The sequence below is a fragment of the Erpetoichthys calabaricus genome, chromosome 18, assembly GCF_900747795.2.
Source record: "Erpetoichthys calabaricus chromosome 18, fErpCal1.3, whole genome shotgun sequence".
In the NCBI taxonomy this organism is placed as follows: domain Eukaryota; kingdom Metazoa; phylum Chordata; class Cladistia; order Polypteriformes; family Polypteridae; genus Erpetoichthys; species Erpetoichthys calabaricus.
Genome location: NC_041411.2, coordinates 33,328,764 through 33,459,917, shown reverse-complemented (window position 1 = coordinate 33,459,917; position 131,154 = coordinate 33,328,764). Strand labels below are relative to the sequence as shown.

The 131,154-nt window shown below is 41.5% G+C and overlaps 4 protein-coding genes and 1 long non-coding RNA gene across 8 annotated transcripts; 3 read left to right on the top strand and 2 right to left on the bottom strand.

Moving 5' to 3' along the window:
* Positions 1–8,383: 8,383 nt before the first annotated feature.
* Positions 8,384–27,622, top strand: wdr6 (WD repeat domain 6). The gene is made up of 7 exons (XM_028825511.2): positions 8,384–8,535; positions 14,321–14,414; positions 14,504–17,006; positions 26,009–26,095; positions 26,176–26,292; positions 26,392–26,501; positions 27,043–27,622. Exons 2-7 carry the CDS (start codon positions 14,345–14,347, stop codon positions 27,495–27,497), a joined length of 3,342 nt encoding a protein of 1,113 aa, XP_028681344.2. The 5' UTR covers positions 8,384–8,535; positions 14,321–14,344; the 3' UTR covers positions 27,498–27,622.
* A 27,976-nt stretch (positions 27,623–55,598) lies between these two features.
* slc26a6 (solute carrier family 26 member 6) lies at positions 55,599–93,362 on the top strand. Its single transcript, XM_028825241.2, has 18 exons — positions 55,599–56,187; positions 58,109–58,245; positions 58,327–58,437; positions 64,869–65,044; positions 68,261–68,425; positions 69,252–69,404; positions 69,483–69,565; positions 75,868–76,015; positions 77,138–77,251; positions 78,106–78,183; positions 78,302–78,397; positions 78,481–78,587; positions 81,463–81,532; positions 81,623–81,715; positions 85,210–85,374; positions 85,457–85,511; positions 85,600–85,733; positions 93,063–93,362. Exons 1-18 carry the CDS (start codon positions 56,042–56,044, stop codon positions 93,084–93,086), a joined length of 2,055 nt encoding a protein of 684 aa, XP_028681074.2. The 5' UTR covers positions 55,599–56,041; the 3' UTR covers positions 93,087–93,362.
* A 188-nt stretch (positions 93,363–93,550) lies between these two features.
* Positions 93,551–129,707, bottom strand: si:ch211-117c9.5 (sodium- and chloride-dependent creatine transporter 1). Its single transcript, XM_028824394.2, has 14 exons — positions 129,439–129,707; positions 125,617–125,814; positions 125,167–125,298; positions 118,748–118,994; positions 118,038–118,170; positions 108,379–108,513; positions 108,161–108,264; positions 107,845–107,969; positions 99,982–100,094; positions 99,760–99,897; positions 98,917–99,019; positions 98,716–98,816; positions 96,206–96,376; positions 93,551–94,693 (listed from the first exon to the last, which is right to left on the bottom strand). Exons 1-14 carry the CDS (start codon positions 129,470–129,472, stop codon positions 94,562–94,564), a joined length of 1,866 nt encoding a protein of 621 aa, XP_028680227.1. The 5' UTR covers positions 129,473–129,707; the 3' UTR covers positions 93,551–94,561.
* LOC127526250 (uncharacterized) lies at positions 108,539–114,173 on the bottom strand. Its single transcript, XM_051921239.1, has 2 exons — positions 109,726–114,173; positions 108,539–109,688 (listed from the first exon to the last, which is right to left on the bottom strand). Exon 1 carries the CDS (start codon positions 111,957–111,959, stop codon positions 110,301–110,303), a length of 1,659 nt encoding a protein of 552 aa, XP_051777199.1. The 5' UTR covers positions 111,960–114,173; the 3' UTR covers positions 108,539–109,688; positions 109,726–110,300.
* Positions 126,134–128,309, top strand: LOC127526251 (uncharacterized). 4 transcript variants are annotated; one of them, XR_007933908.1, is made up of 7 exons: positions 126,134–126,338; positions 126,492–126,555; positions 126,972–127,011; positions 127,116–127,167; positions 127,324–127,387; positions 127,792–127,843; positions 128,050–128,309. It is a non-coding gene; the product is annotated as an uncharacterized LOC127526251 (long non-coding RNA). The 4 variants fall into 4 exon arrangements; XR_007933906.1 differs by lacking the exon at positions 127,792–127,843; XR_007933909.1 differs by lacking the exons at positions 126,972–127,011; positions 127,792–127,843 and having other exon boundaries at positions 126,492–126,543.
* Positions 129,708–131,154: the final 1,447 nt, after the last annotated feature.

Genomic DNA, 131,154 nt, shown 5'->3' with positions numbered 1-131,154 from the left:
CCTCACAATTACCAAATTAAACCCATCCACCAAAAGCAGTCTGAAATGTTCTTTCAGACATATTCTGTATTATAGTAAAGTTCAACATTTAGTAACAAAATGTAAGACTCTTATTGGGCTGGTACTGTGGATTAGTGACTAAGACAGTGGATTTTAAACATGTGTGTTAGATCAGTCGTCACTACTTACTCACTGTGTAGATCTTTTTACCTGGTTGTAAGTTTTTATAATGTAAATTTTCTGTACTCAGCTGGTTTCACTATAACTTCACCTATCTTAATGAACAAGAGAATAAGAGCATGGACCGTCAAGTCAAGTCAAGTTGGGGAGCATGCACTGGTACAGTGCGCAGCCGCACCCACTTCATGATGAAACAACTTGGGATCCCGTTGGCAACCCCCCAGGCAGACACGTGGTCCAGTCCCACCCTCTGGAAATGACTGTCTATCTGCCGCAGCCAGGTGTTACGTGGACATCCCCTTGGCCTGGTCCAGCCACTCGAGTCCTCAACAGTGAGGGTCCTGTGAGCCAGATCACCCTCGGGGAAACGCACCATATGGCCGTAGTTCTGTAACTGACGCTCCCTCAGAATGCAGGTAATGTGCCTCATTCAGGACTCCATGAGCAACCGCTCATTCGACACAAAGTCAAACCAATGGTACCCAAGGATTTTCCGGAGTGACACAGTACCAAAGGAGTCCAGTCTTCGTCACAGGTCACTGGACAACGTCCATGTCTCGCAACCATATAGCAAGACAGGAAGCACCAAGACTCTAAAGACTTGGACCTTCATCCTTTTGCTTAGATATTGGGAGCGCCATACCCCCCTTTCCATCAACCTCATGACTCCCCATGCTCTTCCAATCTGTCTACTGACTTCATAGGAAGAGTCACCAGAGACATGAATGGTAAGTAAACCATCAATCTGACTCCAAATTCTTTCTTTTAGTCTAAAAGACAAAGTTTGTGTTTTTTAACTATTTATAAGTTACCTTAATATCTGAGTTACTTTGATTTACTCTCACAATGCTTGAGGTTGTATACTAGATAATACAGTATAACTATACTATTTAACCGGCACATGATTTATAATAAAACTTCAGAGATTAAAGGGCTATGTTTGTGAGCGTTACATAAATAACATTTTATTTGTAACCTCTAGTCCTATGTGACATTTTCTTAGCGTGTGTCTTAAAATAAAACCTGAGAAACAAAGTAGCCAACTTAGCATGTATTACATAAATACTATTTCATGTGCTACCGCAGAGGCTTAGTGTCATTTACTTAGCATATGTTTTTAAAATAAAACCTTAGTGGCTAGGTAGCTAAATTACTGTGTAATACATAAATAATATTTCACATGCAACCACAGGCGCAATGTGTCATTTCCTTAGTGTTCATTTTTAAATAAAGCCTCAGAGGTTAGGTAGCTACCTTTACAAGTGTTGCACAGAATCCAAAGTCCAACTGTTAAAAGAATATGCATATTCAGATTGCAAACCTTAGGGGCTGAGTTCCAGCATGTGTCTGCAGATCAGGTCTACCATTCCAACATTAAATTATAATGACAAGCGGATAATCTGTCGAACCTTAACAATAATTAACAAATTATTAATGGCAAACTCAAAATTATGTACAGTAAAACAATGTAGTTAAAGTAACTGTGGAATAAAGAATATTAGAAACACACAGACACGCATTCTGGAATGCTGAGTGAGTTACAGATCTTCCCACTGTACATTTAAATCCTTCCTATGTTATATACCATGTGAATCTAAAACATAATCCTCAAGGTCACATATCAAAAGTCATCCAAAAGGTTGTGTTACAGCCAGGTCTTTTTTTCCCTGGCTTGTATTTATTGCTGTTTTATGGTTGCTTTAAATAATTTTAACTTGTTATTTTTCACATTTTTATGTTTTATTCTGTTACAATAATTACTACTTTCTTAATGATATATTGTCTCTTTAAATGTTGTGCTACCATTCCATGTGCTTTGTGGGTGGAACGACAAGAGGTGGGTTCACCCTGATGCCACCGCTGCCGGTTCCCCCATCTGGCTTTATAAGTCAGCCAGAAAGAGAACCCAGTTATACTGACTTACAGGAGACAGTCATATAAAAAAAAATTAAAATGACCAAAAGATGAGTAGTCAAGTAACAGACCACAGTCAAAACCAGGAGTCAAACAGATCATTCGTCAAACCTAATAACACGACCAAAATTTTGGGGTCAAAAATAAGAGCAAAAGAGTAGCTAGCCTGAAAGTCAAGAAAATAAAGTTTTTCAGTTGTGATCTGAGAGTAATCTGTCAAGCTTGGATACCCCTGAACTGCCAGGGTCAACTGGCAGGATGAGTCACAAACAAACACACATCGTGAAATTCTGGAAAGGATTTCTATGGAGGAGGTCATAACAATAGCCTAAAATGGCAGTATTCACCATGTTAAAGTATAAACAAATTATGAATTTTTTAACAAAGTAAGACACGAGAAAACAGACTTTAAATTTAGGCCCTCTGTGTGTCAAAACCCCACATTCCATATATAATTACCTAGACGTTCTGCCAGGTTCTGCAGCAGCTTCTACCTGTTGGGTGTCCGGACACTGAGCTCTGTGCTGCCCCACTGCCCTCAGATCTGCTCCTGGACAAACTGGTGAGGAAGGCAGGCTCTATTGTAGGCACGGAGCTAGACAGTTTGACATCTGTGGCAGAGCGACGGGCACTGAGCAGGCTCCTGTCAATAATGGAGAATCCACTGCATCCACTAAACATCTCCAGACAGAGGAGCAGCTTCAGCGACAGACTGCTGTCACTTTCCTGCTCCACTGACTCACTGAGGAGATTGTTCTTCCCCAACACTGTGTGACTCTTCAATTCCACCCGGGGGGGTAAACGTTAACATTATTCAAAGTTATTGACTGTCTGTATACCTGCATTGTTATCACTCTTTAATATTTCCTTTATCAGTATGCAGCTGCTGGAGTATGTGAATTTCCCCTTGGGATTAATAAAGTATCTATCTATCTATCTATCTATCTATCTATCTATCTATCTATCTATCTATCTATCTATCTATCTATCTATCTATCTAATAGCTTATTTTTATGTTACACTTGTTACTACTGTGGTTATTTTCATTATTAATAGTTGTCATAATTATTTATTTATTTATATTATTATTATCTATCCACCTACCTATTACCTGTGTTGCACTTGTCCTGAGTTTATTTGTATGTTGCACTGCAGTTCTGGGAAATGTTATTTCAAGCCACTGCATGCTGTAATACTGTGTATGGATGGTATGACAATAAAGCTACATGACTTGACGGGTCAAGTATGGTGCTTATAAATTTCAAAAGATTCAATTCTGTTTGACGCAACAAACATTTTGTGTGTACACTGACTTTGTCATTGTTCCAACTTAAAATATCGGTTATTTGCCATTTCAAATATTTCATCGGGGAGGGTGGGGAGGCAAAATATGCATCACTCCAAACCAGCTGTGTTAAGATTCATGAAATTTTGCAAGCATATTACTATTGATAAAACTAAAAATCGAAACTTTAAGGCCTTTTGAAAGTTCCATCGAGAAACAAGTTTTCATGGGAGGTGTGAAATCAAAACCATGTTATCACATCCAAATGGATCAGCCAATGGTAAAGGACGATTTGAGATCCAGTTGTTACTCACATGGACAACTGTATATGGCTTTCTCTCAGGTCTCGGGTTTATTTCTGAACCCAACAAAAAACAAAAGAATATCATCTTTGATTCCAAAAATATCTAAACTTATAGAGGAAAAAGCTGTCCATACAAGCATTATACAGTAACTCTCTCTTTATATTTAACTCTTTTAGGACAGATTTGTTTTTCCTTTTCTCCCAGGGCTGAATATTTTTCCAAAAAATATTTTCTGAAAAGCACACAAAGCAATAGTTTCTCACATAAACCAACATAAAATGTCTGTTGCTGTATGAAGTGTCGTGTCGCAGCCTGGAAGCATTAGTGGTTGTGTGGGGGCTGGGGGAGACGGCTGCAGCGGATGAGCTGGGGACTGATCAGCTGATGCTGGCACCTCACTTTCATTTTAGATATTGATCTCCAGATCACTTGCACCAAATTTGAAGTTCGACAAGTCAGAATCCAATTCAAAATAATAAAATATACGCAAAAAGTCGTCCACTGAGTATTTTACTTTGTGTATTCGCTTTGCTCTGTCACTAGATGTTGATGCCATTCTAGATGTTGTTTACTCTATACTACTCATGCACATACAGGGATTCGTTGTTAAGTCAACGAGTCTAATATTCCTCCTAGCACAAAGGATACACCTATAAAATAACAGTGTGTTTTGTCGATGTTTACAGCTCATTATCACCCTCTACCTATGGATGTCGACTTTAGTTGACATCTGGCCTCAATCCCGTTGTCAGCAGAAGTCGACATCCACCCTAAAAGAGATAAAGAGCCTTGCATTGAGGAAATATGATACAAGGATATAAGGATAGGAGGAAGTTGGTATAGCAAAGCAATATCTTTTTTTTTTTTTGAAAAAAGAGAACACGAAACATCTTTAGATGATACTATGAGGAAGATGATAATGATGAGCATGATAATAATTCCAAGGAGAGTTATATGAGAGGAGAAAAATTGATAGTTATCAGAGAGGTAGTGTAGACGACAAATGATACACTTTAGAAATTGGTATAGAAGCCCCTAGTCGTAAAAATTTTAAATATTATGACCCCACCTGAAAACCACATTCATGTAATCTCTCTATATACAAAATCCAACTGTATGTATGTCTGTCCACTTTTCACGAGAGAACTACTTAATGGATTTAGATCAGTTTTTTTTCTATAATTTGCTTGAACATTCCAGTTGATTTTGCGACTTCTGTCATCGCGTTAAAAATCATAGTTCGCTTGCAGGAGTGTTTTATTTGCTCTGATCCGAGACGGAGGCTGAGGACTGAGGGGACGGGGAAGCATGACATCAGGTGTAGGGAGCCGGGCAGGGCCCTCCTCACTGTCCTGCTTCATTACTATGCAGGTGGAGCCGCAGGGGACGGCTAGTAAGTATATAAATCTATTGCATGTGTAAAAATCCAATTTTACTGACAATTCTTCAAGCATTGATGATTTACAGCATTTCATGCAAATGTATAATTTTGTAGTGTGTTCTCTTTTATTTTTGCTTAAAAAATGAGGAAAGTAGCTTTCCAGGGGACATATGTAAAGTCTGCTTTGCAGGCATACACCTGAAATTATCAATGTCATCTACTTGAACTGGAATTTGACTATAAATTATCCCAAATATATATTTTACAATGTGTGCAACTAATAGCACAGTGATTTTTGCCTTACAGATCAAGGACCCTTATATTTAAATTCTGATCTCTGTGGTGCCTGTATGGAATTTGCATGTTCTGCATGGCTGTGTAAGATTTTTCTGTGTGGGTTTTCTTCTTATGCCCAATGCTGCCTAGATAGGCATTTTCCCCAGTGACCATGAATGGAATATCTGGGTCAGAAAAATGAAGGAATAGATGGATGAGATACCTCTTTTACATAAGTAGGAGCAATATGGCCAAAGGTTTGTGGGCATCTGACCTTCACACTTTCTGTATACAATCTTTTTCAACATCCTATTCAAAAACCATTTGGAGCTTGTCCCTCCACTCATTTGGGAAGACTTTCCATGAGATTGTGGAATGTGGGAAATTGTGACTATTCAGATAAAAGAGCCTTTGTGAAGTGAGGTACTGATGCTGGACGAGAAGACAAGGCTTGCAATTTGCATTTCAATGCATCACAAAGGTGTTCAATAGGGTTGAGAATCCCCCCCACTTCTGTATCAACATGGCTTTGTACACAGGACACAGTCATGCTAGAACAGAAAAGGGCCTTCCCCATACTGTTGCCACAAAGTTGGAGACATGCAATTGTGTAAAATGCCTTTATATGCTTTGGCATTAACAGTATCCTTTACTGGAACCAAGGGGCCTAGGCCAAACCCTGAAAAACAACTGCTGATAATTATCCCTTTTCCATCAATCTTTACAGTAGGCACAATGCAGTCCAGAAGGTAACATACTCCTGTCATCCACCAAGCCCAGATTCGTCCATCAGACTGCCAGATAGCTGAGCGTGATTCATCACTCCAGAGAACATGTTTCTGCTGCTTCAGAGTCCAACGTTGGCCTGCTTTATGCCACTCCAGCCGGCATTTGACATCGCACATAGTGATCTTAGGGTTGTGGGCAGTTGCTCTGCTGAGGAAACCAATTTCATGAAGCACCTGACACACAGTTCTTGTGCTGATGTTGCTTCCAGTGGCAGTTTTGAACTCTGTTGTGAGTCATGCAACCAGGGCCGGATTTATATGAAAAGAGGCCCTAGGCTATTCCACTTATGAGGCCCTTTCACCTTCCATTTTTAAGTTTGTAAATTACATGAGAGATAATAAAATTTTGCTAACAATTTGAATGTAGGCCCCTCTTGATCTTGAGGCCCTAGGCTGAAGCCTTGTTAGCCTATAGGAAAATCCGGCCCTGCATGCAACACAGGATAAGCAATTTTTATGCACTACGTGGTTCACCATTTGGAGGCCGCGGTCTTTAAGTTTGCTTGGTCTTCCACCTAGTGGCTGAGCTGTTGTTGCTCTTAGACTCTTCCACTTCACAGTAATAGCATTTACAGTTGACTTTGACAGATCTGGTAGAGCACAACTCACACATGGTGATTTATGGCAAAGGTGTCATTTTGTGATACTGCCATGTTTAAAGTCACTGATCTTCAGTATGGACCAATCTACTGCCAATGTTTGTCAATGGAGAGTGAATGTCAATGGGCTTGATTATACACAATCTTGTTAACAATGGAAGCAACTGAAATACCTTAACTCAGTAATCTGGTGGGGTGTCTACATACATTTGGCTGTATAGTGTAAGTCCTGAATTACATTATAGTATACAGTGATCCCTCGCTATATCGCGCTTCGCCTTTCGCGGCTTCACTCCATCGCGGATTTTATATGTAAGCATATTTAAATATATATTGCGGATTTTTTGCTGGTTTGCGGATTTCTGCGGACAATGGGTCTTTTAATTTCTGGTACATGCTTCCTCAGTTGGTTTGCCCAGTTGATTTCATACAAGGGACGCTATTGGCAGATGGCTGAGAAGCTAGATTGCTTACTTTTCTCTTCTCTCTTGCGCTGACTTTCTCTGATCCTGACATATGGGGATTGAGCAGGGGGGCTGTTCGCACACCTAGACGATACGGACGCTCGTCTAAAAATGCTGAAAGATTATCTTCACGTTGCTATCTTTTGTGCAGCTGCTTCCTGAAACGACATGCTGCACAGTGCTTCGCATACTTAAAAGCTCGAAGGGCACGTATTGATTTTTGACTGAAAAACAAACTCTGTCTCTCTCTCTCTCTCTCTCTCTCTCCCTCCCTGCTCCTGACGGAGGGGGTGTGAGCTGCCGCCTTCAACAGCTTTGTGCCTCGGTGCTTCGCATACTTAAAAGCCAAACAGCCCTATTGATTTGTTTGCTAGAGATTGTTTTCTCTATCTATGTGACATTCTGTGCTCCTGACACGCACTCCTTTGAAGAGGAAGATATGTTTGCATTCTTTTAATTGTGAGACAGAACTGTCATCTCTGTCTTGTCATGGAGCACAGTTTATACTTTTGAAAAAGAGACAAATGTTTGTTTGCAGTGTTTGAATAACGTTCCTGTCTCTCTACAACCTCCTGTGTTTCTGCGCAAATCTGTGACCCAAGCATGACAATATAAAAATAACCATATAAACATATGGTTTCTACTTCGCGGATTTTCTTATTTCGCGGGTGGCTCTGGAACGCAACCCCCGCGATGGAGGAGGGATTACTGTATACTATTTGCACTGTAGTGTTCCACAACTCACTTTTTAATACTTAAGCCCACATTTTTAACGTTTAGTGTATACTTTTCCATTATTCATATGTACACTGTTTTCTCACTGGCCCAATTCATTTAATAGTAACATGATTCCCACATTATTTCTTCCATTTCTACCAATAATCAATTTATTGTTTATTTGTCTGAAGCAGGCCCTTTCTAGTGCATATAATTTTTTATCAAATTTATAATTGTAATACCTCTGTACATTTACCAAAACACTCAATTAGTTTTCTTTTAAAGCGTATTACATCACTTCAGCATGAACTCGGAACTATAAATGTTCACCTTTGTCCACAGTTCTATGTGAGTTCTTGTAGAATGCATATTTCCAAGAATCTGCGTAGCTCTTTCAGGCAATTGGCCAAGCTGCGCAGAAAACGTCCCCGGACAAATCACACTGCAACACAGGCACGTCTGGTGGGCGGGCTTTATTAAGCATTTCCTACTTCGTGACCGCATGTTCTCGTCACGTCTGTTGTGAATATGAAGGGGATGTGTGTTCTTTGGTTAAGAATGTGATTTCGGTAAAAAGCTGAATACTGGTATGAGAAACTAATAAGTCGCCTGGAGTTGGTGAAATCGTAAGTACAATGCCTGAGAATGAGCCGTTGACGCTCTAAAAGTACGAGTTAGTTGTCACGTGCCCGGAAATATGCATTCGGCATCTTGGGAAATGTAGTACGGCTACAATATAGTGGCTCTTATTTGGATGTAGTTGTAAGGATATCCACGTTTCATGTAGCGTCAGAGTGGTTCCTATATTTGTGTTTGGGCGACACTTCGCTAATATGTCATTTATGCATAGCGTACGATCAAATACAACGTAGACAATGCGGTGTTGTTTGAGGCATGGATCGTTTTTGACTGTGCATTCACTCTTCTGAAATGGAAAAAAAAACACTTTAGTAAAACGATAGGTTGCATATTAAAACGTTTATATTAGGCCTATACAGTATAGGGAAACGTTTAAATTGTAAACTGAAACACACCATATACGGAAGTGCATACACGCTGTAGATCACACACATACAGTATATTGTATACTGAAGTAAATGCATTGTATCGTGAAACGTCTAGATTATACGCCGCAACGCATATAGTCTATAGTGAAGCGTATGCGCTTTATTCGGAAACTCACGAACTCATAGACCATATGCTAAGACGAATGCAATTCACAGAGAACGTCATTGAATCGGTTTTGCGAATGTGATTCAATTAAACGTGTTTATAAGGAATTTATAAATAAGTTCCCGCCAGGCTCCCGATACTGCCTGAGTACTTGAGCGAGATCTCTGTGAACTGAATTAAGTGGGTTTGAGAATGGAACTGAATGGGAAAAACAAAGGAATATTAATACATTTATTTAATATAATCTATGGATATAATAACGATGAGCAGATTCTTCTTAGTTTGGAGGAGTGTGTATTGTGCAGAAACACTCACTACAACATCACACCCAGAATGGGTGTAGAAGTAACATACCAAGACGCTGTTCCAGAAAAACTTGCAGAACAATAACACACAGATTCACAGCCTCCTCGGTTTTTTTCCCCACATTTTACATAATTGACAGTACCTGGCAAATTAAGTCCATTTATGCAGGCCGGTCATTCCGTGTTCATTTAAAAGTATTTTATATAGTGTACTAGCTGAAATATGTGGGTTAAGGTAAGAAGGAAATATGTGTTTTTTAAATGTTGACTCCTTTTTTATTGCTGCCTGTAGTACTACGGTATTGTACTGTGTTAGCCATTATGGATGTAGTGAGAAGTCAAGCAAAACATCACCTTTTATTGGCTAACTCAAAGGATTAGAATATGCAGGCAACTCAGGCTCCTTCTTCAGGCAAGGCAAGATGTAATGCCTCGAAATGTTGCATATTGTAATCTTTTTATTTAGCCCATGAAAGGTGTCATTTTGCTTGACTTGTCATTATTGCTGCCTAAAATACAAGTGTCCCTTCCATTATCTACACTCCCTCTATCAATTTCTCTGCTCTCATGTAACCATTCTTTTAGCATACTCTTCATCATCATATTATCATCAAGATGTTTCATCCATCCATCCATCCATTTTCCAACCCGCTGAATCCGAACACAGGGTCACGGGGGTCTGCTGGAGCCAATCCCAGCCAACACAGGGCACAAGGCAGGAAACAATCCTGGGCAGGGTGCCAACCCACCGCAGAAGATGTTTCAGTCTTCACACATTATACACTTCATGTCTTCATTTTGTCAATTATTACTAAAACATGAAAACCGTTTCTCTTTTAGTTATGTTTTCAACAATTCCTGCCTCGCATTTCATCCTACATTTATACAGATCGCTGTAGACACAGAACACACATGAGATGTATGTATTCCAAATGACGATATATTTTTTACCCTGTTCAACACCAGGCACCTCACACACAGATAAGGTGCCCTGGGGGGGGTTGGGGGGCCTATGGGATAGCAGGCTGCTTGTTGCTTCTGCTGATTGACACATTTACAAAACAAAAGACGCTGATTGAGAGGTGCAAAGGGATTTAAGGTGGGCCGGGATTACGAGTTTTTTCGTAGGCTGCAGGGATTCTAGTGTTAAAACAACAGAGGTTGCACCAAAGTGCTGTACAAAGAAGAATTAAAATAAACACAATGCGAACAATCATGCAGAAGTAGATTAATAAAGCAACCAGTTATAACATCCACCACAATCCCTTTATACACAGTGAAAGTTGGAAGAAAGCAAGTACTTTTTTTGTTATATATTTTTTTGTAATAATACATACAAATCAATCAATTTTTTAAAAATAATAGGATTAAAAAAAAAAAAACAAAGAAAACAAGTCGACCCCCACCCCAGAGAGAGAGAGCATGGCCAACAGAGTAAAACTTAAGGCTTGTAAACATACCTAAACTGATGAGTTTAATAGGCCAGTAGAGATGAATGGAAAAAGAGATGCGGAGATAATTGCTTCCTCGGTGCTTTAAGAGCTTATTCTAAAATTTTATTGATTATATCCTGCCAGGTTTTAAAAACATTCTGTACAGAACCTCTAACTGTATATTTGATTTTTTCCAATTTCAAATAGTATAATAGTTACCCACTGACTTAAAAGAGGAGAGTGAGGATTCTTCCAGTTCAGCAAAATAAGTCTGCGTGCCAAAAGTGTAGTGAATGCAATCATAGTTTGTTTGTCCTTCTCCACTTTAAAACCATCTGGAAGAACACCAAACACAGCTGTTCATGGGTTAGGAGGGATTGTGACATCAAACCTGTCTGAAAGGCACTTAAAAATTTTGGTCTAAAATGATGTTAATTTGGTGCAGGCCCAGAACATGTGACTCAGTGAGGCTGGGACTTGATTGCAGCGTTCGCAGGTTGAATCTTGCCCTGGAAACATTTTGGACAGTTTTAGGCGAGACAGATGTGCTCGATATGTAACTTTGAGTTGTATAATTGTATGCTTTGTGCATATGGAGCTCGAGTGAAGTCTCTGCATTGCTCAAGTGCATCGGCAGCACTTTCTCCATCCTTTTAACTGTGATTTTTGAGAGTATCTTAACATCATTATTCAGAAGTGAAATTGGTCTGTATGATGCACATTGTAATAAGTCCTTATTTTGTTTAGGGAAAATGGTGATTAATGCTTGGCGAAAAGTTTGAGGTAAAATTTGATTGTCTCTAGCTTCTGTAAATGTTGCTAATAGGAGGGGAGCTAGCTAAGCGGAGAATTTCTTATAAAATTCTGCAGGGTAGCCATCAGGGCCTGCTGCTTTCCTACCTTGAAGTGACTTTATAGTATCTAGTAATTCTGATAGCGCCAGAGGTTTATCCAGTTCCTCTGCATTAAAAGTATCTATTTGTGGTAACTGTAATGTATCCAGAAATGCATTAGATTGTGTGTTGTCTTCTTTGAACTCAGTAGAATATAAGGATTTATAGTAGTCTCTAAATGTGTACATTATATTTTTATGGTCAATGATTTCGTCTCCATTCGTGTTGGTGATTACTGGGATTGCATTGTGAATTTCTTGCTTATGGATTTGTTGAGCTAAAAGCTTATTATCTTTCTCTCCATGTTCATAGTAATGATGTCTGGATTTATAAATTAGTTGTTCAATTTCTTTAGTTGTCAGGAGGTTGAGTTCTGAATGTAGAGCCTGCCTTTTCCTATGTACAGCCTCGCTTGGAAGCCTGGCATGTTCTTCATCTATTCTAGTAATTTTGTTTTTTAGTTCTGATACTTTCTTGGTTTCTAATTTATTCCTGTGGGAAAGATATGAAATAATCTGTCCTCTTAAGAAGGCCTTCAGAGTTTCGCAGAGTATTCCTGCAGAGGCCTCTGAGGATGTGTTTGTCTCTAGAAAGAAACTGATTTGTTTGGATATAAATTCTGTACAGTTCTCATCTGCTAATAGAAGCCAGTTAAGACGCCATCTGCGAGGTGAGTGTGTGGGGCATAGTAATTTTAGCTCCAAGATCAGAGGTGCATGGTCGGAAACAATAATAGCATCGTACTTGCAAGATATAATCGTAGGCAAGAAATTATTATCTATAAAGAAATAATATATTCTTGAGTAGCAATGATGTACTGGTGAGTAGAAAGAATATGTTCTTGAGTTTTGGTTTAGAAACCTTCAGGGGTCTGATAAGTTGTGGTCAGTTATAAACTGTGTAATTATCTTTGCAGTGTTAGATGTCGTCCCCCCTTTGACAGGAGTCCTATCTAAGAGTGGATTTAAAACACAATTAAAGTCCCTGGCCATTTTAATTTTATGAGTGTTCACATTGGGGATGGATGCAAATATGTTTTGTATGAATTCCTTATCATCGTAGGTCTTAAGCGAACTTTTAAAAACCTTGAAAGAGGATGAAGACCTGATGTGAAAAGGCAAATTCTTCCAAAGCCTAGGAGCAATAACTGAGAAAGCTCTGTCTCCTGTAGACTTTAGCTGAGATCTTGGCACTACAAGGAGTAAGTTGTCCAGGTGACCTCAATGCTCTTGGTGCCACATAGGGGTGAAGGAGGTCACATATGTATTTTGGAGTGAGACCATGCAACGTTTTAAAAACAAACAACAAGATTTTAAAATCACTGCGACACCTCACCGGTAGCCAGTGGAGAGAAGCTAACATGGGGGAGATATGATCCTTTTTTCTTGACCAAATTAAGAATCTCGCTGCAGCCTTTTGAACCAGCTGAAGGCACAACATAGCAGATTTAGGCAGTCCCACATATATGGAATTACAATAATCTAGCCAAGATGTAATAAAGTCATGAATGGCTGTTTCCAAGTCCTGCGTGAAAGAAAGGATTTTGGTTTAGAAATTTGCCTCAGTTGGTAAAAACTGGACTTTACTACCATGGAGATTTGTTTTTCAAAACTTAGTGACGACTCGAAGATGATACCTTGGTTTCTGACATCATTATGAATCATTGCTGCCAAAGGTCCTAAGTGCATACCGAGTTCAACTGCAGATGTGGTAGGACCAAAAATAATTACCTCTGTTTTATTTTCGCTTAATTGTAAGAAATTTTGTGCCATCCAATATTTAATATCCTCAAAGCATTTCAACAGCTTTTTTACGGATGAAGTGATGTCAGGACAAACTTTGAGGTACAGCTACGTATCATCAGCATAACAATGATATGCAACATCATGTTTGTAAAAGATGGCCTTCAAGGGGACCAGATAAAGGGAAAATAGAAAGGGAGCCAGGATAGAACCTTGTAGGACGCCTTGTGTGAGAGGAGCTGACTGAGAGAAATTCCCATCGATGTTGACAGACACAGATCTACCTTTAAGGTAGGACTTGAATTATTTCAATGCACAGCCTTGAGTGCCTACTTCATCCGCAAGCCATTTTAACAGAACTCCATGGTCCACTGTGTCATAGGCTGCTTTCATTTGATGAAGGCAGTGATGTTTTCTGTCCATTTACACAGAGTTATCTCAGAAGGGTTGTGTGAAGTGGCCAGCCACCCTGGGCATCATGCTCTGGCGGCCTCTCTCTGGCCAATCCCCTCTCCACAATCCAGAATTTCTCCATACACAAGTGGAATAATATAATTACGTACATGTTTAAATATTTTAATAAGATGGACATCTAAAATTAGGCAGAGACCAGATGCATTATTCACAACTGGAGGTCCATCCATCTGCATTAACTACATCATCAGTTACAAGAATCCCACAACACTCATCCTGCGCCATCAGTCTCACCCTGGGCCCGGATCGCCCCTTGAAATTGTCCTCCATTCACATATGGCGTTCTTGGTTCTCCCTCTGTGCAGACCAATGTCTTAAATAAGTAAGCACCTTCTTGTCTTACATGTATACAGTAAGTGACCTGAATAATTCATTGCTTTCACTTTTTCAGGTTTTTGGATGTCTTTCTTCAGAGATGGAGACAATTTTGTTAGCTGGTCCAGTCACTGCTCTTGAGTTTGTGGGAGAAGATATCCTTCTTTCTGGTGAGGTGTTCTGCATGACACATTGCCTCAGTTCCCCTTGAATATCATATTAAGTGATCCCACCTAATACTGTTGTCTTTTTTTCTCAGGTGAAGGACCTTATTTGACAGTCAACCAGCTGGATTCCCCAGCATGCCATGTGTCTCGCAGAGTGCTGGCCCGTCACCATATTCATGGGATTCGACTTGCACCACAGCAGGTGTTGGCACCAGTCAAAACAGAGCTAGCTGTATTTGGAGGTAAAGAACTGCAAGTATTGGAGTTGAGAAGCTATCAAGAAGAGAGGTCTGTTCTTCAGGACTTGTCTCCACTCAGGGAGCTGAAAGATTGGATCTGGGATGTCTGCTGGCTGAAACATTTCCTGCCAAACACATCCACTTGTCAAGGTTTGTTGGCGGTAGCTTTGGCACATAACTCCGTGCTACTCATTGACCCAGTAGCAGGAAGGGAAATTCAAGAAGTACACTGTGAGGAGAAATGTATTTTGTATTCTGCCCTGTTTGTGGGGCATGAATGGGACCACCTTGTACTAGTGTCTGGAACTGTGTTTAACCAGCTGATCTTGTGGAGGCCAGGAAACTGTGGATTAAAAAATGAAGAAGGCAGAGCAAGGGCAGAGAAAAGAATTGAGGGGCACCATGGAGTAATCTTTGGTTTAGCCTACCAGTCAGACTGTGGATTTCTGGCATCTGCATCTGATGACCGCAGTGTGCGGCTGTGGAAAGTTGGAGACCTGACAGTGGATGAAACTTTTTGGAAGCCCAGTATAGAGTCCTGTTACCAGCCTATGTGTCTTCACATTTTATATGGCCACCAGGCTCGTGTTTGGGCCATACGCTTCTTGGCAGATAAACTACTCAGTATTGGAGAAGACGGTGCCTGTCTGCTGTGGGACTGCCATCATGGGAAAGTCCTGCAAAAGCTGGAGGGCCACCGGGGTAAAGGGATCAGGGCATTGGCAGTACGACAGGCCTTAGAAGGTGTGCACTGGGTTGCCACCGGGGGAGCAGATGGAGGAATTAGGCAGTGGAGGATAGACAGAGAGGAGAAAGATCATGTTGAGGTGGAGACAAAGGACAAGTGGCTGATCAGACTTCAGTTTGACGGTCATGGGAGTCCAAAAATTGTTCGCCTGGCAGAGCGTGGGCGGCAAATGTTGGTGATGACAGACATGGGGAGCATCTACAGCAGTATTTTGGGAGCGCCTGGTGAAGTTAATTCCTGGCAGCTCCTTACAGAAGATCCTGATTTTCAGTCATACAGCATACTTGAACTGAGCTCTAACCTTGATATGTCTGGTGCCAGCCACATGCAGGCTGAATACTGTGCTGTGGGCTCTATATGTGGACGAGTGAAGGTTTTTTCCCTTAGCCATCCAGATGTTGTGGAAGAATTGAAAAAAGCCAAGGGAAAGATTCACAACTTGTGCTGGGGGCCCTGTCTTGACCACTCCCGCATGCTGTTTGTGTCTGCGTCAGATGGACAGGTGTATTGTTGGCAGGTGCTAGACACCCTGAAGAACACCCCTCTTAAGGTCTTCCAGTGTGGGATTCTCTTGCTTCCATCATGCAGGCAGAGGTGGCTTACAGGGGTGAGATACTTACCAGAACGGAACATGTGGGTGTGCGGGGACCGTCGTGGGTCAGTGCTGCTCTATAACGACATGAGAAATGATGCTGTTCTGGGCACTTTCGAAGCCATCTCTTTCCTCTTTGGGCTACATGGAAAGCAGGGAGTAACATCTGTGGAGGTGTGGGATGGACAGGTCTATAGCAGTGGACGAGATGGTTGTTTTCGCATCCTCAGTGTGCGGGACATGCCTGAAGGTGGGCCCATTTTTGAGGTCCTAAGAGTGCTGAGATTAGGTCCCAGTATGGAGTGGATTGAGCGGCTGCTTTTTCAGGCACCAGGGTTGGAATGGGGCAAGGGGCCGCTGGTGATGGGCTTTCACTCAACTGATTTTATCTTGTGGGACTTTGTGGCCAAAGAAACACTTCTAACTGTTCCTTGTGGTGGTGGCCACAGGTCCTGGACTTACTCTTGCAGCATGGCAAGTGGCTCACTGGTCCAAGACAGTTTTGCATATATCAAGCAGGGTGCTGTTTATATGTACCATGGCACTCGCTTTAATCCAGGCAGCAGTCACCAGGCAGTCACCAAAGCAGGACTTCATGGCAGTAAGATCACCTGCCTGTGCCATCTAGGATGTGTGGCAGCTGCTGGTGAAGCTGTGGATATCTTAGTTACCAGTAGCGAAGACACAACTATCTCAGTGCTGTCTCTTCAACCATCTCGGGGTCAAATTAGTCCTCTTGCCTCACTTACAGACCACATCTCAAGTGTGCGAGCTCTTGCCAAAATACACCCAGGGAAAACTGTGCCAGCCAACCAGCATCCCGAGACACTCTCATCACTGTTTGTGTCAGCTGGTGGGAGGGCCGAGCTCCATTCCTACCGAGTTACGATTGGCTGGGATGGCCGGCGGAAAGCCCTGACCTGTCAAGTGGTTCATTTGGCTATGCATCGACTGGATGAACATTGGGACCGCAAGAAAAACAGACACAAGACCATAAAAATGGACCCAGAGACCAGGTAGGTAGTAGATTTGTTCATCGTTTACTCTGTAGCTACATGATAATCAGTAGGAATTAAACAATATCCCCTGAGCAGAATAACTGAACTGGAAAAATATCATTCTCTGGACCAAAAAACACAAAACAGTTTACTAACTTTATAATAAGAATGAATATACAGTAAGAATTCTTAACTAATCAAATTATAGAGAGTAGTTCAGCCTCATGCAGATACATTTTCTCTTCACGGTGCCAATTAGCTGTATTGTGTTTTTGGCTTTCCTGCTGCTCTGTAAAAGTTTCAAGCTCTGTGCACTACTAGCTGTTATACTCGTACTCCCATGGAAACACATGGGGTTAATTTAGAGTTGCAGTTTAACCAAACTTGTACATGTTTAGGACAGGGCAACCAGATTACCTGGGGGAAAAAAATCAGAGGTGCAAGGAGAAAAATGGAGACGTTACAAAGACATTGCCCACAGTGGATTATTCTAACCAAATTCTCTACAGGTCACATCATTTAACACTGCACCACTGTGTTTGTGCTGTTTTTTCATGTAAATGTAGCATGTCTTACAAATTGTGTTCCTGCATTATTAACAGCGCACTGCACAATAACGTGCAGTGAATACACTTGACTTGAGCATTCCTAGTTTTCATCCTCTTTCTTTGTACATTTAGTATTTGTTTGCTCAGAGGTTGATGTGCTTGCTGCTTCCTGAGTAGCTCTTCTTTTCTCCACCCTAGCGGCCCGCTTCTTCTCTTCTTTCGTCGGCATCTTTTCACGATAAAAATGATTAGTGTTTGTGTTACAATTACTTAGTATGTTTTCTTTAATTTTTCACTTAAGCTGGCACTTAAGTCTTCAATCTGCCTCAAGAATGATTTAAGATATGAAGAGGTAGGGGAAGTGACAGCGAAGGTGGTAGGGAATGAGAACGGTGCCCGTACGCATGCACCGGATGGCTGCCCTGCTGGCTGCTGCCGAGAGTTGATTCTACAATAAAATAAAAATAAAAAGAGGAATAACCTTGGAGGTCAGTCATCACCCTGAAAGCGGATAGTAGACGTCACATAGTATATGTATACCTGATTTCAGGTCAATTGGTCAAACGGTATGCGAGCTACAGGTAATTTAAAATCCTGGACAGACAAACGAACGGCCACGGTAGCATATTATATAAGAAGATACTGCTAGTTTAGTCTCTAAAACAAGTCAACTGTGTCAATGAAAACAAAAACTCCTAACATGGTAAAGAAAAAGCCGGAATGTCAGTGGAAAATGTTTTGCCTGTTACTGCTGTGACTGGTGTCAGCTGTGGCTCCCTTTTTGGACTGGCCAGGAGGAACTGGGGTCTCTTAATCCAATTAATTGTTGCAATTAATAAAAACGGCTAGCATTTTTGATTGCTAATAACAGAGTTCACTATTATAGGCTACCATAATCTCCTCCTGTTGCATATATAGTATTGTACATTGTTTTTTCATGATGAAACACTTCCTAACTTAGAACTAAATGATGGAAATATGCATTACAATATTTTCAAAAGGTTCGTTTTTTTTATTCTGTACTTAATCCCCAATTCTGTTCTTATGTGTGTAATCTTCAGGGTATATTGTAGGCAGACCCTTGTGTTTCGTCTAGTTTATTATTAAATAAAGCACATTTAAAAATAAGGACAGTCTTATCAAATACGCTGTCTACTTGCATGCTGCCTTGAGTAGTATTTAGTTTACCTTGTCTCAGTGTGAGGTCACGTTTTCAGTTTACCATCCAGTAATAGCCTGCACTCTAATCACAGGCCATTTTATGCAGTCACTCTTATGCACCACAAATGTTAACCCTTGTAGATGATCTTTAATACACACTCTGGGTATGGGTCTTTTTGCACAGTCTCTCTTTTTCAAAGCAAACCCTTGCTTCTTGTCACTGTGCATTTTTGTGAAGACTCTTATCACTGTCTGCAAATGCAATCTCTAGAATACAGCCTGTCTAGCACATGTAGAGCACTCAGTCTATATTGCACTCTGTGCAAAGTACATAGTTTCTATACTGAGGTCTGTGTGCAAGCACTTGCTTACGATTTATATTCTGCTTTCTGCATGTATAGGCTGTCACAGGAAATCTCTCAAGTGTGTTCTGTGTATTGATGTTACTATATGATGTTACTACAGTGAAATTCCTAAGACCACTGTGCATTACACTGACACTTTAAAGGCAGGGCCTTCCTGATATTCTTTCTGGATATGTACATATCTGGATGCTTGTGTGTAGTCTCTCTTATTGACACCGTCTACTGTGTGCTACATATACTGTATAGGCCTGTATGCAGTTCATTAAGACATTGTCTCCTGTGCTATTTATATATCTCTTAAGTACTTTTTAGTGCACTCCATATGCAGGGCCTTGTGTTTAATCTCTCTGGTGTACTTAGCCAGTTAGGAAGGTTAGCCCACCATTTGTAGTCTGCTGTGCATTTGTGTGATATATTGTGCACATTACATGTATAGACCTTTGTGTGCAGTTTGTGTATGACGATCCTTTAAGCAGTCCCTCGGGTGTCCTTGAAAATAGTCTGTCTAGTGAAGTCCATATTCTGTAAGGGCCATGGATGTCAAACTCAGATACTAAAGGGTTACAGTGATTGCAGGTTTTCCTTCTAACCATTTTCTTAATTCATAACTAAAATAAAGATGTGCCTTACTATCTACAGTGCTGCAGTTTTGTTACACAACATTGAATCACAATGGGTTTATTTTGGCTTTTTTCACCCTGTTCAACAGAAACAGTCTCTGTAATATCAAAGTGAACACAGATCTCTGCAAAGGGCTCTGAATTAGTGACACATATTAAACAGTAAATAGTTAATAATAATAATAAATATTCACCCCCTTCATGTCAGTGTTTATTAAGATGCCTTGGGAGCCGTGACAGTCTTGAGCCTCTATGGGTTTTGCACATCAGAGCACTGCAGTTTTTCTCCATTCTTCTTTACAAAACACTCAAGCTCTGTCAGGTTGAATGGGAACCGTGAATGAACTGCCTTTTTCATGACCAGCTAGAAATTCTCAGTTGGGTTGAGATCTGGACTCGAACTCAGCCACTTCTGGGGCCTCATGCATAATTCCGTGCATAGAATTCACACTAAAACATGGTGTATGGACAAAAACAGAAATGTGCATACTCACAAAAAAATCCAGATGTAAAAATCTGCGTACACCAATTTCCATGTTCTTCTGTTACATACAGTTAGGTCCATAAATATTTGGACAGAGACAACTTTTTTCTAATTTTGGTTCTGTATATTACCATAATGAATTTTAAATGAAACAACTCAGATGCAGTTGAAGTGCAGACTTTCAGCTTTAATTCAGTGGGGTGAACAAAACGATTGCATAAAAATGTGAGGCAACTAAAGCATTTTTTTAACATAATCCCTTCATTTCAGGGGCTCAAAAGTAATTGGACAAATTAAACAACTGGAAATAAAATGTTCATTTCTAATACTTTGTTGAAAACCCTTTGCTGGCAATGACAGCCCGGAGTCTTGAACTCATGGACATCACCAGATGCTGGGTTTCCTTCTTTTTAATGCTCTGCCAGGACTTTACTGCAGCGGCTTTCAGTTGCTGTTTGTTTGTGGGCCTTTCTGTCTGAAGTTTAGTCTTCAACAAGTGAAATGCATGCTCAATTGGGTTAAGATCAGGTGACTGACTTGGCCATTCAAGAATTTTCCACTTCTTTGCTTTAATAAACTCCTGGGTTGCTTTGGCTGTATGTTTTGGGTCATTGTCCATCTGTATCATGAAACACCGCCCAATCAATTTGACTGCATTTAGCTGGATTTGAGCAGACAGTATGTCTCTGAACACCACAGAATTCATTCGGCTGCTTCTGTCTAGTGTCACATCATCAATAAACACTAGTGTCCCAGTGCCACTGGCAGCCATGCACACCCAAGTCATCACACTGCCTCCACTGTGTTTTACAGATGATGTGCTATGCTTTGGATAATGAGCTGTTCCACGCCTTCTCCATACTTTTTTCTTGCCTTCATTCCGGTAGAGGTTGATCTTGGTTTCATCTGTCCAAAGAATGTTTTTCCAGAACTGTGCTGGCTTTTTTAGATGTTCTTTAGCAAAGTCCAATCTAGCCTTTCTATTCTTGAGGCTTATGAGTGGCTTGCACCTTGCAGCACACCCTCTGTATTTACTTTCATGTAGTCTTCTCTTTCTGGTAGACTTGGATATCGATACGCCTACCCCCTGGAGAGTGTTGTTCACTTGGTTGGCTGTTGTGAAGTGGTTTCTCTTCACCATGGAAATGATTCTGCGATCATCCACCACTGTTGTCTTCCATGGATGTCCAGGTCTTTTTGCGTTGCTGAGTTCACCAGTGCTTGCTTTCTTTCTCAGGATGTACCAAACTGTAGATTTTGCCACTTGTAATATTGTAGCAATTTCTCAGATGGTTTTTTTCTGTTTTTGCAGCTTAAGTATGACTTCTTTCACCTGCATGGAGAGCTCCTTTGACCGCATGTTGTCTGTTCACATCAAAATCTTCCACATGCAAGCACCACACCTCAAATCAACTCCAGGCCTTTTATCTGCTCAATTGATAATGACATAAAGACGGACTTGCCCACAGCTGCCCATGAAATAGCCTTTGAGTCAATTGTCCAATTACTTTGAGCCCCTGAAATGAAGGGATTGTGTTAAAAAAAATGCTTTAGTTGCCTCACATTTTTATGCAATCGTTTTGTTCACCTCACTGAATTAAAGCTGAAAGTCTGCACGTAAACTGCATCTGAGTTGTTTCATTTAAAATTAATTGTGGTAATGTACAGAACCAAAATTAGAAAAAAGTTGTCTCTGTCCAAATATTTATGGACCTAACTGTAAATCCCGGTCAGCATGAAATGTAACGCATGTGCACATGCCTACCACTCCACCTTGACTCCTCCCAGTATTTCACATATTTTAATATGCAAATCAATATAAATAGCCCTTTCTGTTCAGTGTTCGGTTAAAAGACATTGGATAAAACACATGAAAAAAAGAATTTCAGCGAATGTGGAGTTGAGGCAAGGAAAATGCACTATTTGTTGGCTTAAGCAGTGGTATAAACAAAGAAAGGAAGTTGATCGAGTGATACAGAGTGCGGAGAAACTTGAAAGTTCAAGTTCAGAAAGTCACACATTGCCCAAAATAAAAAAGAAGTAGTCAGATATTAAAATTGCTGTAAAAAGGTGAGTCGTTGCTCACTGTCTGAGTGCCATACGAAGCGTATTAGGTTACTGAGAAAAGAAAAAAAAAATAGGGACACAGTTAAAAAAAGGTCAAAATGTCCACTTCAATCACGTAGTTTATTTTGTCATTAAAGTAGAACATCATCAACTTCAAAATTGTTTAATTTACTAGTTTCTCAAATCCCATCGTAACTAAAATAGCACATTAAATGCTTTGTATTCTATGTTTTCTTCTATGTACTCTGTGTGTTAATTATTACTTGGTTCTTAAACGGGCTTTCTCTTACACCGACAGGACAGTGAATACATTATATTCATGATATTACAGCTCTCTGAACAATTTCAATACTAAGATGTATACATGATATCATTTTCAGGATGATAGGAATTAAAGTATGCATTAAACATGAGTGCACAGTGGCGCAGTGGTAGCGATGAGCTGTCCCCTATCCAGAGATTGTTCCTGTCTCCTGCAAGATGCTTGCTGTGTGAAAATCGATTAAATAATTTATTACAGCAGTACTGTCTGTTTAAAACGTACTAACCTCCAATTCCTGTCCTTCCTTTTCTTTCTTCAAGTAACCAATCACCACACAGTAAGCTCTTTAATAAATGCAAAACCATATCTAATGCCAATTCTTCAAAATGTTTATGGAACATTGAAATATCTTCATTGTACATGTTTAATTATTCCATCCATTCTATCCATCCAGAGTCGCGCCAGTCACAGCAACCATACACTGCTAGGCAGGAACAATCCCCAAACGGGGCGGCAGCTCATTGCTACTGCAATGAAGTTAGAAATTTATCTGTATAATGTAATATACATGCTTTACTGCATTTCATCTTAAAAATAAATATCAAGAGCTCCAAGAAGATAGCGCTTGGAAATCTAAATTGATTTAGAAGCCAGTCATCATCATCTGTATATACGCTCTCTCTTCTATTGAATTGAATTGAATTCCTTTATTGTTATTGTATGGTACAATGAGATTCAATATGCAAATCCTCCATAAACGTATTTCCCTATAAAATGATAAAATGACAACTACAACAATAATAATAATAACTAATAATAATAATAATAATAACAATAAAAAAATGTAAAATATACAATGTGTAAGAATAAGTTGCTCAGGTTGTGCAATATTACAACTGTAGTGCAAGTTTAAAGTGAGGTAATTGTACTTATACTGTAAGTACAAACAGTTCTACTGGGAACACTTCATGGACTGATTGAGTGTGTTTAGATATTGATGAAACTACTCCTGAACTGCCAGGTCCCACCAGGAAAGGCTCTGAAGTGTTTGCTATATGGAAGAAGTTCAAATAGACTGTGCTCATGTCTGAGGCAGCGTGTGCTAGATTCTGTATCCCAATAATCCTCTTTCTGATCAGCTGCTGTAGAGCTGTGATTCCACACTCTGATGCAGTGGGTTAAAATACTGCGAGTGGTGCACCGAGATTAACAACGCTAAAGCAGCTATGGCATTTGGAGTAGTTTGGTAATTCCGTGTGTCATTTTATTGTTACAGGTTGATTACAATCCGATGCCTTAAACTAATAAACGATATGCGGTTAATTTCAGTGTATTTGATAAAGCCATGTCAGGGATGTGAATCTAAAAAATAAAGGGAAACCACACAGAAACAGCACTGCTTTGATACTGGGTGCTGCCAGTTTGCAAAACTGAGCTGAAAACTTGCGTACGCAATGGATTGAGCTGGCGTTAGAATGTGTGTGGCTATACTCCCAAGTTTAGTTTTTATACATCAAGAAGTGAGCATAGAACATTTTTGTGCATACGCACCGTTCATACATGAGACCCCTGGACTTTAACATTGGTGTTTTAAAGCCATTCCTGTGCACCTTTGGCTTTCTGTTCAGGATCATTGTATTGCTAGGAAAAAAAAAAAAATCTTCCAAAGCTCAGGTGTCTTGTAGACTGTATCTGATTTTGCTCCAAGATTTCTCTGTAGCTTGCTGCATTCATTTTCTCCTCCACTCTCACAAGCCTTTCAGTCCCCGCAGCATCTGCTATTCTTCACAGTGGGCATGGTGTGTTTTTTTTTGTTTTTTTTTGATAATGTGCAGTGTTAAATATACCATTTATTCTGATGGCCAAAAAACTACATTTTGGTTTCATCAGACCATAGAACCTTCTTCCAGCTGACTTTAGAGTCTCCCATGTGCCTTCTGGCAAAATCTAGCAGAGACGTTGTATGCATTTTTTCTCTTTGCCACTCTCCACTGAAGCTACGACTAGCGAAGTACCCATTTAAAAGTTGTCGTATGCACAGTCTCTCCAAGCTGCACCACCGTTGCTTGTCACTCCTTCAGAGTTATCATCAAGTCTCTTGGTGGTGTCCCTCACTAGTCTTCTATTTGCATGATCACTGTTTTTGTTGCCGGCCTGCTCTAGGCAGATTTACAGATGTGCCACACTCTAGTCAGTGACTAAGAATTTTCTTTTAGCCATCCTGCTTTTCAGTCACTTTTTCCAGTAGTTAAGGGAATGGGTGGTATTCTTTTGTCTTCATGGTGTAGGTTAGCCCACAATACTGACTCGGAAGTTGGACTTTCCATATGCTACCATCAATTGAAACTCCAGATGTATGATCTCTAGTGAACGACTTATTATAAAATTATTTTATGTTTGATATTGGTACAGAGGTCCATTTTCACTTTAGCATTAAAGAGTCTTTTACTGTTGATCAGTGTCAAAAAAGCCAAATTACATTCACTGTGATTCAATGTTGGGTAACAATTAGATGTGAAAACATCCAAGTGGGTGAATAATTTTTGTTTACACTGCATCTATCTGTTACTGCTCTTAATGAAACAGTATTTTGCCTTTAATTTAGTGCTATTGTTTTTTTGTTTTTTTTAGATTCAGACCCCTTAATTGTTAGTTTTTTTTTTTCCAGCAGCCAAACAATAAAGAGAAACAAAGCAAGGCAACAGGCAGGCAGGCAGAAAAAAGAAAATCCAACAGTTTTAGAATTTTCTGGTGTGGCACAATGATAGCAAGTCATTGAATTAAATTGTTTGTGTCATTAACAATCAACTTGCAATTAAGGAACTGACTGGGGTGAAAACGATGGCCCTCAAGGAAATGAGATTGACACCCCAGAGTTAGCTGGTTAAGTAAAAGAAAACAAGTAGGGATTGTCCATCCATCCATCCATTTTCCAACCCGCTGAATCCGAACACAGGGTCACGGGGGTCTGCTGGAGCCAATCCCAGCCAACACAGGGCACAAGGCAGGAACCAATCCCGAGCAGGGTGCCAACCCACTGCAGAGTAGGGATTGTAAATCTTCAAAATCAAGTTCATTAAAATGAAGAGAAAGGAAATATGGTATGTTCTACTCAAAGTGGTAATTGGCTCTTCATTGAGAAAGTGGCTGGAATGAAAACCTGCAGCCACGGGGGCCTGCCAGGATCGGAGTTTGACACCCCTTTTATAGGCTCGGGCACTATGTCTGGCACGGTATGAGTATGCAGACTCAGTCTCCAGTGCGTTGTGTGTGTGTAAGGCACTGAGCATCAACTCTTTATGCAGGCTCTTGACTTTTAGCTGTTTCTATTCTAGTGTGCTTTGAAGGTGCATTAACTTGCGGTTATTTGTCTGTCTGTGTAATGCAGTCTGAGCACTGTGCGTGTAGACTTTTTGTTTCTTTTGTACTTTAATGGTTGTCAGTCTCTATTTGCACATTTCCTTTAGAAGCCCACTTGTCTAGCTTCGCCCAAAATTCTCCCTCTTTTCTCAGATACATGTGCCTTGCAGTTGTAGAAGCTGGAGATTGCAAGGGAGACGGTGTCATTGTGGTGGCTGCCTGCAGTGATGGAGCAGTTAGGTGAGTATGTGAATATTTGGCATTGTTGGGTAATGACGAGTGGGTGTTGTTGCAACAGACTAATAGTTTGTCTTGATTAGGGCATTTTCGCTGCAGGAGGAGCAGCGGAGACTAGTGCTGCTTTGGGAATCTTTCTATCACCAGCGTTGCGTGCTGTGTGTGGCCGTGTTCAGCCAGTGTTGGGATACACATTGCAGGTGGGAGTATGGCTGGTCATTCCTCAGTGTCTTTTAAGCCTTGTACCGCAGGACTTGCATTTCTTATTCTTTGCTCATACTCTCACTCTGTCTTGGCAGACAAATGTTTCTGTGCAGTGGGGCCACAGATGGTAATATTGCCATCTGGGACATCTCAGAGAGTGCCACAAAAGAAGAGAATGAGGACAGCAGTGCCCCTCAGTGGCTGAGTAAGTGAAATGCAATGTATTTTACTGTACAGGACCTTTGAAATTAATTGGAGAGAGGCATTGCTTTCTAAAAGAAATGCATCCCACACTGAATTTAGTTTGTACGTATGTGTATATGCATGACATAGATGTATATCTGGGTTTGCTAATTGCTCCAGGGGAGTATACGATAGCACACGGTCCTGCTGGCTCACACCCCCAGCCCATCCATCTGGTCCTGCTCCTCTTTTCGCTTCCTGTTTGCCATTGTCCATTCAGCAGCGTGTGTCTGTGTGTGCCGAATGAGTCTCCTCTGAGCAAGTAAGGTGACAGCCAACGTTCTGCTGGCTTATCCACTTTCCCACAGCTACATCTCCACTCTGCCTTTCCCTCAGCTGTCTTCCTGCTGTTCTCTGCTAATCAGCGTGTGTGTGTGTAAATTTGTGCATATGTATCCCAAATTCCCCTCTGTAACAGTTAGCATGACAGCCAAACTGTGCTGTTATCTTTTGAATCTATTCATTTCTTATCTCCTTCCATCTGCCCCCTTTTTATTTTTCAGCTCCTTCCCTTCTGGTGTCTGCTCACCAGTGTGGTGTGAACTGCCTGGATGTTGGGGAAACAGAAGTGCCTGGGCAGTACTTGGTGCTTAGTGGCAGTGATGACAACTCCCTCCATGTGTGCCTTGTGGACATTAGCAACAGAATGGCTCCCCTGCAGCTCCTCAGAACATTTTCTGTGGTCTCTGCCCATGCTGCCCCAATCACGGGAGCACGCTGGCTCACTCCCCACTTTCTCGTTTCTGCCTCGGTGGACCAGCGAGTGGTACTGTGGAGCGTGAGAGAGGCCAGTCTAAGCTGGCAGGAGGCCTGTTTGAGCCATGTGGCTGATGTGTCTTCCCTGGAAATTTGGCAGAAAGAAGATGGTGACAAAACTGTGCTCTCTGTGTGTGGACAGGGTCTGCAGGTACTGCAGCTCGGGTCCATTCTGCAGGACATCTCCTGCTTAAAAAGCTGAGCTTCCTTGCTCTTGGAGAATTTTTATGCAATCAGAAATGCGAGACAAAATTATGAATTTATTTTTAATTAAACATTTATGTGCATTTTTCCAAAGGTTTCTTTATTTTTTTATTATTATTATTACCATGATTTATATTAACTTCACCTGTTTGTTGGCTGGTACAAATCTTGTAATCTATATTTAACCTACTTCCTATTGTCCAAATGGCTTAAAATTTTGCATACTTACTCACTTCCGATGACAATACATGAATCAATAATCAGTTTCACTAATTGATCAATTAATCCATGTTAATTAAGAAATGAAATTTTCATATGAAGAATAGTTCAAGATTTCACCAATAGATGGCGCTATTAATGGATAGCACTAAAACAAACCATCCATCCATCCATTTTCCAACCCGCTGAATCCGAACATAGGGTCACGGGGGTCTGCTGGAGCCAATCCCAGCCAACACAGGGCACAAGGCAGGAACCAATCCCGGGCAGGGTGCCAACCCACCGCAGACTAAAACAAACCCAAGACTAAACAGTTGAAAATAATATGGATATATATATATATATACTGTATAATACTTTTTAGAAACCACACTTATATTAATTTGAAAGTGTACTAAGAAGTAAAAAATAAGTCTCTCATACATCACTCGTAAAATAAAAGGTGAGCGCTTCTAAGATTTTAAGAAGTCTTTTTTGAATGTTGATTGATGAAAAGAAGCGCTCACCTTTTATTTTACGAGTGATGTATGAGAGACTTATTTTTTACTTCTTAGTACACTTTCAAATTAATGTAAGTGTGGTTTTTAAAAAGTGTTATATATATACAGTATATCTATATTATTTTAATTGTTTGGACGGAAATAAAAATCCTTTGGGGGAGTGAGTAAAGCTGGAGTCAAGGTTCTGTAGCCTGAGGAAAACACATCATGGTGGAGCAGTGGTTAGCAGGTCCAGGGACTGTAACAGTTAGGTCAGTGTAAGTATGAGTGTGACATGTGCATGTTTTCTTCATGTGTGTGGTAAAGTGAGGTCCGTGGCTGTTTGCAATTTTAAGAAAATAATCGCCGCACGTGCGGCTTAAGGAGGGGGCGTGGTAGTGTGGCCGGAGTGGTACCCGGGTGCGATACGGGTGTGGGATCGCTCGTGTCCGATATTGAGGCTAGGAGTTGCTAATCGCCATACCAGGGCCACGTCCACATTATAAACAGGAGGAGCGCTAGTGCGAAGAAAGAAAAGAAAGAAAGAAAAAAATTGAAGGTTAGTGGGAATAAGCTGGAGAAGTGAAGAGCCTGTGCGGGAGCGAGCGAGTCGGCTCGCTGATAAATGCAGGCAGCTGGGAGGAGAGCCCCTCAGGAGGAGTGTTAGGCTGGTAGGGACAGCAGGAAGCGGTCGCTCCAGTTGAGCGATCTTAGGATCAGCTGTGCAGAGCCAGGGGACGGAAGGCTACCGGACCAGCAGGAGGTCAGCTGCAGGTAGGGCGACCAAAAAAAAGCCCGTTTGGGAGAAGCAGGGGAGCCGCCAACAAAAGGAAGAAGACACCAGGTTTTAAAAGAGGACAGTTTTCAGCCTGTTGTTTTTAACCTCGTTTTAAAGGAACATTTATTGGATTTTTAACCTCCACTTTTATCATCCTAATTTTATGGCTTATTTATTTATGGTGACACTGTTTTGATTTTGCTTTGACTGTTTTTAATAAAAGCGCTTTTGCACCTTTACACCATCCCCCTTTTCAGTCTGATTTGTCCCCATCAGACCAGCTCATCCGGTTACGTTACCGACAGTGTTGAATTCGAGGGCTACCAAATTTGGATGAGGGAGCGTGGAGCAGGACCCGCATTGTCACAATGTGTAGTCTGGGTTCTCAGATTTATTTGGTTTATGTGTGAGTAGAACCGTGTGAATTGTGATGGACTGGCCTCCTGCTCTATAGACCGGTCCAACTTCCCATAATCCTGTAAATGGTTTAATCATGTACTGTAGATGAATGAATATTTCTAACTGGAATGGTTTACCCACTAATTCAGCAATAATCAATGGGACTTCATATACCACATCATATCATAGCTCAGATCATTTCATAAATTGAGTTTGCAATCCTTAAAGATAAAGGTTCCTGCTTCTGAAGTCAGACATAGATCATTTATTAAAAGTGTAGGAAAATAAAGCAGTCTTTATTTCATATAGTCTCTGTCATCGAGATCCATCATGAGCTATTTACAAAGTAATTCCGTTTACAGTGGGACATGAGGCATGAGTATCACAGGGCAGCATAGTGGCACACTGGCTTACTACAGACCAAGAAATTTGGGGTTCAAATTTTAGGTTTGTAAGACTTTTAATTTTTTTTCTCTTCTGCTGATTATTTTTTTGAAGTCCATCCACGAAGTTATGAAGTTTAACTTTCTAACTCTCTAGTTAGGTTGAGAAGGTGGCTAGCTACAAAAATTTGTAAAAGAAAGTTGATCAATGAAACATGTTGCTTATAAGATTCTGCTGCTGTAGCGTATACCTGCCTGACTCCCAATTGAATGCTTAAAATCATGTGTTGTCTCTTTTTATTTCTGCTTTATTTCACAAATTCCTATAGAATGGCACGTTGGAGCATTGATTAGCCCTTCTGTCTCATGGGTTCCAGCATCCCAAAGATTAAATTTGATTCTCTTTGGAAGTTTGAGCCGTCTACTTTCATCTGAGTGGGCCTTCCTGTACGTAGTCTTGGCACATCTTTGTATATATAAAATCCAATGTCTGTCTGTGTGTCAGTCCGCTTTTCACAAGAGAACTACTTAACAGATTTAGATCGCTCTTTTTTCTATAATTTCCTTGAAAATTCCGGTTGATTTTGCGACTTCTCTCATCACACCAAGTATCATAGTTCGCTTGCAGTACCGATTTATTTGCGTGAATCAAAGAGATGCAGCGGGCCAAGGCGTGATATCCCGTGTAGTGGGACGTGACCCCAGCCTTCACTCTGGACAGCTGAACAGGATCAGTGGAGAGAGGAGACACAAACTGAAGGGTGAATGGTGCAAGTTTATTTACAAGAGTGCTGTACAACCAAAAATGCAGTAGTGTCAGGTGGGCTTTGAGACACAGTCCTTCAGCACTGACACATCTTCAGAAATAAATAAAAACAAATAAAAGGAAAAATATGGTGTATTTACAAAAACAGTGCATCCCTACAAAAACTACACACACACACAAATAATGAAGGTTGTCTTCTTTTATTTCTGGCTCAAGAAGGTCCTCCAACAGGGAAGAAAAAAAATGCACAAGAACAAAAAACAAGTGTGTGTTTAATATACAAAAACAATAGCACCAAACCCCAAATCAAAATTATCCCAGCACCAAATAAGTATATATACACGTCCACCAAAATGATCACTAGGAGATATATAACTATATATACAAAAGAATATGTACAAAATCACAACTGCTCCTCCAATAGCTCCTGCCTCGCCTTTAGATCCACTGACGACTCCTTAAATATAACCGGCAAGATTGTCCAGCCAATCTGCCATCCCGTCTACCTCACGCACCTATCCAGGTAGATACTAGCGCGTTCACGCCACGCCCCGAGCGACTATGTAATTAAAATTGAACACCGGCGTGTAAAAATGAACAAGTGCGGTGGAGCCCGTACTGACTGTTCTGTCGGCTCGACGTGTGTCCAGACACACTGCGCCTCACAGCGCTCACCCACTAGACGTTACCGCTGCAGCGCCCTCAACACACAAACGGTAAGCTCACTTCTTTACAACCTTATAAATTCCACTGCTTCATGTTTAATTCTTCTTCAACTTAAATTTGGTAATGCGCGACACGTGGCCCGTGTGAGGAGGGCTGGGGCCAGCCCTCCTCACACACGCACCAGCCTCGGGGCGTGTACCTTAACTCCGCTTAACTAGAAAATGAGAGAACAATGTAACACATTTAGATATTTTTTCTTACTTTAATTTGCTTGAACATTTCGTTTGCATTTGTGACTTTTGGTATTTGAAATTTCATTTTAGAAGCAAAAACGAAAATACGAAAAATGAAAGGAATTTTCAGATTTTGATTTTTGATTAAAGAATAAAATAAGGGAAAATAAGGTATTTTTTAATTCAGTGGTAACAAATAGCAGTCATTAACTTAAAATTAGACATAATTTTCTGGATTTATTTGTTATTTAAATAATGAAAGTGTTATAGCTCAAAAACAATAAAACAGACACATTTTCGTTGTCTGAAACCTGAGGTGGTACTTCTGCACGATTTTTGACAACACGTGCGAACAGTCCTCCTCCTCACAACACACCGACCGACGGCCTTGAACTTACACTGCATGGCATCTGCAGAGGATGGACTGTTAAATTGTTTTTCAGAACAGTAAAAGAGTGACACTCCGGGACGAGGACATGACTGCAGAAAAACTGAGTCGCATCTTTCAGGTAAAAATACAATCTTTGCAAACTTTGCTTCATTGATATAGCAGTTCTTTTAAGAAAGTTATTGTTATTACTTACTGCGAAACAGCTAACATTTGGTGATTTCATTTACTAACACTAAGTCTGGCAATTTTTATAGTGCTAGCATTTTGAATGTGTGTAAATGTGTGAATGGTCGCTCATTGACAAGTGTGACACATGTTAAGAAAACTTTCTGTAAATCACGTTGCTCTCCTAACATGTATTACATTTGTGCGCAGTTAATACTCGAAACGTTTACTAGCTATAGTAGCCGGTAAAAGTCAATGAGCAACCATTCAAAATGCTAGCACTATAAAAATTGCCAGACTTAGTGTTAGTAAATGAAATCACCAAATGGTAGCTGTTTCACAGTAAGTAACAACAATAACGTTCATATAAGAACTGCTACATCAATGAAGCAAAGTTTGCAAAGCTTGTATTTTTACCGGAAAGAAGCGGCTCAGCTTTTCTGCAGTCATGGCCTCGTCCCGGAGTGTCACTCTTTTAGTGTTCCGAAAAACTACGTAATGGTCCATCCTCTGGTGATGCCATGCAGTGTAACTTCAAGGCCGTTGGTCGATGTGTTGTGAGGAGGACTGTTCGCACGTGTTGTCAAAAATTGCGCAAAAGAAGAAGTACCTCCAGTTTGAGACAACGAAAATGTGTCTGTTTTATTGTTTTTGAGCTATAACACTTTCTTTATTTGAATCACAAATAAATCCAGAAAATTGTGTAATTTAAAGTTTATGACTGCTGTTTGTTACCACTGAATTAAAAAAAATACCTTTTCCCTTATTTTATTCTTTAATCAAAAATCAAAATCTGAAAATTCCTTTCATTTTCGTTTTTTCGTTTTTGCATCTAAAATGAAGTTTCAAATACCAAAAAGTACACGGACCCGGTTGTCATCGCGTTAAGTATCATAGTTCACTTGCGGTACCTATTTATTTGCGCGAATCCGAGAGAGACGGGGTGGGGCCTTCCTCACTCACGCACCAGTCTCGGGGGTGTACCTTATATCCGTTTAGCTAGCGAACGAGAGAACTACTTAACGGATTTATATCAAGTTTTTTTTTTTTTATAGAATTTGCTTGAACATTCTAGTTGATTTTGTGACTTCCCACATTGCGCTAAGTATCCTAGTTCGCTTGCAGGAGCGACATATCCGTGGTACTTCGAGACAGAGGCTGCAGGCCGTGTAGCGTGACGTTAGGAGTAGGGAGCCGGGCAGGGCCCTCCTCACTCGCGCACCAGCCTCCTTTCATATCTCGCTACCTCTGCGTTCTGGAGTGTAACTTGTCTCCGTTTAGCTAAGGATACCTTTTTTGTTTATTGATTTTTAAACTTTGACCTGTTTCACTACTACGCCAGTGGAGCCATGGTGGGGCGGCCAGTAATTGATAATTGAAGATTGTGTGTTCGCTTCCCGGTTCCTCCCTGTGTGGATAGCGCTTTGAGTACTGAGAAAAGCGCTATATAAGTGTAATTTATTATTATTAATTGTTAGTTATAATGTGGCCGAAGTGTGAGTGTGTGTGCCCTGTGACAGACTGGTACTCCATCCTGGATTGGTTCCTGGTTTACATGCAATGGTACGTGAACTGGCAGTTCAAGAATTAGATAGCAGGGTTAGAAAATGAATGAGTGTAATACCAGGCAAAGGTTAGGAGCACGTGCCAATGCAGTGCATTGCTGCACCCACCACATGACAAAACCCCTCAGGATCCCAGATTAGGACCTGAGTGCAGCCATGCAATGTTTGAAACCTCTGCACCACACTAGTTCAGATGGAATGGAACCAGTGTGAGGTTATTTTATGGTGGCTGGAGTGCCAATCCTGCCACCAACCCCCAAGTTTCCCTGCAGGTTGAAGGGTCAACTTGCAGGGCTGGATTCAGATTAATGTCCTATCCAGGATGGAACATTTGCAGGTTAAGGGCCTTATGAATTGGAATCACTTCTGGTATTTACAGGATTTGAACCAGTAACCTTCTGATTGCCAGTGCAGATCCCTAGCCTCCGAGCCACCACTTTGCCCACCAGGCAAATAAAGTAAAATTAAACATACACTATATAAGAGAATTACAATCAAATTCCCACTTTAGTATGGTACCTTTTGCACAGTAATTTTCTCTTTACAACATAGGTGCAACTTATAGTGATCATATTTTCAATTACTGAAAAATTATGTCATGTTATAAAATGAAAAAAGGATGTGGCATACATTTAATAACAACACTACTGAAAAGTGCATCTGAACAGCAGGAAAATCAGTCACTCATTTTCATATATAGGGTGGACCAGATCTAACTATGCAACTTTTAATGAAATGCAATACAGTAATCCCTCCTCCATCGCGGGGGTTGCGTTCCAGAGCCACCCACGAAATAAGAAAATCCGCGAAGTAGAAACCATATGTTTATATGGTTATTTTTATATTGTCATGCTTGGGTCACAGATTTGCGCAGAAACGCAGGAGGTTGTAGAGAGACAGGAACGTTATTCAAACACTGCAAACAAACATTTGTCTCTTTTTCAAAAGTTTAAACTGTGCTCCATGACAAGACAGAGATGACAGTTCTGTCTCACAATTAAAAGAATGCAAACATATCTTCCTCTTCAAAGGAGTGCGTGTCAGGAGCACAGAATGTCACATAGATAGAGAAAACAATCTCTGGCAAACAAATCAATAGGGCTGTTTGGCTTAAGTATGCAAAGCACCGCGGCACAAAGCTGTTGAAGGCGGCAGCTCACACCCCCTCCGTCAGGAGCAGAGAGAGAGAGAGAGAGAGAGAGAGACAGACAGACAGAGTTTGTTTTTCAAGCAAAAATCAATACGTGCCCTTCGAGCTTTTAAGTATGCGAAGCACCGTGCAACTGCACAAAAGATAGCAACGTGAAGATAATCTTTCAGCATTTTTAGACGAGCGTCCCTATCGTCTAGGTGTGCAAACAGCCCCCCTGCTCAATCCCCCTACGTCAGGATCACAGAAAGTCAGCGCAAGAGAAAAGTAAGCTGGGTAGCTTCTCAGCCATCTGCCAATAGCGTCCCTTGTATGAAATCAACTGGGCAAACCAACTGAGGAAGCATGTACCAGAAATTAAAAGACCCATTGTCCGCAGAAACCCGCGAAGCAGCGAAAAATCTGCGATATATATTTAAATATGCTTATATATAAAATCCGCGATGGAGTGAAGCCGCGAAAGGCAAAGCGCGATATAGCGAGGGATTACTGTAATTGCATAATTAGATGTGGACCACCCTGCAGTATCTGTAAATAACAATCAAAAAGAAATTATGTTGGCAAAATGAGAAGCAGAGAAATTGATCCGGTGAAATTTTGTTAATATTGAGCAGCCTGGTTGTGCAGGGCAGTGCTGCTGCATTGAAGGTCCCGTGTCCTAGTTCGGAATCTCGCATCCATTCACCGTGGAGATTTCATGTTCTCCTTGTGTCTCCTTGTGCCTTAATGATTTTTATTTTTCCTCTTAGTCACTTAATCTTCAGGCTTTTAAGTAACAAATCCTACCCCATCAGGAACAACCAAATGAAGCAGTTTAGTAATTGAATGCAGATTAAGAAAATGAAATAGAAGTTGAATAGTGTTCATTTTGCTTAATACCGTTCCTTAGTGAGTAAAACAGAGCTGAATATTGCGTTAATATAAGAGCAAGCAAAGTCAACATCATAAACTGAAGTGTACATGCAACAAGCGGGAGAAGTAATCGATTTCCATTTCATATAGCATGTCTTACAAGCACTACATGCTACATGAAATTCTGAAACCTGCTTAATGAAGTTCAGGCCTATAGGCCAAGTGCAATCCTGGTTTAGATTTAGTGGGAAATCTTAGCAGTACAGCATAGCAAAAAATAAATCTCCTAAGAGTGTAAAAAGAAACGGAGCATATTTTATGTAGCGGTAAGAGTTGACAGAAACATGTGGACAAGATGGTTATTGTTTTACCTAAGAGCTCCTAAAGACTGCGTTCAAATAATGACCCAGTTACCATATGAAGTTTGCAAGCTCTCCTAAAGTGTGTGTTGGTTTTTCTGTGGGATACTCTTTTTTTTCTTCGTACATGTTATTTTTGAGCCAACCCTCGCTGGGGTTCAAATTCATGTTTTATATCTCTTTTGTTCAAGTCTTTTATGTTGATTATGTGCACCATTTTTTGTTTTTGGCTGTGTATGTAAGCTGCCTTTGTTATATTAGCGGTTCCCCTCCAAGAGGCGGAACCACCTGCTACTCCCCTCCAGGAACTGCCATCCACCCAATAAATCCGGAAGGCCTTCCACAGTTCCTGATGGTTAATTGTGAATGTGCTTGAGAGAGTGGGGAGTGTTTCTGTGTATAGTTCTCTGCTTTTGGGATTCTCTGGATTTGTTGATCATATCAATCCATTTTTTGACCATTCTTAGAATGTGTATTGGGAATGTTTGCTTTGTGTTACAGGCATCTTCATTTTGACTTGTGGAAGAGCATTTTTTGTGAAGAATATTTTTATATAAGACCAGACAGACACTGAGACACAATGTCCAAACACATACACTTATTAATTCTCTTCTGCACAGCACACAAATTACTCGCAAGGCTGTCCTTTTTACTTATCTTTCTCTCAAGTCTTCTGCCGCCTCTCCTCGTAAGCTCCGTCCTCTTCCACCCGACTCGGGCTCCCTGTTTGGAGTGAGGCGGCCCCTTTTAAAATGCACCCAGACTTGCTCCAGGTGCACCCTGATGACCATCCTGCAGCACTTCCTGGTGTGGTGGAAGTGCTGCAGTCCATGGCTCTGGAACCATCCAGGTGCCCCCTGGCGGTGGCCATGGCCCCCCACAGGGTTGTGCTTCCCAGCTCCCCATTGGCCCTGATATAATCCGGGGGTCTGCCCTCTTGTGCCCCGGGGGAAGATTTTGCCCCTCTCCCATTCCTTCCCTTCTCTAGGTGTCCCGGTGCACAAGGTCCCTGGTTCATTCTTTATATAATATATACAGTAATCCCTCACTACTTCGCGGTTCACTTTTCGTGGATTCACGACTTCGCGGATTTTATATGTAAGCATATCTAAATATATAACGCGGATTTTTCGCTGCTTCGCGGGTTTCTGCGGACAATGGGTCTTTTTACTTCTGGTATTTGCTTCCTCAGTTGGTTTGCCCAGTTGATTTCATACAAGAGGTGCTATTGGCGGATGGCTGAGAAGCTACCCAATCAGAGCACGCAGTTAAGTTCCTGTGTGCTGCTGATTGGCTCAGCGACGGAGTGCTGCATTAACCAGGAAGTCTCATCTCACTCATTCAGCATTAACGTGTCCCTACTTCGCGGAAATTCAGTTATCGCGATTGGCCTTGGAACCTATCTCCCGCGATAAATGAGGGATTACTATATATATATATATATATATATATATATATATATATATAATATAGACTGTTTGCCCTGCTTACTACCTGTGCTTTGAGTATTATATCTCCCTCTAGTGGACATTTACAGTATGTGCTTTGGGACTATCAACTTCATAACACTATTATTCAGTGAATCTTTATTTTATAACAGAATGCATAATCGCAATGCCCTTTCACAGCTAATGTCTCAAGGACATGGCTGTTAAATGCTTTTTCAACCACAAATTGACCCAGTGCATGAGCAGGAGTGTGCCAGATGTTGCTAGGATTATTTCCAGCTTTCTAAAAACCTGATTTGGCCTGATTGAGCGGAAGTGGTGTGTGAATGGTTGGCAAAACAGACAGATGATGATGATATTGTCATGATTAGACAATATAAATATAGCATAAAGGCTGTGAAGCCTCCCAAAATCCCACATAACAGGCTGAGACCTTAATTAACCTTCCCAGATATAGCCTCACCCCAGGCAGCTAACTCCTAAACTCCTCCGGGAGGTTTTGCCCCACACAGGTCAAAATCGGGGCTCTGGATTTTAAAGTTCAAAGTATATCCTAAATATCCCAAGATATACAAAAAAAGAAAAAATCAAAAATTTGTCCCAAGGCAGAGGAACCATCAAAGTTTTGTCTTGAGCGACGAGTCCAAAAGAAAATCTTTGTGTGTGTGTATATGTATATATTAGTTTTTAACAAAAAGCCAAAATGAGACCTCAGGGTTTACCTAAAAATGAAACCAGAGCAAACTAATCCAAATCCTTAATCCTTGAATTTTAAAAAGAACAAAGGCAAAATCAAGAAATCCAGAAACCTGAAAATCAATACTTACAATAATACGTAATTTTTAAATGTCCGTCTACCACTTCAGGTTTTACTCTCCAGCCTCAAATATAAAAGCAGTGATGTCAGTGTCTCCACCTCTTGGGGGTTCCAGCATTAATATACAGAGTGAGAGCAATCATTTTTATGTAATATTTAAACACTGAATAATTAAGAAATGACACAATACAAACAAAAATCCACCTTACATTAAAGAATGTGCTTCCATCTGATTGGTATGTCTCTGTCATTTCAAAAGATGGTGCATCAAACATTTTTAGTAATAAAATGCATTTCATTTGCCATACACTAACACTGGTTTTGCAAAAGCCATACCAAATGGTATATAACAGACACATATGCATTGCAGTTGTCATTCCTACAGATGGCATATCACAGACATTTACTGCTTTTATGAATGCCATAGCAAATGCAGAGATGTATGCATTGCATGGTGCACTGCAAACGTTAACTCTGAGGTCTTTATTGATTACTTAGATTTCAACATGTCTTAGATGGGTAGCACAGCTAGTCATGAAATAGAAAGACAAATCTAAATGTCAAACAATCAGCATAAAAAGGTCAAAAATGTTTGAGAAACAAATCCATTAAAAAAAAAAAAACTAAGAATGAATTCAAGCCAAGGCTACAAGCATAAGTAAACCATAATAAATATGAACAAATTTAAGATCTTTGTCTAATAAAGCTCCTTTCACACTGAACAGCATCACCATTACCTTTAGAAATCGACAAAGGTACAGCAAACAGTGACTCTTGCAGAGATAAAATAAGGTAAGAAGTGTTCTGTGACTTTTAGTCTTGCAATGTACTTTCTAGGACAAGGGAGAAAATAGATATGAAGGTAGGGAAAAGGTGAATGTTCCATCTTGACAAAGGTGAAAAATGTAGTGAAGAACCCTGTCATTTTCAAAGTGACAAACTGAACTTGAAATTGGTGGCACAGTGGTAGCGCTGCTGCCTCACAGTAAGGAGATCAGTTTGCATGTTCTCCTTGTAACTGTATGGGTTTTCTCCGGGGTGCTCTGGTTTCCTCCCACAGTCCAAAGACATGCAGGTTGGGGGAACTGGAACTCTTAAACTGGCCCTGGTAGTGTGTGTGTGTGTGTGTGCTAACCCTGTGATAGACCGGTGTCCTTTCCAGGGTTGTTCCTGCTTTGCTAGCTGGGTTAGGTTCCCGTGATGCTTTTCAGATTTAAGCAGGTTAGAAAATCTCTGACTGACTGAACTTGAATGTGTGGTGGGAACTTTTTAAGCACAGTTTAAAAATAATAACAATTGTAAAAAAAATTGTAGGCCTCCTAGTCCTTGATCATCCACGAGAACACTGGTTTAGAATAAAATTGGAAAGAAATGAACAGCTTCAGACTTTTAAATTACGTATATAGTGGCTTGGTGGGGGCACACCATTCTGAAAGTCTTCATGCACACAGAATAATGCAAAACATCAAAAGTGTGAGCATGCAAACAGAAGAATTGACTTGGCGTGCAAAGTGGTATTTGAGTTAGCAACTGTGAATTAAGCATGCAGTGCTGTCCATCTCGGTTTTCCCAAATGCAAGCATAAATGAAAAGGAAATGATGAAAAATAAAGTATTTGAAAATATAAGCACCCGCAGGCATGAAAAAAGTAAGCTAGAAGTGCAGCAACAGAGCACACAGCTTCAGGCGGACTCCTTCCTTCTCCCTTTCGTCCTGTCTGCAGCTGCTTTTCCGCAGGACTTGCTAAACCATTGTTTCTCTGGGACCAACTCTCCTTTCCGCCCAGATGGCAGGCGGGCACCTTTTTTTCTTTAGCTTTCATTGCCTCGTTTTGCAATTTAAAGCAGGGTTAAACCCCTCCCGCCCAGCCCGCTTTGTCCAAAACTGCTTGTTGCGTTGAATAATGGATGAGCTTTGATTCCCACTTTCTGGGAGCCCATGAATATTTCAGCGTGGCTTCAGGTCGCCTTTTGTGTATCTCCCTCTATGCTCCCAAAGGGTTTACAGGGGATCACTTCGACCAGAGGATGAACTTGAGTCAGGCTCACGGGTGAGAAGAGGAGTCCGGCACCTAGAATCAGCTGGGAGCACTGGGGCCAAACCAGTGCAGGTCATCTCTGAACCTGGCACCGTGGTTGGAGCGGGCAGGTCCGTTTAGGAGATGGGAGAGAGAATCCGCACCTTATGCACGATGTGAGTGATTCTGCAGCATCCTGATACCAGGTGTGTAGAGGAGCCCACCCAGCAGGTAAGCAGAGGTGTTTGATATGGCTTTGGTACCGAGTGGAATTTTGATATACTTCTGGGACCGTGGTGTATTCCCGTTTTTTATTTTGTGTATTTGTTTGTGAGTGCTGATGTTCACATGCGAGTGCATATGAAGTACTTTCCCTTAATCCTAATGCAAGACGTTGTATCAGCTGATTCTCCAAGTCTTCACCTCCTAATCCATGAACCAAAATGTAAGGGCAAACGCCCAGCTCATCCTATGCCAGCCAAAACAAAGATGATACATTTGGGAAACGGACAACACAAAAGTACATACTATGGCTTCTGCCAAAGAGACCCCAGAATTCTCATAAGGAGTTACCCATGCTGTAGGTGGTGCTGGACTGACCCCAACAAGCTGCTAGCTGCTTTACACCAGCCCACCTCCCACCTGTATCTTCCTTTTGTCTGACTAAAAAGGTCTTCAACATTAAGAGCATAACAGCTGCTGGAGTCCCTGCTGTGGACTTTGTGCTTTGTGCTCCATGAAAATCTGTAATACCATGGGCTCTCTGCACAGAGGAGAACAACCTCGTTTACTTTTTCATGTGTGGAACCCCAACCTACACCTACAAAGGTTTTAAAACCCCTCGGTTTGCATAGAAATCCAAGCAGGTGAATGTCTTTAATGTTTCATGAAATCAAGACATAGTACAAATAAAAAAATAAGTCAAGGAATCATTGGGTCCAAAATACCACCTTAAGTTGATATAACAGCCAAACTGTGGTAACCCTTTTGATCCAGAATGCCAGTCACTCTGTGTAAGTCACTAACTCTGCCTCCAGCAGAAAAACCCCAGACCATCACCCTTCCTCTTCTGTTTGACAGTTGGTGTCGCACACTGAGGAACCATCAACTCAACGGCATACAAACACCCTGCGTGATGAACCAAAAGAGTTCAAATTTTGAGTCCTCGGTTCATAAGACTTTCTTCCAGTCTGCAGTAGTCCACAGCTGGTATTTCAAGGCCCTATTTTGTCCTTTAAGGAATGGCTCTCTTACTTTCGCTCACCCTCTCAAACCTGCAGCACAAAGTCTCCTTTACGCAGTAAAATCTGAGACTTGCTTTTTTCGACCACCGTTAGGCTGCGCTTGAAGCTCTTGTGCCATGAGGTGCCCATCATGCAAGCTGGTGACCCTCAGAAACTTGTCTTCTGATTTGGGTTGTGACTTTGGGTCAGCCAGATCTCTTCCTGTCAGTTTCTTCAAGTTTCCAGTTGCGTTTAGATTGTGTAGGACACCATTGTACTCGCCGACACATGGATTTTTATTGTAATTTCTCTAAATGAAAGGCCTACGCGTCTAAGGGTAATAATGCCTGTCTTATTTCATTTGTTAGTTGCCATTTTCTTGCTATTGTCACTGGAATATTGTCCAAGTATTGTGTAGTAAGTCTGTCCCAACTCTGGTTTAAGACAAATGGAAGGTTTTTAACTAATCAACAGAAGTTGGGACACCTGTGCAAATTGTTTGCTTCAACTTGCAAGGCTTAATTTGAGTTAAACAGCTGCAGAACATCTGTACTTTTGTAACCTATTAGTTGTTCCCTGACTGAGGCCCATTTTGTAATATTCTGAAATTTCCTTTTTTTTCAGTTTTTGCCAACCTAAACTTTTTAAATTTTAAATCTCTGCCAGTTTACTGCTTTCCTTTTCATCATTTTAGGTCATTCTTTGTATTTCAACAGTTTCAATTTGAAGAAAACCTGAAGAAACTGAGATGTTTTAAAACTTTTGACAAGTAGTGTATGTTAAAATATCCCTTGGGCCAAGACATTTTGGTAGAGGGGTGCAGATGGCGTAGGTCTTCAGATCCTCATTCATTGCCTTGTACAAAGCTCTATCTAAGTCACTATTCTAGACATTAAAAGTAACCAGCATTATGGGTATTTTAAATTAGTTGCAGAACCAGTTAATTGTTTTGCTGATCTGTGCTTTTTCACTAGGAAGCAGTGCCAGCAAAGCTACAGCAAATGTCGAGGCCTACAAGGAATTACAAGGGAGCCTCCTTACCTGCCATTGGACTGAAGGTGGACAAGCAGAGAGGTGAGGGGAAGTACCTAAAAATGAATGGATCAAGCAAACAGACGGAGTGGTAAACAGTTTCAAGCATTTTAAAGTTTATTTAAATGAGCATGGATTCTAAATGGCAATCTGTTTTTCTGCTTATATCACAAAATCACATGCCCCCTGCTCGCTTTGCTCGATAAGCCCCATGTGGACACTACGCGCTAGCCCCTTCACGGGTCTGCCGCTCGAATATGGGAATGCGGATGTACAATTTAAACAGATTTTCATGGGGAATTGTTACATATGCATAATAAAAAATAACTATTTTACATTACAGCAAGTAGTTAGCCATAGTAAAACATAATAAATTGAGAGAAAATTGTTTCATGTTGCATTAGAGGTATTTGTTGCGTTATACGTTTTCATTCTGTTTGGCTTTGAACTTAACACACATACTTTTTACAAACTATTTTTTTTTTTTTTTAAATTTTGGTTTATATCGCATTGAATTTTGATTCAGTGTTTGGACTTGCATTGTGACAACGCAACATATATCTGCCCGTGAGTGAATATCGTTTCTTTCTCTCTAATAAATAAACCGACTTTTTCGAATGTTTGTCCGTGTGATTTGTTGATTGTCTTAGCAAAAGTTATTCTAACGGGAAACTGTAAACGTTATAATACGAATGGCATATCAAGATCTCTTTTGGTGTCTGTTATTCACGGAATACATACTACATTACCTTTCTTGTCACCTGTTAATTTTACATGTTAGAATGGTTTGACCAATTTTTAATACAGCTAATCTTGTTCCATTGCATAGCCCATCAATTATACATAAATTATGCAATAACATTACGATACATCCTTCTTTCAACAGTAATTCGTGCATTGGAAGACCAGACAGTGTTAACTGTTGTAGATATTGTTTGTCTTAGCAAAAGTTATTCTAACGGGAAACTGTAAACGTTTTAATACAAATGGCATATCAAGATCTCCTTTGTTGTCCGTTATCCGCAAGATGTACTACATTACCTTTCTTGTCACATGTTAAAATTTTACATGTCATTGGTTACACAGCAGTCGACAATTTTCGCGTTAATTTATTTGACTTCATTGTTTCTCAATGCTAGGATTGCCCGTGCACTCATTTCTTTGGTTGATAACCCTTCGGAATAAAATTCTTCAATAAGATTTGGATACAATACCTTTTTCTTTTATTGGGAACTTAAAGTGAGGAAAACGTGAAAAATTTATAAGAGCTGAGAGCGCAGGAACTGTGTTTGACAATCTCATTCACACGAATGAGAGGTGAGAGGACCGTGGGTGTGGTGGAAAAATATTTGAGAGTAGGGCGGGTCTTGAAAAAATCTCTTGGCAATAATCTCGTCTCAAGATTTTCTTTTTCTTTTATAATAAAGAAACTAAGAGGCTCCACCCCCTGCTCGCTTCACTCGCCAACCCCCGGGTTTGGTTAACTGGATTTACAATTTAAAGAGATTATTTTCATGGGAATTGTTACGTATGCATTATTTTCACTTTTACTTTAAAACTTAGGTTAATTCCAAATATCTTTATTCTTCAAGATCACATTGAATTTTGTTTCCATGTTTGGATTTGCATTGTGACAACGCAATGTGTAACTGCCCGTGAGTGAATATTGTTTATTTCTCTCTAATAAACCGACTTTTTCAAATGTTTGTCCTTCTGATTTGTTAATTGTCATGGCAAAAACTATTCTAACGGGAAAGTGTAAATGTTTTAATACGAGTGGCATATCAAGATCTCTTTTGGTGTCTGTTATTCACGGAATACATACTACATTACCTTTCTTGTCACCTGTTAATTTTACATGTTAGAATGGTTTGACCAATTTTTAATACAGCTAATCTTGTTCCATTGCATAGCCCATCAATTATACATAAATTATGCAATAACATTACGATACATCCTTCTTTCAACAGTAATTCATGCATTGGAAGACCAGACAGTGTTAACTGTTGTAGATATCCTATGGGATATTGTAAATTGATGTTTTCATCTACCGCACAATAACCACCAACTGCTTCAGTATAGTCTATTGATACTCATTTAATCAATTTGCCGTGTAACCGAACGACAGTGTTCGCATTAATTCGTTTGACTTCATCATTTCACGCTGCCATATTTAGATGACTGGGTGATTCTAAACTGGATCTGTGTGTGTGTGTTCATAAGTAAGCTCTTTAATGGATTGGTGTCACTTAACTGTCCAGGTTAAGTGCCGGATTGCACCTGATGACCGTGGTCTTGTTTGAAAATAGTTGTAAGTAGGGCACGACTTGAAAGAATCATCTTATAGTAAAAGTCTCTGTCTTGCGTGACTTCCTTCCAAAATGTCACGTCTCCTCGCAGGATTAGTCTCATCTCATCCCAAGATTTTTTTTGTTTATAATAGAGAGAGATGCTAGCAAATAACTAATGTGCAATCCTGAAATATGCAGCTTATATAAGAATCCAAACACCATATACAGGGTGAATCAAAATTTATGTTAACACTAATAGTACTGCATGTATATACTATTACACAATTTTTGTGGACAGTTTATGTGCCACATATGGTTCATGTGTTGAACATGATGGCGAACAGGTTGAGACATTCCTGTAAATCTTCTTGCACATATGAAGTATGTTTTGTGAATAAATGGTTTCCGCCATTCAAATGTTAACATAATTTTGACTCCCCCTGTATTAAAATTTTAGGTTAGCCAGCTTTGCCCCAGTAACGGCTTTAAATCTTTTGGGGTAATTGTCTTCCAGCTCTGCACACTGGATGTGAGTGATTTGCACTCCTGCCTCTCTCTGATTTTCATTCACCCAGTTCAATGCACCCATGGACTGCCATTTTCAAATCATGCATTAGATTCACGTTGAGGTTCAAATTGGGGTGTTGAATAAGCCAACTAAAGACATTTTACCTTTTACTCCTGAGCTACTGCAAAGTGATGAATTCAGACACCATACTGTATGTTAATATTTGGGTAGACCTTGGGGTCTATTCTGCTGCAAGATGAATGTTGTCTCAAGCTTCGGTTCTTTAGCAGACTAGAACTGACATCCTTGTAGTATCTTCTAGTATTACAACCAGTTTTTTAAGCTCTGACAATTTGCCCAGTCTCGACTGGTGATGAGCACCCCTACTCCACCGTATTTTACTGCAAGGATTTGTGGTTAACAGGCAGAGTTTAGGCTTGTGGTTTGAATCTTGATTAAAAATCACAAGACCCGTTTCGCTGTTTTCTGGCACACTCCACATGGGCCTTAAAATGAGGTTTAGGTTTATGCAGAGCTTATTTTATTGTGGACTGATGCATTTTACCTCCACTTTCAGCCATTAGGCGCTAAATGTCTTTCAAGGAGAATGTTGGCCTTTCAGTCATCCCCTCCCAACTCGCCTTGTTTGGAGGCTGTGATTTGACCAGCATTCTTTTCTAGGTAGTGTAGACTGTCTTTAGATTAGATTCCCCTCCGGTTTCATAATCAATAAACACTTTGATCTCCTTTTTGTACTTTTTTTTCCTAATCCATGAATGTTGATCACTTGATCTCCATCTTTGGCTGTTACTCCCCAGTTTCCTACCTGTCCATCTGATCTACCACGGGGATTAGTGATTCTTAAACATACTTGAGTTTCTGTGCTGCAAATGTGACAGTGAATTAATTCGGTGATGCGCAAACAGAAGATACTAGCAACAAAATTAAATTCCCGTTCAGGCAAAACCGTGTAGTCAGAGTACACCAGAACACAGGGGTTTGAGATGCTTAGGAACGTACTGAATATTGGTGACTGACTTTGGTTTTGATATCTGTTTACAGAAAATAAAGATACTAGAAAAGACAGACATATAGATGTGCAATTTAAAATAAGTCTGCATAAAAAGCATTCATTCCTTTGGAAGTTTTCATATTTCACTGTTAACCAATATTGAATCGGAGGATTTAATTGGGCTTTTTTGACTCTAATCGACAGAAACACACTTTAATGTCAAACTGAAAACAGATCCCTGCAAAGTGGTTTAAATTACTTAGATATAAAAGATTGACCCACTTGGTGCAGCCAGTTGGCTTTAAAAGTCGCATAATTTGGTGAGACCACCTGTACGTACTTTGGGGGTATCATTTGATTGTGGTATAAATGTAGCTCTGTGCCCATCTGGAAGGTCCAGCTTATGGCAAGTCAATATGGTGGCTTAACTTCCCCACTGAAGACAAAAAAACACTCCAAGCAGTGCTTCAGCATCGTTTATATTTAAACATCTACGCGTGGAAGTGTGTGTCTGTCCGGCCTGGAAGTGGGAGGTGGAGTCGGGGTAACGGCTCCGCCTCCGAGGAAACAGAAAACTCGCTAAGCCACTAATAACGCAAGCGAGGCGAGCATGTCAGCAAAATGAAACCTCCGAAGAAAGATGGTCACTTAGCCGCTATCATCAGCAAAACACTATCCCTTTTACTTTTCCACCCGCCACTAATGCACAAGCGATGCAAGCACATCGGCAAAATGAATCCTCCTAGGCGAGAGACTCCCAATTACCTGACATCTCTAGTTTTCAATTTTTTACCCTGACGATTTCAGTAGTTTCTTGGACCCCCATGCTTTTTACAGCTTACACAGCTAGTTATACAATAATAAAACGCGAAACCTTCTCTGCGGGTGCCTACTTTTATGTAGTCGCTGTATCTCGATAGATGTGCTGATTTTATAAGGTCTCTTTCCAGTCTGTGAGAGCCATTTCTCTTTTATTCTCCTTCCCAGACCAGGTAATCCAGTTTCTACTCTGTGATCACCCTTCTAGTCACTTGAATGGTTTCCTTTTAATTTCGTTTTTCAAACACGGAGAACTCCGGTAGAGCAAAATGCTAATGCAGAATGCCATGGCTAGAAGATTGTACAGGAGTGCGACCTCTGAGAAGAGGACAAAGCGAAGTTGGCAGAGAAGAAGTACTTCAGCTGGCTGTTCTGCTGAGGATGAAAGTCAATGGCTTAAAAAAAGAATTGTGCATCAGTCGTTTTCTAAGTGACCCGTGTAGGAGAGAGCCATTTTCTGCATTCATTCCGAATGCTTTTTCCTTGCCTGCTGTTCTAATTTACATATTTCTTTAGGTAATTCTTTACTAAATAAGTAAAGGCAATGTAAAATGTAAATTATACTGTTAACTCCAGTACAATCGTGTGAGTTCTCCACTCAGTCTTTGAATATCCAATCTCTACGTTATGTTTATCCTCCCCTTTCCTCCCACTACATGACACTGAATTTTATTTAAGAGACTGCTGTGGTGGGTTGGCACCCTGCCCAGGATTGGTTCCTGCCTTGTGCCCTGTGTTGGCTGGGATTGGCTCCAGCAGACCCCCGTGACCCTGTGTTCGGATTCAGTGGGTTGGAAAATGGATGGATGGATGGATGATTTGGGTCTTTCATTTCTAATGGCTAACATCTCAACAGTTTCTGGGACCAGCTTAAAACAGATCAAGAAAATGATTAGATAAATGGAATCTGGATGATTAATTCCAAGTTACCTGTTACTGCTGTTGTGTCACATTGCTGTTCCATCTATCCACATCCACATTCTCATCTGCATTCCACATTGCTGTTCCCAGAATGAAAATTAATCCCTGGTCTACGACTGATCATTTTTAGAAGGATCATTTCTAGCACCAGAGTTTCTCTTCTGACTTGGGATACTGTGAGTAAAGGTGCTATGTCTCTTTTTCCCCTAATTTTTTCCAATGCCATTTTTGCCAGATTGAATTCTAGTTTAATTTTACTGGCTTTCCTTCTAGGACCAGATCTCCTGTACCAACTGTCTATTATCTTGCCGTTTGTTTTTTCCAGCTCATCCTGGAGCGGTCTCGACTGGCCCCTCTGCACCAGTCAGGAGAAAGCACCACAATCAGTCTCACGTCAGCAATGACCTGTCTCCGTGGGGTGGGCCCTGTCTTTTGGATAACTCATTTACCAGCCTCCAGCCCCAGCGATCATCTACTCTGTCCCTCCCGCATCCACCCATCGTCCCCAAAATAGAGGACAGGTCATCAAGAGCCTTGGAGAAGAAGCGGGGGCAAGCAGCTAGCAAAACCTATCCAGCGGCAGAGAGGAAGCAGGCATTGGGGCAAATAGATGGCAGTACCAGGAGCCACAGGAGACCAGGTCTGTGCTCTCGATTCCGGATGCCCCGGCTGCCCAGCCTGAGGAACATCTCTGAGCTCAGCTTCACCCGTAGCTTCACCTTTTCTTTCTTTGAGCTGCCAGAGCACCTGAGGCAACAGCAGAAGCTGGAAAGACAGAAGGAACTCTTCCTTCTGGTGAGGAAACTACAGTACTGAGGTGCAGCAAAACATTACGTGGAGCACAAGGGTGGAAAGTGCAGTCAGAAAGGCATCCTCTAAGTGATCCACAGCTGCCACCTAGAGGACAGCAGCAAATAAGGAGAGGCTTATGAGAGGCTCTGATCTTGCGATGGCTTCCCAAGTGCTCCAACCAGTTACGGACCCACTGCCGCTTAGTTTTCTGTTTTCGGCCTCAAATTTTTTTCTAGGTGTCACTCTGTCTTTCTTACTATCACCATTCCCTGCTCTGGTTTCACACATCTATTAGTATCACCCATGGTTGTAACTTCACCTTCAGTCCCTTTGTTTCTGTCTCCCCGTCTTCCATTGTCCAGTGTTTCCATGTCTGTCAGCACCCCACCTTTAACTCATCATCAGTGTCAACTTCAGGGTCCATTTCAGTAGCTGTCCCTGACTCCGTGTAGCCTATCAGGTGTTTCTATCTTTGCCCCTGCTCTGTCTGACCTAATAACAGTAGCACTTTTCGTTTTCTTAGTATCGTCTGTTTCACTTATGATACTCACTTTACTCACAATTAAGGCTTAGTCTGGAGTGTTTGTTTTTTCTGTCCTCCCTGGCCATTGGACCTTACTCTTATTCTATGTTAGTATTGTCTTATTTTAATTCTTTCTTTGTCTTTTTTTTTTTTTTTTCGTCCATGTAAAGCACTTTGAGCTACATTATTTGTATGAATATGTGTTATATAAATAAATGTTGTTGTACTGTCCTATTAAATTTTTGGTATACCCTCTTAGTATATACCCTTTACTCAATAGTCCTTTCTGACTTCATCCATCCATCCATTTTCCAACCCGCTGAATCTGAACACAGGGTCACGGGGGTCTGCTGGAGCCAATCCCAGCCAACACAGGGCACAAGGCAGGAACCAATCCCAGGCAGGGTGCCAACCCACCGCAGGACCCTTTCTTACTTACTCCGCATTATCCTCCATTCACTTTACCAGTATTCTTCTCACTTAGAATCTCCATGGGGTCTCCCTAAATCTCAGTAAACTGCACAAACCTGTGTCTTACGATCTTTTAGTATTTCCCCATCTTGTACAATGTCTGTATCCCCTCGAGTACCCTATCTGAATTAATCTTTCAGTATTCTCCCTTCCTCTTATTTTTTCTGTCTTTGTATCCCCTAGTCTTCCACTGTCTCACTGTCCGGTAGATTATCGTTTATTATCTGCCAACTTCTCTCACTTTTGGGATTTCCTCACTGCAGTAGCTTTCATAATCGCCCCTGAATTTCCCACATTGTCAGTGGCCCTTCAAGATTTTCCTTACTTTGTCTCAGAATATTCCCATTTTCTATTATTATTATTCTCCTCTCTTCATTCCCCCTTTACTGTCTTCATCTTACTCCTTATCAGTGTCCTACTCCTGTCTTGGAGCTCTCATCCCACCATTTGTAACGTGCCATCTCACACCATGGTAGACTCCCTGCTGCCTGTTCTGTTGTTTTCCTTTCACTCGAACAATATTCTCCCTTTCTGCCGTTCCTCACCTGTTTTAGTATCATTCTTAATGTCCCTCTCTTTTTTTTCTCATTGTCTGAATATTCCTTCTTGTTATGAGTATTTGTTGCTCTCTCTGAATCCTCACCGGGTCTCACAATTAGTATCCCTGTCAGACCACGGTCACTTCTTCCTTACTCTCTGTCGGCGTCCTCCTCTGTGTCTCTTTCTCATGATTGTTACCCCCACCTTGTATCCCTGCTTACTGGTAGCCCCATACCATGCCTATAAAAAATATCCTGGGGAAGATTTTACACTTTATTTTTATGCAACATTGAATCACAGTGGATTTAATTTGGCTTTTTTGATATTGATCAACATTAAAAGACTCTTTAATGTTAAAGTGAAGCAGATGTCTGCAAAAGTGGTCTAAACTAATTACAGAATTAAAACTCAAAATAATTGATCGCATAAGAATTCATCCTCTTCAAGTCCATAGGTAGCAGATGCCCCTTTGGCAGCTTTTAGTCTGTGTGGGAAGTTTCCTATCAGCTTTGCACACCTGACAACTGCAATTTTTTCCCATTCTGCTTTTCAAAACTGCTCAGACTCCATCAGGTTACATGAAGACTGCGACTGAACAGTTTGTTTCTATTCCAGCCACACATTTTCAATTCAAAGTGATTTACATTGGTAATGAATTTAGACATTTGCAGTTATGTTTTCACTTTGACATTAAAGTCCTTTTCTGTTGATCAATATTAAGAAACCAAATTAAAAAACATATATATACAGTACTGTGCAAACATTTTAGGTGTGAAAAAATGCTGTAAACAAAGAATGCTTTCAAAAATGGAAGTGTTAATCCTCACAGGTGGCGCAGTGGTAGTGCTGCTGCTTTGCAGTAAGGTGACTGTGGAAGATTGTGGGTTCGCTTCCCGGTTCCTCCCTGTGTGGATAGCGCTTTGAGTACTAAGAAAAGCGCTATATAAATGTAATGAATTATTATTATTATTATTAATCATTTATTTTCATCAATCAACAAAATGCAGTGAATGAACAAAAGAGAAATCTAAATCGAATCAATATTTGGTGTGACCACCCTTTGCCTTCAAAACAGCATCAGTTCTTCTAGGTACTCTTGCACAGTTTTTTTTTTTTTTTTTTGTAAATTTTATTTTATTTTATTATAAACTGATCTATTTGTATGGAATGATTACAACAAAACAAAAATTGAAGACAAATCAAACCCCACCCCTGAGAAGGAGAGCTTAGCCAAAGGAGAATTGCTTAGGGCTTTTTAATAAGGCAACAATAAACAGAAGAAAGGAAGAAATAGATATATAGGTAAATAAAAAAAAAATGGAGATGGGAATTAAATGCAGTAATTAGAGGAGAGTGTAGTGAATGCAATCACTGTTTGCTTGTCCTTCTCCACTTCAAGTCCATCTGGAAGAACACCGAACACAGCTGTTAATGGGTTAGGAGGAATTGTGATCCCAAGGCTGTCTGAAAGGCACTTAAAATTTTTTGTCCAAAATGATGTTAGTTTGGTGCAGTTTTGGTGTAAAGATTCATATTCTTCATTCACACTTGGACTTCTTCTCTGCTAATCTGGGTGCACAGCCAGTCACGAATATTGTGAAAGGTTTCACTGGGATGGACACTGCACCAATTGAGATGTGGTATCGGGGCAAGTGAAATCAGTGATTTTCTTTCCTTGGTTGATTGGCAATGCCAGTAATTGATCAAATAATTCGGCAAGTCTACTTTCTTTACCTTACTGTTCTCTGTTTTAAGAGATGGTCCCTGGCTTCTACACTTGTATCAAAGTAACTGAAGCCCACTAGTTTTAAGAAACAGAATAATAGAATTTATTGATAAACTCATGGTTTATAGAAATATATATCTCTATACAGTACTGTGCAAATGTTTTAGGCAGGTGTGAAAAAATGCTGTAAACAAAGAATGCTTTCAAAAATGGAAGTGTTAATCATTTATTTTCATCAATCAACAAAATGCAGTGAATGAACAAAAGAGAAATCGAAATCAAATCAATATTTGGTGTGACCACCCTTTGCCTTCAAAACAGCTTCAATTCTTCTAGGTACTCTTGCACACAGTTTTTGAAGGAACTCGGCTGGTAGGTTGTTCCAAACATCTTGGAGAACTAACCACAGATCTTCTGTGGATGTAGGCTTCCTCACATCCTTCTGTCTCTTCATGTAATCCCAGACACACTTGATGATGTTGAGATCAGGGCTCTGTGGGGGCCACACCATCACTTCCAGGACTTCTTGTTCTTCTTTACGCTGAAGATAGTTCTTAATGACTTTGGCTGTATGTTTGGGGTCTTTGTCCTGCTGCAGAATAAATTGGTGCCATTCATATGCATCCCTGATGGTATTGCATGATGGATAAGTATCTGCCTGCATTTCTCAGCATTGAGAACACCATTAATCCTGACCAAATCTCCAACTCCATTTGCAGAAATGCAGCCCCAAACGTTCAAGGAATCTCCACTATGCTTCACTGTTGCCCGCAGACACTCATTATTGTACTGCTCTCCAGCCCTTCGACGAACAAACTGCCTTCTGCTACAGCCAAATATTTCAAATTTTGACTCCTCAGTCCTGAGCACCTGCTGCCATTTTTCTGCACCCCAGTTCCTATGTTTTCGTGCATACTTGAGTCGCTTGGCCTTGTTTCCACGTCGGAGGTATGGCTTTTTGGCTGCAACTCTTCCATGAAGACCACTTCTGGCCAGACTTCTCTGGACAGTAGATGGGTGTACCTGGGTCCCACTGGTTTCTGCCAGTTCTGAGCTGATGGCACTGCTGGACATCTTCCATTTTCGAAGGGTAATAAGCTTGATGTGTCTTTCATCTGCTGCACTAAGTTTCCTTGGCCTACTACTGCGGCAACGATCCTCAGCGTTGACCTTTTCTTTGTGCTTCTTCAAAAGAGCTTGAACAGCACATCTTGAAACCCCAGTCTGCTTTGAAATCTTTGTCTGGGAGAGACTTTGCTGATGCAGTAGAACTATCTTGTGTCTTGTTGCTGTGCTCAATCTTGCCATGACATGAAACTGTCTTCCACAACCTCACCTTGGTAGCAGAGTTTGGCTGTTCCTCACCCAGCTTTAAGCCTCCTACACAGCTGTTTCTGTTTCAGTTAATGACTGTGTTTCAACCTACGGGTGACATTGATGATCATTAGCTCCTGTTTGGTAGAATTGGTTGATCAGACACCTGACTAGAATCCTACAAAATCCCTGACTTTGTGCAAGCGTACCTATAAGAATTGATGCTGGTCTGAAGGCAAAAGGTAGTAACACCAAATATTGATTTGATTTAGATTTTTATTTTGTTCGCTCATTTTGCATTTTGTAAATTGATAATAAACAATTATTTACAGTGCATCCGGAAAGTATTCACAGCGCATCACTTTTTCCACATTTTGTTATGTTACAGCCTTATTCCAAAATGGATTAAATCCATTTTTTTTCCTCAGAATTCTACATACAACACCCCATAATGACAACGTGAAAAAAGTTTACTTGAGATTTTTGCAAATTTATTAAAAATAAAAAAAATGAGAAATCCCATGTACATAAGTATTCACAGCCTTTGCTCAATACTTTGTCGATGCACCTTTGGCAGCAATTACAGCCTCAAGTCTTTTTGAATATGATGCCACAAGCTTGGCACACCTATCCTTGGCCAGTTTCGCCCATTCCTCTTTGCAGCACCTCTCAAGCTCCATCAGGTTGGATGGGAAGCGTCGGTGCACAGCCATTTTAAGATCTCTCCAGAGATGTTCAATCAGATTCAAGTCTGGGCTCTGGCTGGGCCACTCAAGGACATTCACAGAGTTGTCCTGAAGCCACTCCTTTGATATCTTGGCTGTGTGCTTAGGGTCGTTGTCCTGCTGAAAGATGAACCGTCGCCCCAGTCTGAGGTCAAGAGCGCTCTGGAGCAGGTTTTCATCCAGGATGTCTCTGTACATTGCTGCAGTCATCTTTCCCTTTATCCTGACTAGTCTCCCAGTTCCTGCCGCTGAAAAACATCCCCACAGCATGATGCTGCCACCACCATGCTTCACTGTAGGGATGGTATTGGCCTGGTGATGAGCGGTGCCTGGTTTCCTCCAAACGTGACGCCTGGCATTCACACGAAAGAGTTCAATCTTTGTCTCATCAAACCAGAGAATTTTCTTTCTCATGGTCTGAGAGACCTTCAGGTGCCTTTTGGCAAACTCCAGGCGGGCTGCCATGTGCCTTTTTACTAAGGAGTGGCTTCCGGCTGGCCACTCTACCATACAGGCCTGATTGGTGGATTGCTGCAGAGATGGTTGTCCTTCTGGAAGGTTCTCCTCTCTCCACAGAGGACCTCTGGAGCTCTGACTAAGTCACCTCCCTGACTAAGGTCCTTCTCCCCCAGTCACTCAGTTTAGATGGCCAGCCAGCTCTAGGAAGAGTCCTGGTGGTTTCGAACTTCTTCCACTTACGGATGATGGAGGCCACTGTGCTCATTGGGACCTTCAAAGCAGCAGAAATTTTTCTGTAACCTTCCCCAGATTTGTGTCTTGAGACAATCCTGTCTCGGAGGTCTACAGACAATTCCTTTGACTTCATGCTTGGTTTGTGCTCTGACATGAACGGTCAACTGTGGGACCTTATATAGACAGGTGTGTGCCTTTCCAAATCATGTCCAGTCAACTGAATTTACCACAGGTGGACTCCAATTAAGCTGCAGAAACATCTCAAGGATGATCAGGGGAAACAGGATGCACCTGACCTCAATTTTGAGCTTCATGGCAAAGGCTGTGAATACTTATGTACATGTGCTTTCTCAATTTTTTTATTTTTAATAAATTTGCAAAATTTCAAGTAAACCTTTTTCAAATTGTCATTATGGGGTATTGTGTGTAGAATTCTGAGGAAAAAAATGGATTTAATCCATTTTGGAATAAGGCTGTAACATAACAAAATATGGAAAAAGTGATGCGCTGTGAATACTTTCCGGATGCACTGTATATTTCTGAAAAAATTCTTTGTTTACAGCATTTTTTCACACCTGCCTAAAAGTTTTGCACAGTACTGTGTATGTGTGTGTATATATATATATATATATATATATATATATATATATATATATATATATAATAAATAATTAACAATAAAAGGTGAAACTTCCGTGGGCGGTAAATAGTTTTTATTGGCACTATATCAGTAGAGCTCCCAGCATTCCCCTGTACCTCTCCTTCAATGCCCCAATTGCATTTTCTCTTGGAAAAGCTATTTCCTGCCCTTTTTTCCTTGAACAGTATTCAGCAAACATATGCAATCCCCAATTCTAATAATCTAAATTTTAATACTTTATTAGAAATAGTACAATAATGTGGCAACGTCTGAGGCAGTATTGGGGCAGACTTCTCTCAAAATGCACTTCTTGCGGTTAGAAGGACCAGGTTGCACCCACAGATCTGGTAATTATGGACTGTCCAGCTGAATCCCTTCCCCCTCTTCTTCCTCCTGATAATGACTTTGCAAGGAGAGGTGGTGAGGGATGACAGAACTCCTGGTGCAAAGTCCCCCACCTTGTGTATCCCATGTGCTTTCAATGCTTGGTTAAATATTAGTGGGCATTTTTATAAAAAAGCACATTTAATGTATTCACAATGACTGTGCAAAGTGAAGATATAAAGCAGGGGTAGCACTCCACACAGTATTGAAGGGCAGGCCTGACATCATCTGTTCCGCCAGAATGGAACGGGCAGACCACATGAAGCATCGCCTGAACTACAGCGTGGAACGAGCAGTGATGGACGAGGAGTGTCTACAAGAAGTGGCACACAGGCATCCACGAAGCTCTCCATCTTATCTGGCTTCTAGGCTCAAGAGATCCATGAGGTGAGGACCTAGCATGCAGTACCCAGTCAGGAAGACATCTTGTCTTGCTAATAACATAGGTATAGATTAGACGTCATGGGGGCAGTAGTCTAGAACACGATATAAGAAAATTGTTTTGTAAATTGGTTTTCAGAAGGCATCATAGTGTACCTGACGTTCTTTGTCTGCAAGCATGTGTACATAAGTATAAAGGGTTTTCCCACTCTGTACTCCTAATACCAGACGTAGAGGCTCAATTGAGCATTGGAGCCCTGCAGGGGGAGACAAAATACTGTACCACCACCTCAGTATGTTCTAAACTTTCAGCTCATATGTAACTTACATATAGTGCTTGTTCTTTTGCTTAGTGAGCCCACTTTTTATGGACATCCCTACAACAACATTTATTTGTATGGCACATTTTCAAACAAATGATGTAGCTCGAAGTGCTTTAGAAGATGAACAAAGACATAAAAATAAAATTAGGCAAAACTAATTAACAAAGAATAAAGTAAGGTCCAATGGTCCAACAAACCAATAATAAACTCCAGAGGGCTGGAGAATAAAAAAAAACAATCTGCAGGAGTTCCGAGGCCACGAGACCACCCAGTCCCCCCTGGACATTCTACCTAACATAAATGATCTAAATCAGTGCTTATGGCTTTCAGGCTTCTCATGGAAAAACTTGATGATGATGGTCATGTGGACCTCTAGCCTTCAATCCATCAATGTAGGGACTGCACAGTGCTTTGATCGGGTGGTGGTGGCACAGATCAGCAACACAGAAAACCAGAAAGAGAACAGCAGAAAAAGTAGGGGTTAGTACGGATTGTGGAGATATGATAGAAATGATAATTCAATGCATATGCAGAATATCAGGGTTACAGTAATCCCTCACTTATCGCGGGAGATAGGTTCTAAGGCCGACCGCGATAACTGAATTTCCGCGAAGTAGGGACACCATATTTATTTAATTATTTAACGTGTATTTGGACGTTTTTAAACCCTCCCTGTATTGTTTACAACCCACCCTTTACTCTATTAATAACAGGGACAACTGCTAAGCAATATGAAATCAGTAGATAAGTTTACACTTACTGTATAGCGAAGTACACGTAGCTATATATGACGTGATGATGGTGATGAATATGCTGCGCAGTAAAAATGATGACGATGAAGGTGATAATCCCCTGAATGCAGTAGCAACAGCACGTTAATGCTGAATGAGTGAGATGAGACTTCCTGGTTAATGCAGCACTCCGTCGCTGAGTCAATCAGCAGCACACAGGAACTTAACTGCGTGCTCTGATTGGGTAGCTTCTCAGCCATCCGCCAATAGCATCTCTTGTATGAAATCAACTGGGCAAACCAACTGAGGAAGCAAATACCAGAAGTAAAAAGACCCATTGTCCACAGAAACCTGCGAAGCACCGAAAAATCCGCGTTCTATATTTAGATATGCTTACATATAAAATCCGCGAAGTCGTGAATCTGCGAAAAGTGAACCTCGAAGTAGCGAGGGATTACTGTACACTAAAATGAAGCTATGAAAAAGACATGTTAAAGTAATGGGTTTTTAGATGTTATTTAAAGTGCTCCACCGTATTAGGCTGGCGAGATACAAGAGACACAATGAGCACTCATTGAGGTTTCCAAGCTGAACAAGAGGTAGTTTTTAAAAATGCTAATCACCGCTTTGAGGTATGTTACCAGCTGCTCTGTGTTGTAGACACCCAGGCAGATGTGGGGATTATTCTCTGGGGCAAAGGATTCACAGCCTACACATAGGAGATCATGACAGGTGGTATGAACTTACAGAGCAGGTCACCTTAGCAAGCTTGGCAGTACAGACCACGTTCTAGAAGAGGGTGCTGTAGATACTGTATTATCTGGAAACAAGACGGTGCTACTAAATCAGACATAATGGTTTTTAATTTCTCAGATGTTCAGTATCTTCTGTAAGAGCCCGAGCTGCTAGTATCTTGCCAGTTTTCTCTTGGCTGCCACACTACTCCAGGGCTTGGGCTGTCAGTGATTTCATTTCAGGAATCAGCGGTGGAATAATGCATCTCCCACAAGGTAAGTGCCAGATATGCTGCTGCTGTGGGCTGAACAACAATGCGTAGGTCTTCTCCCTAATATTCACTTTGTTTTTCCTAGGCATGGCATATGCTTTATTGGCATCTGTCCCTCCTGTCTATGGACTGTATTCCTCTTTCTATCCCATTCTAGTCTACTTCATCTTTGGAACCTCAAAGCATATCTCAGTAGGTAAGGATGACCAGTATGGCAATGGCACGTGGGCACCTGGCAACATGAGGCTGTGAGTTGTTGAGAGGAAATCACCTCTTTAATGAGATTTCTGACTGGGCTATAATTCAGGAAAAATGAGCATAGGAGGAACAAACTACCGAAGGCCTCTCATCAGATGTGTTCTGGATCCGCAAAGCTGAAGTGGCAGAGGCAACAGCGAGCTTCATAGACCATGTTTAAGAGGAAATTCTTTATAGTTGAATTCTGAGGATTGGTGTGGAGGGGCTTCACACATCTTAAACCTCATCTCATGGTGGCCCTCCTCTGTCTGTTTGGAACGCGTATTTTAATAAAAGATTATAAATGTTATTTAAAAATACATGGAACTATATGTGAGAGTTGAGTGGAGCAATGGACGGAGCAATGAATATTGTTTTCCAAGGGCATTAGTAACAGAAAAGAAATTCAAGAGAGTGTTATCAGCTTTGGCAGCCACTGCACAAGTCTTTTGGCTAGTCAATGAATGTAGAAACAGGGCAACTGGCCCCCAGTGTTGGTTAGTGGGCTGATGGTCTAGCAATGCAAGGTGTAGCCTAAGACTGATTTGTAGCTGCTTGTACCAAAAGGCAGCAGATATTTCTTAAATATACAGCATGTATCAGTGTGGTCGAAATTTAACATGTTATTAAAGAAAGAAACATCCTCTAACAGGACAATTCAGTTATCGGGCAGGGGGAAGCTGTTTGTTGATTGTATCTTTTAGTTACTCCTCAGCAAAGTGCCTTAGAGGGAGCATTCTTCAAAAGCAGTCCAGACATAATGGTTTTTAATTTCTCAGATGTTCAGTATCTTCTGTAAGAGCCCGAGCTGCTAGTATCTTGCCAGTTTTCTTTTGGCTGTCACACTACTCCAGGGCCTGGACTGTCAGTGATTTCATTTCAGGAATCAGCGGTGGAATACAGCAGTGGTACAACATGGTCAGAATGATCAGAGAAACAAAGAATAGAGGTTCATTTTACAAACTATTGAAGCGTGTTAGAAAATGGATGGATGGATGGATGATTTATATAAAATAAAAGTATTGTTATATTCTGGTTCTTTGTATAACTTTGAGTTGTGCCACCACCCTTGAAATTTCTGTGCATATAACAATTGTCCATTCTTGTTGCTTATAGTACATCTGCTGATTTTTGTCATCCTTCAGTACATTTTGTATATTACATCAGCCTTTCTTCTGGTACATTCTTTATTTACTTGACCATCTCAGTATTTTTCCTATATTTAAGTGAACATTTTGTTGTTCACTTGACCTTTATTCGGTTTCCCACATTTATTAACCCTTTATGCTATTTCTTTAAGATGAATGCTATGTTACCCTAAAATTATTCTTCCACATCAGATCTCTTGATATTTTGCAAAAGTTAGGTCAATAGGAATGACAGGCAAAATTGGGTTAAATGCCCTGTTCTCATCATAACCTACTGTATGTAAATTAACGATACTATCCTATTACAGAGCTGATTATACATTTTCAGTACTACAATTTTACAGGGATCAATTCAAGCATAGAATGAGTCCAGTAAAGTGGGTCAGAAGTTCAAAAATGCTACTCATTTGCAACAATCCACCATTATCACCCCTGCTTGTCCTATTAGGTACTGAGCAGAGGTTGTGCTGGTGCACTAATGCGCTTTGATATATATTTAAACACATTTCTTATGAAGTGTTGAAATAATATGAATATATATCTATGCGTGGAAGTGTGTGTGTGTATGTCTGTCTGTCCGGCCTGGAAGTGAGCGGTGGAGTCGTGGTAAGGGTTCCACCTCCGTGGAAACAGAAAACTCGTTTAGCCGCTAATAACACAAGTGGGGCGAGCAAGTCAGCAAAACGAAACCTCAGAAGAAAGACAAAGTCACTTGGCCGCTAACATCGGCAAAACGGTATTCCTTTTACTTTTCCTCCCGCCGCTAATACACAAGCAATGTGAGCACCAGTGATATTTTCACAACGAAAATGAGAACTAGAACTAAAAATACTGTGTTTCGTTTTACAAGAACAAGAAATTATGAAATTATGGCAAACGGAGAAACTAAAACTAAATAAAAATAAAAATTGGTGATTTGTGAACGAACTAAAACGAGAATGAAAATTGAGTAAAGACAAAAAAAAAACAGCAATAGCATTTTAGTTCAGTTGTGCAGAGCGGTTGTTTGTAGGTCGCCCTGAGCGTTCACTTACGTTGTACTGTTTACTATGCGGTGATCATGTGACTTGGGCTTACTATAGTCACGTGGCGCAATTTCCGTAAAGGACCGTTTGTTTGTTGAGCACATTTAGCTCGTCGAATTGAAGTAGTAATAGCTTGTGGTTGATGATAGTGAGTTTTGCACAGATGTTTGTGGGTAGAAAGTAATGTGTGCAAATACTTTAATTACAGTGCAGATGATAATGAAAGCAAATGTAGCGTGCAAGAAGAAAACGGGTTCAGTGCAGGGCCAGCAGGATCTGTGCTTAGTGGAAGTCCAGCACTTCTCTGGCACCATGACTGCACTTCATACAGAGACATTTGGTCTCACCTGTCATCATGAAAAGTAAAAAAAAAAACAAAACAAAAAAAACTAATAATAACATAAAAAATGTGCCCACTGGTCTGTACTATAAATTTATTTTCTGTACGATTCCAATTGTTTTGATAATTTTATAGTCAAAATTGCTGAATTAGCACATTTCCTGTTCAAATACAGGGGAGAAACGCGAGGTGAGACGAGCCCTCTCCTCAGACTGCGCTATCCCTCACACACACGGTTGATACATGCAATTGGCTTGTGCCTGTTGCCGTCTCTCTGTATGTTGTCAATAAAATGTTTGCATACGTGTTTATTATATGCCCTGACTTTCCACAGTCTGGCTAGTATCTTTAATAAATGTGTGTGACGTATCTAGTCTTGCTGATTAGACTTATAAAACCGCAGTGAAAAGGTACAAGGTTGTGACCTAACATGTGCTTGTTGCTACTGTTCTTCTATGCAGATGCGCCAATAGTGTTCGCGATATCACAAAGTAAAGTGCACTGCAGTGGTCCGTTTATTTTTATTTTTTGTTCCAACTGACTGCCAAAATGGAAGTATAAGAGTTTTTAAATTAAAGGAAAATAAGCAGGACTTATACAAGAAAGAGACGAAGATTTTCATGGAGAAGGATAGGTGCATGGACTTCATTTTACAAATAAAGGTAAGACCATAAACGGTTTTAAATTTTATAAAAATGGGATCAGACTAAGAAAAAAAAATCCAGTATTTAAAAACTAAACTTTGACCTTAAATAAAATATCCTTTTATTGAGCAGTCTGTATTAAAATTGATTCAAGCATCAGAAGAAAAAGCATTTAAAAACTAAATATTTCAGTTAAGTTCAAAATTGAAATTCGTATTTTTATACACCACTCTGTACTTTCAGTTGTATTGATTGAGTATGAATTGTGATATTACAATGGCAAATTTAGAACACGTGGAAGGTGAGGAGCAAATGCGCTCTCTCCGCTCTTTCTTGCTGCTATAAATGTAACTTTCTTTCTTAGCCAAATATGTACCTTACCTATCTGTGTGTAAAGAATGCTGATGAGATATGAAACATAACCAGTAGTCAATGTGCATGCTGCCAGCTGAATAGTGAATAAGCTACTCTTTGGGGTTCATATGTTTGTAAATCTGATTCTGAAGGGGTCCGTGCCTCACGAATCTCGGCGCACATCTACAGCTTCAGTCCTGGCAGCAAAAATCGTCACCATACAGTCTGCTGGCGCCTGTGGCCAAGGACCTCGTCTGTGTATCTGCATTACAGGCGCTCGTCAAGCGAATATTTTCACTGTGCGACGGACATCGTTGCAATGTTAAGAAACCTCTCGAAATGCTTGCTTGTTTAAAGCTTAACAGTAACGCGCTTACACAGACTGCTTTCTTGAGTTGAAACATTTGATCTTACTGACTGTACTCATTAGGCCACTTGATCTGTTCGGTCATTGATAGTCAAGCTGTGTTTTACGGCATTATGAACTGTGAGTGTATTTTGTTGACAGAAACATAACTTGCATTAAAATATGTGTAGGCCAGCATTTGTGGTCTTGCAACAGAGCAAAACTAAAATTGTACTAATATTATGTAAAAAAGCAGAACTAAGTAAAATAAAAACTAAAATTTTAAATCCAGAACTAAATAAAAATTGTTGACTCCACTGAACTAGAACGAAATAAAAACTTTATAAAATAAAAACTGAAACATGAACTGAAATATCACTGGTGAGCACATCGGGAAAACAAATCCTCCTAGCAGTGAGACGCCCAGAGTAGTTCCTTTCAATTACCTGACATCTCTACATTTCAGTTTTTTTTCTGACGATTTCAATAGTGTCTAGGACCCTGGGCTTTTTACAGCACGTGCTTACACAGCTAGTTTAAATGTAATGGGTGTTTTTGAGTTCATGAAAGCCAGAATTTTCACTCATATTTCCCTTTTCAATTCAATTTAACAGTTGTGAAGCAGCTACTTCTTTAATTTGGATTAATCCATGTCAATTAAGATAGGATTTGCTTCCATCTGCCCTGTGTAGTGACAATCTGACATATTTCTCTAAAGAGAGTACACACAGTAAGCTTGTGGAGGGGTTTATTCTGTGCAATATACTGTATTTACTGTTACACAATACATATAGTGCGTTTTAGTGAGGAAATCAACTCTTATTGCTCATATAACTAGCTTTAAAAATATTCCTCTTTAGAGGCCTAAGACCTTTCAACAGTACTGTTTGTATGTCTGTCCAGCCGGGAAGGAGATGTGCACCAACAAGAAAAAAATTCAGCCAAGCATACCTTTAGCTCTTTGTCTATGGCAAAGCACAGCCTTCTATATGGAACTATTTATTGTGCATGTTTACAACTAGGTCTCTGATTGATAGATAGACAGACAGAAAGACACCATATAATAGATAGATAGACACTATACAATAGATAGGCAGTAATTAACACAGAATGATTAATATATGTACTTTTTTATGGGTGACTTTAAAATGAAGACATTTCTTTCATGAACAACACGTCTGCCTTTTCCTACTTTACTGGCCACCTGACTTTTGAACTTTTATCTAGTGCAGTTATTCTCATTGCAACCCATTAGTAAGATGATCTCCTCAGGCAGTTAAAAGAAAGGTAATGATTTGCTCTTAATCATTAATCCCATTAGCTAGATATAGAGAGAGACAGAATCCTAACCCTCCATGCTCTATCTCAACTCCCAATTAAGGGTGGTTTGAACGTTTATTTATTTTGTCAGCAACCACATTAAATGGAATCAAATCAGGCACCCCAGCAATCAGTTATCTAATAACATGAATCCACAGTGGTAATTACCGCTACAGAAGTGGGATGAGGTATAAAATTTCTACCAATGGACAACATTTCACAACCCGACAGATAGATAGATGTTCAATCAGTGATCTATACAGGGCCAACAAGTCTGGTGAAGAGTAGAAATGCTGGTTCTATTCAATAAGGGCGCGCACAAAAAGGCGACCTTCAAAAGGGCGACCTCAATTGGGCGCCGAATAAATGCGCGCGCAAATAAAGGATGACCTTCGGAGCGAATTAAATTAATTGTCCTTGATTATGCTAATAGACCGCATCTCGAATATCTACGTGGCATTGCACATAATCTACAGCTTCAAGTGTAACTTGCTTTCACCTTTTTATACATTCAGTCATTGCCTTAATCTAATTTTCTGTAATTTTGAAAACAACGAAATATAGAGAGCTTTAGAAATAGTTCGTTAGAAGTTCATGCATTAATTAATTGGATGTTTTAATATTCTTGCTCTCACCTTTTTATACGTTCGATCATTGCCTTTATCTAATAAATTTTCTGTAATAATTTTGTTGCGTTTGCCTTTATTCGCTGCGCCCAATTGACGTCACCCTTTTGAAGCACTCCTTTATTTATGCGCGCAGTTATTCGGCGCTCAATTGACGTCACCCTTTTGAAGCACTCCTTTATTTATGCGCGCAGTTATTCGGCGCTCAATTGACGTCACCCTTTTGAAGCTCGCCTTTATTTACGCGCGCCTTTATTCGCCGTGCCCTTTTGAAGGTTGCCTTTATGTGCGCGCCCTTATTGACGGATACCGAAATGCTAGCTCACTTCACATATTAGGGGCTGTTTTATGTATTCGGAATCATCCAGAGATATAAGTATGCTTATTTATGGCTAATTCCAGTTTTTATTTTTAGCTACTGACAGCTGTATTGCACTGAAAACTTAATAACTGAACATCTTACTAAGATTTGCTTTTTTGATGTGTTCTGTGGTCACTTAAGCTTTCGCATATTTTGGCCTGATGTCACCCAACCCCGTGACTGCAACATGTCTCACTCTTTTTTTCTTCTTCACTTTGTGTGGCAGGCACCTTTGCTGTCATGAGTGTTATGATGGGTAGTGTGGCAGAAAAGCTGGTCGCTGAAAATCATTTTTCTACAAAGCATAACGTCACCAATCTGACAACCGAAGATGTGGGGGCGCTGACTGAAGAGCGGGTAGAGGTGGTGGTGGCCCTGACCTTCCTTTGTGGATTGTTTCAGGTAAGTTTGGCGAAAAAAGTCACATTTGTGTAAATTGCACACATTCCTCTGCTACCTTCCAATGAGAATTATTAGCATCCCCCCCCCCCCCCCCCCCCTGAATTCGCATGACCCAGTAATGCTGCTCTTTTTATTCCTGCAGTATTTACTGAGTTATGCAATATTTACTGAAATTACTATTGGCACTAAACTGATTTGACAGGACAGTGCATTATTTCAAAAGTTTTGCTTCCTTTTGCTGATTATGATAGAAAACTTCACATTTACAAATATAACTTTAAAGAAACTTGTATTGATTTTAGCAGTGTTTAATTGCATAGTTATGGTGACACACTGCATTACCTCAATTAAGCTAAATTTTGGTGCTGCTCAGCATCTGATGCTCCCCGATTCAGTGCCCAACAATACTCACTCAATAAGCACTAATGGATTCCACTCGCCCTGATACCACTTATTTGTCAACACAATTTTCGGGTGAAATTTTTCACCAAGTTCATCACTGACTGCACCAGGATTAGCAGGAAAGAAGTCCAACTTTGAATGTGGAGAATGGATCTTTAGCAACATGTTGCACTTCATTGTTTTGACTGTTTTGAAGTAGGATGTCAACCAGCTGGATGTAGTTTGGTGCTTTGGAGTTGCCAAGAAAATTCTCAACAAAGTCCTTGCATGCCTTCCATGCAATATCTGCTGTCTCCACTAGCAGGTCTTTGAACCGCTTGTCATTGGTGACATTTCTAAATTGTGGACCAACAAAAAATCTTGCCGGCAGTTATTCATGGAAACTTTTGTCTCAAATATCAGTCTTTCACCATTTCTTCTTTATCACTGCCACAAAATATTTCATTAGTCCAAGACTTGTATAAAGAGGAGGTAAAGTTATCCTTGTTGCATTGACAAAATGCTTACAAGAGCAGCTAGTGCTTGTTAATGAAATGAGACTCTTTAGCATGGCTGCGCCATTCACAAATGAAACATGCAACTACTTTTACATCACCTGAAATGTTCCACTTTTATAGTTGTTGTATTGAACAAACACTTACGTTTACTGGCCACTTTACTAGGTACACCTTGCTACTACTAGGTTGGGCCCCACTTTTACCTTCAGAACCGCCATAATTGTTCTTGGCATAGATTCAATAAGATGCTGGAGACATTTTTCATGGATTCTGGTCCATATTGACATGATCGCAGTGCTGCAGATTTGTTGGCTGCACATCCATGATGCAAAACTCCCATTCCACCACATCCCAAAGGTGCTCTATTAGATTGAGATCTGGTGACTGAGCACAGTGAACTCATTGTCATGTTCAAGGAACCAGTTTGAGATGATTTGAGTTTTGTGACATGGCACGTTATCCTGCTGGAAGTAGTCATCAGAAGATGGGTACGCTGCAGTCATAAAAGGATGGACATGGTCAGCAAGAGGTAGGTAGGTTGTGGCATTTGAATGATGCTCAGTTGGTACTAAGTGGACCAAAGTGTGCCAAGAAAATATCTCCCACAGCATTATACCACCACCATCAGCAGCCTGAACTGTTGCTACAAGACAGGATGGATCCGTGCTTTCATGTTGTTGATGCCAAGTTCTGACCTCGCCATCTGTGTGTTGCAGCAGAAATTGAGACTCATCAGAACCGGCAACGTTTTTACAATCTTCTATTGCCCGATTTTGCTGAGCTTTTACAAATTGTAGCCTCAGTTGCCTGTCCTTAGCTGCAGGATTGGCACCCGGTGTGGTGGTGGTCTGCTGTAGCCCACCTGCTTCAAGGTTTGATGTGTGCATTCAGAGCTGCTCTTCTGCAGACCTCGGTTGTAACGAGTGCTTATTTGAGATACTGTTGCCTTTGTTTTAGCTCCAACCAGTCTGGTCATTCTCCTCTGACGTCAACAAGGCATTTTTGCCCAGAGAACTGCCACTCACTGGATATTTCTACTTTTTCAGACCATCTTCTGTAAACCCTAGAGATGGTTGTGGGTGAAAATCCCAGTAGATCAGCAGTGTCTGAAATACTCAGACCAGCCCATCTGGCACCAACATCCATGCCACGTTGAAGTCACGTAAATCACCTTTCTTACCCATCTGAAGCTTGGTTTGAACCTCAGCAGGTCACATTGACAATGTCTACAGGCCTAAAATGCATTGAGATGCTGCCATGTGATTGGCTGATTAGATTTTTGCATTTAAAAAAGTTGAACAGTTGTACCTAATAAAGTGGTTCATGTATGTATGTATGTATGTATGTGTGTGTGTGTGTGTATATATATATAAAACTGAAATGTACAGATGTCAGGTAATTGAAAAGAACTACTCTTGGCATCTCTTTCCTAGGAGGAAACTTCTCTTAGTTTTGGTGACGTGCTCACATCACTTGTGTATTAGTGGCGGAAGGAAAAGTAAAAGGGATACCGTTTTGTCGATGCACTCGCATCACTTATGTATTAGCGGCTAAGCAACTTTGTCTTTCTTCGGAAGTTTCGTTTTGCTGACATGCTCGCCTCAAGTTTTCTGGTTCCTCGGAGGTGGAGCCCTTACCCCGACTCCACCTCTCACTTCTGGGCCGGATAGACACACACATTTCCATACTTAGATGTTTATATATATGATACGCACAAAACTGAGATGTTCTTGAAATCAATCCGTCTGCCCAAGATGGTTTTGTTTCCTTTTATGATGGATTCTGGGAGGAAGAGGTGGATTCAGGTGGTCTGACCCTGGAAGTTTCATGACAGTTGGAGACATGTCAATTTTCCTTTTTGCAGAAGGGGAAGGAGAAGAGAGAACATTATTATACAGTGCCCCCTTATTTCTTAGCGAAAAATAACAATCACACAAGCTTTTAGGTTGTTCCCCAAGCACACACTTCTGATAATACAGTCTATATATAATATGAGAGGAAACACAAAATAGGTGACTTCAATAAAATGGCATGTGATAGGAAAATTTAAAGGCGATTTGTCATCAGCAGGTCAAAATCCATAAGATATACTCAAAATGAAGTAAAATCTTCATTGTCCAGTATAGTTAATATCACATGAAAATAAAAATGTAAATACTGGTACTGACCTTATGTGTGGGTGAAAGTTACTAGTCCAGCATGACAGCTACTTGTCTCACCCCTTAATTTACATCACAGATACTGAGCCTGATCCTAAATTCACAATTGTCTTACCTAATCCCTGCCTTGCAGTTTATAATCGTTTGTTTTTTTGTAGGTTTGCATGGGTTTGGCCCGGTTTGGATTTGTAGCCATTTACCTTTCAGACCCAGTAGTTCGTGGCTTTACAACTGCTACAGCAATTCATGTGATGGTATCGCAGTTAAAATATGTTTTTGGAGTCAGTCCGAAAAGATACAGTGGGCCTCTGTCCCTGTTGTACGTGAGTATTCTTTAGAACATAAGAATATTTTCCCACATATCTAATGAATCTTAAATATACCCATAATGCCACTGAGAGATATGAGTATACAGTATCTGCCACCTGCTGCTAACATACTCTGTGAGTTATAATTTGTGATTGTAATCACAGTATTTTAATTCTGTCAGTTTGTCTGCTGGTGTATGTTAATGTCCTAACCATTGGTCATTTAGACATATAATTAAGAATTATTATTATTATATTAGCCTGCCTCCTCTTTCCTCACAAGGTATACTGTGTTACGATACCCCATACTCCTTAATTGCAAATCTTTGCCTCCTAATGTGTGACATAATACCCCATTTTATCTGGAGTATATGAAACTAGGTTCCAGTAAGTTATGTTAACATATACCTCTTTATTATCTGAATTTGGCTTTCTATCACTGTGTGTTGAAGTTTACTCCTCCTTGTTCCTCAAAGGTGAGTACACCCCACCTCAGATTCACGAGCTTGAACCTTCTAAGTTTAAAATATAGTGGAGTTATGGAGAAGGAGAATTAATATGGGTGGTACAAAATGGGCAAGCAAATATTTTAAATGACTAAGCGGTGCAAACTGTTGTCTGTCTCAGTGATATGGGGAATGTTGGTATTGCTATCTGTTCAAAGGAGAATAAAGCCAAGTGCAGTTTTTTGTGCTGCTGCTTCTGCAGTCAGTTTTGCTCACACCTCCCTGTGGCCACTGTGATTTCTGCAGCATGCTGGGTGCTTACAGGAAATTAACTTTTAACAAGTGTAGAATCTGATGCAGATTTAATCCTAGCATTTGATTTTATTCTCTTACAGACCATAGTGGATGTGTGTATTCTCTTGCCCCAGACAAACCTGGGTCCTCTAGTCGTTTTTATGATTTCCACAGCAGTGCTGATTATTGTGAAGCAGTTAAACAACACCTGGCACCACAGGCTACGTGTGCCCATCCCAGGAGAGCTTCTCATGGTAAGGAGCTAGCTTAAACGGTCAGATCCCAATGATGACCCTGTATCACGCTAATTCTCAATACCACCTCCCGTCCAGGTCATTGTAGCCACAGTCGTCTCGGCCTATGTGAACTTGGACAAGAGATTTGGAGTGGAAACCGTGGGAGAAATTCCTAGTGGGTATGTGCAACAATGCCTGAATGTATTTAAATACTACAAAGTAGGGAAGGAGGTAGAACTCTGCAGGGTTGCCAAGCATTTGCTTTCTAGTTAGTTTTGCTTGGTATTATACTGCTAGGAGTTCACCAGGAATTCATGCAATTGATATTTATTCAGTTTATTAATCTCATGCTGGCCCACACCACCATCAGTTCCTTTCTGTAATCTCCAGGATGTATTTCTTTAGAGCACACTAAAGTAAGAAATCCTTCCTGTAATTTTCGTGATCAGCTCATGTGTGAAATCTATTGAATGCACTTCAAGAGGGCATAATAAAATACCATTCTGGAACTCACTTAGTTAATGTCTGACTGGTTTATACTAATAAATCTTTTAAGTAGAAGTGGCCTACTCCTTCGTGTTAATTTACACGCTTTTTTAAAAGAAAGAGATAAATGATTGTTGCTTTCATTTGCACAATTAGCTAATAAACTAGTAGATCCTTTTGCAATCTATATAATGGATTCTCCGGGCTGAAAAATGCTTCCCATAGTCTTCTCATCTTTATGGCTCACACTTTCAGTTTCATAAATCAATTCTATGATACAAGACATTCCTTTGGTAAGATAGCAAAATAATTTGCCATGCTATTTGTGACTGGATTATTCTGTACACTTGTCCAGGGCACATGTCCCTTTTAATACCTAACAATCTCTGTGACTCGGATCCTCTGCCCAGTCTATAGAAGATATTATTAGGAAAGTCATGATCCAGTCTTTTAGGTAATTCCTACGGTGGGTTGGCACCCTGCCTGGGATTGGTTCCCTGCCTTGTGCCCTGTATTGGCTGGGATTGGCTCCAGCAGACCCCCGTGACCCTGTGTTCGGATTCAGCGGGTTGGAAAATGGATTGATGGATATAACTGATTCTTACTAACAGAATCTTTTTGTAATGCATTCTTCCAGGTCAACAGATCACTTCCATTACTTCATTACTACATGCCCATGAGGAAAGGACTAACACAAATATTGGTTCTCTTAGTCTTATACTTATTTTCTGACTGTTACAGATCATTTAAAAATCTACATTAAGTGAGAAACGCCTTCAGGTTCATGAGACCCTTGTTCAGTGTATGCAATGCACTGATTTGTGCAAAGTTTAAATTCATCTGCCATGCCCTTATTTACATGATCACATAATTTATCTAAAATTCTATTTGCAATCTGTCTAATGTATTTATTTATCAGACTAGATCTCTGTTTTATAATCAAAACCACAGATTCTTAAACTTCTCTGAATTCGTGGTGTGCAGAGTCGAGATGCCCGGTAGTACTTAATGGGGAAAGGTCATGTACGGTTTGTGGAGTATCTTCTAATGGGTTTTCTCAGGGATTTCAAGCAAACAGCATTGCTTCTGTTATGGTGTTGGAGATTCTCCAAGGGGTATACGTGATGGTGGTCATCAACGATTCTAGGTCTGAAACACACAAAAAAAGGCAAAATTAGTTTGTGAGAAAAAATGTGTAAGATGGGACGCCAGGGGAAGGTTGTAATTTATAGATTTATGCTGAAATTGGTCAATCTATGAACTTCTTGAGCTCACTTAATCGATGTAAGGAGACTGCAGGAAACAGGAGCCTCCATTCTCTTAGCAAGAGTTTTCATTGTGGCCCTCTATAGCCTTAATGGGACACAATTACTCAAAATAGCATGTTTTTTTTATAAATAAACATAAGAAAGGGATCCTTCCAGGAGGAACACAAATGTAAAAAATAGACAACGGTAATAGCAAGTCAGGCTCTCCTTTAACAGTTTTTGAGGTGTGTCTTCCAGGTGAGGTAGCTTGACCACTGTCCCAAGTCAAAGCATTCCTTCACCTCATACTTCAATTCTGCTCTCTCTTCTTCTCCTCCTGCTGAGACCCAAGTCACCTCCGAACTTTAGACTAAAATGGTCATTTTCCTGAGTAACCGTTTAAACTCCTATACTGGTTCCTTTCCTGCCAAGAAGAAATTGCTTCTGTGATTAGGGAGAGTCTTGGGAAGATGGATAAACATGTTCACCTATAAATGGACAGGTCCCCTAGGCAGCCCAGGGCCTGCCTCAATGAGAAATCACACAGCCAATCACTTTTTACTGGTGAGCTGTGTGTTCCCTCTAGATAAGCTGGAGGGCGAAAACTGACTTCCTTCTAATCCACATAGTCCTCTCCTTTAAAAGGGTATTATGGTCCCACTACTGAGTCTGAATCATGTGTTCCTCCCTATCAACCAGAAAATGTTTTAACCTTTTCTCAGCAGCTCTCCTTGTCCTTACTTGTCCTCATGACTTTTACTTGTCCACTGCCTTTTTTAAAATTTTTTATTGAAATTATTAAAAGCATGTAACGTTCCATACAATCAAGTTAAACTTAACACCCATGAGAGAGACGGAAGAGCAACAGGCAGAGTAAAACTTTGAGAGTAGTAAAAAGGGAAAGAAGTCCTTCTCCCCAGTATAAAATGTATTCTAAAATGTTCTTGATTAGATCCTGCCATGTTTTAAAAAAATTTTGCACAGATCCTCTAAGTGAGATTTTTTTTCCCTCAATTTCAAATAGTATACAGTGATCCCTCGCTATATCGCGCTTCACCTTTCGCGGCTTCACTCCATCGCGGATTTTATATGTAAGCATATTTAAATAAATATCGCAGATTTTTTGCTGGTTCGCGGATTTCTGAGGACAATGGGTCTTTTAATTTCTGGTACATGCTTCCTCAGTTGGTTTGCCAAGTTGATTTCATACAAGGGACGCTATTGGCAGATGGCTGAGAAGCTACCCAACGTACTTTTCTCTCTCTCTTGCGCTGACTTTCTCTGATCCTGACGTAGGGGGTGTGAGCAGGGGGGCTGTTCGCACACCTAGACGATACTGACGCTCGTCTAAAAATGCTGAAAGATTATCTTCACGTTGCTATCTTCTGTGCAGCTGCTTCCTGAAGCGACATGCTGCACAGTGCTTCGCATACTTAAAAGCTCGAAGGGCACGTATTGATTTTTGACTGTTTGTTTTTCTCTGTCTCTCTCTCTCTCTCTCTCTCCCTGCTCCTGACGGAGGGGGTGTGAGCTGCCGCCTTCAACAGCTTTGTGCCGCGGTGCTTCACATACTTAAAAGCCAAACAGCCCTATTGATTCGTTTGCTTTCCTCTGTCTTTCTGACAGACTCTGCTCCGGACGCGCACTCCTTTGAAGAGGAAGAAATGTTAGCATTCTTTTAATTGTGAGACAGAACTGTCATCTCTGTCTTGTCATGGAGCACAGTTTAAACTTTTGAAAAAGAGACAAATGTTTGTTTGCAGTGTTTGAATAACGTTTCTGTCTCTCTACAACCTCCTGTGTTTCTGCGCAAATCTGTGACCCAAGCATGACAATATAAAAATAACCATATAAACATATGGTTTCTATTTCGCGGATTTTCTTATTTCGCGGGTGGCTCTGGAACGCAACCCCCGCGATGGAGGAGGGATTACTGTATAACACCAGCTACCCACTGACTTAAAAGAGGTGGGTTAGGATTCTTCTAGTTTAACAAAATAAGTCTATGTGCCAATAATGAAGTAAAAGCAATTAGTTTGTTTGTCCTTCTCCACTTTAAGCCCATCTGGAAGTCCACCAAACACAGCTGTTAATGGATTAGGAGGGATTGTGACACCAAGGCTGTCTGATAGGCATTTAAAGATTTTTGTTCAGAATGATGTTAATTTGGTAAACACCCAAAACATGTGGCCCAGTGAGGCCGTAGCTTGATTGCTACATTCACAGGTTGGATCTTACCCTGGAAACATTTTGGACAATTTTAAATGAGATCAATGTCATCAATAAAAGATTTTAAGTTGAATAATTGAATATTTTACACGTATGGATCTCAAATGAATTCTGTGCATGGCTGCCTTCCACTTCTTTTCTGAAATGTTGAGTAAGAGATCCTTTTCCCACTGTACTCTGGGATCTTTTAAAGGAAGAGATTTTAAAATGTTTTTATATATTATAGAAATGCTGTACAATATTTCTTCTGGAACAGAAATAGGTGGGAGGTGAGGAAAATGAGCAGATTTTGTTTAGCAAAGTTTGTAATCGGGAGATAGTGGAAAAATTGTGTTGTTGGGAAGCTAAATTTGGAGTGTAATTAATCGTAGTTATGCAAAGACATTATTTATATGCAGATCTCTAAATGATTTAATCCTATACATTTTCCAAACATTAAAAACTGGTGAGAGGGTGGAAAAAGGCAGTTATCATGTAGAGGTGCCACAGATAGAGAATATTTTAACTTGAAGTACTTCCTACATTGGTTCCATATTCTGAGTGAATGAAGGACAACTTGTATTTACTGGGGTACAAAGCAAGGAATTAAAAAGGAGTACTGCAGGATTTCATTACTATTGCAGACCAAGCGTGTGTGTGTTCATCCATTTGTGTCAATATCCAGAGTTTTATAATTTGTATGTTTGCTGCCGAGTAATAAAATTGAAAATTAGGTAGAGCCATGCCACCTTCTGATTTAGGTCATTCTAGGGTCACCCTTTGGATGTACTGCGGGCTTCCGTCTGTGTGACCCCGAAGTACTTCCGTGTTGATGTAACCATAATAGTCCCCGGGTTCTTGGTGAGCTCCCCCTGGCGGTCCAGGGGAGCTGCCATCTAGCGTCCCGGGGGATGTAGTGTCCTGAACATGCTGCTTTTCTACCTTTCATCTGATGAGGGACGTCCAGGCCAGGCTGAAATGCCTGCTGTCCATCACAGTACTCCCCCTCCAGCTGAGCATCATGATGTGAGGCAGCCAGCCCCGCTAGGGTAGTCCTGTCCCGGGAGGGACTGTCTGCTCTGACTGGACCATGGCTTCTTTCTGAAAAGCAGGAACATGAGAACAACGGGGAGACACGGCACTTTTGTTTTCTTATAACGCCCTCCCCGGTTCTCCCTGGACAGTCTCTCCATAAATGACCCGGCCAATTGCATTCGTAACACAGCCGCCTCACATATTGTAACGCCCAGCAGGACTGGAAGCATGCCGGTAACGTCTGCGCTGCCCTTTGTCCAGCTGGAGGTGGACTATCTCCCCGCCCACTGTTAGGAGTTCCCTGCTTTTCTTGCGGGTTCTCCTTTCTTTCTGGGGATTGCTTACAGTTTGGGTCTCCTTATGAGTATGAGAGAGACCCTTTACTGTCTGCATCCCTTTATTTTTGGGCGAAAGCAGCGCTGATGTCTTGAGGTTTGGGACAACCCAGAAGTCAGCACTATCCTGCAGCTCCGATGGTCCCGCTCCTTCCACTAAACACACGGTCATCACGCCCCGATCACTTGTGGGACTTGAGATTACTTGGCAGCCGATACTAGATAATCGCGCTGCCCTTGTAACCTGGGTCCCAAATTCATGTATGGCACTGAATTTACCCACCTGTACCGCCAAATCTGTCATCTGTGGCAACTCCCCGTCCGAAGTGGCGTAAGTACTCTTCCACACGCCTTAAAGGTGCCTTATCTGTTTTATTGAGTTGATGACCTGAAAAAAGCTCTGCACAGGCTGTATTAGTTTTTCCACATTGTAATAAGTCCTTATTTTTCTTAGGAAAAATGTTAATTAATGCCTGTCGAAGTTTGAGGTAGAGTGTTATTGTCTCTGTCTTCTATAAATGTTGCAAATAAAAGGGGAGCTAACTTAATTGAAGTTTTTTTTATATAAAATTCAGCAGGGTAGCAATCAGGACCTGGTGCTTTCCCACTCTGAAGTGAGTTTATAGCATTGAGTAATTCTGAGACTGCCAGAGGTTTATCCAATTCCTCTTCAGTATCTAGTTGTGGTACCCTTAATCATCAACATCAATTCTAAGGTAGTGGCCAACGCCTGATGATGTATCAGTCTATCAATTCACACACTGCCTTCTGCAGTTTATTTGGTCAAGCAAACAGAAAGATCACTTGTAATCTACATAGTTTATTTTCCCACAAAAGGTACCCCCTTTTTAACATGGTGGAACATAAAGGAATGTGAATTGCTTCTGTCTCTCTCAGTTGTCTTAACTAATTGCCTATATCTGCTTTGCTTCTAAAAGTGCACCACACATGTGAAGAATCATATCTTGTAAGGGTCTGGCCTCCAGTCCTGACCTCTCATTGCATTTTTCACAATAGACCCCCCAAACCCCATCCTCATGCTTGGTACACTTTCTGTGAATGCAGTCTTAAGCCAAATTTTGTTATCAGTTGGTCCATTTGGTCCGTACCTTTACTGGGGATGACTTCTTCACATATTTTGCAACTTTTTGACCATACTTTCTTTTCAAGACTTAGGCCACCCACACTCCCTGATGTGACTCTGTTTAAGGACCTTTATGCAGATGCCTTTATTGTGGCCATTGTTGGCTACAGCATGGTCATTTCTCTTGGTCGAGCTTTTGCTGGGAAGTACCACTACAGGGTGGACAGCAACCAGGTGAGTCCTGCACATACCACACGCCTTTCAGCAGTTTGTCTTTGCTTTCTTGTGAGCGACGTTATGACAGTTCTGTCATATCAACCTGAATAGCTCAAACCCAGATTTGTTAATGTTCTAAAGATTTTCTGACAACACTGTCAAATTACATTCTTTCCCCATTGTAATATTCATTATCTATTGCTGTACCTTTACAATTCCATATTTCTATTGTAAAAATCTATACTCTGGAAATGCAAAAATAGCCATAATACTGGCTTTTACATTCAAGTAATGCTATATAAAAATGTTATGTTTTTCTGTAAATATTTTTCTCGTATTTAGGCAGTGTATGTCATGTTTAATGGTGTTTGAGTATGCATTGTTATGTGTGTTTTGGTCCTCTGTGGACACCATAAGTAAGAATCGTCTTGGAAGGAATGTTTTTAAATTGCCATGGGAACCAGAAAATGAGGAGGACCAGCATCATTGCAAACGTAAACCAGAGCCACTTTATTTGCAATAACCACTAAAAGGTTTTTAATCATCATTATATCCAAAAAGTAATATTAATAGTATCAAAATGGACTTCATCTAAGAGTACAAGTCTTCTTTCCACACAAAATTTAAACAGACCGTGCACAGATTCCTCTTATTAGTGACTGAAAGAGTGTGGTGAGCACTCATGGATTCTCCTTTTTCTCTCTGCTGCATTTGTGACATACACTGCAAACCACAGGCATGTGACTGTATTTAACCAATTTAAGTTTTTGTATATGTCATTTTACATAGTCCACTAGGTTTGATAGATCGGGTAAATGGAAATCCAAATATGGTGGTTGACGATTTGAGGATTCCTCAGATAAATGTAATTGATCAATTTATACCTTTCTGTGAGGGCCGGGATGCAAGCAACAAAAATGGTAGCTTCATTGTGAATTGTTTAATTATTAACCCCTCTTTCTGACCTGGACTACAGATGAGTGGCAATGGTGTTGAGTACCAGGCTTGAAGTCCAGGACCATTCAACAAACATTTATTACAAGCGTATTAACCTGATAAGATTTGAGTTGTGCAGAGATGGATGTGCTTTGTAAGCTCAGAATGGTAAACATAACTGTAGCTTTTGGTACCTCATTTCAGGAGCTGCTGGCTCTGGGGCTCAGTAACATTGTGGGAGGGCTGTTCCAGTGTTTTGCCGTTAGCTGCTCCATGTCCAGAAGTCTTGTCCAGGAAGCATCTGGTGGAAGGACACAGGTAGTAGATGTTCTGGAGTGAGTGAGTGGATTTTCTCGTGCAGAAGCTTGTGGTTGAATGAATATGGGGGAGAGTTTGAGACGCTGGAGTAGTTTGATATGTCCGCATATATGAGTATAGAGATTTGCATGAATAAAAGGTAAAGATAATATCGATGCTGAATAGAAAAAGATACAGTTGCATATGGTGTGTTGGCCCTATAGCCTCCAGCGTGGAAATAACATTTAGCATTATTTTTTCTTTTTTGTTGATACATATTGTGCTGATACTGTTATAACTTTTTCCATAAAACGCAGCAAAAAACATTGTAGACTTCAAAATATCCTAAATCAGACCCGTACCCCCCATAACTGGAATAAATAGACAGAGGGTGGTCCTCCAGTTGGTTGTCACGGTGGCCCTGACCCTTAGTACTCTATTGTAAGGGGACAGGGCACATAAATAACACATTAGCACAAAAATAAATATGATACACACTTAATAACAAATGATGATAACCAAGAGGACCAAACGCATTACCCATAACAAAATATACAAAATTATATTTAATAAACAATAAAAATGTTAAAGAAAACTTTACTCAAGTCAAGAACAAAACCCTGGCTAAACAATGACCAGTATAGCCTTTCACGAACTCCATCAGTGTGCATTAACATGTTAACAAGTGTGAGGCGGAGAGAATTGCAAGAAGCTGTGTGTTTATGGAGGACGCATAACACAGAATTTGCCCACACCCAGTCATTAGCAAGTTTTGTGTAATATGAGCAGAAACTGTGTGTGTACATCTGAGTACATGCGGTTTGCAGAATTCTACTTTTTTCCATACTTCTACATTGATCCCTCTTTCCCAACAGGTAGCAGGTGCCATTTCTGCGCTGTTCATCCTTGTCATCATTCTGAAAGTGGGGGAGTTCTTCCAGCAGCTTCCTAAGGTAAGTATTCCATCTGGTCATGTTCTCCTCTGCTATCTGAGCCACGAGTTCCTGACTTTCATTATTGTGACCTTCCACTCCAGGACTCCCTCACATCACTCCCATGTTTCCCCCCCAGGCTGTGCTGGCTTCCGTTGTGATCGTCAACCTGCAAGGAATGCTGAAACAGTTTTCAGATGTTCACACTCTTTGGAGGACCAATCGAGTGGACATGGTTGTTACACCTTTCTACCAGACCTTGAGTAGGTGGGCCTAGAGCATTATCTCACCGCACTGACTACTTTGCTTTGCCTCCAGCTGGTATGGATCATAACGCTGGTCTCCACGCTGCTTCTGAATATTGACCTGGGACTTCCATTAGCCATCGCTTTTGCTGTCTTGACAATCATCTTCAGAACACAGCTGTGAGTACCTCTCTGTCTGCCTCTGTGTCCCCTGCCTAGAGCTCTTTAACTGACATTTGTCTCATATTTTTTCTACACCTATCTGCCTGGGTAATTACAACTTCTAGTTCAGGCCTTCACTCACACAGCACCCAGACAGAAGTCTCCACATGACATTTTATTTGTTGGTATGTGTGCCAAAATAGATTTGCACTCGTCCATACATTAATTTTATGAAACAGTATGTGTATTTCTATTTCTGAGGTCGCAATGACAGATCGGCCATCTAGCTCTGTAAAGTGCATTACTTGTGTTCTGTCTGCTGTATTGTATTTACCCCATTTTTTGACATCCATTGCTTGCCCAACCTACAGTGCATCCAGAAAGTATTCACAGCGCATCACTTTTTCCACATTTTGTTATGTTACAGCCTTATTCCAAAATGGATTAAATTCATTTTTTTCCTCAGAATTCTACACACAACACCCCATATTGACAACGTGAAAAACGTTTACTTGAGATTTTTGTAAATTTATTAAAAATAAAAAAATTGAGAAAGCACGTGTACATAAGTATTCACAGCCTTTGCTCAATACTTTGTCGATGCACCTTTGGCAGCAATTACAGCCTCAAGTCTTTTTGAATATGATGCCACAAGCTTGGCACTCCTGTCCTTGGCCAGTTTCGCCCATTCCTCTTTGCCCATTCCTCTGACTTGGCCACTCCAGGACAATAATACATTGTTGTTTCGAAGCCATACCTGTCTAGCTTGGGCTTTATGCCTGGGGTAGTTATCTTGCTGGTGTTACAACTAGGAGTGTGAAAGCACAGAATCCCAAAAAACACTAGAGGGGGCTATACCGCCAAAACCCAGTTAGATACATGGGCGAATACAGAAATCTATAGAAACAGGTTTTATTTCCACAAAAGATGCTCTGTAATACCCTGAAGCTCTGAAGAGCACAATGGAAACATGAAGCTACCTAAAACAAAAGGCAATCCACTCAAATCAGAAATCCAAAAAATGGTCATAAAACAGTACCCAAGAGAGTCATAAATCCAGAAATTCACAAAAGCAGAGCAAAACTCAAGAACATGCCAAAACTCCCTAGTGCATTCGAAATGAACAGCCAGAAACTTACAGGAGACCCTCTGGATTTACAGGGTGGATTGTAGTTCCTGGTGGTGTTTTAATAGGTGGTCCCACCTCTTGGAGAACCACCCACGAAACATGTGGAACATAAGCAAGGTGTAGTACACAATGCAGATAATATCAAAGTGAAAATCCCTTTACCCTCACAAGCCTTCTAGAGCCTGCTGCATAGAAACATCACCACATCATAATGCTGCCACCAGCCTGCTTTATGGTTGGGATGGCATGTTTTTCGTAATCTGCAGTGTTTGGCTTATGCCAACATTGGCATTTAGTCTAATGGCCAAAAACCTCAATATTGGTCTCTTCCAGCTGATTTCAGAGTTTCCCATGTACCTTCTAGAAAACCCCAGCTGATATGTCATGTCACTTTTTTTATGTCTCTTTGCAACGTTCCTTTCCTGCACATTTTCTCCCATTTTATCCTCTGTAGGTTGTTAACTCCTTCAGAGTTATCCTAGGCCCTTCGGTGGCTTTAATCACTAGTCTTCTTTTTAGACCACTAAGTTCTTGTGTATGGCCTTCTCTAGGCAGATTTACAGCTCTGCCATACTCTTTCCATTTCTTAATGGGTGATTTGACTGGATTTATATTTTATTTTCTCCATCCTCTGACTTGTGCTTTACAAATCTCTTTCCACAGAGTTGCATGGCGTGGTCTATTGTCTTCATTGTGTTGGTTAGGCTTGTCCACTTTCCCAGTGGTTCTCCATAACTCTTGTCCTTCTGACTTAAGTCTTTCCATCCATTTCCCTGCTTGTATTCTATTACTGCATTTTTATTTTTGGTATCTCTCAGTTACTTGGCCAAATATCCACACCACACCATGTGGACGTGAATGCTGTAACTCCCTACTGTTCCTGAATATGTATTTCTAAATTCTGTTAAGGTTTTTCTTCCACTGTTCTTGAGGATGTGCTCTTAACTGCTCATTCGTAAGGTACCAATTTAGACACTTCCCCTCTTTTTTATGTAAAAGTAAATTTTATTTACACCATATAAAATATGATCCACCTCTTAGCTGAGCAGGTTTGGAAGCTACCTATAGTCATTCAACAAAGATGATAATCTGATTTTAAAGTTTACCCAAAATCCCTTGCAGTTATGCAAAATAGTCTTCTGATTGCATCAGTGACCCTCTCTGCCGAATATGGCTACCATACTGACTCGTCGCAAGTTGGACCTTCAATATAAGGTGCATTTTTACTACAATGTTGTTTAACAATAAAATGTGAAAGCTATCTAGGTGGTGAGATGTTTTCAAGGCACTCTTGATCAAATTTGCTTTTTAAAGTATGATGAGTTTCATTTAGTCAGCCCTGCATATAAGTGCATGTGTGTACTGTCCTGCTCGCCAAATACTTTCATTCTGTTAGCCATATTTCTTGCTCCCTACCACTCCTGTCCTTCCCCCTAATTAAACTGTATTAATTAATGGTGTGCCACCCTTACTATTCATCTCCTATGGCTTGTAATTAGTTTCTCAGTGTCACTTCCTCATCATCTTCAGAATCCAGTTTGAATGTAACTTGACTACCACACCATGTTGTTTATCTAATAATCTTGCTGATTACTAAGAAGGAACCTGCAAATCTTTGAAAAACACCAAATGGGTTATGCATTTTTCCACAGATAACTAATTAGAAAACTGTTCACTCCGTCATTACGTGGAAATGTTGCTAATCCATGTCCTCCTGCTTCCATCACTCTTTCTCTTTCTCACTCTCTCTGTGTTCCCATGCAGGCCACAGTACTCCCTGTTGGGTCAGATCCCAGGCACAGACCTGTACCGGCCAGTTGAAGTGTTTAGTCAGGTATTCTGTTCTTTCACCATTCCCACAATATCTCGAAACAAGTGCTTTCCAATAAGTACAAAGTGTTGCCTTGTTCTTTTTCCCTTGTAGGCCAAGGAGATCACTGGAATTAAAATATTTCACTCATCGGCCACTCTGCATTTTGCCAATTCAGAGCTGTATCTGGCAAAGCTGTCTGAAAAGGTGAAAGGGGTGACTTGTTCTTGGGTTTTCTTCTGTCTACCTGGCTCTTTTAGCAAACAATGAAGCGAAGTTTGTGGTGTGTTAAGTTTCCCAGAACACTTTGACTGCTTTACATGACTAGGTATCCTACTGACGGGTTCTATTAGGACAGTAAATTTTAAGCATCTGACCTTTTAGGCCATAGGGTACAGGGACATCTCTGGGGCTTTTTTAAAAGAAAATTAAAAACACCGAATTAGTCTTTTCATACTTCTTTCTTCTGGGGAGCGTTGTCAATGGTTAAGCTCTTTTCCAGTTATCTTGAACAATGATAGATCCGCAAAAAAAGGAGCTTCTGTATTGTCCCTCTGTGTTTAAATTCTAAACAAACTTCCTTGCCGGAGTTTCAACTGCTTTCCCACTGAGGAAACACAGAAAAGAAAATGGAACCAAACAGTCAACAGAGACAAATGACCACATTTCTATATGCCAGGGCAACACTTATGTTTGCAGGCAGATCTTAAAATCTGATGACCAAACTGTAAAGTTTAGAAGTTGCTGTAAGATGGATGCTGTGTCTTTTTCAGTGGAACACATTAGGTAAATGCTTTTCTTGGAGGTAATGTGCGAGAGTTTGCACCAATGGAAAATGGCTTTGCAGGTCCCTTCTCAATGGAACCTGACTATGCAACGCCACCCACTCCTGGTCAGTGTACACAAGTTAACGTAACTGCAGTGTGATTAAGTGATATTTTTTTCTGACTAACAATATGAAGCATAAATTTTAAATTTTGTATTTCTGCTTGTTTCACGTTTGGAACTTAACCCACATACAACAAACACGAAAAAAACAATGCAAAGATAAATGGTTGATAATTAAACATAGATCAAATATGGTTATTTACTGTAATAAGATTACAGATAATTTACATTGTTTATTCTATATTACAATATACTAACATCCGTCAAAATGGAACAAGCTAATGTTAAATATAAAAAAGTGAGTTAGCTAAAATTGTTGGCATACTGGCATAAGAAAGTTAACAAACTTACCTTGGTAATTATGAAGGCATTCCTCCGTGAAAATGTTAAGTCTTTATGAAGTTTTGAATCTTTTTTTTTTTTTTGTGTAGTGGTTTTGAACAATACTACTTACATTGAAAATTGAAAATGGAGAATCAGAATAAACACGATCCATTGCCGGCAAACTAACTTCTGTTCACCCATAGAAGTGTCACTTCTCAATTTTGTGTGAAGGGCTGTTTGTTTTATATTAGTTGTTGTCATCCGAGGGAATGACAGGCTGGTACTGTTTACTTGCAGAATTTATCAAAAACGACGCACAATGGCGTCCAAAAAAGAAACAAAAATGCTGCCCCGTAACACTTGGGCTGGCTTAGACGAGTAGGTTGACCTATGAACAAGCTGTGGAGCTCTTCCTCTTAGGTCGTTTGAACAAGAAGTGCCGCCTCATTCTGGATGGCCTCGTTTTTATGGCCCAGGGACTGGAAGGGGCAGAGTCAGTTGCCCTCGTTGGGTAGTTTCTGGAGGAAGAACAACACGTGACAGCTAGCAGCAGCGCCCCCTTCTTGGCTCAGGGTGGTAGTACATACAGCAGGGAAAATAAGTATTGAAAACCGTTTTTTCTCAGTAAATATATTGCTATAATGGGGCTATTGATGTGAACTTTTCACCAGATGTTGATAACAAACAAATAATCCACACATACAAAGGAATCAAAACAAATAAGTCCATAAATTAAGCTATTTGTAATAAAGTGGAATGACACAGGAAAAAAGTATTGAACACATGAAGAAAAGGGGGTGCAAAAAGGCCTGGAAAGCCACGAAAGCAGCTGAAATGTGAAAGTATTTAGAAAGCCATCCTGATAGCCTCCTATCAGTGCAAATTAATATCCGCTAGTTTAGTCCTCATTGATGGCCTATTTAAAGGTTTCTTCATTACCAAGGAGTCACACAAGAAGCATGTCATTATGGGTAAAAGTAAAGAGCTCTCTCAAGACCTTCACAACCTTATTGTTGCACAACATACTGATGACATTGGTGACAGACGTATTTCTAAACTTGTGAATGTTCCAGTGAGCACCGTTGTGGCCATAATCCGGTAGTGGAAAGAACATCATTTCACCATTAACTGGCCACAGCCAGGTGCTCCTTGCAAGATTTCTGACAGAGGAGTAAAAAGAATAATCAGAAGAGTTGTCCAAGAGCCAAGGACCATTCACGGAGAACTTCAGAAAGACCAGGAATTAGCAGGTGCAGTTATTTCAAAGAAAACAATAAGTAATGCACTGACCTCTATGAACACTCACCACAGAAGACTCCACTGCTGAAGAAAAAACATGTTGAAGCTCATTTAAAGTTTGCTGTATAACATTTGGTCAAGCCAATGAAATAATGGGAGAAAATAGTCTGGTCAGGTGAGACCAAAATTGAACTCTTTGGATGTCATTGCACACACCATGTTTGGAGGAGAAAGGGCACTGCACACCACCCCAAACACACCTCACCAACAGTGAAGTTTGGAGGTGGGAACATCATGGTGTGGGGCCGACAGATTTCATAGAACTGAAGGAAGGATGAATGGAGAAATGTACTGGGACATTCTTGATAAGAATCTGCTGCCATCTACCAGTATGCTGAAGATGAAACGATGGGGGACATTTCAGCAAGACAAGGACCCCAAACATACAGCCAAGGAAACGCTCAGTTGGTTTCAGAGAAAGAAAATAAAGCTGCTGGAATGGCTCAGGCAATCACCCGACTGAAAGAACTGAAGATCAGAGTTCATAGAAGAGGCCCCCAGAACCTTCAACATTTGAAGACAGTTTGTATGGAAGAATGGGCCAAAATCACACCTGAGCAATGCATGTGACAAGTTTCTCCATACAGGAGGCATCTTGAAGTGGTCATTACCAACAAAGGCTTTTCTACTAAGTATTAAATAAATTTCAGTAAGCGTGTTCAATACTTATTCCCTGTGTCATTCCACATTATTACGCACAACTTAATTTATGGACTTGTTTGTTTTGATTTCTTTATATGTGTGGATTACTTGGGTTGTTACTGACATCTGCTGAAAATTTCATGTCAACAGCCCTATTAGAAATAACTCTACTGAGAAAAACGTTGACGTGTTCAATGTTTAATTTTCCTGCTGTATCTAGGAAGAATGCTGAGTGTGACCCTCTGGCGTGCATGGGTGACATTTTGAAAACCGAGAAAGGAGATATACAAAATTAAGATTCCCTACTAAATTGAGAAATGTAGTCAAATGCTATAATCCTACAGTAATAATAAAATACTACTACACCATTAACTATATTTCCAAATGTTCTGTGGGAGGAAGTGGGCTGTCTTTTTACCTCACGTCATCTCGGAGTCTTTCTTTTCGGCTTTCTTCTCAGTAGCAGATTTGATTCTTGAAAGTGTAGTTACATCCTCTGGACTATAGAAGAAATTAATTCATTTTGTATTTAATCACCGTCATTGTAGGTGAAGTTGCCCGCAGCTTCAGTGAGCAGTACCAATGGAGTCGTACAGCATGGCCTGGGGTCATCGGAAAGCCTCGCTACACTACCAGCCGTCCCCCATTCCATCATCCTGGACCTAAGCCCAGTCAACTTTCTGGACACCGTAGCCGTGAAGACGCTAAAGAGTGTGAGGGTTCAGCACGGGGATGTGACTTGATGGTGGGTCACTTGGTGGAACACTTGATGATGCTGTCTCTTTCCTCTTGCAGATTCTGAATGATTATGGCACATTAGGAGTAGAGGTGTACTTTGCTAGCTGTCAAGGTGTGTCACAAGTTGAAGAGAGGGGCTGGTTATCTCTTGGAATTTTAGGATGCGGCGATCAGCCTCTTTCTGTTTTCTTGTTTGACAGCTTGTGTCATGAAGCAGCTGGAGCAGAGTGACTTCTTCACAGGAGCCGTTACTAAGCGGTGTTTCTTTGCTAGTGTCCATGACGCTGTGCTGCACATCCAAGGGTTGAGGACTGAGAGATGCAGCAACTCTGAGGTGAGTGCATGTATACACTCTTGTATTGTCTGTAGGAAGACATGATGAAATAAACACTGGACACAATCCAGATCTCCATAAGGAGAAAAGACTGACTTGCTGTATTGTCCCCACTGGCACAACAAATAATGATTATGCTAATGCCCAGGAGAAAAATACAATGGATCTAGTATGTGAAAGGAAAGAACTATCACCATTTTATAGAAGATATTACATTCTGTTCACAAAGAGGAAAAACGCGTGTAATATATTAGCTGCAATGTCATCACAAAAAGATAAAGAACAAAAAACACTAGAATAATCCCACAGCTCAGTATCAGTTCTCAGCATTCATGTTTAACAAAATAACAGTGAAAAATCTGTCCATCATGAAATAAACACTAAGCACATTGTCTAAAAATACACATCAGACCCCCTGGCCACAAGGATGACAATCGTGGACATCCCGTCTTCAAAGAGATTAATACTGACTAATCGTATCTATTATTAAATTTAGAGAATGACATTAAAAATATGTATTCATCGTAGACTGAGAATTTAATAAATGGATGCGAGTCTGCAGCAAAATATTAATTCTAAACTAGAGACCATATCCATGATGAAGTAAACAGCGGGCATCCTGTACATCAGAATGAAAAGGTCTACAAGGAATATTGCTCAAAATGAAATATCGAACTTAAAACATCAGGTCCAAAAGAGGATGCAATGAATGAATACCTGGGAGAAATAAAACTACGTCAAAGTATACACGTAGATACTAGATTTGATACTGTTACTCATATCAAAGTGGCACAATAATAAATCACAACAGTCTCCCTCTGGAAAATGGAATTCTGCCTGAATGCATACAGGGCCTATAAAAAGTATTCACCCCCTTTGGAAGTTTTCTGCTTTTATTGGTAGGCAACGTTGAATTACAGTGGATTTCATTTGGCTTTTTTGTCATCGATCAACCGAAAAATATTCCTTGAATGTCAGTCAAAACAGATCTGTGCAAAGGGGTGTAACTTAATTACAGATTTAAAATGGAGAATAATTGATTGAAGAATGATTCAAGTCAGTCAGTCAGTTTAGTAGATGCGCATTTAACAGTGTGATGCCCGGGCGCATACAGCCACCCTAACCCGACACAGACAGGCAGACGCAAGTTTAGGACACAACACACAGGTTTATTTACAACCGGGGAGCTCAATGTCCCTGCTCCTCACCTCACAGTACATAAGCACCTCAGTACACGACACACTTCTTCTTCCTTCCGCCTCCACTCCATGCAAGCTTCGTCCACCTCCTTCCCGACTCTGGCTCCTCAAATGGAGTGAGGCGGCACCTTTTATAGGGCACCCAGAAGTGCTCCAGGTACCTAACGAGCTTCTTTCAGAAGTGCTGCCAAATATGACCCCGAAAATGTCCATTCGCCCCCTGGCTCATATGCTCAGGACCTATGGGCCAGCTGGAAACCAAGGGGGCTGCCCTCTGTCGGTCCGGGGGGGGGGAAGAAACTGTCCTGGAAATACTCTCTCCCCCAGTCCTTCCATAATCAGGTCCGCCCCAGCCGCCGTGACAGCCTTAGGTTTATGTACTCGGGACTCTACCAGCTTTACAATTCTTCCCTGTTCTTTGCAAAACTGCTCAGGCTGTGTCAGATAGCATGGAAATCAGGAATGAACAGATCTGGACCCTGACTGTGCTACTCCAGCACATTAACATTGTTGTTTTTTGACGCCATTCTTGTGTTGCTTTGGCTTTGTGCTTGCTGGCTAATAAATGTTCTCCCAAGATGCAGGTTTCTTGCAGATTGCTTCAGGTTTTCTTCCATGATTTTTCTGTATTCATTTTACCCTCCTAATGCCTGCTGCACAGAAGTATCCCCATAGGATAATGCAACCTCCGCCATGCTACACAGTGGGGATGATGTGTTCTTGACAATGTGCAGTGTTCAAACATGGCATTTAGTTAGTTGGATGAACAAAAAGCTCAATTTTAGTCCAGGCAGACCACAGGTGACCCCCAGACTCTCCCATGTGCACTTTTGTGCCATTCTCCCATAAAGATGCCACTGGTGAAGCACCCGGGCAGCAGTTGTCTGCACAGCCTCGAACCCATAACTCCTTCACAGTTTCTTGATGGCCTCCCTCACTTGTCCCCTTCTTGGATAATCACTCAGTTTTTGTGGACAACCTACTCTAGTCAGATTTCCAACAGTGCCCCATTCTTTCCATTTCTTAATGGCTGATTTCACTGGGCTGTGAGGGATATTCAGTGACTTGGATATTTTCGGGTCTCCATCCCCTGACTTGTGTTTTTCAGTCACCTTTTCATGGAGTCACTTGGAGTGTTGTTTTGTCATCATTGTGAAGGTCAGACTACCATAATGACTGACCACAAGTTAGACCTTCCAGAGAAGGTGCATTTAGACTAAAGACACTTGATCTTGTGACAACTATAGGGGCGTGCCAGCCACCCAACCCGACACAGACAGACACAGGAGGCACAATAATAAAAGCACAGATGACTTTACTACTTCACTTCGTGGGAAACGCCTTCCTCGTTTACCACAGGCACGACACAGTCCAAACCACAAAATACTCCACAATACTTTCCTTCTCTTCTTTTCTCTTCCACTCCTCCGTGGCAAGCTTCATCCACCTTCCACACGAATCTGGCTCCTGAGTAGTGTCTGCTGGCCCCTTTTATAGCACCCCTGGAAGTGCTAATGGTTCTTGATGATGTATAGGCTTGGGGTGCACCAAACTCCAACTCCCATGAAGTCCTGCTAGGCACCACTGCAACCCCATCAGTTGTCCCGGGGGAGGTAATGTTCTGGCCACGCTTTAAATTGGCTGCATCCGTGAGGTTTTAAGTGTGCCTCATTAGTATTTATGTGATTATTTTGTAATTAATAGAGACCACTTTGCAGAGATCTGTTTTCAATTCCACGATAAAGCATCTTTCTATTTTATGTATCAATAGTAAAAAAAAAGACTAAATTAAATCCACTGAGATTCAATGTTGCATAACAAGAAAAGATGAAACCTTCCAAGGGGGAGTATCAATACTTTTTATATACAGTTAGGTCCATAAATATTTGGACAGAGACAACTTTTTTCTAATTTTGGTTCTGTACATTACCACAATGAATTTGAAATGAAACAACTCGGATGCAGTTGAAGTGCAGACTTTCAGCTTTAATTCAGTGGGGTGAACAAAACGATTGCATAAAAATGTGAGGCAGCTAAAGCATTTTGTTAACACAATCCCTTCATTTCAGGGGCTCAAAAGTAATTGGACAATTGACTCAAAGGCTATTTCATGGGCAGGTGTGGACAAGTCCGTCATTATGTCATTATCAATTAAGCAGATACAAAGCCTGGAGTTGATTTGAGGTGTGGTGCTTACATGTGGAAGATTTTGCTGTGAACAGACAATATGCGGTCAAAGGAGCTCTCCATGCAGGTGAAAGAAGCCATCCTTAAGCTGCGAAAACAGAAGAAACCCATCCGAGAAATTGCTACAATATTACGAGTGGCAAAATCTACAGTTTGGTACATCCTGAGAAAGAAAGCAAGCATTGGTGAACTCAGCAATGCAAAAAGACCTGGACATCCACAGAAGACAACAGTGGTGGATGATCACAGAATCATTTCCATGGTGAAGAGAAACCCCTTCACAACAGCCAACCAAGTGAACAACACTCTCCAGGGGGTAGGTGTATCGATATCCAAGTCTACCATAAAGAGAAGACTGCATGAAAGTAAATACAGAGGGTGCACTGCAAGGTGCAAGCCACTCATAAGCCTCAAGAATAGAAAGGTTAGATTGGACTTTGCTAAAGAACATCTAAAAAAAGCCAGCACAGTTCTGGAAAAACATTCTTTGGACAGATGAAACCAAGATCAACCTCTACCAGAATGATGGCAAGAAAAAAGTATGGAGAAGGCGTGGAACAGCTCATTATCCAAAGCATACCACATCATCTGTAAAACACGGTGGAGGCAGTGTGATGGCTTGGGCGTGCATGGCTGCCGGTGGCACTGGGACACTAGTGTTTATTGATGATGTGACACAGGACAGAAGCAGCCGAATGAATTCTGTGGTGTTCAGAGACATACTGTCTGCTCAAATCCAGCTAAATGCAGTCAAATTGATTGGGCGGCGTTTCATGATACAGATGGACAATGACCCAAAACATACAGCCAAAGCAACCCAGGAGTTTATTAAAGCAAAGAAGTGGAAAATTCTTGAATGGCCAAGTCAGTCACCTGATCTTGACCCAATTGAGCATGCATTTCACTTGTTGAAGACTAAACTTCAGACAGAAAGGCCCACAAACAAACAGCAACTGAAAGCCGCTGCAGTAAAGGCCTGGCAGAGCATTAAAAAGGAGGAAACCCAACATCTGGTGATGTCCATGAGTTCAAGACTTCAGGCTGTCATTGCCAGCAAAGGGTTTTCAACCAAGTATTAGAAATGAACATTTTATTTCCAGTTATTTAATTTGTCCAATTACTTTTGAGCTCCTGAAATGAAGGGATTATGTTAAAAAGATGATTTAGTTGCCTCACATTTTTATGCAATCGTTTTGTTCACCCCACTGAATTAAAGCTGAAAGTCTGCACTTCAACTGCATCGGAGTTGTTTCATTTAAAATTCATTGTGGTAATGTACAGAACCAAATTAGAAAAAAGTTGTCTCTGTCCAAATATTTATGGACCTAACTGTATATACACTGCAGCAAGGTTTTTATAGTTTTGCCTTTTTATATTAGTTTTTTTTTATATATTAGTTTTTCTGACCTTATTTGGAAATTCAGTTTAGTTTTAGTTTTCCTTCATTGTATATTTTTATTTTTAGTTTAGTTTTTATCTCACAAAGACATTTCTATTTTATTTTTATATCCATTAGTTTCAGTTTTAGTTTTAGTAATTATGGCATGGAGCACCTACGGAGTTTAGTTTTGTGTCACAATCGGACAGAACTGTGCGCTTAACGGATTTAGATAAGAGTTTAATGTTAGTGGAAGCTTGCTACACTACATGGTTTACTATCTGGTCTTGCTTTTGTCTGATAAAAACAAGCATAATCAAAACTAGACACTGAATATGAACAATTTTACACAATTTTATAATTTTTTAAATATTTTCTCATGAGAAGAACAGGGCTCTTAGACTTGAATGAGTGTGCAGACCCCACCTAGCTGTATTGAGGGAAACAAAGAACAACAAGCATGTAGTGCAAAGGGTAGGGGTGGTGAGACTTGAATAGCCCAACACAAAGGACCGTAAACCCATAATGAGCAGAGTAAGAGCAGGTAATAGGAGTATAGACAGGCATAAAACAACAGACAGCATCTGAGATTAAGAACAACATATACATTATCTAAACCTGTTTATCTAGAGCAGGATCACAGGAAACCTGGAGCCTACCACAGCAGGTTTGGATGCAAGGCTGGAAAACTCCCTGGTATGCAATATGTATGATAAGGTTGATGTTAAGAACAAAAAGAATGTGATATTTCAACTATTTGAGAGAGAGAGAAAAACTTTGAAAAAAGGGAGACAAATATTTTAAACTATAATTCTGCTAATGGGTTACTCTCACAATATCAGGTATTTTGAGTTGTGAATATGAACTAAAAAAAGATAATAAATATAGAATAAATACAAAAACCCATTAGTATGTTTAGTTTTTCTTCGCTTGACAGACTCTCTTCGCCTACCTACCTTTGTTTGTATCGCTTCATTGTTAAATGATGGTTTTTAAAGCAGAAGTGATTGGTCAGTAACAATATGCTGATCTTGTATGATGACCTTGTCAGTCTCTCCATCAGTGCAGTTTTATTTTCAAAAACCGGGAGTGACCTCCCCAAGACTTTCTCATATATACTCAGATATGGGGATATTTGAGGAGTAAACCGCAAGACAATGATTATATTTTTAAATTATGTACATTAAGAAACCATCAACAACAAATCAAATTAATAATAAATTAAACAATTGTTATAAAAGTAAAGTTGAATAAATCGGACTCTGCAGCTGCATGAATAAAAAAAAAAAAAGAGTATGTGTTCAGGTAAAGTACCACTTCTGGGTGATGGATTTGGTCCAGAAGTTAATACAGATCTACAACTGTGGTGTTACAACCACAGGCCGAATTTCATCCATCTATCTAGTTGCGTTTTTGAGTTATTGTGTTTACACCCACACAGACACACACACAATTCCAAAAAACGGTATTTTTGGACTCTGGGAGGTCTATAATGTCAAGATGCATCAAAATATTGAGGTCGAATTTTTTCATGATCACTTTCTGTATATGAGAAAGTAAAAACAGTTTCTCCTGTGCGAAGTGGCAGGTGAATTGCTGTCAACAAAAAGCAGTCACCGGAGAAATAAACTGAAATGTCACTCACTCTGGATTTTTCTGTCCATATTGTAAATGTTTTGTTGACCAGCACATTCTGTTTTCAGGCATTTGAATTACATCTTGATATACAACAAGCGCCAAGAAAGGCGGCACAGTAAATCGCTTTCTACTTCACACGCTTTACGCACCCGCATTCAGCTCGCTTTGTCACCACAAATGCTGTGTGAACAGCCGCCCTCTGTCACCAGCCGCCGATCACTGGATGAATATGTGTGGGCGGCTCGTGGTGGATGACTTTCTGTTTTAGGGTTAAAAACTAACAGCAAGAATATTCATTCAAAAACGAAAATTAAAAATACTTTAGTAATTTATTATTTTATTCCAGCTACTTTAATAGTTTTGTTTAGTTTTAGTTTTTCATTTCAGTTTTGTTAATTATTTAATTTCAGTTTATTAGGGTTAAAAACTAACGGCAAGAATATTCATTCAAAAACGAAAATTAAAAATACTTTAATAATTTATTATTTTATTCCAGCTACTTTAATAGTTTTGTTTAGTTTTAGTTTTTCATTTCAGTTTTGTTAATTATTTAATTTCAGTTTATTAGGGTTAAAAACTAACGGCAAGAATATTCATTCAAAAACGAAAATTAAAAATACTTTAGTAATTTATTATTTTATTCCAGCTACTTTAATAGTTTTGTTTAGTTTTAGTTTTTCATTTTGGTTTTGTTAATTAATTTCAGTTTATGAAAATGTTTTTTTAATAGTTTCAGTTTTGATTTTAGTTATTAACTATAATAACCTTGCACTGCACACTCTGTCCAGAGTGGCATCCATGCATACCTCCTACTGTAACTTCATCAAACATAGCAATTACATCCCAGCATAGTTGCCCACTGTGTCGGGTTAGGCACCCTTGCTGATCTTCATATTCTTTTTGTTTTTCTGTTTTGCTCTCATGCAGGTTGCTTACGAAACCATTTTGTGAAAAGGACAGACATGGCACCTGATGACCTACACCTTCTTTCCTGCATTTCAAGTACCCAGCACTTTGTTGTTTTCTTATAGCATAAAATATAAAATGTTGTTTACGCTCACCAAAGCCAGGGCTTGCTTGAAGGTAAAGCAATTCACAATTCAGTTTTATATTCTGCATCAGAGAAAGCTGAAATAAAAATTGTCCAGCAGATGGCGATGATGATGTTTGGGGAAAAATGCTGTTCATTGAGTTGAAAAAATCTCTGCATACTAAAACAGCAATACCTCTGCCGATGAATATAAATAAATATAAATATATCGTCCAAATGTATTTAGTGAGACTTGCATTTAAAAGGCACATGATCCAGCTTGCTCGCCACGTGATTGGCCGACATGTGCTGCCATACTTCTGCGGCTCAGTCGAGAACTAATTAATAATACTCAACACAACTCCTCAGCTCCCCCACAACAAGCTTCTGTTCAAATTCCTTTATTTGTTGAATTATCATTTGACCTGAAGCAATGGTCACACATCTATTTAACACAACCAGACATTGAATACCAGGAAAAACATTACAATATGGCACTTTTCTACAAGAATGGCAAGTCATGGTGAATCCAGGTCTTCGTTTCTTAATGGAAAGTCTCAGATATCTGCTATGGCAGCCGTGAGCCATGCTGGTATTACTTTGGGCCTTTTCACTGCTGCTTTCCAACTCCATCTACTTCCCTTTGCATGAGAACTATCCTGCCCATCATTTTTATTTCTGACTCCTGTTGCCCATTTCTCGCCACTGGGCTCACCTTCACAATCCCTATTTCCTAATCCAGGTGCCCTTTACACTCTTAACTTTCTCCGTTTTTAATGTCTTGTCAGATTAGACCACCCTCGCCTTTTACTTCTAATTTCCTACCATTTGCACTCAGGACCATCTTTGGCATATCTCATTTCTAATGTCTCCTGTGAAAGAAGGATCTCCATTTTTTAATATTTAATTGGATCTCCATTTTTTAATATTTAATTAATTTATCTGTGGAGACTCCAACCTTTCTGCTTTTATTTTCCTAAATCCATTTCACACCCCCTTTAAAACTCACAGCAACACAGAGTGAAGAAGTCATAATGAAAGAGATGAGCTCAGAATACTGTTGGCTCACAATCACAGTTTGCACAGAAAATACTAAATGAAACTTGGCACACGACAGTAGAGGAAGGAGCAGGCTGCCCTGGCAGACTATGCCAGCCCGCTGAGTCGGGAGAAATCTGAGGGTCAGGGGTTGTTAAAGTTAACACTGCAAAGATCAGATTGTGCATAAAGTCTGCTTGTGCTGCACTACAGGCACCAAAACAGACTCAATCACGTACACTCTTATGGTTGGGTGGCAAATGCTTTTGCTTTGTTTAGTGAAAAAATGTTGGGCATTGTGATCAGAAAGTGTAGTTAGAAAAGATTAAAATCTGCTTATGGTGTCTGAAACGCTCCCCTAGATGACACTCTCAAAGAGCCGAGTGGACTTCTCTTGGATGGGTGGAGGTAGCAGCTTGACCTCCGCTTCAGATGTGCAGTACCCAAGATGGTGGTGTCCCCAGATGGGTGTGGTAAGGTGCTGCCAGCGCTGCAAGACACAGAGAGAGACAGAGTGGGGTGTTAGTCCCTTCTAGGCATGCTTGTTATTTTCACAAGAACCATCTGCCTGCTCATGTCGTGCTTCAGCCTTCCCATTATGAGAAGCTGCATTGAGTATAAGGCAGGGAGCCAATAACACCAGGTCAGGTTGGGGAGCCTGCACTGGTACAGAGGCATAGCCGCACCCACCACACGATGAAACAGCTCGGGATCCCGGTTGGCAAACCCCCAGACAGACACACGGTCCAGTCTCAACCTCCGGAAATGATCATCTATCGGCTGCAGCCAGGTGTTACGTTGGTGTCCCCTTTGCCTGGTCCAGCCTCTCGGGTCCTATGATGGTCCTGCGAGCCGGATCACCCTCACCACATGGCCGTAGTGCCATAACTGACGCTCCCACACAATGCAGGTAATGTGCCTCATTCGGGAGAGCAGAACACAAGGTGCTGAAGGAAGTCTTTAAGAAGCCCAGAATTTCACCACAGGACCTCAAGGTAACTCAGGCCACAGTTGATGTCAAAGTTCATGAGTCTCCCATTAGAGAGAGCCTAAATGAATGGGAGGTGTGCCAGCAGGAAAACTTTGCTCTCTGAAAAAAAACATCAGAGCAAGACTAAAGTTTACCCATGAACACTTTCCCAAAGACCAGAACGTCCGGAACATTGTGCTCTGGCCAGACAAAGCCAAGACAGAGTTATCTGGACACAGTACCAAAAAACATGTTTGGTGAAAACCAAAGATGGCGCGTGACCAGAAGAACCTGATACCAACTGTAAGTCTGGTGTTGGAAAAGTCATGGTTTGGGACTGTTTTGCTGCATCAGAAGGCCCTGGGCAGCTCGCCATCATATAATCCACTTGAAATCTTCATTATACGAGAGGGTGCTTGAAGATGATGTGAGACCATCTTTTACAAAAGTGAAGCTCATCTGAAAGTGGACTGTATGAAAATGACAATGACCCTAAGCATCCCAGTATGCCCACCAAGGAATAGCAGCAAAGAAAGAAATGGAGAGTTCCGGAAAGGTCCACATGTGAATCCCATCAAGATGCTGTGGGGGGATTTGACATGGGGCATGCATGCAAGATACCCCTCAACCATCGCACGGCTGCAAGAATTCTGCATGGCGGAGTGGGGAACACTTTCTTCCAGCTGAAGTTAGAGACTGCTAGATCGTTATAGGGAACTTCTACTATTAAAGCTATTAGGGCCAAGGGTTGACTCACTTCTTCTATAGATGGAGATGGCACGTCTGTTCACTTTGCATTGAATAAATTACTGCCAAATCAAATGTTTATTTTTTTAATTGCATCACATTTCTTTAATGATACTGTTTAAATGAAGATCAAATCTTGACATGTCCACATATGTTAAAGAAACAAATATTTCATGGGGTGGATTGTAGCCCTTCTTTCTTAAAGTTTCAGCTCATGAAAAAGATCTGAAATGATCAGAAATTCTTAGGAAGAATGTGAGAAGAGTGCATGATGGTAATACTGACCTCTCGCAGCGAGCCCTTGTCCCTCAGCAGCTTGAACACCACAGTGATTGGGATGCACATCATGGAGGAGAGTGCTAGACACCAACCAAGGGCCTCACCCCACCACGGGTAGACATATGATGAATTGTAGGTCAGCCTCTGGTAATTCACTGTATGGAAAAGGAAGATTCCCTGTAAAGATCAAGAACACCGAGAATAAGAGCACTGCCACAAGATTATGGAGCACATCTGAGGACTGGGGGGGGGGAGGTTAATTAAGCCATGGGGTGGCGCTGCCCACAGTGAGCTTTTCACTAAGAGGAGAGCTTCAGATGTACCCCAAAAAACAGTATGCCTTCCAATTGAAACAGATACTCTGCAGAACACAAATGAATGGCCGTGAGCTTCGTCTTTTTCTGTATCTGTGTTCACGTAGCTAGTAACTAGTGACTTACACTTACACACCACATACACTTCAGAGATGGTCCTCCACCTGAAGCTAAGCATGTTTGGGCCCAGCCAGTACTAGGATGGCAGACCACCTAGGAAAAGCTTGGGTTGCTGCTGGAAGAGGTGTTGGTGAGACCAGCAGGGGGTACTTACCTTGTGGTCTGTGTGTGGATCCCAATGCCCCAGTGCAGTGATGGGGACACTGTGCTGTAAAAATGGCACAGTTCTTTGGATGAGGTTCTGACTCTCTGTGGTCAGGAAAGATCCCAGGGTGTACCCTGATGTCCTGGCTAAACTCCTCATCATTCTGACCCACTAATCATCCCCTGTCTCTAACTTTCACCCCATTAACACCTAATACTGGCACAAAATGGCTACCATCACATCATCCTGGTGGAAGCCGTGCATTAGTGGTGGTTAAAGTGGCTCCCCACTCTCTGTGTAAAGTGTCTGAGTAATGCGAAAAGTGCTATGTAAATGTAAGGAATTAATTAAACACACAACTTCAGTGTGCTCTCATTCCATTACTGGGTCAAGTCTGTACTGGTAGTATCCAGTGCAAGGCAGGGACCACCATAAGCGGGTGGTCCAGTCCCACCCTCCAGCAATGACCATCTATCTGCCACAGCCAGGTGTTACATGGGTGTCCCCTTGGCCTGGTGCAGCCACTTGGGTCCTCAGTAATGAGGATCCTGTGGGCCAGATTAGCCTTGCAACACATGACACTCCCTCACAATGCAGGTAATGTGCCTCATTTGGGACCGTGTGAGCAACCACTCATTGGACACAAAGTCAAACCAGCGGTACCCAAGGATTCTCTGAGTAGACACAGTACTGAAGGAGTCCAGTCTTTGTCTCAGGTCACTGGATAGCGTCCATGTCTCACAATCATATAGCAAGACAGGAAGCACCAGGACTCTAAAGACTTGGACCGTCACCCATTTTGCTTAGATCTCAGGAGCACCACAGACCCCTTTACAGTGACCTCATGATCCCCCCAAGCTCTCCCAGTCCATCTACTGACTTCATAGGAAGAGTCACCAGAGACATGAATGTCACTGCCAAGGTAATTAAACCTTTCGACAAGGTCGACACTCTCTCCGCAGACAGACACACTGCTGATGGCCATGCCTAAGAGGTCATTAAAGGCCTGGTTCTTGGTTTTTATCGGGACACTCGCAAGCCCAGACACTCAGACTCCTCGCTCAGTCTGAGCGCCCCAATCAGAGCCTCTGTTGACTCCACAAAGATCACAGCAAAGTCAAGATCAGTGATTCTTTCTTCACCAACAGATGCCCCACAGCCGCTGGACCCCACAACCTTGCCCAACACATAGTCCATGCAAGCATTGAACACAGTAGGAGAAGGACCTCAGAATCAACTGGGAAACCCACAGAGGTTCTGCCTCCACTCTGCATAACACTTACAGTACCAGTGTACAGGCCGGCCATGATATCCAGCAACCTCGAGGGGATCTCACAAAATTTCAGAATGTCCCACAGGGCAGCTCGATCAAGTGAGTCGAACGCTTTAAGAAAACAGTCAAAGGCTGCAGAGAAACTCTGCCAATATTCGCATTTGCACTCCATGAGAACCCTCAGTGCTAGGATGTGGACGATGGCAGACTTCTTAAGTGTAAAACCAGACTGCTCCAGTCGCTGGTAGGTGAGCAAGTGATCACGGATCCTATTGAGGACGACCCTAGCAAGGACCTTACCCGCCACCGAGAGCAGTGTTATCCTCCTGTAGTTGCCACAATCCAGGTAATCACCCTTCCCTTTCCAGTTAGGGACGACAAGTCCCATTTTTCAGTCAGTTGGGATGACGCCCATGTCCCAAATGGAAGCAAAGATTGCTTGCAATGCCAAGAGGAGAGGCTTACCAGCTGCCTGGAGAAGTTCACCCTGGATACTACAGAGTACTCAATTTCATCAATCAGATTCAAATATGTTGGATGGATGGATGGACATTTCATTGTAGCATTTTACTGGAACAAGGAAACAGTGCAGACATGGAGACAACTGCAGGCAAGGGTTCAAACAGAAAATTGCTCTTGATGCATGGAGAATTTCTGTACTCACCATACACAACAGAGGAGTGAGGAAAGCCCAGCACCACTTCATGTAAGGCAGTGGCTGATATCCAATCATGTGTGCAATGTCCCCCAGGAAGCGATCAGCACCTACAAGCACAAGACTTGCATCAGTCCAGTATCTACATGCGCTTCTGCTGCCTTCCATAAGAAGGCTTACTTAGCCAAACTACATACATAGTATACTCACCATAGACCCAACCAATGACCACACACTCCCAGAATGCCTGCCACAGAAGCGTCATGCCACTTGCAGAGTAGTAGTCAAAGAGCTGAAACACATACATGCCACCCTGCAGAAGAAGAGGACCTTGGAATTACTGGTCACATACCATACTAGGCCTAAGGTAAGTGACCAGACTTTGTGGAGACAAGGCGTTTCTCTAACAGTCAGCGTATTGTTGGCCAGTACTCATCTTAATTTCTGTGCCACGCTGTATTATGTTTTGTCGGTCGAGGTGCTGGGAGTCACTTGGACATTCTTGGATAAGTGGGACTCATGAATGAGGCCGCAACCATCTCTGAAGGCCTCATTGCCTCTGACATATTGGGGTAACCAATTGGGGAGTTGAAGAAGGGCCTCAGGGTTTGTGATAATATCATTGGGAGACCCCACAACTGGGTTTCTTTAGGGCCTAAGAGGCACTTTACTAACCTGAAGAGCTGGCAAAATGGAGGTGGAAAGAGCATAACCAGTCCATGTTACATCAACTACCCGACCATTAATTTTAAGCACTTTTCACTAACCGTTAGTGTAAAACTCGGCTGCCATGTACACAAGGCAGGAACTAGCCATGGACAGGATTCTAGTGTAGGGTCTACTCATGGCCTCACCTTCCCTGGGGCAAGACCTGATTATCATTTTAAATGACAGCATGTGGTTGAACTTGGGGAGGAGGAACCCATTTGAGTACAAAGAGGAAATCCAATTGGAAACCAAGCATTGCAAGATGGCAACATGAAGTGTTGTGCCATCATGTTGCCCTCTATGCCAACTAGAATTCCACATGAAACCCAACCGCTATAGACTTACCTCAGTGACCATGGAGAGATCAATGATAAAGCAGATTAGACAGCAAATAGCCACGACAATCTCCCTCCGCACAGTCCTCACTGCTGTAGGGGGCAGCATGTCCATTATTCCCGTAATGAAGCCCTCAACACCAACAAACTGTAAGAAGATAAAGAAAATGAACCCCCCCACCTTCTCAGGTTTTAAAACCGAAAGATAGCAGAAGAAGACGAGTTCATTTACCTGGCTGTCCAGACCCAAGATGAGCAGCATGAAGAAGAAAAGGGCAGCCCAGACGGGGGCAAAGGGCATCAGAGTCACAGCCTTTGGGTAAGCGATGAAAGCTAGTCCTGGGCCTGTGGTGAAAACGCAGGAGAGCAAAGTTCAGGGTCAGTCAGGAAGGAGTAAAAGATGAAGTAAAAACCAGACAGTTCCTCAAACCTTTGAGCAGTAGTTAGACAAAGAAACTATGGATGAGTTCATGACGAGCTGATTAGAAGCCAGTCATTGATACTCTTGATGGACAGTTGTAGTGCCTTCACTTTTTCACATTTTATGTTGCAGCCTCGTGCGAAAATCATTTTAATGATTTTCCCCTCATCCAGCAACACTCAATCCTCCAGAATAGCAAAGTTATAAATTTAGCAAATTTATGAAAAATAAAGTGAAATCGCTTATTGACTCAAGTATTCAGTCCCTTTGCTACGACACTGGAGATTCGGCACAGGAGTATCCCGTTCACCTGATCATCACTGAGATGTTTCTACACCTTGTGTGGAGTCCACCTGTGGTCAGTTCAATTGATTGAACATGATCAGGAGAGGCACACACCTGTCTGCAGAAGGTCCACAGTTGGCAATGTGCATCAGAACAAAGACCAACCAATGAGGTCAAAGGAATTGCCTTTAGAACATGGACAGGATTGTGTCGAGGCGCAGATCTGGGGAAGGCTAATAAAGCACATGCAGGTTCCCAAGAGCTGGCCGCATGGCAGATTTTCAGGAAAGAATTCGCCGAAGACTGCCACTGGTGAACCCAAGAAATCCGCTGTGGAAAACACCTTGGCGAATTTCACTGATCTACCCCAGCATCCAGAGAGTGACCAAGTATTTCAAATTAGTGACGTGCCATCCGATCGGCCGCCCATCTAAATCAGCTAATTATCATAGCAAATGGCTGGATCGGTCTTTCAGTAAATTATCCAACTAACAAGAGGGCTTTTTCAGCATCTGCTTTTCTGAGATTTATGGTAATTTCTTTGCAGTGCTCCTTTACACGAGCTATTATGGTAGCTGGGCTAGCAGACGCCTTCGTTTGCTGCAAACCTCCTCTGAACAGACAGCAGTAAGGCATACTTTACCAGAGAGAGAGAAGTTTGGAATATCAGCCTTTACATTAAAGAAAGTGAAGTGGAGTAATAAACAGAGAAAAAGGAATCGGACGAGCCATCCTGTTTATACATTCTGAAGGCGTATGAAAAATTGGATACAAAAGAGGGAGAGAGAGAGAATGATGTTTGGGAAAGCAAAGTCTAGGAACAAAGCTGGGAAGGATTTCATTCAAATAAAGCAGATGAGTAAGATGATAGGATCAAGAATAGATGGAAGAGGGGCTTTGAAAGGCTGTTGAATGGAGAAAATCCAAGGGTAGCATTTGGGGAAGGAGTCCCAAATGAAGGGTAAGTAACAAGATGAAGAAGGGAGAAAGGCAATGAGGCGCTGAAAAGAAGGAAGAATGGAAAGGCAAAAGGGCCAGATGAAATACTAGTGGAGGAGTGGAATGGTTTAGGAGAAGAGGGGATGTGTTGTGGGATCAAATGCAGAAGATCTATCGAGTGGAGAACAGTGTGACTGTAGCCATTTATAAGGAGAAAAGAGGAAACTGTGGAGGGATAAAGCTGATGTCAGACACAATAGAAGTTTGGGAAAGGGTTATGAAGAGAACGTTTAGGAAAGGGACCACCATAGGAGAGGAGCAGTTTGGTGTTATGCCAGGGAGTGGAATTACCGAATGCAGTCTTTGCTTTGAGAAAGAAAGGGTTGCATATGGTGTTTGTTGATTTGGAGAAGCCCTGTGATAGAGTGTGACGTCAAGAGGTGCAGGAGAGAAAGTGGGTGAGGATTGTCCAGGATATGTATGAGGGAGTGAGGACTCGGGTTTAAAGCAGTGTTGGGGTAGCACACAAGATCCAGGTTAAAGGAGGTCTGCACCAGGGATCTTCTTTAAGTCCTCGCCTCTTTGATCTGCTTATGGATGTGTTGGGTCAAGGAACAAAAGACCAAGCCCCCTGGTGCAGGCCTTTTGCTACTGACATTGTGTTAGTGTTGTAGCACCAGAGAAGAGGAAGTGGAGAGGACATGGAGAGAACAGAGAAGGGCTTTGGAAGATAAATAGGAAGTAGACAGAAGATATGAAGTTTAATGATGATCAAGATTCAGGAGTTAGCCTGCATGGAGAGCTATTGAAATGAGTGGATATGTTTAAATATCTAGGATCAGAGGTAGCCCAAGATGGAAAATTAGAGGCAGAGATAATTAATAGAGTGCAGTGTGGATGGAACAATTGGAAGAAGGTATCAGGAGTATCGTGTGATCGAAGAATTAAGGCTAAGGTTAAAGGTAAGACAGTGGTAAGACCAGCAATTGAGATATGAGAAGTTAAAGGAAGCTCAGGAGAAGAAGATGTGGCAGAAATGAGAATGCTGAGATGGCTGTGTGGAGTTACAAAAAGGGAAAGATTAAGAAATGAGACAGTCAGAGGGACAACAAAAGTAGGAGATCTATGTAAGAAAGTACAGGAAAGTCAGTTGAAGTGGTATGGACATGTGGTGAGGAGTGACAATGAAGATGTGGGCAAAAGAGGGATAGCAGTGGAAATACGGGGTGAAGGAGGCCAAAGCAGAGGTGGATGGATAAAGTAAATGAAGATCTGAAGGAAAAGAGCTTGGCTGGTGAGGAGGCTGATCAAGTGCATCAACCTCACATAGAATGTAGGGAAAGATGAAAAGGAAGAGGAAGAAAAATGAGACGAAGAAGGAGGAAGAGGAGAAGCCATCCTGTGCAATCAGATAAGTGCAGGCCTTTTCAACACTACATGACAGAGTCTGGATGTTGAGTGAGTTGCTGTTCACTACATCAGCTCACATTTTCAAATAGGAAAAAAGAACAAATTAAGAAAGAATTTGAAATTGCTGCTTAGTAAACAATAGGCTTGAACGCTTAAAAACACCTCGGGTCTCTTTCACTTGTAGACGTGTTAGCCTCGTATCTTCTTCATAAACATCTTATGAACATTTCATAGATTTGTGTCTTTTAAAAGTTTGTATTGTGTTTGTCATTTGTTTGTGTGGGTCATACAATATAAGATTTGGTAAGAAATAAGTACTGCAGAATTAAAATGACAAATCCATATTTATAATTACACCTCAAGAATTATGAATGTCTGCCTGGTACACCACAAAAACCTGTATTAATATGAGAAATGAAGAGCAAAAAATCTGTAGTGCAATTAATGATTAAAAATGATTAAAACGTCTAAGAGCTGTATATTTACATGTCATCCTTCAAACTCAGCCCAATTGTTTTGGACTCGCTGGTGGAACCGAACAATGCAACTATGCAAATATTTGTTAATACTTCATAAAATCATTCTTTTCTTTATTGCTATGCACTCTGTGTTGGCTGGGATTGGCTCCAGACGGACCCCCATGACCCTGTAGTTACGATATAGTGGGTTGGATAATTAAAGTGCAGTGTTTTCCTGTTTAAATGCCACATCGCATACTCCGATGCCACAATGTAATGTTTTTCTTTTCTAACTCAAAGATTTGTGTACCACAGCAACTCGTCACCCCAACCCCATAATGACTTTGCTGAACGTCCCGATTCAAATGTATACAAATTAATAGACAGATAAGTATCAACTAAATGAAACGTGTGTTTAAACTTTTAAATGGCACCACAATCTACTTTCTCCATTTCATAGTTTTATTTTTGTAAAGATATTTTTGCAACTATTACTATTATAATATGGATATACAGTATAATTTCTTTAGCAACTAGATAGGACATTAAGATCTGCCCTTCAAAATTATAAAATGACTTTAATAATAGAAATGTATGCTCTGGAAACTTAAATGAAAGCTGAGAAAAAAAATCTTGTTTTAAGAGAATTTTTTTTATTTTAGTATATTTATGGTCACTGAACAACATCCATCCCTCCATTATCCAACCCACTGTATCCTAACTACGGGGTCACGGAGGTCTGCTGGAGCCAATACCAGACAACACAGGGCACAAGGCAGGAAACAAACCCCGGGCAGGGCGCCAGCCCACCGCAGGACACACACACACCAACACACACTAGGGACAATTTAGGATCACTTTAGGGGGGTAAACATTAACGTTAACATTATACAAAGATATTGTCTGTCTGTATACCTGCATTGTTATCACTCTTTAATTTAATATTGTTTTTTGTATCAGTATGCTGCTGCTGGAGTATGTGAATTTCCCCTTGGGATTAATAAAGTATCTATCTATCTATCTATCTATCTATCTATCTATCTATCTATCTATCTATCTATCTATCTATCTATCTATCTATCTATCCTGCATGTCTTTGGACTGTGGGAGGAAACCCACGCAGACATGGGGAGAACATGCAAACTCCATGCAGGGAGGACCCAGGAAGCAACCCCAGGTCTCCTTACTGCGAGGCAGCAGAGCTACCCACTGCGCCACCTTGCCACCCTTCATAACAATAAACCTACAGAATTCAATTTTGTTAATAAACAAATGACAGCTAACACCTGCAGTCTGTAGTTTAATTTAAAAAATACCAAAGTTCACTTCAATGTAGAGTATATGGCTTCTCAGCGCCTGGTTACGCCTGAGTTTAATGTTAAAAGTTTTTTAAAAGGAAAAAGAAAGAAATAAACTGGAGTTGTGGAATCGGCCGGTCCGCTGACATGCTGTCCAGGGCATCACTAAACTGCAGGAGATAATGTCACCGTGGAGGGGTCTCCGCTTCAATTTTCTTTATAAACCATTACAAGTTCTTGATAGGCCGAGTCAGGACCCTCAGGTAACAGGCCAGTAAGGCCTTCACGCAGGTAATACAAGAGCAGCTACTGTATAGTTGGAGCAATGGCAGACGTTAACTCGGACAGCAAGAAGATACGTTTAAATGTAGGTGGACTGGCAGCGCAGTAACCTGAGATGATGAGCTTATAGGGTCAGAAGTGTTGTGTCTGCAGAGTACGGGGACATTCTGACTTGCATGCGCTATTTGACGTTCATCACATTATGCTACTGCAGAGCAAATATTTTATGTAAATATTTAACATTTTATCTTCTTTAAAAAGAAAACGTTACAAAAACGTTCATGAAAACTTGAATTTAGTTTGTCGATTACTAAGTAACACTAAACATGCAGTACGTTTCTTTTACATAAATTTCACATTGTGGGACTCCTGAATCTCTGTCTGAATTGAATCACGGGCTTAGTGCTGCGTCTCCTATCCTGTCCTACTAAGTGTACCATCTCCTGTCCTACTAAGTGCAGCGTCTCCTGTCCTACTAAGTGTAGCGTCTCCTGTCCTGTCCTACTAAGTACTGCATCTCCTGTCCTACTAAGTGTAGCGTCTCCTGTCCTGTCCTACTAAGTACTGCGTCTCCTGTCCTACTAAGTGTAGCGTCTCCTATCCTGTCCTACTAAGTGTACCATCTCCTGTCCTACTAAGTGCAGCGTCTCCTGTCCTACTAAGTGCAGCGTCTCCTGTCCTACTAAGTGTAGCGTCTCCTGTCCTGTCCTACTAAGTACTGCGTCTCCTGTCCTACTAAGTGCAGCATCTCCTGTCCTACTAAGTGTAGCGTCTCCTATCCTGTCCTACTAAGTGTACCATCTCCTGTCCTACTAAGTGTAGCGTCTCCTGTCCTACTAAGTACTGCGTCTCCTGTCCTACTAAGTGCAGCATCTCCTGTCCTACTAAGTGCAGCATCTCCTGTCCTACTAAGTGTAGCGTCTCCTATCCTGTCCTACTAAGTGTACCATCTCCTGTCCTACTAAGTGTAGCGTCTCCTGTCCTACTAAGTACTGCGTCTCCTGTCCTACTAAGTGCAGCATCTCCTGTCCTACTAAGTGCAGCGTCTTCTGTCCTACTAAGTGTAGCGTCTCCTGTCCTGTCCTACTAAGTGCAGCATCTCCTGTCCTACTAATTGTAGCGTCTCCTATCCTGTCCTACTAAGTGTACCATCTCCTGTCCTACTAAGTGTAGCGTCTCCTGTCCTACTAAGTACTGCGTCTCCTGTCCTACTAAGTGCAGCATCTCCTGTCCTACTAAGTGCAGCGTCTTCTGTCCTACTAAGTATAGCATCTCCTATCCTGTCCTACTAAGTACAGCGTCTCCTATCCTGTCCTACTAGGTGTAGCATCTCCTATCCTGTCCTACTAAGTGCAGCGTCTCCTGTCCTACTAAGTGTAGCGTCTTCTGTCCTACTAAGTGTAGCGTCTCCTATCCTGTCCTACTAAGTGCAGCGTCTCCTGTTCTACTAAGTGCAGCATCTCCTGTCCTACTAAGTGCTGCGTCTTCTGTCCTACTAAGTGCAGCGTCTCCTGTCCTACTAAGTGCAGCGTCTCCTGTCCTACTAAGTGCAGCATCTCCTGTCCTACTAAGTGTAGCGTCTCCTATCCTGTCCTACTAAGTGTACCATCTCCTGTCCTACTAAGTGTAGCGTCTCCTGTCCTACTAAGTGCAGCATCTCCTGTCCTACTAAGTGTACCATCTCCTGTCCTACTAAGTGTAGCGTCTCCTGTCCTACTAAGTGCAGCATCTCCTGTCCTACTAAGTGCAGCGTCTTCTGTCCTACTAAGTGTAGCGTCTCCTGTCCTGTCCTACTAAGTACTGCGTCTCCTGTCCTACTAAGTGCAGCGTCTTCTGTCCTACTAAGTGTAGCGTCTCCTGTCCTGTCCTACTAAGTACTGCGTCTCCTGTCCTACTAAGTGCAGCATCTCCTGTCCTACTAAGTGTAGTGTCTCCTATCCTGTCCTACTAAGTGTACCATCTCCTGTCCTAGTAAGTGTAGCGTCTCCTGTCCTACTAAGTACTGCGTCTCCTGTCCTACTAAGTGCAGCATCTCCTGTCCTACTAAGTGCAGCGTCTTCTGTCCTACTAAGTGTAGCGTCTCCTGTCCTGTCCTACTAAGTACTGCGTCTCCTGTCCTACTAAGTGCAGCGTCTTCTGTCCTACTAAGTGTAGCGTCTCCTATCCTGTCCTACTAAGTGCAGCGTCTCCTGTCCTACTAAGTGTAGCGTCTTCTGTCCTACTAAGTGTAGCGTCTCCTATCCTGTCCTACTAAGTGCAGCATCTCCTGTCCTACTAAGTGCTGCGTCTTCTGTCCTACTAAGTGTAGCGTCTCCTGCCCTTCCCGGGGTTTTTGCTTGCGGTCCTCAGAATCTGTGCCTCCGATTTCAACGCCACCACAGTATGGAAAGCAGCAGGAGTGCGGACCACTCAGCATTCCTCCCAACATGGAATCAAACGAGACCTGCCACCCAACAGCAGTTTAATCAAGCTGGGAATGTTCTGCTGCATATCTCACAAGTCATGTTAAGTACTTGGCACATGGATGTCCAGCCAGGCCCCTGTTATCCAGTTATTACTCAGGATTACATTTTGGGAATTCAGGTTGTAGACTCATAGATTTTTCCCAGCTTATTCTTTGGCTCATAATCTGAGCTGCATGCTGACACCTGGTAGATAAAAGCAGCAGAGTTTAGATAAGGACCTGACTTAGCCAGTGAAACAATAGACTGAGGTCCACCATGTCCTTCACTGCAGGGATATTATCTATTATCGCATGTACATAGTACTGTGAAATCCTTGCTTGCATTTGCAAGATGTTGACGCCATCTCGCACCATGACTAGTGAACCTTACCTTGAAACTTCTGGTTTTCTTACCTGAAAAGCAGCATCTATCACTCGAAGATATCGGAAGCCAAATGAGACAAATCATCTACCTCCTGTGAAGTGTGCTGAGATAAACCGATGGAAGGCAACCATTGCTTCACCTTTCTTGTTGGGAATATATAAAGGAACAGCTCACCAGATTCCGCCACCTTGGAGATATCCACCCCCTGCTCTGCTGCCATAAAGCCCAGCACAGAGAAGACCACAAATCCAGCGAAGAAGCTTGTTCCACTGTTGATCGCTGCCAAGATGTACGCGTCCCTGAGGAGAACAAGTGCATCAACACGCATATATTGACTGGTACCACTTTCCAATAGCATTGCATGGACCATCACCCCGACCTCCCACTTCAATGTACAGAGCTGGTACCAACTCATTTTCTCAGATTCCTGGTGGCATTGTCTGCCAGGCTATGTGCACCCTAGCCTGGAGGCTTTCCAAAATGTGCTTACCGGTAGCAGTTATTGTGAAAATGGTTATAGCTGCCCAGAGCTGTGAGAGCTCCTAAACCAATGGCATACGAGAAGAAGACCTGAGTGCCTGCATCAATCCACACCTAGAAACACATAAGAATGTTCTTGTAAGTCAACACCTTCATGCAAAGCATAATAGACCAGACCTTGTAGGTCACACACCACTCCACACACACACGTCAGCTGATCCCACTGACCTGCGCCTCCCCAAGCTTTGACCAATCAGGCTTCAGATAATAAACGATGCCATCCAGAGCTCCGGGCAGAGTGACTCCGTGGCCAAGAAGCACCACAAGAACAACATAGGGAAAGAGCGCTGTGAAATAGACCACCTGCAAGGATAGATGAGACATGTTATAGGATAACGGGGTCAGGGCTGTGCCAGGGAAGGGGATTCTTCACTTCTGAAAAGTGTTATGCTGTGATGTCCACCCACTTACCCCTCAACTACCAGTAGATCCTCAAAGGCGTCCATTTAATTTGTCGACAGGGTAGATGTCCTGCTAAGCTCCAGAGGAACGACTCCACCATATAAAGTCAATCAAAGATACAAGGTCTTCAGCACATACCTGAACGCTCAGCTACTAATGTCTGTGAAGCCATCTTTGAGATATTCCACATATTGGTACATTTTTTTCCTAAGCTTTACACATTTTTCTGCTTCACTTTATGAGCTTTTCCTTCTGTTCTGAATATTAATTGTTTTGAAAGCTTTGTTTTCATGTCGTCGGTGTCATGTCTTATGTTTCTTTTGGTCATTTCTGATTCTTTATGTTGCTTTTGTCGATCTACAGTATATAAGCTGTGTGTATAGTGGGTGGTCCCCAAGAGGCGGGGCCACCTGCCAATCAACCCCAAGGTCCGCCCACTGCTTCTACAGTCCCTGCAGTTCATTGTGGATGCACGAAGGAGCTGGTGAGTGTTTTTGCTGTTTATTTTGGCATATTTTTGAAATTTTGACGTTCGTGCTCAATGTTTCACAAAATTTCTGAATTACTGTATTAGGACTTTACTTGATTTTGATTGCCATTGGAGTGTTTTTGGACAATTCCTTTGCTTCTTTTGCTCCACCGAGCTTCATTGTTATTGAAGAGCATTTTGTGAGAATAAAGTTTTTATTTTATAAAGATTCAGTGCTTGCTCTTATTAGTAGCTGGGGTTTGACGCTGATATCCCCCTCTAGTGGGCATTAATAGAAGCGTTTTGGAACTCTTCGGTAACTTGGGACTCTTATTTCACGACAGTTGAAGTTATGTGCTTGGCATTTATTTAAAGAGAGCCGCCATTCTGAGTGATCGTTGCTTAAATGCGCCGAAGTCGCTTGTTACTCTTCATCCACGTTTGTGGACAATTTTCTGAAAGTTTAATGCTTTCTTTGATCACGTTTTTGGTCAAACGATCTTTAGCTCCACGTTTTTGACTTGGAGTTTTGATCCACTTTTTGGTTCTGACAGAACATAATGTTGATTTTCTGGTGTTGACTCACACTTTGTGTTGCGTTTCATTTCTTGATTCCTCCGCTCTTTCATTCCTCTGCACCTTACCCTGTGGTGGCAGAACACAAATAATTTCGAGGCTCCCCCTATAATGGAGACTCTTTAAGACCCAACCATCCAGAACACTTTTGCATTATTTAAACTGCCCTGATTAACAGAAACTGCATAAATCAGATATTTTATTGATCGTAATACACTTCAGTTCCCATTTCTATTCTCTTTGTCTCCGTTTCAGTATAACTCCGTTAACACAAATGGTTAATCCATTCATCCAAGGATCCATGCCTTCTCTTCCAGTTATCCCAGCCATGCACCTCCAAGTAAGGGGTCCCGAGGTCCTAGGGGGTGGTCAGAAGGAATGGTCATGTGACTTTGCTGTGTCTTATATTGTGCATTTTTTTCACACACGCAGACAACATGCCATAAAAGGCTTTTAGTGATGAATGCTGATTGTTGTTGTGAACGTAGTATCGATATGCAGGTGGACAATAGTGCTGCAGGGCTTTGTAATCAGTTGTTAATGCCCCATTGCATGGAATGGCTCCTCTGCTGGGATGAAGGATAAATCCTGGCCCGGCCAAGAGGCTGTAATGGATGGAGGTGTGACATGGCCAGTGTAGTTCTCAGACGCGATCCCATTTGGGCTGAAAAAATAATGGATGGTCAGGCGGAACAGGAGAGACAGCAGTTCCTCCTGCAATATTATGAATGGCAGTGTTCTTCTGGCATAGTCCAAATATGAACACCCGCATGGCATGCTGGGTAGTTGTTCTGGTGTATAAAATCTGTACATTTTGGTTTAATTTTAATGGATGGTCAGACGGAACAGGAGAGACAGCAGTTCCTCCTGCAATATTATGAATGGCAGTGTTCTTCTGGCATAGTCCAAATATGAACACCCGCATGGCATGCTGGGTAGTTGTTCTGGTGTATAAAATCTGTACATTTTGGTTTAATTTTAATGGATGGTCAGGCGGAACAGGAGAGACAGCAGTTCCTCCTGCAATATTATGAATGGCAGTGTTCTTCTGGCATAGTCCAAATATGAACACCCGCATGGCATGCTGGGTAGATGTTCTGGTGTATAAAATCTGTACATTTTGGTTTAATTTTAATGGATGGTCAGGCGGAACAGGAGAGACAGCAGTTCCTCCTGCAATATTATGAATGGCAGTGTTCTTCTGGCATAGTCCAAATATGAACACCCGCATGGCATGCTGGGTAGTTGTTCTGGTGTATAAAATCTGTACATTTTGGTTTAATTTTAATGGATGGTCAGGCAGAACAGGAGAGACAGCAGTTCCTCCTGCAATATTATGAATGGCAGTGTTCTTCTGGCATAGTCCAAATATGAACACCCGCATGGCATGCTGGGTAGTTGTTCTGGTGTATAAAATCTGTACATTTTGGTTTAATTTTAATGGATGGTCAGGCGGAACAGAAGAGACAGCAGTTCCTCCTGCAATATTATGAATGGCAGTGTTCTTCTGGCATAGTCCAAATATGAACACCCGCATGGCATGCTGGGTAGTTGTTCTGGTGTATAAAATCTGTACATTTTGGTTTAATTTTAATGGATGGTCAGGCGGAACAGGAGAGACAGCAGTTCCTCCTGCAATATTATGAATGGCAGTGTTCTTCTGGCATAGTCCAAATATGAACACCCGCATGGCATGCTGGGTAGATGTTCTGGTGTATAAAATCTGTACATTTTGGTTTAATTTTAATGGATGGTCAGGCGGAACAGGAGAGACAGCAGTTCCTCCTGCAATATTATGAATGGCAGTGTTCTTCTGGCATAGTCCAAATATGAACACCCGCATGGCATGCTGGGTAGTTGTTCTGGTGTATAAAATCTGTACATTTTGGTTTAATTTTAATGGATGGTCAGGCGGAACAGGAGAGACAGCAGTTCCTCCTGCAATATTATGAATGGCAGTGTTCTTCTGGCATAGTCCAAATATGAACACCCGCATGGCATGCTGGGTAGTTGTTCTGGTGTATAAAATCTGTACATTTTGGTTTAATTTTAATGGATGGTCAGGCGGAACAGAAGAGACAGCAGTTCCTCCTGCAATATTATGAATGGCAGTGTTCTTCTGGCATAGTCCAAATATGAACACCCGCATGGCATGCTGGGTAGTTGTTCTGGTGTATAAAATCTGTACATTTTGGTTTAATTTTAATGGATGGTCAGGCGGAACAGGAGAGACAGCAGTTCCTCCTGCAATATTATGAATGGCAGTGTTCTTCTGGCATAGTCCAAATATGAACACCCGCATGGCATGCTGGGTAGTTGTTCTGGTGTATAAAATCTGTACGTTTTGGTTTAATTTTCCATTATATTTTGGTCAAGATAAAACAACAGATTAACTACAATTAAGACAAATCAAAGCAGGTTTTCTTACACCTCACTTTTAAAACAGCTGTTTCCAACATTGAACAGAAGACATTCTGATGGCTCAGTTATTTTACAGCCTGGGAAAGGTTGCTGAGCTGATACCTCAGGCTATTGATTACTTTATGGATGGACATTTGGGGTTTATGGCCTGGAAAGGGAAACTGAGGCAATATCAAAGAACTCTATTATCTGGGAAAGAATTTGAGCAAAATTCATCAATCATATTGATAGCCAGCCAATCAGGTGCATGTGCTGTGAAACCACGGCATGAAACGTTATAATAAATATGCCTTGGTTTGGAAAGCAGAGGAAGGAGGAGAAGAGGAGGAACAGACGAAGATGGCACTGGTCGTCAGAAACATCGATTGCTAAATCAAACGCCTCCCTGCGACATTCATCCTTGTCATCTGTAACTTTTTCGTAAGCTTTTCCTAAAGACTATATATATTCAGACTTTCCTATCAGTACCTATTTTCTATTATTCTTTGCTCCAGTGGTATTATTACTATTTTTGTAATAAATACCATGCTGCTTTTAACTTTCTATGCTTTGTCTTAATATCTAGAGTGATTGAATTAATAAGTTGGATTTCTGTGAGCACCTGGTGTAGCCAGATTTTTTGCCATTATTTCTGTGCTGCGAGGTTTATAAGGCTGAGAGTGATGGCGCCGCTCGAAAGAAGGGACAGTACGATAAAAAGAAGGTATTCTTGGCTGATAAATGGCCTATAGTCAAGAGTGCTGAGTCTTTGTATGTTTAAATGTATTCTTGTAGACCAAAAGTAATATTTAGGTCTGAGATATCACTAAAACATCGTATGTTGTTCGTGCCGATGATAAGTAAGTCTCCTGAAGTGCTGACCGGCAGGCTGATGTGTGGTTTAAAGTGCTAAGGGTTAATCAGCGTATGTGTGTGTCATTCATGGGGCACTGTTGTGGTTAGGGTCTGTGTGTGTGTGTGTTTATCTATGTGTGTGTGTGTTCATTTTAAAGTGCAACAGTAGACCAACCCGATAACGAACTTGACGAGAACATTTACCCTTGAGAAACGGGGAAAAGGGTAAGTGGAGGGAAATACTACGATAATACAGTAGTGTAGTCCAGAAGGACAGGCTGGTCGAGGTCCATGGGTGCTGCCAGGAGAAGATTTTGTGGGACTTCCGCCAGACCTGGAAGTGCTATGGCACCGGAAGTACTCCCAAGTCCTCCATAAAAGAAGCCGCTGCACCCGTGAAGTCAATCGGATCAGGAAGAAGTGGACGAGGCTGCATGGGAGACGTGAAAAGTGTAAGGAGCAAGAATCCAACTGTGTGCTGTGTTCACTGAAGAGAAGCCTGTGACAGGTATTTCATTAATGAAACAACTCATGTTTTGAACCCGGACTGTCTTGATGCACTTGTATTTGGGTTTGAGGCTCAGTACTGCCCCCTAGTGGCCACACAGTTTATTTCAAATTTATTGTCTAGTGTACACAGCACAATGACACTCGACCAACAACACACATCACGTTGACGCTGTCCTTGTCTCGTTCTTGGTTCCATTTCATTCATTTTTCAGTTTGAATTATTTCTTTTTGATTATTTCTCATAGTGTTGTTCTGTTTGTTTATCAATATTAGTTGATATGTTTAATGTTAGTTTTACAAATATTTATGTACTGTTTCTTTAAATATCTTTATGTTCCTTGTGTTTTGTGGATGATGCCCCAAGAGGCGGGGCCTTGTGTCTATCACAGCTGATGGCCCGCCCCAGCCCCGTAAAGGCTCATGGGATATGCAGTCCCTCACCATTCATTGGCAGGCAGTTTTGTTAGCAGTGCAGTTTTGGTAGTGTTTGCTGGTTATTTTGTTCCTTTTGTTTCTGTTTATTGGATTACAATTTGGGACCTGTTTGCTGTGGACTGCCTTTTAGGCAAATCCTTTTTTACTATATTTTTTTTTAATAAAGCCTCTTTTTTAAAGATTCTGACAGGACTTGTCTCCATATATTCCAGAGTTGCACAGTATATTCCCCTCTTATGGGAAAAAAAGAGATATTTGAGACTGTGTTTTGCATTTTAACAGCCTGTCCTCCATTTTGAGGCCTAGACAGGCCTTAAGCCTCCCAGTTTCCTAGAGTCAGACTCCCCTGGGGTGAGACCTGTTTTGGGGCAGGCCAGTTAGGATTCTGGCCTGTATTTTGTGGGCCTTTTTAATGGCCTCACCTTTTTGCAAGTTGTGTTCTGCTGTTATTATAACAGAATCCTATTCTGTAGGTTATGTAAAATATAACAAGTGAGTGAAACAGCCGAGTCCAACTTCAAATACAGTTTCAAGAAATTGTTCTCACTTGCGATTTAACCATTGCAAAACTTACAAAAAGCGATTTTTTTTGTTTAGTTTTTAAAGTTTTTTTGTAGGGTTGAAAAAAAAAGAACAAAGCCACCCAGGTCAACATCCTCTTTTCACACTGCTGTTAAATTTGAGTAAACTTTCTAAGAACGGGTGTGTTAGCGTTTAGGTCTGGGTCATTACATCTCGCAGTAGTAGTGCTGCTGCTTTGCAGTAAGGAGATTGTGGGTTCGCTTCCCAGGTCTTCGCTGTGTGGAGAGCGCTTTGAGTAGTGAGAAAATCGCTATATAAATGTAAAGAATTATTATTATTATTATATCTGGGGACACTCCTGGGATGTTCACACCAAAGCGAGTGAGTCACTCAGACCACAATCATACAGAGACACGACTACCTATTTAGTGAGTAAGCCATGTCTGTGTCTTCAGAAAGTAACGCAGAACCCTTCACTTTTTACACATTTTGCTCTAAAATTATTTAAATTCATTTTTTTCCTTCATCAAATAACACTTCATATCCCAGATTGACAAAGCGAAAACAAGGATTTACAAGCTTTTGAAAATTTAATAAAAATAAAAACCTGAAATATCACATTTGCCACAAGTACTCGGACTCTTTGCTATGACACTTGAAGTGTGTCCCATTCTATTGATCATCGTTGTCTGGAGTGCCCCCCTACCACGGTCAGTTCAACTGATTGGACATGACTAGCAAAAGTGCCCACCTGTCAAAAGAAGGACCCACAGTGTGTATCGGAGCAAAAACCAAGCCATGATGTTGAGGGAATTGCCTGCAGAGATGAGAATGTGTCATGGGGAAGGCTACAAAAAATGTCTGCAGCACTGAAGGTTTGCAAGAGCAGAGTGGTCTCCATAATTCTTAAAAGGAAGAAGTTTGAAACAACCACAAGTTCTTCCTAAAGCTGAGCAATCACGGGAGAAGGGCCTTGGTAAGAAAGGTGACTAAGAAACTGATGGTCACTCTGGCTGAGCTCCAGAGAACCTCGGTAGAGAAGGGAGAAGCTTCCAGAAGGGAAACCATCACTTTAACACTCCACCAATCTTGACTTTATGACAGAGTGGCCACATGTAAGCCTGCTTGGAGTTTGCAAAAAGGCACCTAAAGGACTATCAGACTGTGAGAAACAAGGGACTCTGGTCTGATGAAACCAAGATTGAACAGTTGAGCTTCAATTCTCCTGTGCAATACCGTTACAATAGTGAAGGAGGGTGATGGCAGCATCATGCTGTGGGGTTGTCTTTCAGTGACAAGGACTGGAAAACTACACAGTTGTGCAGGAAAGCAAACTGGAAAACTACACAGTTGTGCAGGAAAGCAAAGTCCAAATATATTGTTAGTGTGCTCTGGACCTAAGACTGGGCCAAAGGTGAACCTTCCACCAGGACAATGACCCTAAGCACAAAGAAAGACACCACAGAAGTGGCTTAGGGACAACTCTCTGAATGTCTTTGGGTGGCCCAGACTTGAACACATTTGAACATCTCAGGATGTTGGGAGTATACACTGATAGCACACTGCTGCACCCACCATACACCGAACCTCCCAGATTGGGACCCCAGTGCAGCGGGTGACACCTCAGCTCCACACTGGAACACTGTGAGGTTTTTTACAATGGCTAGAGTGCCAATCCTGCCCCTAACCCTCAAGTTTTCCCTGGAGGTTGGAGGACCTACTTGCAGGGCTGGATGGAGATTAACATCATACCCAGGATGAAGCAATTTGCAAGTTAAGGGCCTTGTTCAACAGAGTGGAGTCACTTCTGGTGTTTATGGGATTCAAACCGGCAACCTTCCAGAACCCTAGCATCTCTAGAGAGACCTGAAAATAGCTGTGCACCAATGGTCTCCATCCAACCAGACAGAACTTGAGAGGATCTGCAGTGAAGAATGGCAGAAAATCCCGGTTGTGCAAACCTTGTTGTGTCGGACCTAAGAAGATTCCAAGCTGGAATAGCCGCCAAAGGGTTTTGTATACTTGTGTCTTTGTGATATTTCAGTTTCTGATTTTTAATAAAAATCTAAAATCCTGTTTTCACTTTGTCATTCTGGAGTATTCAGTGTTGCTTGATGAGGGACAAAATGAATTTAAAGAATTTTGGCACCAGGCGGCAACACAGAAAGATGTGAAAAGGAGACTGAAGACCCTGTAACTGCAGACTTTAAACTCCAGGATGTGTCTTGTTTGTCCAGGAAGAATCCATAGCTAAGCTGAGGAGAACCTCCAGTACAGAAGACAATCGGGCATTGCAGCTCAGGGATGGTGGTGCCAATGCTACAGTCTGAATCCCCTACTTTGGACTCCTGCTCGGCTACTTTCTAAGGGGGTCTCCTTTGGCATACACTCTTAAAGGTATACTTAAACCAGATTGCTGGTTTTGAAGACCAAGAATGCAAACTGCCTTTCCAAATCTCATCAAATTCGGACAGTAATCTATTGAGAAATGTGGACTTACAGCTGGAATGTAAGATCTTAATAAAATCCTAGGGGGCTCAGGGTATAAGCTGCTTAGCGTGGAGACTAAATGTGCAGATCAATCAGCTAGAGTGGAATGAAAGTTCTGTGCAACTCAGAAAATCATAAATCCTGTCTATCCTTGAGTTACCCACAAGTCCTCATTCGTCATGCTGGTATTTCGTACAGACCCCACTGTGCTGCACGGTCTGCAAACATCTATGTGGAACAAGATGACATTTCACAGTTGCAGGATAAATTTTCTGTCCTAAGAGGAAATTATTGAATTTGTGCCGAAAACATAACAGCAGTTGCCTTCTGTTCTTTTAACACACGACAGGATACCAAGACCATTTCACAATTGTCCATTATCTATTAGTGTGGGCGAAGGAAATCAGATAAAAGATTACATTCTTCTACACCCACAGCTCATGACGATAGATGAGGACAGAGATGTAGGTCATCCGGTAAACCGAGAGTTTCATCTTTAGACTCCCGCCACACCACCACAGACCAGTCAAGCTCCCACAGAACAGCTGACACCACTCCAGTCCACTTGTCACTCTCACGTTTCCTTCTTCTATCACTGGTGAACAAGATCAGAAGATATCTTAACTCCTCCACTTAGGGCACCTCTCCTGAAGATAACAATCTACTCTTTCTCAAGTGAGAAACAAGAGCTCAGACTTGGGGGTGCTGGTCCTCATCCCATCTGCTTCACACTTGGGAGTTAAACACTGGAATGAACGTGGAGTTAACCAGGAACAGCTGGAATCCGCAGCAGGGGACAGGGAAGTCTGGACTAACCTGCTTTGCCTGCTGTTACTGCCATGGCCGCCCCAGGAAAGGAGGTTTCAGGAAATGAGATGAGACGAGGTGGGATTGTTCTATACCTGTGACTTGTCATTTGTTTAATCTCCAAACTCTTTTGTTCCTCTAGAAAATAGACCAGGAAGCAACCTTGAATCCTGGCAGATCACATAGTCACATTTACTCACGCTGGTCCAACTCGGAGTTGCCAGCCCGCCTAATATTCAATTCCTGAAAGCAATCATACAATTAGAAGGTGTCCATTTTTGTAGGGACAACCAACCCCTTACTCATACAGCTGGCTTCAACCCTCCCTGCCACTTTGGTGCCCCTCGGATCTACCCTTTACCTTCCTTGTCGACTTCACCCCTTTCCAGATGCAGAAGTAGACAGTCAACCAAGTGGCCAGGAGACACAAGGTCATCTTCCAGTTGATGGCCCCTGGCTCATCCAGCCCCTTTGAGATTTGCAGCACGTTGTTTCTGAAAGAGCAGAGGAAGGGAGCCAGTCAAGGCAGCACTGGATTCCAGTCGTCAGCCTGAAAAAGCTGAAGGAGATGGAGACGCACAGTAGAAGTCTGAAGGGTCACAAATGTGTCCTATATGGCACTCTGCATGCACTGGCTGAAGTTCCAAGTCATCCCTGCAAGTGGACACTAACCAAATTCCTAGCTGGATAAGTATACAGCAAATATATTTTCTATTATATCTTCCAAATTAACTGACCTACATAGATCTTTGGGATGGTGTTCAGTAGGAAGGAAAGTCACAACTGATCAGTGACTGATCGAGTGATTGATCAATGGATGGGCAGACTGAGCCCAATCTCTAGGGATGAACATGCCTAAGTGATATCAAAGATCTCCTTTGCCCTACTTTTTAGCCCCAGTGTCCTCAACTCCATCCCTAGACTACACATCTAATTTGAAGGGGACATTTCTCTCTGATTTTGCTTTGCTCTTCCTCTCCCAACACATTAATTGTAATGACAATTACCCAACCTTTAATACATCCCAGCCCACTTCCACCAAACATCCTCACACTTCTGCACAGTACTCACTCCCAAAACTCCATGACAGGTGAGCGCTGGGCCAGGGAATCTTCACAGCTGTCATTAACGGTCCGGTTGCCACAGTCGCCAGCATGGAAAACTTGGGTGCAGTTGTTTGTGTTCCAAGGATTGCCGCAAGTGGCCCAGGGCAGCATGTCCGTGAAGGAGTGAAACAGATAATACAGACCCCAGACGAGGATCATGATATAGTAGGTGTTACAGAAGAAGACAATCACCATTGACGCAATGCCCAGCCCTGCAGAGGTGTACAAAGCAAAGAGTGAGGTCATTGAGATACGAGTTGGACTTGCAGTTTCTTTCATTTTATTTTATTTATTGTGCCTCTGAGCCTATGAACTTAACATTTGGCATTTCATCTCCTGGGCCAATGAAATATCATTTGTGATAAATCATGAACAGAGGGATTCTGAAATTAATAGTGCAGGCATTAAAAGAACCAGTAAGGAACACACCACTTGGAAAGGACCTGTTGTTACATAAGAACATTCTTTACAAATACAGTAAAGCCATTATGACATAAAACCTGAAATAATTATATTTTATCCATATATATATTGTAAGTGCCATACAGGATAGATGGGAATCCTGACCAGGAGAGGGGAAGGTTGCAACCCCAGGCTGATGGACAGGCGTCCCAACCAGATGTATTTGTAATACCTTTCCTGTCCAGGATAAAAGGAAAGGACTGTCTCTGGGAGCTGTTTATTCCCCAGGACACTAGATGGCAGCAGCCCTAGATTATCGATACCTGTTCAGACACCAGCAGGGAATGCTGGGAATTGTAGTCCGGTAGCGCAGCCCTGCTGGGGTCTATGGGTACAGCAAGAGGGCACTGCAGGGAGTTACACTCCCTACTATTTGGGACTTCCATACGACCAGGAAGTGCTTCCAATGGGTAAAGCCCTCGGTACAAGGGACCATACAGCCTTGTCCAGGCGAGTTGGAGCTGGGAGGAAGATAGGTAACATTCAACTGGACGATTGGCAGTATGGAGAGAAAGAGAGAGAGCAAGACGCCATATGCATTCTTTGTAAAAAGGAATTTTATGCAATAAACAGCCCTTCAGTTTGAACCCGGGACTGTTTGTGCTTGGGGTTTGGGGCTTCCTGGCTCTCCCTAGCCATCACTCTAAATACAAATATATATATATTGTTGCAGGAGGCTGGGGGCCAGACCCAGCCGGGACACCTTGAAGGACCGGGAGGCAGTGTGTACGTCCCCCGGGCCACGAGGGGCAACCGCCCTGCATAAGGCGGGGACCACAGGGACCAGGCCAGGAGGCTCAAACCTATAGGGGGCCCATGGCCACCTAGGAAAGCCCAGGAAACCTGCACTTCTGCCACACCTGGGAAGGTGGAGGAAGGACCTTCCAGGGACGCCCGGAGTGCTGCCAGAAGAGCATCATCAAGCACGTGGAGCACATCCAGGGTGGAAATAAAAGGGGCCGCCTCACTCCAATCAGGGAGTTAGAGTCTGGAGTGGGAGCAGGACGAAGCTCCTGTGTGGAGAGGAAAGGTGGTCAGAGGGGGACTTTACTGAAGAAAATAAACGTGTGTTTTATAAAATGTTGGTGTCTGTCTGGTGGTGTTCAGACCTGTGTCTCACAATATGTATATATATAGGTCTGTTCACAATCTGATATTTGGGTGGTTACCTACCAGGTAATGCTTGTGGTTGGTTGGCCTGCTGGCAGACATCCACCATGGCCTCTCAGTTGGGAGAAGCTTAATATACAGTACCTATCCGTGGTTCGATCCCTGGAAAGGGAAGCAAAAGTGTGTACACCTTATGAGCCCCAGTTAGGGCAAAACACGTGTCATGTACTCTTTATATTATTTGGCATCCATCCATCCATTATCCAACCCGCTATATCCTAACTACAGGGTCACAGGGGTCTGCTGGAGCCAATCTCAGCCAACACAGGGCGCAAGGCAGGAAACAAACCCCGGGCAGGGCGCCAGCCCACCGCAGGACACACACACACACACACACACACACACACACACACACTAGGGACAATTTTGAATCACCAATCCACCTAACCTGCATGTCTTTGGACTGTGGGAGGAAACCCACGCAGACATGGGGAGAACATGCAAACTCCACGCAGGGAGGACACGGGAATGAACCCAGGTCTCTTTACTGTGAGGCAGCAGCGCTACCACTGCACCACCACCCAGTATATATATATATATATATATATATATTAGACATATATAAACAAAAGATCTCTCTCTCTGTGTGTGTGTGTGTGTGTGTGTATGGAACAGTCCACTCTGCTCATGCTCAACCACAGCCACTAGATGGCACTACTATTACATTTTTTCGGTTGCCAGCGATACGGCTAAGATATGGCATCGCCAGTTTCTTCTTCTTCTTCTATGAAAGCCAGTGGGCCAGCAAGCACAGGTGGGTCCACGTCCTCTGCACCGGGTCATTCTTAAGAGTCAGCTGACGCCTCTCCAAGTTCATGAATATAGTAAAACTGCCAGGGAGTCTTCGGGTTGTTTTTTGTCCTGAAGACCACTCGCAGCTATATTTATGGAATTCAAAGTTGAAGCAACAAAAGCACCGTTTAACGTTTAGTTAAAATGCTAAAATTTGGCAGGATGGTACAGCAGGATCCCGTGAAGAAAGAACATTTTGATATACAGTAATCCCTCGCTACTTCGCGGTTCACTTTTCGCGGATTCACAACTTCGCGGATTTTATATGTAAGCATATCTAAATACATAACGTGGATTTTTCGCTGCTTCGCGGGTTTCTGCGGACAATGGGTCTTTTTACTTGCTTCCTCAGTTGGTTTGCCCAGTTGATTTCATACAAGAGATGCTATTGGCGGATGGCTGAGAAGCTACCCAATCAGAGCACGCAGTTAAGTTCCTGTGTGCTGCTGATTGGCTCAGCGACGGAGTGTTGCATTAACCAGGAAGTCTCATCTCACTCATTCATCATTAGCGTGCTAATGCTTCAGGGGCCGTGTCCAAGCACCAACAGAAGATGCAAATGATTGCAGAAAAGGTCAAAGTTTTGGATATGTTGAAGGAAGGGAACAGCTACACCGCTGCAGGACATCGATTCTTTTTATTTAAAAAGGAGGAAAAGCATATAAGATCTACGGCCGCAGTGTCCTTTAACCAGGGTGCAAAACGAGTTGCAAGTGGACGTGATAAGGCAGTAGTCTGGATGGAATCTGCTTTAGGAATCTTTGCAACAAGGTCGACGACGTCATGACCGCCTACAAGCTGCTACGTGTACTTCGCTATACAGTAAGTGTAAACTTATCTACCGATTTCATATTGCTTAGCAGTTGTCCCTGTTTTTAATAGAGTAAATGGTGGGTTGTAAACAATACAGGGAGGGTTTAAAAACGTCCAAATACACGTTAAATAATTAAATAAATATAGTGTCCCTACTTCGCGGAAATTCAGTTATCGCGGTCGGCCTTGGAACCTATCTCCCGCAATAAGTGAGGGATTACTGTAACAATGTTTAGGAGTAAAAACAAGCCCTACAATCAAAAAACCTTAATACACTAAAAACTCAAAAATGCTTTGATTGATTGAATTGAAATTTGGTTATATTACAGGAAAAAGAAAATCAGCTGACCCGTGTTTCTTTATTTGTTGATAACTTTTTTGTATTTGTTGATATTTCTTAATATTATGCTAACGCACATGCTCTGCACTGTGCTGAGTGTGCTTTATGCAAATAAAGGATGAAGCAGAAGCGATTGGTGGGCCGAGACAATGGCACTGCTAATCAATATGGTAGATGGACCACTGAAGAAGGAGTGGTGCCCTGGACAGGAAAAAAGAGACACGATCACGTCTGGTGTTTATAGTCGGTTTGGTGCGGCTCAACGGTTAGAAGTGCTGGAAAGCTCCAGTGTCGATGCTGGGGGCTGTGGCTGTGAATGTGGGCTTTGCTTTGCTAGGGAGTTGCTTTGAGAGAAGTGGAGATGGAAGTGGCATCCTGAGATCTGGATGAAAGGTGTCAGTTTAAACTTAACGGGACCCCTACGAGCTACTCCATTGTAATATACATTCGCATCTCTGGACCTTGTGAAGGCCATTGGCATTCCCGCTCTTCAAAATCATTTACATTTGCATCATCAGACTTTAAAGGGGGACCACATACAACTGACGAGAAACACAAAAAGAAACACTTGAGTGAATGGCATAAGCAAATGAATATCATAAAAATCCATCCATTTTCCAACCCACTGAATCCGAACACAGGGTCACGGGGGTCTGCTGGAGCCAATCCCAGCCAACACAGGGCACAAGGCAGGAACCAATCCCGGGCAGGGTGCCTACCCACCGCAGGACACACACAAACACACCAAGCGCCAATTTAGAATCACCAATCCACCTAACCTGCATGTCTTTGGGAGGAAACCACAGTGCCCGGGGGAAACTCATGCAGACACGGGGAGAACATGCAAACTCCACGCAGGGTGGACCCGGGAAGTGAACCCAGGTCTCCCAACTTGCGAGGCAGCAGCACTACCCACTGCGCCATCCATCATAAAAATCTAATAATGATAATAATAAATACTGAAATTATTCCTACTGCTTTCCATTTCAATTCAAAAGAATACATTGTTCCATTAAATTGTTTTTTGCAATGACGATCAACAAAAGGCAAGTCACTGGGAAGTGCTGTAATAACGGAATGTTTTAGTCATGGACCATTGTGTACAGCATGTTCAAGAGTAAGCAGAGCCAGTGACTTAATAATCAAATTATTATTTGACTGACACCTTTATCCAAGGTGACATATGAGTTACAATTGCTGATATTTCTTTGGTTTGTCTAATTGGAGCAAAGACAAATAAATGATGTGACTTGCTCAGGGTCACACAGCGTCAGCTGCAGGATTTGAACCCCCCCACCTCATAGCTTGGAGTCCAAAGCCTTAACCACTATGCTGCACTGCCTGCCAGTTATACTTGCCCTTGGCACTCTCTTAGTTACATGGCACTTCTGATACACTAGAACTGAGGCCCACCATCTTGCTACACATCCTGGGCGAAACCGGGAAACACCGCCAGTGTAACTACATTACTCAGTAAAATGATGAAATTGTATTTCATAATTGGTTTCCCCCCCCCCCACAGTCCAAGGACATGAAAGATATATGGACTGGTATTGTTAAATAGGCCCACGTACTGTATGTGTGTGTGCGTTCACCCTGCAGTGGACTGGCATACTGGCCTGGCATTGTTCTTGCATCGTGCCCAATCATTGCTGGGATAGCCTCCAGCTGCCCCACACCCCTCCTTGGATAGGTGGGTTAAGAAAATGGATGAATGGATGGATGATTTGTATTTAATTATGCATTGTTTCACAGTTTAATGACTCACAGTTCCATGTGAATAAATGCATAACTCAATAAAAGTCAACTAATTATTTTAAAAAATATATTTATGGCATGTAGCGCTGCAGTTTTTCATGTGATTATTTATTTCATAAGTGACGTTTTATTTATTTAATTTGGCACAAATGGCATTCCATACTGGACAGCTCAGATCCACTGCACTCACTGGGCCAAGCAGAACGACAGATCCCGCCCTCAGACAGATAGGCTTCAGCTGATTGGACGGCCCTTAAATCCATCACTTCAAGTGACCCATTTGATTGGATTGACCCAGGATTTGGTCTTGTAATGGCAAGACTACTGCAACTCCGTGTCACCAGGCAGCTGCAGGTGATTCCAAATGCAGCGGCACATCTGGAGTTCAACCAACCAAGGTAGGCACCACACGTCACTGCACTGGCTTCCCATTGTGTCACGTATGAAGAGCAGTCACCGGGGCAGGACCTATACATATGGAGACACCGGTGAGGTCCTGTGCTCTTGACGAACAGCGCCTGGAGATGACACCTCAGTGTGGCATCAAGACTCAGTCCAGACTCTTTTCATGTGTAGTTGCTAGTTGGTGGAATGAGCTGCCCACCTCCATTCAAAACGTCTGACTCCCTCAATGTGTTTAAGAATTATCTGAAGAAAATGTAAAATGGACGGAGCCTTCATATAACTAGGAGGACGTAATATGAAAACCTGAATGTTTCGGTCATGAGTCCTCCTTTCTTTCTTTCTTTCTTTCTTTCTTTCTTTCTTTCTTTCTTTCTTTCTTTCTTTCTTTCTTTCTTTCTTTCTTTCTTTCTTTCTTTCTTTCTTTCTTTCTCAGGATGAAATAATACCATGGTTAAAAAAAAAACATATCAGGATTGCCATATCCCACTGCTCTGCGGCCTATTTATGTACAGTACCCACCGTCCATTGAATATTATGTAATAAACTGGCAGCCCATACCATTTTGCCCATATTACCCTCTCTAGTCTGTCATGCAGCCTTTCTTCTCCACTCAAACTACTCATTCAATCTTTGCCTTCAATTACCTTTAAAGAGAGGTGCGATGTTCCACGCTGCGATGCCACCTTGCTTCATGAACTGACCGAGTGCAATCTCCAGGAGGAACACAGGGATACCACCAACAAACACAATCAGCAGATAAGGAATTAAAAAGACCCCTGCCAGGTGAGAAGAAAAATGAGGCTTACAGTCAGCATGGGCCGGATGAGTCAGTTCAATGTCAGACCAGCAAAAGAGTGAAAAGGCTTAACCTGAGAAGCTGTACACACCAAAATATGACATCGAATACACCTTCTAGAAGAAACTATGGATTACTGATTGGCTGTTTAAAAAACTGAGCACAAACATCTGCTTTCAATGAAAAGAGGTGAGGAGCCTTGTTCATCAGACGTGAACCAGGCTTCATGAATTGAGCAATGAAGTGTGAGTCACAAAAACAGCACAGTCACTCAAATCTCTTAAACTCGAGCACCCACCTCCTCCGTTCTTGTAGCACAGGTATGGGAACCTCCAGACATTGCCCAGTCCAACTGCAAAGCCCACACACGACATGATGAAGTCCATCTGACTGGTCCAGGTCTCTCTCTCTGGCCTGGCCATCGCTGCCTCTCCACCCAGTGAGGGCACGACCTCCACATTGCTGTCTGCCTCCTCTTTCTTGAGCACACTGCCTTCTGTAGAGACGGACAAAAGTAGACGGCCGTCTTAACGTATGGGCACAATGGGCACTGGTTGGGGGGCCACGATGTTTCTGATGCCTATGTATGTATGTAAGTATGTACTTTACCCAGGGGCCTTTGATACTGTTAAGATGGCTCTGAGACAAAGGAGTTACTTGGGACTGATGCCAGCCTCTTTCAGGGGATGAGAAGGCTAGCAGGGGGCATTGGAAACTGCTGTTTTAGACCCATGTGGAAAAAAATAAGTGCCACCAGACCCTACTATTATGGACAGTTTTATTATTTAATTATTAGGTTGTGTCAGATGTCCTTAAAATTAAGCACAATTTCATTACCTTATTATTAGCTGGATTATTAATTAGTCAGTGCCACAGGTCCCAAATATTAAGGACAGTTTCATTATTTTATTATTAGGCTGTGGCACAGGTCTCTATTATTAAGGACAGTTTTATTATTTAATTATTAGCTGGTGGCACGGGTCTCTATTATTAAGGACAGTTTTATTATTTAATTATTTGGTGGCACGGGTCTCTATTATTAAGGACGGGTTTATTACTTAATTATTAGGTGGTGGCACAGGTCTCTATTATTAAGGACGGGTTTATTATTTAATTATTAGGTGGTGACACGGGTCTCTATTATTAAGGACGGGTTTATTATTTAATTATTAGGTGGTGGCACGGGTCTCTATTATTAAGGACAGTTTTATTATTTAATTATTAGGTGGTGGCACAGGTCTCTATTATTAAGGACGGGTTTATTATTTAATTATTAGGTGGTGACACAGGTCTCTATTATTAAGGACGGGTTTATTATTTAATTATTAGGTGGTGGCACGGGTCTCTATTATTAAGGACGGGTTTATTATTTAATTATTAGGTGGTGGCATGGGTCTCTATTATTAAGGACAGTTTTATTATTTAATTATTAGGTGGTGGCACAGGTCTCTATTATTAAGGACGGGTTTATTATTTAATTATTAGGTGGTGACACAGGTCTCTATTATTAAGGACGGGTTTATTATTTAATTATTAGGTGGTGGCACGGGTCTCTATTATTAAGGACGGGTTTATTATTTAATTATTAGGTGGTGACACAGGTCTCTATTATTAAGGACGGGTTTATTATTTAATTATTAGGTGGTGGCACAGGTCTCTATTATTAAGGACAGTTTTATTATTTAATTATTAGGTGGTGGCACAGGTCTCTATTATTAAGGACGGGTTTATTACTTAATTATGAGGTGGTGGCACGGGTCTCTATTATTAAGGACGGGTTTATTACTTAATTATGAGGTGGTGGCACGGGTCTCTATTATTAAGGACAGTTTTATTATTTAATTATTAGGTGGTGGTACAGGTCTCTATTATTCAGGACGGGTTTATTATTTAATTATTAGGTGGTGGCACAGGTCTCTATTATTAAGGACAGTTTTATTATTTAATTATTAGGCTGTGGCACGGGTCTCTATTATTCAGGACGGGTTTATTATTTAATTATTAGGTGGTGGCACGGGTCTCTATTATTAAGGACAGTTTTATTATTTAATTATTAGGTGGTGGCACAGGTCTCTATTATTAAGGACAGTTTTATTATTTAATTATTTGGTGGCATGGGTCTCTATTATTAAGGACAGTTTTATTATTTAATTATTAGGTGGCACAGGTCTCTATTATTAAGGACAGTTTTATTATTTAATTATTAGGTGGCACAGGTCTCTATTATTAAGGACGGGTTTATTACTTAATTATTAGGTGGTGGCACAGGTCTCTATTATTAAGGACGGGTTTATTATTTAATTATTAGCTGGTGGCACGGGTCTCTATTATTAAGGACAGTTTTATTATTTAATTATTTGGTGGCACGGGTCTCTATTATTAAGGACGGGTTTATTATTTAATTATTAGGTGGTGACACAGGTCTCTATTATTAAGGACGGGTTTATTACTTAATTATTAGGTGGTGGCACAGGTCTCTATTATTAAGGACAGTTTTATTATTTAATTATTAGGTGGTGGCACAGGTCTCTATTATTAAGGACGGGTTTATTATTTAATTATTAGGTGGTGACACAGGTCTCTATTATTAAGGACGGGTTTATTACTTAATTATTAGGTGGTGGCACAGGTCTCTATTATTAAGGACGGGTTTATTATTTAATTATGAGGTGGTGGCACAGGTCTCTATTATTAAGGAGTTTTATTATTTTATTATCAGGTGGTGGCACAGGTCTCTATTATTAAGGACGGGTTGATTAGTTGATTATTAGGTGGTGACACATGGCTCCTAGTATTAAGGACAGTTTGTCTTGTTACGAGGTGGAGACACAGGTCCCTGTTTATTAAGGACAGTTTTATATTCTAGAGAGTCTGTGGCACTAGGCAGTCTTTGTTCTACCCACTGAAAATGAGTGCATGTGCCCAGTAATGGACTGGCATCCAGTTTTTGAGCGGGTCCCACCTTGAACCCAGAGCTCCTGGCATTGGCCCCGAATCCTAAGCGTGAATAAGCGGTGCTGACGTGAAGTGAGTGACTCATGAATTCGTCCAGGGACTTCGACGCCTAAAGAGCTCCTTCCTCTCCGTCTCATCGTCATATTGGTTTGCCAAATGATAATAATGGTTGACGTTTAATCATGACTTCAAATACGGATTTGAATTTGTGTTGAATGAAATCTCCACTTTTTTGTTACACAGGCAAACCGTGCGTCATCCGTAACACACAGACGGACAAGTACGGCAAAAGTCAGGCGTGATGGAGAAACCGCAGCACGTATTCCATGCCTAAGGACGCAGAGCCAACAGTAAGCTCCGTTTCTTCACGTGTGGATTTACGACCGCGAGAAAGGCAGACGAAGCCAGAATTGCCGGCAGAAACGTCACATGGAGCCTGCCAGACTGAGCCACAGTAGGGGTGAACGAAGAACAGGGGAGACCACTGGGGGCTCAAAGCGGACGATCGCGGTCAGTGGGGCTCACGCAGTAGTGTCTCACACACAGTTAGTGACCTAACGGGCTGGCTTGACCGGATCCTTGGACCTACAGACGGAGGAGGACACCCACGTTTAGACGAGGGATGGCGGCACAGCACATATGACGGGAGGACTCGGCATGCGAGGTGGCACACGGATCGCGGTGGGCACAGCGAGGACCGCCAAATTAAACCGACAAACCCGCCAGCGTATCGCGTATGCGTGGAAGCTCACTCTTTCTCCGCGCACATTTTAACACTGCTGTGTCAATCTAACAATGACGATTTGATGCGCTGCTTTGCGTCCTTAACGGTAGGCGTGAAGGAGCCCGATGGCAAATCCCACCACCAAAATCAAATAGTACAAGGTAACATAAAAAAAAAATCGGACACGTACAGCCCAGGTATCTGCCACATGCTGACATGTCCAGTCGGAAGCGGCTACTCTTTTTGTATAAACGCCCCTTCCAGTGTGAAAAACGAGGCAACAGACATGGGGTTTCCGTCGATATCAAGGTTATCGGGAGACGGACAATCGGCATCACCTCGCCTCCCATCAACCTACACATCCATATGTGTGTGCGTCTGTTGATTAAAAAGGGCAGCTAAGGAACATTTGTGTTTCCGACGAGGACAAACGAGTCTTACCTGCCTCGGGATGCTGGAGCTCCGGCGACATCATTGAATGCGATGCAGACAGCTATTTACAGTTATTTAACCTTAAAATAAATAAAAATGCAAAATTTCGCTATTTCTTTCTTTGTTCTTTCTGTTTTTTTCAGAAGCAGTCGACAAAGCACTTGAATGTGAGTCTAAAGAAGCTCATTGATGAGGTTGGCGATCGCGGATAGCCGCAGCGGAGCGCACTTCACTTGCAGCGCGTTCACTCGCCCGCTCTCCCTTTATGACTGCGTCTTCGTGTTAGCCGACAGTCGCCAGGGGGCGCACCGCTAGCACAGCGTCGCGACACCTCCTCCAACTCTCATTGGCTGCGTGAGGTCTCGACTGAAACCGCGTACCCGAGCCGATGCTGGGCTGATGATGCTGAAGAGCAGTTGGGTCGTGAGCTTTTAAATTCACCATCAAGATACTGACATTATTTGAACTCGGGAGAGAGCAGGATTCACTCCATGGTCCCTCGTCAAAAGGTCTTGTCTTAAATCACCAGTAGGAGAATTTTGAAGACCTCAATTTTATAACGTGTGCCAATTGTGTGACTCATTATGAAAAATCCAAGTGTCTTGGGAAACGAAAAACTCTGACATCAAGATATTCCACTTTACGTTTGATCATGTCAGCTCGAAGTATTCTGCAGTTTAGTCGACTGCAAATTTGAAGCGTTGGTATAAACTGACCACCTAATCCTATGGACCGTTAGTCTTTGCCAATCGATATCTGTGAGACTTTAAAGACTGCCGATTTATTTGATCTGTGCTCTGATCTTGTCCGCTTTTGCACATTGAGCTTCCAATCATCATTAGATTAGATTAGATTATACAGTGCCTACATATTCATACTTCATTGTTATAAAATTTTGAATCACAGTGGAATTAATTTGGATTTTTGTCACTGATCAACAGAACGTTGACTCTTAATGTCAAAGTGAAAACACATCTCTGCAAAATGCACTGAATTAATTACAAAAATAAAATAAAACACCGCTGATCACACACAGTAAGTACTCACCCGGTCACATAATCAATTAAATGGAGACTATCTGTCTGTAGTCAAAGGGTTTAAGTTTGATTGTAGTCTAAATGCTCCTGAACCTGAAAGGGCCAACTTGCGGCATGTCAGTACACTCTTTAATACTGGTGCTAAAATGGCACCTCACTGGGTTGTGTGGTTCCTCATTGAACCATTGCTTGACAAAGAAACATTTCATCCGGTGAAGGGTTCTTTACATATGAAGTTGGTTCTTTGGGCTTTGAAAAGTTTCCTAATATGTGGACAAAACAGAAATTTGTAATGCACAGTAGGCCAGGATGCTAACAGAGCAAGAAAACCTGAACTCAGCCTGTGAGACTGCATGCAGTAAAAGTCCTTTTAAAATCAGGAAGCAATTGGCATTTCACAAATTTGGTATCATCTATTCATGGCAATTTGTGGAGCTTGTTGTGGATCGAAACTAATAAAGGGTCCTTCTGCTGCCTTCATGTGGAAGGATCTTTTGGGAGCCAAAAATGGTTCTGCTATGGCATCACTGCGAAGAACTGCTCTTTAGTTTTAAGAGTGTATGGTGGGCAAACCTACAAAATGAAGACAAAGGAACACTCAAACAACTCCATGAAAAGAGCATTGAAAAGCACAAGTCAGGATATACGATAGATAGATAGATAGATAATGAAAGGCACTATATGATAG

Bases quoted from the DNA above. Each gene is read 5' to 3' on its own strand.
- LOC127526250 (XM_051921239.1), bottom strand. From the start codon at position 111,959: ATGCGGGTGTTCATATTTGGACTATGCCAGAAGAACACTGCCATTCAT.
- wdr6 (XM_028825511.2), top strand. From the start codon at position 14,345: ATGGAGACAATTTTGTTAGCTGGTCCAGTCACTGCTCTTGAGTTTGTG. The intron at 26,096-26,175 runs GTGAGTATGTGA...TGTCTTGATTAG, and splicing joins TGCAGTGATGGAGCAGTTAG to GGCATTTTCGCTGCAGGAGG. The intron at 26,502-27,042 runs GTAAGTGAAATG...TTTATTTTTCAG, and splicing joins CAGTGCCCCTCAGTGGCTGA to CTCCTTCCCTTCTGGTGTCT.
- slc26a6 (XM_028825241.2), top strand. From the start codon at position 56,042: ATGGAACGGGCAGACCACATGAAGCATCGCCTGAACTACAGCGTGGAA. The intron at 56,188-58,108 runs GTGAGGACCTAG...TTAATTTCTCAG, and splicing joins AGGCTCAAGAGATCCATGAG to ATGTTCAGTATCTTCTGTAA. The intron at 65,045-68,260 runs GTAAGTTTGGCG...GTTTTTTTGTAG, and splicing joins TCCTTTGTGGATTGTTTCAG to GTTTGCATGGGTTTGGCCCG.
- si:ch211-117c9.5 (XM_028824394.2), bottom strand. From the start codon at position 129,472: ATGATGTCGCCGGAGCTCCAGCATCCCGAGGCAG. The intron at 108,265-108,378 runs GTCAGTGGGATC...ATGTGTTTCTAG, and splicing joins CAAAGCTTGGGGAGGCGCAG to GTGTGGATTGATGCAGGCAC. The intron at 98,817-98,916 runs GTGAGTATACTA...TTGTGCTTGTAG, and splicing joins GGTCATTGGTTGGGTCTATG to GTGCTGATCGCTTCCTGGGG.